Source organism: Leucopleurus acutus (genome assembly GCF_964270905.1).
Source record: "Leucopleurus acutus genome assembly, chromosome: 3".
NCBI classification, from domain to species: domain Eukaryota; kingdom Metazoa; phylum Chordata; class Mammalia; order Artiodactyla; family Delphinidae; genus Leucopleurus; species Leucopleurus acutus.
This window is the reverse complement of record NC_139145.1, coordinates 107,125,780-107,269,958: the sequence shown is the minus strand read 5'-3', so window position 1 is coordinate 107,269,958 and position 144,179 is coordinate 107,125,780.

Sequence of the window (144,179 nt, the reverse complement as noted above, 5' to 3'; positions counted from 1 at the left end):
TTCCAAAGAAGTAAGGGAGGAGCCAGGATATATAAGTTTTTACTAAAAAAACAAAACAAAACAAAAACTCATATAGTGTAAAATCAAAAGACTACTGCTAATCACAAAAAAGAAAACAGACATTTCAAGGTAATGATTTTAGTGTTTTTCTGTGTATAGGAAGTTGCAAGAGTCTGGGCTCATTGAAAGTATTCCTTTGATATGCATCTTAGGTATATAGGGCCAGTATCCCATTTTTCTCATCCTGAATTCTCCTCGGATGCACAGCTGGGGAGCTTCAGTGGCTGACGGCTTGATGGCAGGCAACATTCTTTTGTCTGCAGATGTAAGTTAGAACCAGGCAAAGAAAGAGACACATAGGGTAAGATCTAGGAGGGTTCCATGTCCTCAGGAAGCATCAATTTCCCAGCACGTTGATGTATGACAATACACAGAGTATTACCAACTATGAAAACTCGCCTGAGCTTCCGCGTCCTAACTTTTCATTCGGTTTCATTACATAGGCAAAATTGATTGACTCACTGGCCATATGGTTGAAGTCAATCTGCCGCTCTTTTTCCCTCCCCAGTGGTTGGGTTGATAACACATGTTCAAAACCCCAACCATCTAATCACACTCTTTGTCTTTCTGACATGGCCACCCTACTGAATCATCCATTACTAACACTAATCACATTAGTGTAAACTATGGAGGGGCCCACCATGAGTCACCTCATTAACATAAACTATCAGGTGTTATTTTAGGGGCCACTATGAATAATAAAGACACCCCAGTGACTCAGGAAATTTCAAGCATTTAGAGGCTGCCTCCTAGGAACCAGGGAGAAAGGCCAGCCATATTCTTTATTATACATGTCTATGATTATTTTAACATAGATAATATTTCCATGGTTTAAATCTTAGCTCAAATGCTCTGGAAAGGGAAAGAACTCCAGCACAATAGTTGAATGGATCTCTGGGATCCCGGCATAGAAGCTTATATTAACTATAGAGCCACATATCTGACATCTTTCAATAATGTAGGAAAACTGCTAGATTATCCCCCCGAATCACTCTGTACACATTATTTTTTTTGTTATAATAGAACCAAAAAAAAGTCTTTTTAGTTTTCTGCAAAATAAATATACAAATGGGAAATGCTACTTTGCTTTAAAATTTAGATGGATGAAAAACAGACATGAATTTAGGTAACTTAATGAAGAACCATCTAGAAAAATCCAGAAACAGCAACAGCATCTTAGATAATGAAGACTTGAAAACAGGAAATTTTCTGCTGCATGATGAAAGCATCTCTTACTGAAAATCCTCTCATACTATGGAGAGAGAAATGTGAGTCAACAGGGATAATAGCAAATATTTTAACCTTTTAATCTTTTCTTTTTTCTTATCTGAAAGCAACACTATAAGTAGTAGTTTTTTGTTGTCTCCAAAATTAAAACATAGCTTAAGCCTAAATGCTAAATTTTCAAATCTGCAGGTTAATGTGAACTCAGAAAATGTGTGCTCATTTTGTTTTAAAGTCACACTGTCACCTAGTGGTTTCTAATAAGCAAAATTTGAGCAAAGAATACTGATGGCTTATTTGGGCAATTCTCTGACGTATACAAAATAAATACAAGACTATTTTGTCTTTATAACATCTGAAAGATGCTTTATATCTTTGGATACCATTATAAATGACTCAAATTATTTTTATTGGAGCACGTGGTTTCTTCTCACAGACATATGCAGGGTATGAAAAAGAGCAAATAATGGAGAATACATTACAGTGAAATATTTGGTGAATTTACCTGGTTTCCCTAAATTTTTAACATAGTGGTTGTATAAACCAGCTTGAATTATAGTGCCAAAGTTTCTTATCTGCTCTAACAAAATACTTGATTAATCTGTAGGTAAAAAAAACTTGGAGTTCTCCTTCCTCACTCCTTCTCTGCTTTCAGTCAACTTTTCCTTACTCCTTTCATCAGAAGGAACAAAGACACCTAAGTGCCTGACACATAGTGGATTCTTCATACATAATTAAGATAAAAGTGGTCCTTGGCTAAATGTCATAGACTAGGCTCAGAGACAGAGAATAAAAATTAATATTTTTCTGCTAATGAATCAAGAATCTTGTCTCACTCTTGATAGTTCTTGCCAAACTCACAAGAAAAGCCTATTTCTTTTGAGTTTCATCTGGAGGAAGAAATATTACATTCCATCTTTAATATCAATTAAAAGACTTTCTTTTCTTTTTGTATTTAATGTAGTGAAGACCTTTAGTGAAGGTCTTTGGTATGTAATGTTTGGCATTTTAAAGTAGCTTGTAGAATATCTGGGCTTTCTGGGAGAATCAGAACACACCTTATTATGGTGAATTCTAAATCAACCTAAAAACTACATCAGCAGTGTGTACACCTATGACCTGCTGTAATATTCATGGGAATTAGTTTATCTGCATGGTGATTGCCTAATGATTTGGTGTATTTATATACATCTGTCTGATAATTAGAAGAGATTATCTTCATGTAACTAAAAACTGAGAAAAATGTTAATAGCTGACAGAGAACACACAACAGGGCCCACAAACTCTATTTTCCAGTAATGTTTATGTTCTTATATTTAATAAAATCCTTGAAAAACTTCACAGTGCTGGGAACTGTGATAAATACAGCATGGGATTGGTTAGGAGCCCTTGATTTCAGAGTTCCATGGTGTCTGCTGTAAACACTCAAAGCATATTAGAAGTCTAGCCAATTCTGACTTGATCTAGATGTAGGAGAGGAGATGTTTGTTATAGGATTCAGAAATTTTCTCTGGTGAAAATAGTTGTTCACTCTGAATGTAGGTTAACCACATCATGTCATTTGAGTATTAAAAAAAAAGTAGTAGTATTTATGGAAAAACTTTATTTTGGGATGGAAAATTAAAGGAATCACTTTTACCCAGTATATGTTTAATATTATGTACATATACAGTATTCATAGACCCACAAAAGTAACAGAAATGCTTACTGGTTTACTTAAGATAAAGCTCTCCTATGGATCTCAGATGTAAAAGTATAAAAATACCAGTTTCATACAGAAGTATAACAATCATTCAGGTAATCTAAGTTTTGGAAGAAAGTATTAATATCTTCTCACAGTTATTAAAAATTTTAAAAATCCCACATATCAGCCAGAAGAAGTGTTGACTTTTTTCAGTTTTAATCAAATATCCAGTGAGTTATGGTAGTTAGAGCAGATTGTACACTTCAAAAAATTTTAGACACGTGAAACATAATTACTTTAGAGGGATCAAATCAGGCAAATGGTAAGATGCTCTCCACGTACCTGCCACCCCACCTGATCTGAATAGAAGTATTCAGAGCATGCTTACATTAAGGTCATTGCAAGTTAGATGATGGTGGTGCGGTCATACCCCTGTTTAGTACTGTGAACCACGGGCAGCAAAGAAGATGTAAGAATTAACCAACATGAAGTTTGCTAATTGGTTGCAGAGACATTCTCCCCATAAGATCCATAAAAACAGAGACTTATAACAATGAGTATTTGTTACTGAATGAGTGCCAAGAGACTAAATGTGGTAAATGTAGGATTGCTATGGATTTTTACAGTGTACCTACCTATTTGTAGAAGAGCAGTAAAATACTATCTTTTTGTTATTTATATAATAAGTATATATGTACATATGTGTACACACACACTCTATGTGCTGGGTGCTATTCTAAATGTTTTCCAAATATTAATGCACTTAAGGCAAATATGTGTACTTAAATAATGCCACAAATAATTACTACCAAAATGTTGTTGGCCAGAAGAATTTTAGTGCCCTGCCTTGAATATTACAGAGTCCAGGTTGGCTTTTCATGACCCTGATTATGACTAATATTATTAAAGTCTTAGTATAAGTCAAAATAACATGCTCTTCGTCAAGTACTTAATCTAACAGTTGGGATCCAGTCAAAAACCACTCATTATTTTAACAAAGATTTTCATATAAATAATTTTGAACTAAGTATTGAAGACTGAAAGACAAGAAAACACTAGCATATTGTAAAAGTAAACTATAGAGGAAAAAAAAAAAACTATAAAACAAGCAGCTATCCCACCCCATCCCTTCTTAGGGCTCAGGGAACAAAGAGAAGTGGGAATTATTAAAACCTGCAGAACTCAGACCTCTGAGTGCTGCCGCCTGGTGCTGATGGCTCTAAGGGGGCAGCATGAGGCTGGCTTTTTAAAGTGGTAGAAAACAGAAACTGAATTGCTGCTGGGGTGAAGTATGGCTGGGGTGACACTTGGGGAACCAGGAAGGAAAGGGCAAACACATGGAAAACTGCCTGAAGCAGTCCTTCCTCTCGCCTCCAGCCTCCCAGGCTCCTTCTAATGCCCCTCACGCAAAGAGAAGAGCGTTTCCTGAATTCCAGCCCTAGTATTCCAAAACTAAGAACAGTGGATTGAGACTGAGAGATAATACCTTCATAAGCGACTCAGGGTCTTTTAACATAAGAGAGGATTCACTTCTCCCTAACCTCTCTCGTATTAAGATGTGAATGCATGTGCTCTGATTCATTTCTCTGAGAAGAGGCAAAGGACCTCCTTAATATCATCACCTTAATTCCTGGAAACATTCATTAAGCCATAGTTGACATCTTACTTGGTGCTCTTTGTATCGCTTGCACAGCACATAATGTTCTTAACATGTTAATATTAGTTGAATGAATGAATTTGTAAAAGTATATTCCCAGCATAACTCTGACTCCTAAATTCTCTTTAAACAATGAATTTTTCATCCCTTTTGATCACCGAGCTAGGTTATAAATATTTATACCATAAAAACTATAGCAGCACAGCAATACAAATTCTGAATGTCAGAAGTTCTTGTCCTTCATTAAGACAGTTAACATAGATTTTGCTTATCATTCTCTCAAATTCCAGAGAGACACAAGGAAAGAAATTAAAACTCTCCTCCTTTGATTTCTTCTTGGATTGAATCTACCTTATTGAAACCCCAGTGATGCTTCAAGCTACTCTTTGGCTTTTCTGTTTTGCACAAAAGATGTAAGCGTACTATTCAGCCTTCGTATGAAAGGAATGAGAGATTATCTTTGCTTATTTTTGGCTTCACTCTCCTCAATTCATCCTCATCTCCCTTGGGTGCTGTAACATTGCCCAGGTACAAGGAGCTCAACCATGTGCTGTAAAGGAGTTATTTTAGAGATAGTTCTATAAAGTATCTGTGGAAAGAAAGATCTAACATCTACAAAATTTCATTCAGCTTGCCTAGTTACATGCTTAGCTTTCTATCTGGTTTGTAACATTCATTGTGTCATCACTGAATATTCTTTTCCAAAAGCAGTTGACACACACTTGAGTATGAAATACAAAGAGAGAGCTGACTCATTGAAACAGTGGCCTTTAAAAACATTTTTTCACAAAATATTTGAAAGGGAGATGAAAAAATCTGTTATTTTCATGGCAATTTTTCAAGTTCTCCAAGTCTTTCTCATATTTAAGGATATTATTTTGTAGTCACTTCAGGAATTGAAATCTTTTTGCAAGAAATTTTGTTAAATATTAGAAAAGCAGTCCAGCTCTAAAGAACATGTATAAACACATTTTAATGCATTGTGTAGTCAATCTAATATTTAAACCCAGCCATCCATTTCATTTTACAAACCATATGTTTTATTATTTTTCCTGACATTAATTGCATTATTAGGGGATTATGGAGAAGTGTATTTGTCATTTGTTTATAACCTTTTTGAGGGTTCACCAGAAGTATGCTTGTACAATTAAAGACCAATTCCTGCTCACCAGGCTGTTTACAATATAAGAAGAAATGGAAGGTCAGAGTCTTGGTAGTATAATCCCATGGGTGGTTCCTTAATTTTCAATAGAAACTAGTTTAACTTTATATTACCCTTAGGATTTAAACAAAACAAAATATTAGCTTTAAAATCTAGAGCTGATTCTAAATCAATGCTGCCCTGTGCCCTTGAGGATGTTTAGTAGGACTCCTGGCCTTTATCCATTAGATCCCTCTTGCACCTCACAAGTTGTGACACCAAAAATGTACCCTGAGGGGCAACACCTCCCCAGTTAAGAACATACTGCCCTTAGCTCTTGACTATTTCTCTTCCATTCTATTTTTCTCTTTTCTTGTCCCTGCTTTTGTGGCCAGTTATGGCATATAGGGATCAGATGAGTTTCTTTCTCATTAGGTTGCTTACTCTGGAAGATTGACCTAGAGTTAATCACAAGGCAGACCTAGTTTAGAGACAGTGAGATAGCTCTTGCAGGAAATAATGGTTGCCTGGTTATTTGAATCATGCTAGCCTATAGTATGACAGTGATATTAAGGATGCACCATATTCCAAACATCCGGTACTTAAAGCTGTTTGTTCTGAGAGTGGTGGCGGGAGAAATCATTCAGTAAGATTGAGTGTTGTGAATTTTCACTAGAGTCTTTTATTTTTTATAAAATTAGCACCTTGTTAATGATTAAATGTGTCCTTCATCCATTTACTGTATAATAATTATTTACTATTTAACAATATAATTTAATAATTTAATAACATAATTTGTATTTAATTATAATGTGACATGAAATCAGACACTTAAGATCAGTTTCATTAATTTTGAGTCAATACCATTATTTTTATTTATTTCTTTTCACTTTTTATTTTTATTTTATTTTTTTAACATCTTTATTGGCGTATAATTGCTTTACAATGGTCTGTTAGTTTCTGCTTTATAACAAAGTGAATCAGTTATACATATACGTATGTTCCCATATCTCTTCCCACTAGCATCTCCCTCCCTCCCACCCTCCCTATCCCAACCCTCTAGGTGGTCACAAAGCACCAAGTTGATCTCCCTGTGCTTTGCGGCTGCTTCCCACTAGCTAGCTGTTTTATGTTTCGTAGTGTATATATGTCCATGCCACTCTCTCGCTTTGTCACAGCTTACCATTCCCCCTCCCCATATCCTCAAGTCCATTCACTAGTAGGTCTGTGTCTTTATTCCCATCTTGCCCCTAGGTTCTTCATAACCTTTTGTTTTTCTTAGATTCCATATATATGTGTTAGCATATTGTATTTGTTTTTGTCTATCTGACCTACTTCACTCTGTATGACAGACTCTAGGTCCATCCACCTCACTACAAATAACTCAATTTCCTTTCTTTTTATGGCTGAGTAATATTCCATTGAATATATGTGCCACATCTTCTTTATCCATTCATCTGTTGATGGACATTTAGGTTGCTTCCATGTCCTGGCTATTGTAAATAGAGCTGCAATGAACATTGCGGTACATGACACTTTTTGAATTATGGTTTTCTCAGGGTATATGCCCAGTAGAGGGATTGCTGGGTCATATGGTAGTTCTATTTGTAGTTTTTTAAGGAAACTCCATACTGTTATCCATAGTGGCTGTATCAATTTACATTCGCACCAACAGTGCAGAGGGTTCCTTTTGCTCCACACCCTCTCCAGCATTTATCCTTTGTAGATTTTTTGATGATGGCCATTCTGACCGGTTTGAGATGATATCTAATTGTAGTTTTGATTTGCATTTCTCTAATGATTAATGATGTTGAGCATTCTTTCATGTGTCTGTTGGCAATCTGTATATCTTCTTTGGAGAAATGTCTATTTAGGTCTTCTGCCCATTTTTGGATTGGGTTGTTTGTATTTTTGATTTTAGCTGCATGAGCTGCTTGTAAATTTTGGAGATTAATCGGTTGTCAGTTGTTTCACTTGCAAATATTTTCTCCCATTCTGAGGGTTGTCTTTTGGTCTTGTTTATGGTCTCCTTTGCTATGCAAAAGCTTTTAAGTTTCATCTGGTCCCATTTGTTTATTTTTGTTTTTATTTCCATTTCTCTAGGAGGTGGATCAAAAAGGATCTTTCTGTGATTTATGTCATAGACTCTTCTGCCTATGTTTTCCTCTAAGAGTTTGATAGTGTCTGGCCTTACATTTAGCTCTTTAATCAATTTTGAGTTTATTTTTGTGTATAGTGTTAGGGAGTGTTCGAATTTCATACTTTTACATGTACCTGTCCAGTTTTCCCCGCACCACTTATTGAAGAGGCTGCCTTTCCTCCTCTGTATATTCTTGCCTCCTTTATCAAAGATAAGGTGACCATATGTGCGTGGCGTTATCTCTGGGCTTTCTATCCTGTTCCATTGATTTATATTTCTGTTTTTGTGTGGGACTATACTGTCTTGATTACTGTAGCTTTGCAGTATAGTCTGAAGTCAGGGAGCCTGATTCCTCAAACTCCATTTTTCTTTCTCAACATTGCTTTGGCTATTCGGGGTCTTTTGCGTTTCCATACAAATTGTGAAATTTTTTGTTTTAGGTCTGTGAAAAATGCCAGTAGTAGTTTGATAAGGATTGCATTGAATCTGTAGATTGCTTTTGAGTAGTACACCCATTTTCACAATGTTGATTCTTCCAACCCAACAACATGGTATATCTCTCCATCTATTTTTATCACCTTTAATTTCTTTCATCAGTGTCTTACAATTTTCTGCATACAGGTTTTTGGTCTCCTTAGGTAGGTTTATTCCTAGATATTTTATGCTTTTTGTTGCAATGGTAAATGGGAGTGTTTTCTTGATTTCACTTTCAGATTTTTCATCATTACTGTATAGGAATGCAAGAGATTTCTGTGCATTAATTTTGTATCCTGCTACTTTCCCAAATTCATTGATTAGCTCTAGTAGTTTTCTGGTAGCATATTTAGGACTCTCTATGTGTAGTATCATGTCATCTGCAAACACTGACAGGTTTACTTCTTCTTTTCTGATTTGGATTCATTTTATTTATTTTTCTCCTCTGTTTGCTGTGGCTAAAACTTCCAAAACTATGTTGAATAAGAGTGGTGAGAGTGGGCAACCTTGTCTTGTTCCTGATTTTAGCGGAAATAGTTTCAGTTTTTCATCATTGAGGATGATGTTGGCTGTGGGTTTGTCATATATTGCCTTTATTATGTTGAGGAAAGTTCCCTCTATGCCTACTTTCTGCAGGGTTTTTATCATAAATGGGTGTTGAATTTTGTTGAAAGATTTCTCTGCATTGATTGAGATGATCATATGGTTTTTCTCCTTCAGTTTTTTAATACAGTGTATCACATTGATTGATTTGGGTATATCAAAGAATCCTTGCATTCCTGGGATAAACCCCACTTGATCGTGGTATATGATCCTTTTAATGTGCTGTTGGATTCTGTTTGCTAGTATTTTGTTGAGGATATTTGCATCTATGTTTGTCAGTGATATTGGCCTGTAGTTTTCTTGTTTTGTGGCATCTTTGTCTGGTTTTGGTATCAGGGTGATGGTGGCCTTCTAGAATGAGTTAGGGAGTGTTCCTCCCTCTGCTATGTTTGGAAGAGTTTGAGAAGGATAGGTGTTAGCTCTTCTCTAAACGTTTGATAGAGTTCGCCTGTGAAACCATCTGGTCCTGGGCACTTGTTTGCTGGAAGATTTTTAATCACAGTTTCAATTTCAATGCTTGTGATTGATATGTTCATATTTTCTATTTCTTCCTGGTTCAGTCTCGGAAGGTTGTGCATTTCTAAGAATTTGTCCATTTCTTCCAGGTTATCCATTTTATTGGCATAGAATTTCTTGTAGTAATCTCTTATGATCCTTTGTATTTCTGCAGTGTCAGTTGTTACTTCTCCTTTTTCATTTCTAATTCTATTGATTTCAGTCTTCTCCCTTTTTTTCTTGATGAGTATGGCTAATGGTTTATCAATTTTGTTTATCTTCTCAAAGAACCAGCTTTTAGTTATATTGATCTTTGGTATCATTTCCTTCATTTCTTTCTCATTTATCTCTGATCTGATCTTTATGATTTCCTTCCTTCTGCTAGCTTTGGGGTTTTTTTGTTCTTCTTTCTCTAATTGCTTTAGGTGTAAGGTCAGATTGTTTATTTGAGATGTTTCTTGTTTCTTAAGGAAGGATTGTATTGCTATAAATTTCCGTCTTAGAACTGCTTTTGCTGCATCCCATAGTATCTGGGTCATCATGTTTTCATTGTCATTTGTTTCTAGGTATTTTTAAATTTCCTCTTTGATTTCTTCAGTGATCTCTTGGTTATTAAGTAGTGTATTGTTTAGCCTCCATATGCTTGTATTTTTTACAGATTTTTTCCTATAATTGATATCTAGTCTCATAGCGTTGTGGTTGGAAATGATACTTGATATGATTTCAATTTTCTTAAATTTACCAAGGCTTGATTTGTAACCCAAGATGTGATCTATCCTTGAGAATGTTCCATGAGCACTGGAGAAGAATGTGTATTCTGTTGTTTTTGGATGGAATATCCTATAAATATCAATTAAGTCCATCTTGTTTAATGTATCATTTAAAGCTTGGGTTTCTTTGTTTATTTTCATTTTGGATGATCTGTCCATTGGTGAAAGTGGGATGTTAAAGTCCCCTACTATGATTGTGTTACTCTTGATTTCCCCTTTTATGGCTGTTAGTATTTCCCTATGTATTGAGGTGCTCCCATGTTGGGTGCATAAATATTTACAATTGTTATATCTTCTTCTTGAATTGGTCCCTTGATCATTATGCAGTGTCCTTCTTTGTCTCTTGTAATAGTCTTTATTTTAACATCTGTTTTCTCTGATACGAGAATTGCTACTCCAGCTTTCTTTTGGTTTCCATTTGCATGGAATATCTTTTTCCATCCTCTCACTTTCAGTGTGTATGTGTCCCTAGGTCTGAAGTTGGTCTATTGTAAACAGCATATATATGGGTCTTGTTTTTTAACCTATTCAGCCAGTCTATATCTTTTGGTTGGAGCATTTAATCCATTTACATTTAAGGTAATTATCAATATGTATGTTCCTATTACCATTTTCTTAATTGTTTTGGGTTTGTTATTGTAGGTCTTTTCCTTCTGTTGTGTTTCCTTCCTAGAGACGTTCCTTTAGCATTTGTTGTAAAGCTGGTTTGGTGGTGCTGAATTCTGTAAGCTTTTGCTTGTCTGTAAAGGTTTTAATTTCTCCATCAAATCTGAATGAGATCCTTGCTGGGTAGAGTAATCTTGGTTGTAGGTTTTTCTCATCCATCACTTTAAATATATCCGTCCACTCCCCTTAGCTTACAGAGTTTCTGCTGAAAGATCAGCTGTTAACCTTACGGGGATTCCCTTGTGCTTTATTTGTTGTTTTTCCCTTGCTGCTTTTTATATTTTTTCTTTGTATGTAATTTTTGATAGTTTGATTAATATGTGTCTTGGCGTGTTTCTCCTTGGATTTATCCTGTATGGGACTCTGTTTACTTCCTGGACTTGATTAACTATTTCATTTCTCATATTAGAGAAGTTTTCAACTATAATATTTTCAAATATTTTCTCAGTCCGTTTCTTTTTCTCTTCTTCTTCTGGGACCCCTATAATTCGAATGTTGGTGCATTTAATGTTGTCCCAGAGTTGTCTGAGACTGTCCTCAGTTCTTTTCATTCTTTTTTCTTTCTTCTGCTCTGCTGTAGTTATTTCCAATATTTTATCTTCCAGGTCATTTATCCATCTTTCTGCCTCAGTTATTCTGCTATTGATCCCTTCTAGAGAATTTTTAATTTCATTTATTGTGTTGTTCATCATTGTTTGTTTGCTCTTTAGTTCTTCTAGGTCCTTGTTAAAAGTTTCTTGTATTTTCTCCATTCTATTTCCAAGATTTTGGATCATCATTACTATCATTATTCTGAATTCTTTTTCAGGTAGACTGCCTATTTCCTCTTCATTTGTTAGGTCTGGTGGGTTTTTACCTTGTTCCTTCATCTGCTGTGTGTTTTTCTGTCTTCTCATTTTGCTTAACTTACTGTGTTTGGGGTCCTTTTTGCAGGCTGCAGGTTTGTAGTTTCCGTTGTTTTCGGTGTCTGTCCCCAGTGGTAAGGTTGGTTCAGTGGGTTATGCAGGCTTCCTGGTGGAGTGGACTAGTGCCTGTGTTTTGGTAGATGAGGCTGGATCATGTTTTACTGGTGGGCAGGTCCAGGTCTGGTGGTGTGTTTTGGGATGTCTGTTGCCTTATTATGATTTTAGGCAGCCTCTCTGCTAATGGGTGGTGTGCTCGTGTCTTGCTAGTTGTTTGGCATAGGGTGTCCAGCACTGTAGCTTGCTGGTCGTTGAGTGAAGCTGGGTCTTGGTATTGAGGTGGAGATCTCTGGTAGATTTTCGCTGTTTCATATTACATGGAGCTGGTGGTCTCTTGTGGACCAGTGTCCTGAAGTTGGCTCTCCCACCTCAGAGGCAGAACCCTGACCCTTGGCTGGAGCACCAAGAGCCTGTCGTCCACACGGCTCACAATAAAAGGGAGAAAAAATAGGAAGAAGGTAAAATAAAATAAAGTAAAATAAAATAAAGTTATTAAAATAAACATAATTATTAAGAAAAAAATTTTAAAAAGTAAAAAAAATAAACAAAAAAATGGACAGACAGAATCCTAGGACAAATGGTAAAAACAAAGCTATACAGACAAAATCACACACAGAATCATACACATAGATACTCACAAAAAGAGAAAAAGGGAAAAAATATATATATCTTTGCTCCCAAAGTACACTTCCTCAATTTGAGATGATTCGTTGTCTATTCAGGTATTCCACAGATGCAGGGTACATCAAGTTGATTGTGCAGATTTAATCCGTTGCTCCTGAGGCTGCTGGGAGAAATTTCCCTTTCTCTTCTTTGTTCACACGGCTCCCGGGGTTCAGCTTTGGATATGGACCCGCCTCTTTGTGTATGTTGCCTGAAGGCATCTGTTCTTCGCTCAGACAGGACGGTGTTAAAGCAGCAGCTGATTCGGGGCCTCTGGCTCACTCAGGCTGGGGGGGGAGGGAGGGGTACGGATGTGGGGCGAGCCTGCGGCGGCAGAGGCTGGCATGACGTTGCACCAGCCTGAGGCGCGCCATATGTTCTCCTGGCAAAGTTGTCCCCGGATCACGGGACCCTGGCAGTGGTGGGAGGTGTGGAGAGCGACCTGTGCTCGCACACAGGCTTCTTGGTGGCAGCAGCAGCAGCCTTAGCCTCCCATGCCCGTCTCTGGGGTCTGCGCTGATAGCAGTGGCTCGCGCCCATCTCTGGAGCTCCTTTAAGCAGCGCTCTTAATTCCCTCTCCTCTTGCACCAGGAAACAAAGAGGCAAGAAAAAGTCTCTTGCCTCTTCGGTAGGTCCAGACTTTTTCCTGGACTCCCTCCCGGCTAGCTGTAGCACACTAGCCCCCTTCAGGCTGTGTTCAGGCCGCCAACCGCAGTCCTCTCCCTGTGATCCAACCGAAACCCGAGCCTCAGCTCCCAGCCCCACCTGCCCCGGCGGGTGAGCAGACAAGCCTGTCGGGCCTGGTGAGTGCCGGTCGGCACCGATCCTCTGTGAGGGAGTCTCTCCGCTTTGCCCTCTGCACCCCTGTGGCTGCACTCTCCTCCGTGGCTCCGAAGCTTCCCCACTCCGCCACCTGCAGTCTCCACCCGCGAAGGGGCTTCCTAGTGTGTGGAAACCTTTCCTCGTTCACAGCTCCCTCCCACTGGTGCAGGTCCTGTCCCTATTCTTTTGTCTCTGTTTTTTGTTTTTCCTTTTGCCCTACCCAGGTACATGGGGAGTTTCTTGCCTTTTGAGAGGTCTGAGGTCTTCTGCCAGCGTTCAGTAGGTGTTCTATAGGAGCTGTTCCACATGTAGATGTATTTCTGATGTATTTGTGGAGAGGAAGGTGAGCTCCACGTCTTATTTTTCTGCCATCTTGAAGCTCCTCCTTAACTTTTTATTTTATATTGAACTATAGTTGATTAGTAATGTGGTGTTAGTTTCAGGTGTACAGCAAAGTGATTCAGTTATGCATGTACATGTATCCTTTTTCAAATGCTTTTCCCATTTAGGTTGTTACATAATACTGAGCAGAGTCAATACTGTTAAATATTAGATAGTATACATAGACACCTCCTTTATATATTTGGTATGTGGATTTATATCTTTAGTCATGTGGATGTAAATTCTTAGAAACTCATTACAAATGTCATCACTGCATAAGATATCAAAACAAGGATATATGCTTTGAATGGAAAAAATAAGTAATTTCAGAAGTGACAGTGAGGTGAGGGGAACCCTGATGTACTTTCAGAACTGTACTCAGGACAACTGCCCTCCTTTGAGCTAAAGTCTTAGGAAGGAATATTAGAAGTATCACTGACACATGAAACTGGTCATTTATTAATAGCATTTCTAATACTCTAGATCATCTAAATGGTGACTAAGAAATGAGAAAAAAATCAGGTAAAAAGAGATAAGTTCTTATTATGGCCAACAACAAAAAATTTAATCTAGAAGAAATGAGGAAATATTAGTACTACAAAATAATTCATACCTTTTTCTTTTTGAATTTTATTTATTTATTTATATACCAGGTTTTTATTAGTCATCCATTTTATACACATCAGTGCATACATGTCAATCCCAATCTCACAATTCATCACACCACCACCACCACCCACCCACTGCTTTCCCCCCTTGGTGTCCATATCATTGTTCTCTACATCTGTGTCTCAATTTCTCCCTGCAAACTGCTGCATCTGTACCATGATTCTATGTTCCACATATATATGTTAATAGATGATATTTGTTTTCCTCTTTCTGATTTACTTCACTCTGTATGACAGTCTCTAGATCCATCCACATCTCTACAAATGACCCAGTTTTGTTCCTTTTTATGGCTGAGTAATATTCCATTGTATATATGTGCCACATCTTCTTTATCCATTTCTCTGTCACTGGGCATTTAGGTTCCTTCCATGGCCTGGCTATTGTAAATAGTGCTGCAGTGAACATTGGGGTGCATGTGTCTTTTTAAATTATGGTTTTCTCTGGGTATATGCCCAGTAGTGGGATTGCTGGGTCATATGGAAATTCTATTTTTAGTTTCTTAAGGAACCTGCATACTGCTCTACATAGTGGCTGTATCAATTTACATTCCCACCAACAATGCAGTAGGGTTCCCTTTTCTCCACACCCTCACCAGCATTTGTTGTTTGTAGATTTTCTGATGATGCCCATTCTAACTGGTGTGAAGTAATACCTCATTGTAGTTTTGATTTGTATTTCTCTAATAATTAGTGATGTTGAGCAGCTTTTCACGTGCCTCTTGGCCATCTGTATGTCTTCTTTGGAGAAATGTCTATTTAGGTCTTCTGCCCATCTTTGGATTGGGTTGTTTGTTTTTTTTAATATTGAGCTGATTGAGCTGTTTATATATTTTGGAGATTAATGCTTTGTCCACTGATTCATTTGCAAATATATTCTCCCATTTTGAGGGCTGTCTTTTTGTCTTGTTTATGGTTCCTTTGTTGTGCAAAAGCTTTTAAGTTTCATTAGGTCCCATTTGTTTATTTTTATTTCTATTACTCTAGGAGGTGGCTCAAAAAAGATCTTGCTGTGATTTATGTCAAAGAGTGCTCTTCCTATATTTTCCTCTAAGAGTTTTATAGTGCCCAGTCTTACATTTAGGTCTCTAATCCATTTTGAGTTTATTTTTGTGTATGGTGTTAGGGAGAGTTCTAATTTCATTTTTTACTTGTAGCTGTCCAGTTTTCCCAGCAGTATTTATTGAAAAGACTGTCTTTTTTCTATTTTATTTCCTCACCTCCCCTGTCATAGATTAGTTGACCATAGGTGTGTGGGTTTATCTCTGGGCTTTCTATCTTGTTCCATTGATATATATTTCTGTTTTGGGGCCAGTACCATATTGTCTTGAGTACTGTAGCTTTGTAGTATAGTCTGAAGTCAGGGAGCCTGATTCCTCCAGCTCCATTTTATTCCCTCAAGACTGCTTTGGCTATTTGGGGTCATTGGTGTCTCCATATAAATTTTAAGAATTTTTTGTTCTAGTTCCGTAAAAAATGCCATTGGTAATTTGATAGGAATTGCATTGGATCTGTAGATTCCTTTGGGTAGTATAGTCATTTTCACAATATTGATTCTTCCAATCTAAGAACACAGTATACCTCTCTATCTATTGGTATCATCTTTAATTTCTTTCATCAGTGTCTTATAGTTTTCTGCATACAGGTCTTTTGTCTCCCTCGGTGGGCTTATTCCTAGGTATTTTATTCTTTTTGTTGCAGTGGTAAATAGGAGTGTTTCCTTAATTTCTCTTTCAGATTTTTCATTATTAGTGTATAGAAATGCAAGAGATTTCTGTGCATTAATTTTTTATCCTGCAACTTTACCAAATTCATTGATTAGCTCTAGTAGTTTTCTGGTGGCATCTTTAGGATACTCTATGTATAGTATCATGTCATCTGCAAACAGTGACAGTTTTACTTCTTCTTTTCCAATTTGTATTCCTTTTCTTTTTCTTTATTTTTCTTTTCTTTCTTTTTCTTCTCTAATTGCCATGGCTAGGACTTCCAAAACTCTGTTGAATAATAGTGGTGGGAGTGGACATCCTGGTCTTGTTCCTTATCTTAGAGGAAGTGCTTTCAGTTTTTCACCATTGAGAATGATGTTTGCTGTGGGTTTGTTGGATATGGCCTTTATTATGTTGAGGTAGGTTCCCTCTATGCTCACTTTCTGGAGAGTTTTTGTCATAAATCGGTGTTGAATTTTGTCAAAAGCTTTTTCTGCATCTATTGAGATGATCATATGGTTTTTATTTTTCAATTTGTTAATATAGTGTAGCACATTGATTGATTTGCATATATTAAAGAATCCTTGCATCCCTCGCTAAATCCCACTTGATCATTTTGTATGATCCTTTTAATGTGTTGTTGGATTCTGTTTGCTAGTATTTTGTTGAGGATTTTTGCATCTATTTTCATCAGGGATATTGGTCTGTAATTTTCTTTTTTTGTAGTATCTTTGTCTTGTTTTGGTATCACAGTGATGATGGTGGCCTCATAGAATGAGTTTGGGAGTGTGCCTTCCTCTGCAATTTTTTGGAAGAGTTTGAGAAGGATAGGTGTTAGCTCTTCTCTAAATGTTTGATAGAATTCACCTGTGAAGACATCAGGTCCTGTAGTTTTGTTTCTTGGAAAATTTTTAATCACAGTTTCAATTTCATTACTTGTGATTGGTCTGTTCATATTTTCTATTTCTTCCTGGTTCAGTCTTGGAAGGTTATACCTTTCTAAGAATTTGTGCATTTCTTCCAGATTGTCCATTTTATTGGCATAGTGTTGCTTTTAGTAGTCTCTTAGGATGCTTTGTATTTCTGCGGTGTCTGTTGAAAACTTCTCCTTTCTCATTTATAATTTTATTGATTTGAGTCCTCTCCCTCTTTTTTTTTTGATGAATCTGGCTAATGGTATATCAATTTTGTTTATCTTCTCAAAAAAACAGCTTTTAGTTTTATTGATCTTTGTTATTCTTTTCTTTGTTTCTATTTCATTTATTTCTTCTCTGATCTTTATGACTTCTTTCCTTCTGCTAACTTTGGCTTTTGTTTGTTCTTCTTTCTCTAGCTCCTTTAGGTGTAAGGTTAAATTGCTTATTGGAGATTTTGCTTGTTTCTTTAGGTATGCTTGTATTGCTATAAACTTCGCTCTTAGCACTGCATTTGCTGCATCCCATAGGTTTTGGATCATCATATTGTCATTTGTCTCCAGATATTTTTTGATTTCCTCTTTGATTTCTTCAGTAATCTCTTGGTTATTTAGTAACGTATTGTTTAGCCTCCATTTGTTTGTGTTTCTTATGTTTTTTTCCCCTGTATTTGAATTCTTTTTTTTTCTTTTTTCTTAGTCACATCACTCTGTTATTTGTCAAATCAGTCATACAATCAGCTGGGTCATTCCATCATTGGATGACTTGAATAATATATATATATTTTTTATACAGCCGAGTCTTATTACTCGTCCATTTTATACGCATCAGTGTATACATGTCAATCCCAATCTCTCAATTCATCACACCACCACCACCACCACCCTGCCGCTTTCCCTGCTTGATGTCCATATGTTTGTTCTCTACATCTGTGTCTCAATTGCTACCCTGCAGACCAGTTCATCTGTACCATTTTTCTGGGTTCCACATGTATGCGTTAATATATCATATTTGTTTTTCTCTTTCTGACGTACTTCACTCTGTATGACAGTCTCTAGATCCATCCACGTCTCAACAAATGACCCAATTTGGTTCCTTTTTATGGCTGAGTAATATTCCATTGTATATATGTACCACATCTTCTTTATCCATTCTCCTTAATTGATTTCTAATCTCATACCGTTGTGGTCAGAAAAAATGTTTGATATGATGTCAATTTTCTTAAATTTACTGAGGCTTGATTTGTGACCCAAGGTGTGATCTATCCTGGAGAATGTCCTGTACACACTTGAGAAGAAAGTGTAATCTGCTGTTTTTGGATAGAATGTCCTATAAATATCAGTTAAATCTATCTGGTCTATTGTGTCATTTAACGCTTGTGTTTCCTTATTAATTTTCTGTTTGGATGATCTGTCCATTGGTGTAAGTGAGATGTTAAAGTCCCCCACTATTATTGTGTTACTGTCGATATCCTCTTTTAGTGCTGTTACCAGTTACCTTATATATTGAGGTGCTCCTATGTTGGGTGCATATATATTTATAATTGATATAACTTCTTCTTGGATTGATCCCTTGATCATTATGTTGTGTCCTTCCTCGTCTCTTGTAACATTCTTTAGTTTAAGGTCTATTTTATCTGATATGAATATTGCTACTCCAGCTTTCTTTTGATTTCCATCTACATGGAATATCTTTTTCCATCCCCTCACTTTCAGTCTGTATGTGTCCCTAGGTCTGAAGTGGGTCTCTTGTAGACAGCATATATATGAGTCTTGTTTTTGTATCCATTCATCAAGCCTGTGTCTTTTGGTTGGAGCATTTAATCCGTTCACTATTAAGGTAATTATCAATATGTATGTTTCTATGGCCATTATCTTAATTGTTTTGGGTTTGTTCTTGTAGGTCCTTTTCTTCTCTTGTGTTTCCCACTTAGAGAAGTCCCTTTATCATTTGTTGTAGAGCTGTTTTCATGGTGCTGAATTCTCTTAGCTGTTGCTTGTCTGTAATACTTTTGATTTCTCCATTGAATCTGAATGAGATCCTTGCTGAATAGAGTAATCTTGGTTGTAGGTTCTTCCCTTTCAACACCGTAAGTATATCGTGCCACACCCTTCTGGCTTGTAGACTTTCTGCTGAGAAATCAGCTGTTAACCTTATGGGAGTTCCCCTGTATGTTATTTGTTGCTTTTCCCTTGCTGCTTTCAATAATTTTTCTTTGTTTTTACTTTTTGACAATTTGATACTGTGTGTCTCGGCATGTATCTCCTTGGGTTTATCCTGTATCAGACTCTCTGCGCTTCCTGGACTTGGGTGGCTATTTGCTTTCCCATGTTAGGGAAGTTTTCGACTATAATCTCTTCAGATATTTTCTCGGGTCCTTTCTCTCTCTCTTCTCCTTCTGGGACCCCTATAATGAGAATGTTGTTGTGTTTAATGTTGTCCCAGAGGTCTCTTAGGCTGTCTTCATTTCTTTTCATTCTTTTTTGTTTATTCTGTTTCGCAGCAGTGAATTCCACCATTCTGTCTTCCAGGTCACTTATCTGTTCTTCTGCCTCAGTTATTCTGCTACTGATTCCTTCTAGTATATTTTTCATTTCAGTTATTGTATTGTTCATCTCTGTTTGTTTGTTCTTTGATTCTTCTAGGTCTTTGTTAAACATTTCTTGCATCTTCTCGATGTTTGCCTCCATTCTTTTTCCAAGGTTCTGGATCATCTTCACTATCATTATTCTGAATTCCTTTTCTAGAAGGTTGCCTATCTCTACTGCATTTAATTGTTTTCTGGTGTTTTATCTTTTTCCTTCATCTGACACATAGCTCTCTCTGCCTTTTCATCTTGTCTATCTTTCTGTGAATGTGGTTTTTGTTCCACAGGCTGCAGGATTGTAGTTCTTGCTTCTGCTGTCTGCCCTCTAGTGGATGAGGCTATCTAAGAAGCTTGTGCAAGTTTTCTGATGGATGGGACTGGTGGTGGGTATAGCTGGCTGTTGCTCTGGTGGGCAGAGCTCAGTAAAACTTTAATCTGCTTGTCTGTTGATGGGTAGGGCTGGGTTCCCTCCCTGTTGGTTGTTTGGCCTGAGGTGACCCAACACTGGAGCCTACCTGGGCTCTTTGGTGGGGCTAATTGAGGACTCTGGGAGGGCTCATGCCAAGGAGTACTTCCCAGAACTTCTGCTGCCAGTGTCCTTGTCCTCACAGTGAGACAGAGCCACCCCCCAACTCTGCACGAGACCCTCCAACACTAGCAGCTAGGTCTGGTTCAATCTCTATGGGGTCACTGCTCCTTCCCCTGGGTCCTGATGCACACACTATTTTGTGTGTGCCATCCAAGAATGGAGTCTCTGTTTCCCCCAGTCCTGTCGAAGTCCTGCAATCAAATCCCAGTAGCCTTCAAAATCTGATTCTCTAGGATTTTCTCCTCCCATTGCCAGACCCCCAGGTTCGGAAGTCTGACATGGGCCTCAGAACCTTCACTCCAGTGAGTGGACTTCTGTGATATAAGTGTTCTCCAGTTTGTGAGTCACCCACCCAGCAGTTATGGGATTTGATTTTATTGTGATTGCGCCCCTCCTACCATCTAACTGTGGCTTCTCCTTTTCTTTGGATGTGGGGTATCTTTTTTGGTGAGTTCCAGTGTCTTCCTGTCAATGATTGTTCAGCAGTTACTTGTGATTCCAGTGTTCTCCCAAGAAGGAGTGAGAGCCCATCCTTCTCCTCTGCCATCTTAAACCAATCTCTCATTAGTACCAGTATATTAGAAAAATACACAGTCTTTCATAAGCAGAAGCTCATTCAACCGCATATCAGTAGGTAACAGGTGATAAACACAACTGTGACTCAACCTTGAAAATGGAAACTTTAGATCTTTGATTTCTTCAAAGTACAAGACAAAACAGATCTGAATTATAAAAGCAGCTTATTTGTTACAATTAATAAAGACTCAGGGTTTCTAATGGAAAAGAAATAAAAACAAATTTATGAGAGTGCTAACCCAAATTAATGTGTGTAAATTATTTTTTTCCTGCTTTTTAACCAAATCTTTTTCCAGCAAGGGCCAGAACTTTCAAAGAGTAACTTGACTTATAAATCAGGAGAAAATGGCAGGCAGGATGTAGCTAGAATCACGGCATAATATAGCACATTCTCAGAGTATTTAAAGATATACAGTGACAGGAACTATAGGTTTACTATTCTAGATTTAATGCCATCATTTTTGGTAGAAACTCTCAGCTTTTAACTATTTTATAAGCTGATAATCCTGTATAACACGCCTCCTTTCTCAATTACCTGTGTGTACATTTAGAAAGTAGTTTATCTTTGAAGGAACTGAAATTCTAACATTTCTCCTTTTTCCCTCTAATAGTAAAGCTTTCCCTGTCTGTTTTTATTTGGGGGTAAAGAGTGGTTTCTTTTATCCTGGTTTTCTACATCAATCGATTATAGGACTAGATTACAAATTCTATGTCAGGGAAAAGGTGAATGAACTTTATGATTTCTTCTTTGTCTCCCCCATAATGGTATTCAAAAGAGAAATAGTCATTATACATTTACTGAGTAAAGGGCCCTTTAATTTAAATAACTGGTATCAGGAAAAAATGTTTAAACCATAATTTTAGATGGGAACTAAAATTCTCTCCCCCTCTAAACAACTAATTTCCCCACAAGACTGATAAAATAAGAAGATACAATAAATTTCCCAAATCAAAAAACAGGCACATCTTTTGATTTCCTGGAAAGAGTAGAATCAAGCAACTAATTGAAAGATATCTGCCAGAAGTTAACCATTTATCTGAAGCACATTCAACTCTCTCTGGGCCACCCGGATTTTATTTTGTGGAGAGTTTTAAGCTAAAAATTGGAAAAGGAAGTCCAAAATTACTTTTGTTAGGGAGGTCTCATCACTGCTGAGCAGTTCTTTCTGCTGTAGCTCTTACCAAATAGTTTATACATGGAGCACTCAAAAAAGATTTATTTTTCATCTGGAGCTTAGGGAAATATACAGTAGAGCAACAAATGACAAATGCAATAATTGCTTGGGGTATTATCATTTCTAGTGTGACAGATCAAATCTGGAAGTGTAAAATAAACTAAGCAAGCATTCACTCTGCTAAATAGCATGAACTATGTAATTGCTTACTCTTTTCAGAGTTCAGTGGAAAGTCAACTGTTAGAACAAAGTGATTTCAACTTTGTCACTGAGCAATAAATGTGCTCGATGAAGCTTGACTAGCTTTCTGTTATGGTTTTCTATGCCACCCAGCATAAAACGAAGATCAACTTCAGGGCACAAATGGTTTTTTGGCCCTGCATTGGCACCATTGTAGAGAGAGCACTTTTCACATAAACCAAAATTCTTCTCTTTTCTTTTGAGCGATGACCTTAAGGTCAAAAGTGTGGGATTTTGACATTTATCTACCACATTCAAGTATAGAATATTGAAAACAACACTGGCCTCTGCATGCCGCACATGATATTTATGTCGTTTGTCTCACAGGAGGTCTGTGTAGATCACATCATGTGAAGGAAACTGATAAATCACAAGTCATGATTATGAATGTTAATAACCATATTTTTATAAATATGCTTGGAGGAAGAGCCATAGAAAGAGGAACTAATATTCATTTGAATTTCTACCAGGCATTAAAAATATCTTTGAATATCACTGAAATAACCATTGAATAGCACTTTCCTACTTCCTTGAATTTCTGAAGGAGTGGCAATCTTATTTGAAAGTCAGGGAGCATTGAAAGATTCAAGGGACATTACCACCATATCTGTGGTGGATATGGTAGGGCCTCAATGGGACTGTGCATGCCCAGTGGAAAGTGATAACTGAAGAAAGCAGACTCCACAGCACCAAGAGCATAGGTACTGTCAGGTGTTCTAGTGTAGTAAACAAGTACTGACAGCCTAAATCAACTCCTAGCTCTGCCCCTTCCTACCTGCCTGATTTTAGGCAACATACCCATTTTGTGATGCTTCCTCAACTGAAAAAAAAATAGTATCTTTCTCATAGAGCAGTTATAAGGCTAAATGATTAAATGGCAATAGCAAGCATTTTAGGAAAGAAAGAAAATTAAGTATTTTTATGATAATAGAGTTACATAAAAATATAATTGTTGAGTAATGTTGTGACTAATTTTAAAATAAAATAAGACAGAAATAATGGGGATACATGATGCCTGGAATTATAAAAGTAAAATTCACCCTTAAGAATCTACATAAAATTATTTTTATATAGAGTTGGTACCTCAGTAATTGGCTATTTTCTTGGAAGTTTCCAGCCTTTTATCATGCTGATTTCTCTGTTTTGAAGTATATGAATAAATCATTCTTTGAATTTTCACATCGCCTTTCTTTTAAAGTGCCCCAAAGAGTTTTTTTGCTTTTTAAATTTTATTGGAGTACAGTCGATTTACAATGTTGTGTTAGTCTCAGGTGTACAGCAAAGTGATTCAGTTATATATGTACATATATTCCTTCTTTTTCAGATTCTTTTCTGATGTTGGTTATCAGAGAATATTGAGTAGAGTTCCCTGTGCTACACAGTAAGTTCTTTTTGGTTATCTATCTTATATAATGTATAGTGTATAGTGTATAGTGTATATATATATATACACTTATATATATATGTATGTATGTATGTATACATATATATATGTACATATATATGTATATATATAGTGTATAGTGTATAGTGTATATATGTTAATCCCAAGCCCCTGATTTATCCCTTTCCCCCACATTTCCCCTTTGGTAACCATAAGTTTGTTTTCAGTATCTGTAAGTCTGTTTTGTAAATAAGTTCATTTGTATCACTTTTTAAATTAGATTCCACATATGAATGATAACATATGATATTTTTCTTTCTCTGTCTGACTTACTTCACTTAGTATGATAATCTACAGGTCCATCCACGTTGCTGCAAATGACATTATTTTGTTCATTTTTACAGCTGAGTAATATTCCATTGTATATATGTACCACATCTTCTTTATCCATTCCTCTGTGATGGACATTTAGGTTATTTCCATGTCTTGGCTATTGTAAATAGTGCTGCAATGAGCACTGGGGTGCATGTACCTTTTCTATTTATGGTTTTCTCCAGATACATGCCCAGGAGTGAGATTGCTGGATCATACAGTAGTTCTATTTTTAGTTGTTTAAGGACTCATTATGTATAACCATACACACCTTCCCCCAAAGGTTAAGTATTTCTTCTAAACATCTTTGTTATCTATATCAATGCCATTTGGAGATTTCTACTTCTGTGTGGAATCATACACCAAACAGTACATAGAAGTATGAGGTAGCAATTTCTAGTTACTGCTTTCCACTATCAAATAAGGCTGGCAGTGACAATTACAATAGTTAAAGAATCTGTTAGCTGAGAGGGTTGCTTAGGATCTCACTAGAAACCCGTGACTGGTGGTTAGTTCTTCCAGGAAGCTTATTTGTGACATCACACTGAAATGGAACATTACATTTATGAAATTACATTTTCTGATTATCAGAGGATTACCATACAACAAATATGTGACCCATTTTTTAAAAAAATCAAAATAAAAACATACTTCACAAAAGAACAACTGAAAAATGCATAAATCTTTAATCTGATATTCAAAGGATAATTTGACATTTTTCATTGGCACAGAGTCACAAATGTATTTAGCTATTGTCAAGGAACTTAGCAAGGAGTGCAAGGTCTTTGGTTCTTACAAGAAGACTTGAAATTGAAGGGGGGTGTTCTTTGGTTCTCTTAATCGGAGTCACGGCTTTGCTTTCACAGTGTATGTAATGCACATTCCTTGGGAACTGAGATAGAAGCTGAAGTGTGAGAGGGCAGGGGCTCTGTGGTGAGTAATCTCTGAGTAGGAGATACCTAACTGGGATCTCCGTATCTTTTCCACCTGCTCTCCATGAGAACTGCCAGTTTCTTGGTTTGGGTACTCATTACCCTAATTTGGACTTAGTTTCAATAGTCTTCTCAGCCATTTTCCTGCCTCCATTGACACCCACTCTCAGTCCATCTTCCAGTTGTCCTAATTATTGTTCTAAAATGCCTGTCTGCAAAAGATTTTTAATGTCTATGCTTTAGAAAGAGCTCTTACTGATTGATTAAAAACAACTCTAGAGGATAATAGGCAAAGAATATTAATAAGCAATTGATGGATAGGCAACTGACAGTTAAGCAGTTCAAATGCCCAGTGCATGAGTAAAATGATGCCTAATCCTAGGAGGAGTCAGGAAAAAGCAAACCGAAGTAATGATAAAATACTATTCTCACTTAGCAGGTTGACAAATACTGGGAAAGAATGATACTACTTATGGGCTGCAAGTATATGAGGAAAATGTACTTTCACACATTTCTGGTATAAAAATGAATTACTACAGACATTTCTAGAAAGAAATGTGGCAATATCTATTAAAATTAAAAATAGACTTATACTTCAAATCATCAATCTCTTTTGAAAACTTAGTCTACGAAATAACACCAGTCAATAAGGGCATACTTACAAGGAAGTTTACTGCCCCATAGTTGGCAGTATCAAAAACTGAAGACACACTGAATGCCCATCAATAGGGAAATGGTTGAATAAATTGTAGTACATTCATACTATAGTATAGTATTCAGTCATTAAAAAGGCTGAGTAAGGTCTATAGCAGTTGAGGGATTTTTACAACATATTATTAGGTGGGAAAATCTAAATGAAGAAAGTAGTATATGACATGAGCTCATTTTTCTCAAATAATTGCAAAAATCTTATATGTATTTGATTATCAACATGTACTAACATGTTAACATTAGTGGGATGTTGAGAGGGAATGATAGAGAAAGGGAAAGGAGTAAATAAGTTAAAACAGGAAGAAAGAGAATAAAAAATGTTTACATAATAAACATAGAATATCTTATATGATTCAGTTTATGTAAAATGTATGTGTGTTTGTTACACATCTGTCAATGTGGGTACATGTAAAGAGATTCATGGAAAGATGGCCAAAAAATGTTAATGGTGGTATGTCAAGGTGATAAAAAATTTAAAACTTTTCCCTTATACTTTCTTATATCTTTTTTCCTTATATTTTTTCTGTTTTAATTTTTATAATGAATGTGTACTGTTTATTTAATGCAAAAAAGTATAAACTTTTATTTGTGAAAAAAGTCACACTTCTTATTAATTCTCTGCTTAACCCTAAATAGTTCTCCCTGACCTACAGGATGAAGCCCGTATAAATGTAGCATAAGGCCTTTTGTGATCTGACTCCTGACTATCTTTTCAATTTTATTTCCAATAGCTTCCCTTCTCAGCCATTCTGAATTACAGGCAATCTTCTGAATACCCCATGGTGTTTCAGTCACTCTATCTTTGAACTCACTCTCCCCTTCTCTAAAATGTGTTTTATACTTACATTACTTGCCTGTAAATGCCATCCTATTTATGCTGCAAATTTCAATTTAGGTATCCACCTATCTAAGATGTCTTCACCAGCATCCCCCAGAATAAATTCCCCACTAATGATTCCACAAACATTAACTGAGCATCTGTGTGCCTAGCATTATGTTACTGTTTAACAATGATAATTAATACCAATCCTTATTTTCAAAAAAATGTCCAGTCTAGGAAAGATAGTCTAGCAAGGCAACAATGAAAGCTTAGGTAAGTATAATGATGGAAATATGACATGGGTTGAGGGAGAGGAGCACAGGGGGATCTAAATCAGTGAGGGAAGTCAAAGAGAGCTTTGCAGCACGAGCAAAATTTGAGTTAGGTCTTGAAGAATTTTGATAAGTGGAAGTTAGCTCTTCCAAAAGTAAGTTTGCTCATTCTTAGCAGAGGAAACCCCCTGTAAGAAAGCACATGTATAGCAGCCATGTCTAGAGAACTACAGTGGTATGTCTTAGATAATATCCATCAACAGACTGGCCTGGCCTGTTTTTGTTTTTCTCGCACCAGATATGAACACCTTGACAACAGGGGCTGTGTCTTTTTCATCACTGAGCTCTCTCGCAGCAGCTGGCACAATGTTTAACATAGAATGGGTGCTCTGTAACTGTGGGTTGCCCTGGACTCAACTGAATCCTGTCCCTTTAGTTCTCCTTCTAAAGATCCTTGTTTAACCTAATCATGTATAACACGGGAAATTTTCTAACTACTTTTATTCATTTTAATTCAAACAAAGGTCTTGAACCCTTTGTGGAATTTTGTTGATTGGAAGTAAAGCCTATTCCTTTCAGTACTTCATTTATATTCCATTTAGCCTGCAATTTTAATTTTATTATCTTCTTAACATCTTTTATCTTTTATTCAAAAGAGAACAGCAAAAGTGCCTACATACATCAGTGGATCCCAGAAACAACTGAAGTGTTTTTCTGAAACAAGGGAGATTAGAAGCTTTGATCCCTTTCTTCCACTTAGGGAAGCAGAAACTCCTCTCAGTTCCCCAAGAGAGGATTCCTATTATTAGGCATTTTTTTACCTTTTATCTTTTTCAAATTAATTTTATGATTAGCAAAGAAATACATGTGTATTGCTTAAAAATGACTCAAATGGTACCCAAAGACTTGGGTTGTTCCTTGCCCTACTCCACATATCACCCCACCCCTTCCTTGATCTCTAGGGATAACCACAATTTTGTTTCTTTTCTGGTATATACATTCAACTTTCTAAATAATATGCTTATATCTCTAGTTCTTTTATTCATTTTAGACATCTATCTATTGGCTTTCATTATGCTATCTATAGTACTTTAAAATATTTCACCATAGAATGAGACATGTGTGTGTGTGTTGGCTTAATTATACGCTGTGTATGGTCATTTACTCTAATCATACCTTAGACACAGTCAGCTTGAATTCTAATCAGGAAACCTACCCTCCAGTGGCCTCACTACAGATGCTTCTGTCTTGGTTTTTTTCCCCTACCCCACAGGATCTGATAATTAGCATAATGAATGTTTAAAAAAATGGTTTTCATAAGTGAATTAGTGGCTTGTAAATGGAAATTTGAATGAGCTCTCATCGCAAAATTAGCAGTATTCAAGATATGTAGACTGGCTGAAATATTTTATAGACGTTCTCACCCATACATGGATATAATCTAAAAGAAGCCTAGAGTTCATAGCCTTAGGGTTGTTACTAGACATAATTCCTAGTGGATCCTCTGAATGAACTGGTTTGAGAGGATTCTGGTTGTTGATCATATGGTTAACTGCATCTTGCCTTGAAAATATTTTCTTATTTATCTCTGATAAAGTCTTCACTCTGGGTATGATCAGAACACATAAAAGGATGAGAATAGAAACTTCCTAAATAGTATAACTGTTTATGTACCTGCTTGCTGATGAATATTTACATAATAGGTGAAAAGGTGTATGACAGAATTTGTTCTGAGACTGGCTTTTTTCATTAAAGGTTAGTATGAGGATGTTCAATACTAGCTAAACTTCACCCACTTCAATCTTCTTTGGAAACTTCTGTCAACTAAAAATGTGGAGCTCAATTGACCTGAGTCAGTTACAACAACTACTTATATAGTAAATTATTCAGCCCCCCTACACATTTTCTCCCTTACCCAATCTTTCCTATAAAGTATAACACAATTTTGGTTAAATTAATTTTAGTGTTTTCATTAATATAATTACAAAAATATTATTTCTGAGGCAATTAATGTATTATGATTATGTTTCATTCATTGGACAGTGTTTCATTTTTCTTGCATCAATGCCCCATTTTTTCATTTGTTTTATTTTCTCCCTTTATTTCTCATGTCTTAGTCTCCTTTAGATCTCCTTTGATAAAATTATCCTCACTGTTAAACCTATCACCTACTCTGTCAGTTGCAATTTTTTCCTCTAGACACTACCTTTCTACTCCAGTCTTCACAGGTTGCTTGTTATAGACCTGCTACTTTCCTGAGACTTCCTTTTACTACAAACTCTTTACCTTTCTCCCCTGTATGAGCCCTATTTCCTGGACCATTTTCTTCTCACCTTTTGGGTTATGTTCTCAGTATACTAAAGAATATCCCCTGGTATGTTCCTGAGAAAGAGTGTATGTGAGGCAAAATTTTTGAGTCCTTAAATATCTGAAATAGAGTAATGGCTGGGTCATATAGTAGGTGTTTAACTTTTTAAGCAACCAGTAAACTATTTTTCAAAGTAGTATTATTTTATATTCCTGTAAGCAGTATATGAGTTCCAGTTCCTCCATCCTCACCAACCCTTGGTATGGTCAGTCTTCTTCATTTCAGCAATTTCTCACAGGTTGTAGTGATATCTCCCTGAAGTTTTAATTTGCATTTCTCTGGTGATCAGTGATTCTGGGCATCATTTCAAGTGTTTTTTCTCTTTTTTTTAATATTTATTTATTTATTTGGCTGCATCAGGTCTTAGTCGTGGCATGCGGGATCTTTGTTGTGGCGCACTGGCTTCTCTCTAGTTGTGGCACGTGGGCTCAGTAGTTGTGGTGCACAAGGACTCTCTAGTTGTGGCATGCAGGCTCTAGAGTGCAAGGGCTTAGTTGCCCCATAGCATGTGGGATCTTAGTTCTCCGACCAGTGATCGAACCCGTTTCCCCTGAGTTGGAAGGTGGATTCTTAACCACTGGACCATCAGAGAAGTCCCTCAAGTGTTTACTTGTCATTCGTTTATCTTCTTTGGGAAAGTATCTGTTCAAATCTTTTGCCATGTTTTCTTTAAATTGTTTTCTTATTAATGAATTTTTAGACTTCTTTATAGAATATGGATACAAGTCCTTTAACATATATGTGATTTGTAAATATTCTCTCTTAGTTTGTGGCTTGTCCTTTCTCTTAATAGTGTATTTAAAAGAAGAGACATTCTTAATATTGATGTATTCCAATTATCATTTTTTTTCCCTTTTCTAGACCATGCTTTTGGAGATTTCCCTGACCTGTGTTTGTTTTCTTTTAGAAGTCTTATATTTTTAGATTTTACATATAAATCTCTGTTCCATACAAATTAATTTTTTATGGCACAAAATCCAAGTTCATTTTCTTTGCATCTGAATATCCAGATTTTCCAGCATGTCAACAACATTGCAAAGACTATGTTTTCTTCACTGAGTTGGATTTGCACCTTTGTTGAAAATCATTTGACCATATTTGTGTGGATATATTTCTGAACTCTTCTATTCCATTGATATGTTGGTCTATCTTCATGCCAAAGCATAATATCTTAACTGTAGCTTTATAATAAGTCTTGAATAAAGTAGGTTAAGTCCTCCAACTTTGTTATTCTTTTTCAAGACTGCTTTGGCTATCCTAGGTCTTTTGCACTGACATATGAATTTTAGATTCAGCTTGTAAATTTCTCCAAAAAATGTCTTCTGAGATTTTGACAGGGATTAAATTAAACCCATAAATCAAATTGGGGAGAATTGCAATATTGGGTTCTTCTGACCCATAAACGTGGTATTTCTCTCCATTTATTTAAGTTTTCTTTAAATTTCTCAGCAGAGTTTTGTACTTTTTAGTTACAGGAAGTATATTTTATCATATATATTTTATCAGATTTATCTCTTAAGTGTATAATAATTTTGATACTATTATGAATAGTATTCTAATTTAAATTTCTGAATGCTCATAGCTAGACATATTATAGATATAATATTATCATTAATAATTATTTTATTAAAATATTTATTTTAATCTGCCCATATTCCCAAGGGAATTTAAGGTAGCATTCTTCTTATACTGGCTTGACTCTAGACTGAATCTGATCAAACTGATTCACTTTCCTCTAAGGTATATCTTCATTCATTGAATCAGTACTCAAACTCTGGGCTTCAGAAGGATTCTCCTGGAATCCAGTTGTCCAGCTTACATTAAAAATGTCATTTTATTGAAAAAGTCATTAAATTCAGCTACTTCAGAGTTAGCTTTAGCAAGTTGTTCATTCTGACTGGTTCATCAAGTTGCAATGTTACTCAAAACCTAACATTCTGCAAAATGTCATATCAACATTATCTTATAGTACAGACAACTGATTGGTAACACCTGTCTTTATAATTTGCCAAAGCAAAATCATCTACTCACACTCTATGGAGCTAACCCTTGACGACTTTATTGTGCCTAGCCATTTGAACAATTTGAAAGGGCTGTTTAGAAAAAAATTGGCCTTACTTTCTTGCCCACCTGTCTCTCACTTGCAGTGGAGGGTTGGCATGTCTTCAAGGTTAGAATGCAAATCAGTCTTTTCAGCTTTTAGAACAGATTGCCGACTTTGATTTTTTTTTAATGTGTAAAACATATCAATGTCTCTCAGATTATTGCTATAGAAAATATTCATTCTTTATGAAGCTCAATTTTTGAATTGACTATTACCTGGCTACTGTCAAAATACCACTGATACAAATACAATTTGATAAAAATAGTTTGATATTTTAGATAATCATATCCTTTCATCAATTTATCTTATCAGTAATTTATTGTAGCTCCCTATATGAATATCTTCACTGAGGTGTTAAAGTTGTGTCAATTTCTACTAAGATTTATCTCAAGAAATAGACATATAAAGACTTTTATACACCTACAAAATTGGGCTTGAAGATAATATTTCTTATAACACTCTGTAAGGATTTGAGTGGCAAATTTTGCTTGGAATTTAATTCCAGGTATTTACTGTTTTCCCCACAGACAATATTATATACTTCTTTTTGTTGTTGTTACTGTTTTTTTTAAGAGTAATTATATATTGTACTCCCATTTTTCCATGGCTAAAAAGCAGCTCAGAACCAATTTTCATACTTAAAATATCCCCTTCCATTATTCTGTCATAACTATCATCTACTTTTTTCCAATTGGTAGCATACATCACCTTTACCAATCTTTATTTTAATTGTCCTATTGTATATTAAAATTTTTTTCCAGCTTTATTGTGATATAATTGACATATAACATCATACAAGTTTAAGGTGTACATCATGTTGATTTGATACATTTATGCATTGCAAAATGATTACTGTTATAGTGTTAACTAACACCTCTATCCTCTATCCACCTCTGTCGTATAATTGTCACTTCTTCTTTCTTGTGAGAATAGTTATGAACTACTCTCTTAGCAACTTTCAGATATATAACAGTATTATTAGCTATAATCACTATGCTGTACATTAGAGCCCCTGAACTTGTTAATCTTATAACTAGAAGTTTGAAACATCTCCCCACTCCCCTCACCCCTGAGTCCCTGGTAACCATCACTCTATTCTCTGTTTCTCTGAGTTCAAATTTTTTTTAGATTCCATATATAAGTGATACCATATAGTATTTTTCTTTTTCTCTGACTTGTGGCCTGAAGTTCCATCCATGTTGTTGCAAATGGGAGGATTTCCTTTCTCAAGGCTGAATAATATTCCACTCTATATGTATATGTACACAACATCTTCTTTATCCATTAAAAATCTGTTGATGGACACTTAGGTTGTTTTCATACCTTGGCTATTATGATGTAATGCTGCAGTAAACATGGGGGTGCAGATACCTCTTTGAGATCCTGTTTTTATTTCCTTCGCATATACACCCAAAAGTGTATATGCAAAATATACACTTTTGTATATAAACATTCCCCAAAAGTGGGATTGCTGGATCATATGGTAGTTCTAGTTTTAATTTTTTGAGGAAACTGCATAGTGGCTGCACCAATTTACATTACCACCGACAACGCACAAGAATTCCCTTTTCTCCATAACCTTGCCAACACTTGTTATTTCTTGTCTTTTTGATGATACAAGGCTCAGCTCTTTCTAAATAATCTTGAATTCTCTTGAATCTTCACACCCATAATCTTATATCCTTAATGTGAAGACAGCTTAAATATTATGTGATGAGTTTTTAGTACTATTTTTTGCAAATTTTTACAAGATGTCCTTTTTCTCAACTCATTTTGGTACATGATATTATTTTTATGTCTCATTTTAAACTTAAATTTTAACATCCCATTATACTTAGTTCTCTAGCAAAGACAAAATGGCTCTGAAAAAATGAAGTTTAAAATATTTATTTGGTTCATTTTAGGGGGATATCCTTATGTGGATGGAAAATGTGGGGTATCTGGCAATCCTGGTATATGGCTTAGGTCATGGAGATGTTTGAATGGAGGGACAGAGAAAATTATAGAAGAAAAAATTACTGCAGAGTACAGGAAATTGGACTAGATGAGCTCTAATATAAACTTGTAACTTCAAGGTGCTTATATTTTTAAAAATTAGGAAACTGAGGATCAAATTACCAATTAGATTGACTTAGAATTTTTGTTGAGACCCTCATTCATTTCAACAATTTTAATATATTAAAATTATAATTATATAATTTATAAGTCAGAGACTTATTTCAGCATACAGTTTATTAGCTATGCTCTATAAATCATTTTCATGGACAAATTTAGCAAATAATTCAATGCCCCTTGTCCCTCATAATGGACATTCTAATTGTTGCTTCTACTGTTTTTTGTTTTTTTAACCCATGTTACAGTTAACGTAGACCAACCTGCTAGTTTCCAAACACCAGTGACATCTAAAAGCTTTTAAGGTCTAGATTCCTTGTGGACTCAATTTCAGTCATCTGCAATTAATAAGATATGTTTTCATAAATATATGATGAAAATAAGTATGTATATTTTATTGCAAGTATCCTTAAATTCTTTTAAGAAATAGAGTATAAACAGGAAACCTTAAAAAAAATTCCCATTGAGATACATTTATATTGCATTAGTATATCTACAGTATTTTTATTTGTAAATCAAGATCATTTCTTCAAATCCTGCATTATGGAAGTAACCCAAGTGATTTGAAACTGGTAGGGAAAAGAGGAGAGGAGCATGAACTGATTTTCAATTTGCATTTCCAAAGAAAGAAAAGGTTTCAGTTGTATAACCATACACTGTGCAACTGAACATTTGCACTAAGGCCAGGCATGATGCTTTCTAATTCCCTCATAGCTTCTAGAAACCTAGCATGATTCCATGAACATAAAAGGTGATAAATGACTTTTCCTTTAACAAATTTACTGTGCTCCTACCGTATGCCAGGCACTGTTCTAGGCTCTGAAGTTACACAAGTAAACGAGAGATGAAGATCCCAGCTCTCACAGAGCTTAAATTCTAGTGGGGGAAACAGATGGTTGAATGAATGATTACAAGAATCAATTAAGGAAAAAAGAAAGAGATTTTAAATGAATCTAATAAATAAAAAATACTTTACATATTTTGTTACAAGATAAAGTGCTGTTTAAAAGAAAGAAAAGACTAGGGAAAGTAGAATAGGAGAACTGGGCAGGGGAATGGGGTAGAGGGCAGGAATATTGAAAATTTAAGATAGGATGGCCTGATAGGCCTCATTAGGAGGCCTATTACCTCCTATAAACAGAGATATTTATAATCGCTGTTTAAAGACATTTGTCTGATAATTTCATCATCTGTTATTTCTGGGTGTGTTAATATTGACTGATTTTTTTTCTCCTCAGGTCATAGTATTCTGTTTCTTTGTAAACCTTGTAATTTTTAATTAGATGGCAGATGTGAATTTTACATATTTGAATGCTGAATTTTGTTGCAGTCCTTTAAAGAGTGTGGGATTTTGATCTGGAACATATTTAAGTGACTTTCTGGAATGTATTTAAGTGACTTGGAATCATTTCAATACTTTTAAGGGTTTTTTTAAGCTCTGAGTAAATGTTCAGGGCAGCCTTTATTCTAGGGATACATTAGCCCCACTACTAAGATGAGACTGTTGAAGACTACTCAACATCCCTTGTATTTTGACATCTTTTCCCTCTAGGATTTGAGAACACAAACTATCCTCTCTCCTGTGTGACTTTGAGAATGTTTGACCTATGGTCTCTGGTGGTTCTTTCCTCTGCGTGCAGGAGATCCACCTTGCTTAAGTGTATATTCATACTCAGTGCAAGACTGGAGAAAACCCTCTGTCCCAGTCTCCGGACCTTCCTCTCTGTGCAGCTCTCTCCTCTCCAGAACTCAGTCACAAACACTCCCCTCTGCTCTCATCTCTGTCCGTTCAGTGCAATAAGATCTCCAGTCTGTTTGGGTTTCTTTCCTTTCCTACCTATTTTCTGAAAACTGCCATCAGGCAGGGAGTGAGTTGGGCAGTCATAAGGGCTCAGCTTTCTCTTCTTTCAGAAATCACATTCCAGTGCTGTCTAGAGTCCAATGTTTAAGAACAATTACTTCATTTTTTCCCTGAATTTCTAATTGTTTACAGCAGAGGGGCAATTCCTTTAGAAGTTAATTCTTCATAAGGGGAAGCAGAGGTCCTTTAGGATTTTTAAGGTAGTACTTTGAAGTTATCACTCACAGATTTTTAAAAATATTTCTGAAGCTACTGAAGATTGAAACCACCATTCTTTTTCTCAGCATTTTGTGAGCTGTTCTTTATTTCTATATGAATTCTCACTAAGAACAGCACACAAAGCATCATGGAATACTAGAATGGGAAGGGATCTTATTTTTATTTGGACTGAAAATTGTCTGGATGAAAAATGAATATAAATGCAATTATGTGATTTTTTTAATGTGTGGTGTATTTCTTCATTTACATTCAAACAACCTCAAAATAAGCTCAAAGGGAAAGCATTATGTCCTAAGCAAAAGAAAGAAAAAGATGTAACTTTGCTGTAACTGTACAAAAGTACCATATAAAAGAAATAATATTTTGAATAGCTGACTTTTGTCTTGATAAATTCAAGGACACTCAAACCCTGCCCAAGCAGGATCAATCTTCCTTTACATGTAGTTACGGTAATCAGGCATTAGTAGCTGACTGTATATGGCTTAACTTGGTTTTATGTCCATATTTCAGAAACCTATATTTTTTTCATATGGATAGAAATCTTAGATATCAGGACATATGATTGTTTCCTTAAAACTTACACTGAAGAATTCTTTTCAGGTTTTTTTCAGATTTTAGTGATTTTGTTTATTCTCTATACCTTCTGTATGGAGAATACAATACTATGAGGTGGAACACCAATTTTACCAAAACGCTACTCCTTTAGAGCTGAGAGAAATTGGTTCTTCAGCTTATTTTTCCAGGCAACGCCTTTGAATGGCATCGCTCTATGCAAGTAGTGATCTTAAACCTCATTTTATGTAGGCTGTGTTTCATGACAAATTAATATTAGTGTATTACTCTAACCAACGAGGAATAAACTATCATTGGTATGTTGCCTTTGTTATGGTTATTTATCAGGATAATTCAGTTCCCATTGCACATTCAATATTTCCTTTTTATAATGATTCTGAAAGTCATGGTCATTATGAGCTTTTTTTAATATTAATTTCTAATTTATGTTAGGAAATAAATACCAAGCCTAAAGGATCCACATACAAATAAAGAAATGCATTGTGTTCAAAACTGCATTGTGTTCAAAAAGGTTTACTAAGCCATACACAAAACTAGAGAAATTTAAAATAATTTTAAATACTATTTTACTGGTTTCCTGGGTCTCTGTAACAAAATACCACAAACTTAGTAGTTTGAAATAAATAAATTGTCTCCATTCTGAAGGCTAGAAGTCTAAAATCAAGGTGTCAGCAGGATCATGCTCCCTCTGAAACCTGTAGGGGAATCCTTACTTCCCTCTTCCTAGCTCCTGGAGGTTTGCCTATATCTCTGACATTCCTTGGCTTGTAGATGCATCAGTCTGATCCCTGGTCTTCAGATGGCATTCTCCCTGTGTCTTCACATCGTCTTCCCTCTGTCATATCTGTCTCTGTGTCCACAATTCCTTTTGCCCCTTTTTATAAGGACACCAATTATATTGGATTAGTGCCTATACTAATAACCTCATTTTAATTTGGTTACTTACTTGTGAAGACCCTGTTTCCAAATAAGGTCACATTCTGAGGTATGTGGGGTTAGGACGCCAACATACCTTTTGGGGGGGACACAATTCAACCCATAACAACTATGAAATTATTTAAATACACATGCACACACACATAACACCTTTATTGAATTTGTTAAAACAAGAAGAAAAACAATGAATATGATTGATAAAAGTAGGAGTAGTAGTAACATGTTTCCTATTATCTCACTAAGCATGTGGTATCTCCCTTAGTTCTATGAGGAAGTCACTGTATATCCTCCACTTTACTTCACTCGAGGAAACTGAGGCATAGGGAAGCTGAATAATTGGCTCAAAGTCACAAAGCTATTAAATGATAAAACTGGCAGTCAAATTAATGTCTGTCTGAATCAATAGCCAAAATTCTTTGACCATGGCATTCTTAAACTTCTTCTATACCATGAACCCCTTCGGCATTCTGAAGTACCTATGGAACACTTTTCAGAAAAATGATTTTAAAGCATAAAAGAAAATGCATAAAATACAAAAAAAGAATCTGAAATACAGTTAAAATATTTTAAAAACAAAATGTTAACATATTAGGCTGAACCATATAAAACTGTCAGTTTTGGGGGGTAAAAAAATGTGCAAATATTGACAATTTCATATAGTTCACCCTAATAGTAATATATGTGCTCTTTTATTAATAAGATCAGGTGATGCATTTAATAACTACCATAATTTCAAAATAATAAACATAACAGTACTTCAATATATTTGCCATAACTGTAAAGTGATATGAATATATTTGTGATTTCTGTTGTTGTTGAGACCACAGATATTGCTAATGCTGCTAGTTTCTTTCCTATTTTAATAATTGAAGGCAATGATAAATTTTAGTTAGAGATTAGTGAAATAAAAGCTATATATTTTTCCCATCAAAGTTCACAGACCTTTTGGGGGTCTGAGAGAGGGTTCATGGATCCCCATCCAAGAACTCCTATGCTAAATCCTGGTGCCACTTATAGGATCCTTAAGTAATTTTCTCACTGGATAAAAATTCTTGAAAATTAATTTAATTGGTCTTAAATTTATGTTTAATTTTTAATACAAAATTTAAAATTTCTATATCTTTAGGTAGCCCCTATCAGCCATTTGGCCTAGTTAGTTTGCCTATGCCCTATATTGAGAGTGCTATTTGGAGACAAGCTCATGTTTAACTGAGTATACACATGTAACTTTTACTTATAAGATTTAACATAAGTTAAAAAACTACATAAGATAATTTTTAAATCCCCAGAATCTTTTATAGGATGTATTTTAGTTTGCAAGTATCTCCAAGCTCTTTACTCAATAATACATGTACACATGTAACACTCATTGTCCATAGTAATATTCCTTAATTTGCTAATAAGATGGTGGAAGGGTGATTACAGAGAGGGGCAGAGGTAAAGGAGTTATTAACAGCATAAATGTCATGTGACAAGCAGACATCAAATACGTGGTTGCTCATTGGAAGGAAAAGATTTTTGTTAGGGGTCCTTCAGCTCACTTCTCAATGGCATTCCATAGTGTCTCTTTGACCTCCTTTGAGGTCCTGACCCTCAGAGAAACCACCTTGCACAGTTACTACCAAGTTTGACCAAAGAGAAATGAGTATCTCTTTAAGACACAATTCCATTTCCTCTTATTAAATGCATTAGGATAAAGAACAAAATTAACCTAATAACGTTGACACATTTGCAAGAACAGCCAACTGTAAAAGAAAGTAATAAAACAAGCAGTTAGTAAAGTTTCTTTTTATAACACTCTTGTTAAACTAGTTTAAGCGTCCTGCCTCCAGGAACAGCTTAGAGAGGGTGCATTTCATTGACTATTCCTAAATGGGTTATTATTTTAAATGGACTCTCCTTAAGAGTCACATGTGTGGCATTTGGTTCATCCATTACATTTGCAATTACAAACCAGTACTTTTTATGGAAGGCAAATTATTTTATATGTTCCACAGCTGTACTTGGGACAGAAGACTCAGCCCATGACGTTCCTTTTGAAAACATTTAGGGAAGCACTATCCAGTGCCCAAGGGTGATTAATCTTTTTAAATCACTTCTGGTAAGTGACAGAAAGAGTCTCTTCTATTTCTATGAGAAATTAAACTTTGTGTTCTACATGAGCTTGCAGAACTGAGATTCTTTTTGCTCCTGGTCTTAGCCCATATATCTATTTTAATGACCACTGCAGAGCAGTTGAGCAATCAACCTATGAACTGTATAATACAGGTAACTTACACAGCATTGACAGGTTGGACTCTAAGCTGGGTTCACATTACACATCTGATGCTCAGGTTTGAACTACTAAATTGTCAATTGACAAATCTCAAATTTAGTTGTGTTTTAAAGCATAATGCTTAAGACTGACTTGATCCTAATTGGTGCTCTGTCACTTATCAGCTGTATGGCCTTGAATAAGTTATGTAATTTCCCTAAATTTTAGTTTCCTCATGGGTATAATAACTCTTTCCTTATAGGATTAATAAGAGAAATGAATGAGATGCTCTATGTAAAATGCTTAGCACTTAAACCCAGCCCATAGTAAACACTTAATAAGTAACTACTACTAAGCCTATCCATCCCCCACCTCAAAGAGTGTTGGAGTAAGGCTGTCCATGGTGCTGGCCAGGGTCTCAAGACCAGAGCTAGAATGAAAGAATTTCTGCAAGATGCCAAGAATAGACATAGCTAGAGTTTGGATTCCATGATAAGATCCTTAGAGAGTATAAGCCAGAGAAATAAAATCAAAAGAAGTGGCAAGTCCAAAGGAGAAATGCAAGACTAAAAACTAGAGACAGTTATGAGTTTAAATGTTCATGTTATAAAACTAGTGGGTTTATAGCGTATCTGGAGAGAGTTTAGCAGAGAAGGGCGCTTGGTGACAGATAAGAAGATGCCATAATTTTCTTCCATTGGCCATCGGAAACTGGTACATGAGTCAGTCTGGCTGGATCAAAGGTACAGGGATTATAGTGGACAAAGTGGCAGAGGGTACCTAATCATTAATTTATTCACCTTTAAATGCCTATGGACTGACAAGTATTTAATCTCATTCTAGAGATAAATAGGTCCAAAGACATGGTTTTTGCCTTCAGGGATCGAAGGAGAGGGCAGACGGACATCTTGTCTATAAGAAAGAACAATACCCAGTTTTCTTGCTTAGGTAACAGAATAAATGGTGATAAGTATGTCATACAGATAACCAACACATGCAAAGGTGCAGGTTTGAGGGGAAAGAAATGAATTCTGTCTGGATATGTGGAATATGAGCTGCCTGTTCATTATTCAGAACTTGTAAACAGATGGCTAAATACACAACCAGAGCTTAGACAAGAGACTTGAGTTGGTTGTCCACCAGCATAGGTAGGAGTGTTAGAGCCACAGGTGGTGCATTAGTCTACTCAGGCTGTGAAAACAAAATCACAGACTAAATGGATTAAGCAATAGAAATTTATTTCCTCATAGTTTCGAAGGCTGGGAAGTTCAAAATCAAGGTGCTGGCAAATTCAGTTTCTGTGAATGGCTCTCTTCCTCCATTACAGACAGCCACCTTCTTATATCCTCACATGGCCTTTCCTTGGTGTGTGCACATGGAGAAAGAGTGAGGTCTCTGGTGTCTCTTCCTACCGGGACACTAAGCCTATCATATCAGATCAGGTCCCACCATTTTGACCTCATTTAACCTTAATCAGAGTCCCCATCTCCAAATAGAGCCACACTAAGGGTTAGGGCTTCAACACATGAATTTCGAGATGGGGGGACATAAACATTTAGTCCATAACAAATAGGATAAGATTGCCAAGGGCGGTATACAGAATGAGAATTAAAACTGTCTAAGGACAAAAGTATAGAAACTTTGCATTAAAGGGTGGGTGGTAGAAGGGAAACTAGTAGAGGAATGGTGAGCGAGCCAGCAGAGAGAAAAGAAAAACCTCAAAAGGATAATGGTATACAACTGGTATAAAAAAGTGAGAAGAGAGAATTTAAAGTTGTGAATAATCAACAATACCAGTATGGCAGAAAGATCAAGAAAGAATAAAGAAATAAGAAATACTAGTGTGTCCTATGGTTCATTTGATACTGAGTTTAAAACATTTAGGAGAAATGAAAACTGTTTACAAAGCACATTTAAATTTTTTTAAATGAAAGTACCTTTGTTGAGTCCCATTCCTAAAAGGAAACGGGAATGGATATGTTATTCTAACAATGTAGAGAAACCATTTTATTGAATAGAAGAATATCAATGAGAAATTTGGCATTGTTTTGGTTACTGAAATATTATCTGGGAATATTTGCAAAGGTTAACAGAGAAACATCTTTCTAATTTTTCATCTTTTAGACTTGTAATGCATTTCTGAGGACAGATACATTTATGATCTCATTTCATTCTCGGAATATCCTACAATGGCTAGGCCATGTTTACAATTTTTTTAAAAAATGGACTCATGTTGATGAAGTGATTTTCCCAACATTATACAGTGTTTCAAGAAAAAGCAAAGGCAAAGTTTAGCTCATTTAATTCTACACAACTTGTACTGAATGTCTCTTGTGTGCCCAATACTGGGTACTGGAAAGTTGGACGAATAAAATGAAGCTGCGCTGCACTCCACCCACCAGTACCCCCTGCTCTTTCTTTAGCCTCCATCTCTCTTGGATGTTTGGTCTCTTCTCTGCTTAGTTGGAACTGTGCTGGGAAAGCTGTGACACCCACAGTAACACCAACAATAACCATTTCCTTGAAGGGCCTGTGTGTGTCGGGGAAGGTTATAACTCCCAGTGGCAGATTCCTTGTACCTGTTCCTATGACCAGGGAACAATTTTAAGACTCTTCTTCATATTACTCCTGAGGGTCCCTGACCCATGACCCAGTCCCCCTAGTTTATTTGAGCTGCTTTTGAAATTAGATCACTCATGATATACTGAACATAGTTGGGACCTAGTAGCCATGGCTCATGATTCATGGTTTGTTCACCACCTCCTGTGCAAGGCTGAGGGAGGAACTAGGTGGTCTTTGGGTATCATCTACAGCAGTAGTTCTCAAACTGGTTTCCTGGATGAGCAGCATCAGATATTGAATTAATTCTCTGAGAATGGGACCCAGCAATATGTGTTTTAACAAGCCCTCAAGAGACACTGATGCATGCTAAAATTTAAGAATCACTGGTGCACAGCCACAGAATTCTTTTCCTATACTGTTTAGACAGAAATAGTGTTATGAATGTTCCCAGCAAAAACAGAATCCATCCCTCAATGTAATGGTAAATTCAAGCATGTTTTTATTCACATTGTTACCACTCTATCTTTATTTACTATCACCTTTTATCCACAGTAACCTTTAAAATCTCTAATTTAATGTCAAAGCAAACTCTCAGGGCTGGTTAGTGTCATGTGTGTAAATACATACTCTATATTAATGACCTTGAAAGTTGAACTATGTGACATTTTGTTCCTTATAATTTGCCCTCAACTTGTTGCTGTTTCCAGAAGTATTAGGTGTATTTATTGTCTCTTCACAGTTAGAGTTTGAAAGAAAAGTGCCCAAAGTGTTTATATTTATGCTGTAAGTAACACAGTAGTGAAGTTTTTTGAGTTCAAAATGGTACCTTTGTTTATAGTTTAAGGAGAAATGTGTTATTAAAGACCTCTTACTATATTTCATTTATTTCTGAGAACAGAAATTATTGGTAATGTATAGAAAGTCTCAATTAGTGATTTTTGGTTGGCTCTAAATAGTTATTTGCCAAACATTTTCTTTTTTCAAAATATAGCAAGTATATCACAGAAAACATTGTTGACTACTAAAATATTTAAAATAGAGAGAAAAAAATGGTAGGACTTTAAACTTACATCTTCAGCAGATATTAAAAATGGTGTCTCTGTGGCCCAACCCTGCTTGTCACAAACTGTAGCTTTGCAAAGAAATACTGTTTTCTCCCACTCACCATTCTTTACCCCTATATAAGTATATATGTGTATTCACAGGTTGAGTTCTAATTTTGGAGTTTCTTCGTGTTTATAAAGACAAATGTGATGGTTTTCTTTGATTAGATTGACAAAGGCATTTGTAACCTGTGTTTCTTCGTGTAGTCACTTTGCTTGCAAAAGTTGTTAATTCCCTTTTGGGATTAGCTCACTTCATTGACTACTATCCATACTACGTTGCATTTCTAGGGCTCCATCAAGGTATTTTAAAATTCTTTGGTGGAAAGCTTAGATTACATAAAAACTTGGATGATACATGCTAAGGACATTTTGGAGTAGTCTGTCAATAGAGGGACTTAGTGGAACTTTAAGGAGTCTGTACAAGGAGATAGAACTTACTCTTATGGAATCCACCTGAGAATAATTCTCTTTGTAGACCACATCCTATTCTCTCAAAAATCCCTTTTGAAGAGGAGAAATCTGAATTAAATTAATTTCAGCCTGATGAACAGTATTCAGTATTACAGGGGAAAGGTTGGGGAGACGGAGCTGCCACAGAATGAACATTAAAAACTGTGTTTCAAGAGGAACAAGAGGAATAAGAACAATCACAGACTCATGGGAGTTTTAGGAGAAAAAATTCTTTATAGATCATCCTGCCTAACGCGTTTCTCAGATGAGAAATTTGAGTGAAAGGGAAGTAAAGTGACTGCTCAAGATCACTTGCCGGTGACAGAGGTTGAGCCAGTAGTTACTGCGCATCCATATTCTCAGTTGTTTCCACTAACCCATCGAGATGATACAGAGGTAAAAATGATGCATGAAGTGGAGGCAGAAAGTAAGAGATGATCAGGGAAATGAAGAAGGTTTAGGAGATTCAATTAGGAAAAAAAAAAAACAATGGAATTTAGAGGGAGATTTACAGTGGCATGTTAAAAATAATTTACAGTTGGGGTAAAAAAGAGCTTAAAAGTTTCTGGAGATGGGAGTAAATAAAAATCAGAGTTGAACAACAGCACAAATACGTATGGTTGCATTTATTTAAAGACACCCGCCTTCCCTTTCCAGAGTGCTTGAAGCTTGTGAAAGCAATGGCAGTGAGCTATAGGGCAGAGGAACTACAGTAGAGGGAGAACATGCAGGACATCCTGGCTGTGGGATAGAGGAGACTGGGTGGTTGCCAAGAAACCATTCCCTTATCTAGCAGCCAGCCTTAGTGATGAGCGGAAAGTGATTGAAGAAAAGAGGTGGAGGACAAGGTGTTTAAAGGAGAAACAGCACAGACATTTTAGGTATATCCTTCTTTGATCCTTCTGCAGCCTTCCTGTGTTGAGCATTGCCCAGCTCTAGCCCACTGGTCAAGCTCATTCTCTGATGGGCCATTACATACAACACCACTTCCGAACATGCCGGAACAAAGTGTTAGAGCATCTGGTGCACATATTCATAATACTGATTGGAATAAAATTATCTAACTTGATATATTCACATATACAAATCATAATTGAAAAGATCCAAGTAAACAATTCTGTAAGCAAAGAAATGAAAACAAACTAACTAACCATTAAATAAATAAATCCTATAGTTTCCAAAGATGTTTGGAATGCTAAATGTCAGCCCAGCCGGTTTTTCTTTGCTAAAACCGGGGATGGGCACACTGAATTTTTAATAAAGCCCTCACAAAGCATTCTAATTGGCAGACTGTGTCTCTTCACAAATACTTATCTTTGGTTTTCTCCTAGGAAGCATGTTGGGCAAAATATTTGTGGTCTTAGTAAATTATTTTCACAGCAGCCTAACTCACAGATATATTATGACTTGCTGGACAGAGCAAACTGATAGAAAGTTAAGGATTAAGTACTATTTTTTTTCAATTACTATCATTGTCGTAAAGAGCTTATGAATGATTTAAGTATACTGGCACTCTGCTAGACATCACCCAAAAAGTATTCTTTTATGGGGCCATCATGTTCAGACCAAAATAATTTGGATGGTTTTGAGTTCTTAAAATCCTCTTGAAATTCTTTTCTGTAGACCAAAACAATAAGTAGCAGGTTCATTTTTTCAGATGAATGGGTAACAGATTTTGAAGTGAGAGCTCTGTCTGGTCAGTGGAACTTCTGTCCTACTCTTATCTTCAGGGTAAGCAAAGGGCTTGGATGAATGCAGAGCACTGGTATGCCACACCAACACCTCCTTCCACTAAACTGAGGTCAGGGCATTTTTATTATCTCTCCAAGCTTATATTTTGATAAACATAGATGTTAATGTTAATGCCTGTATGTTAGGTGATATTCTTAAGGTAAAAATCATGACAATTTAATTTTATTATAATCTTTTATTTGTACACATTTTTTTTTTTGAAGCATAGCTGACATACAATAGTATGTTAGTTTCAGGTGTACTAGATAGTGATTTGACATTTGCATACATTGCAAAATGATCACCAACATAAGTCTAGTAACAATCTGTCTTCATACAAAGTTATTACAATATTACTGACCATATTCCTTATGCGGTATATTACATTCCTGTGGCTTGTTTATTTTATAACTGGAGGTTTGTACCTCTTAATCCCCTCCACCTGTTTCACCACACCCACACCCCTGCCCTCTAGCAACTACCCATTTGTTCTCTGTATCTATGAATCTGTGTTTGTTTTGTTTTTTAGATTCCACATATAAGTGAGATCAATGAGTATTTGTCTTTCCCTGCCTGACTTACTTCACTTAGCATAATACCTTTAGATCCATCCATATTGTCCCAAATGGCATGATTTCATTTTTTATGGCTGAGTAATATTCCATTGTGTGTATGTGTGTGTGTGTGTATTTAGATAGATACATAGATTAGATACATAGATATAGAATATAGATATAGATATATAGATATCACATCTTTATACATTCATCTATCGATACACATTTAGGTTGCTTTGTATCTTGCCTATTGTAAAAAAATGCTGCAGTGACACAGGGGTGCATATATCTCTTTGAATTAGTGTTTTTGTTTTCTTCAGGTAAATACCCAGAAGTGCAATTGCTGGATCATATGGCATTTCTATTTTTAATTTTTTGAGGAACCTCCAGTACTGTTTTCCATAGTGGCTGCACCAATTTACAGTCTCACCAACAGTACACAAGGGTTCCCTTTTCCTCACATCCTCTCCAACATTTATTTGTTGTCTTTTTGATAATAGACATTCTGACAGGTATGAGGTGGTATCTCATTTTGGTTTTAATATGCATTTTGCTGATAATTAGTGATTCTGAGCATGTTTTCATGTGACTCTTGGCCATCTGAGCTGTTTTCTTTGGAAAAATTTCTATTCAGTTCTTCTGCCCATTTTTTAATTGGGTTGTTTGTTTTCTTGATGTTGAGTTGTATGAGTTCTTTGTATGTTTTGGATATTGACTCCTCATCAGATACATTGTTTGCAAATATCTTCTCCCATTTAGTAGACTGCCTTTTTATTTTGTTGATAGTTTCTTTTGCTTTGCAAAAGCTTTTAATTTAATGTAGTCTCATTTGTTTATAATTGCTGTTTCAGAAAGATATCAAAAAAATATTGCTAAGACTGATGTCAAAGAGCGTATTGCCTATGTTTTCTTCTAGGATTTTTATGGTTTCAGGTCTTACATTTAAGTCTTTAATCCATTTTGAGTTTATTTTTGTATATGATATGAGAAAGTAGTCCAGTTTGATTCTTTTGCATGTAGTTGTCCAGCTTTCCCAACACCATTTATTGAAGAGGCTATCTATTTCCCATTGTATATTCTTGCCTTCTTTGTCATGTTAATTGATCATGTAAGCATGGGTTTATTTCTGGGCCCTTTATTTTGTTCCAGTTGATCTATGTGTCTGTTTTTGTGCCAGCGCATGCTGGTTTCATTACTATAGCTTTTTATCAGGGAGTGTGATACTTTCAGCTTTTTTCTTTCTCAAGGTTGTTTTGGCTATGCAGGGTCTTTTGTGGTTCCATGCAAATTTTAGAAATATTTATTCTAGTTCTGTGAAAAATGCCACTGGAATTTTGATAGGGATTGTACTGAATCTGTAGAATGCCTTGGGTAGTATGGTCATTTTAATGATATTTATTCTTCCAATCCATGAACATGTTTTGTATTTCTGTTTGTTTGTGTACTCTTCAATTTCTTTCATCCTGTCTTACAGTTTTCAGAGTATAAGTCTTTCACCTCTTTGGTTAGATTTATTCCTAGGTATTTTATTCTTTTGATGTAATTTTAAATGGGATTGTTTCTTAATTTCTCTCTCTGATAGTTCATTATAAGTGTGTAGAAACACAACAGATTTGTGTATGTTTATTTTGTATCCTGCAACTTTACTGAATTCATTTATTCTAATAGTTTTTTGATAGCATCTTTAGGATTTTCTATATATAGTATTATGTCATCTATGAACAGTGACAGTTTTACTTCTTCTTTTCCAATTTGGATTCCTTTTATTTCCTTTTCTTGTCTGATTGCTGTCCCTAGGACTTCCAGTACTGTATTGAATAAAAGTGGTGAGAGCTGGTATCCTTGCCTTGTTCTTGATCTTAGAGGGAAAGTTTTCAGCTTTTTACCATGGAGTATGATGTTGGCTGTGGGTTTGTCATATATGGCCTTTATTATATTGAAGTGAACTCCCTCTATATCTTCTTTGTTGAGAGATTTTATCATAAATTGATGTTGAATTTTGTCAACAGCTTTTTTTGTGTCTACTGAGATTGGTCATATGATTTTTATTCTTCAGTTTGTTTATATGGTGTAACACATTTTTTGCAGATATTAAACCCTCCTTGTGTTCCTGGGATAAATCCCACTTGGTCATGGTGTATGATCCTTTAAATGTCTTGTTGAACTCAGTTTGCTTATATTCTGTTGAGGATTTTTGCATCTATGTTCAGTGAATATCAGCGATATTGGCCTGTAATTTTCCTTTTTGTGATCCTTTGTCTGATTCTGGTATCAGGGTGATGCTGGCCTCATAGGGTGAGCTCAGAAGTGTTCCTTCTTCAATTTTTTGGAATAGTTTGAGAAAGATACGTGTTAACTCTTCTTTAAATGTCTGGTAAAATTCAGTTGTGAAGCTGCATGGTCCTGGACTTATGTTTTGGGGGAACTTTTTTATTACTGATTCAATTTCATTGCTGGTAATTAGTCTGTTCATATTTTCTATTTCTTCCTGGTTCAGTTTTAGGAGATTGTACATTTCAAGGAATTTATCCATTTCGTCTAGGTTGTCCATTTTATTGGCATATAGTTCTTCATAGTAATCTTTTATGATCCTTTGTGTTTCTGTGGTGTTGGTTGTAACTTCTTTTGTGTTTCTGATTTTATTGATTTGGACTCTCTCTTTTTTCTTGATGAGTCTGGCTAATGGTTTATCAATTTTATTTATCTTTTCAAAGAACTAGCTCTTAATTTTATTGATATTTTCTATTTTGTAGTCTGTATTTCATTTATTTTCTGCTCTGATCTTTATTATTTCTTTTCTTCTACTAACTTTGGGTTTTGTTTATTCTTTTTCTAGTTCCTTTAGGTTTAAGATTAGATTGTTTATTTGAGATTTTTCTTGTTTTTTTAAGTAGCCTTATATCACTGTAAACTTCCCACTTAGAACTGCTTTTCCTGCATCCCATAGATTTTGGATCATTGTGTTTCCATTTTCATTTGTGTTCAGGCATTTCTTGATTTCCTCTTTGGTTTCTTTGGTGGCCACTGGTTGTTTAGTACCATGTTGTTTAGACTCCACATGTTTGTGTGTTTTGCAGTTTTTTCCTTGTAGTTGATTTCTAGTCTTATAGAGTTTTATTCAGAAAAGATGCTTGATATGATTTCAATCTTCTTAACTTTGTTGAGACTTGTTTTGTGGCTGAGCATGTGATCTACCCTGGAGAATGTTCCTTGTGCACTTGTGTATTCTGCTGTTTTTGGATGAAATGTTCTGTATATGAATATTAATTTCATCTAAATCATGATTTAATTTTAGAATCTAGAATATTATTTCTTCCCTGATTAAATGTGTTGTCACTGTTGTTTGGATTAGTCCACAGCATCTATGCTGCAGTGAGCAGCCAGAACTGCCCAGATTACAGGAATGATTTCTTAAACCTCGGCTAGGCTCATACTAGTTTCTAGCCCACAAATACACTTCATTGTGTTTTACAAACTTTTGGAAGTTTCCACTTTGAAATTTTGTATGTTAACTACAGAAGAGGCTAAGATTGGAAGACCGGAAATTATAGCCAGTGCTTTTCCTTCAAATATATTACGCTTAAGTGAAAAAAAAATAAAAAACAGGAGGAACCAAATTTTCACTAGCATTTATTTATTCCTTTGTCAGCCGTACTCTCTTCCTCCTCCAATTCCTTCTCCTCTTCTTGTAAAAATTAAACAAAGCACAATTTTGTATACTCATATTGCCCAGGTTAAAATAGTCGGAATGGCATTTTTATTAAAAACTTACAAGTTTTACTCTTAAACGTGGGATAGATGAGGACATCTCTTGGCTCTTTTGAATCCAAACTAATGTTAGACACCTAAACTCTAGTCTAAAGTATTACCCATGTAGCAAACTAATAGTATTTCACGTTGCTCCATTTTTATTTTCTTCTCTTCAACACACATAGTAATAAAAGCCAAGAGAGGAAATGTAGAAGGAAAGCAAAAAGTATATTTAGCAGGAAAGTGTCATAACTCCATAGAAGTGATGAACAGAAATCGTAAAAATTTGTGATGGTGAAAATTGGCTGTTAAACTTTAAGCCCTTGGGCTAAAGCTAATCAGAAGCCAAAATGCATACAACTGATCCCAAGATTGTCCATGATACAGACAGATAGACAAGGCTGTTCTGATGCTGGAATTTTCTCATCTGTTTTAAGTCAGTTTTATTGATGACTTTAATATTACTAATTATTTTCTAAATTTTTATTTAGAACTTTTTAAAGATTTTCTCATTTTACTGGATATAATTTTTCAAACTTTCTCCATGAAAACTTCTCCAGCAGAAAACTATATCCAGACTTTAACCTTTATGTAAGACATATGCTTCTCCTTCTGGTTCTCCTCCTTTCTTTTCCAAATGTGTAAATCATAGAATTAGAAGTAACTTCAAGTGGTTCATGTCTAGACTGTAGGTGGAAGTGGCTTGCTGAGATAGAACAGGAAGCCAGAACCAGGAAGGGTAAGACTAAAAATAAATATCAGACACCATGTAAGGAGCATGTATGGAAGGACAGAGTTTTACAGGCAGGTGTGGAATCAGGATAACATCAAAGATGAAGCAAGACACTCAGTGAGAAACTAGACCATCAGTCAGGGTTTTCTTGCTTCTATTATTCTGTGACCATTGCTGAATTCAGGTGTCTCCCATAAGTGACTGTATGCCACTTGAGATCAGGGACTTTAACTACTTAAATTTGTACTCCTAGGATATGCTTTATGTTGCTGGACAAAATAGGAACTCTGTAATATTGAGTGAATGAATGATTAAATGTTGTAGATGCCAAGTGCAGGTATGGCCTGTCAAACTATAAAGATAAGCCAATATACTAAACAAGTACACATTCTATTTATTATAAAAGGTGTTCTAAATGGTAGATTCCACAATTTCTAAATCTTAACAATGAGGAGTATCTACTTCTTTCACTTCACAGCCTATCATGGTTCAGAAATGCCACAATGAAAATGGAGATTACCTTTTCCCAATGGTTTTCATCCATGGTGGAATAAAGTGGATTCTTCATAGCTACATGAATCACAATGAAGTAGTCATGAAAACTTCCATAGAATTCTAAGCTTCTTGAAAGCAGGAACTGTATTTTATAATAAACTTTGCACAGTAAACACTTGTTGATGCTGCTACTGATGAGTCTTCAAAAGCTTTTTGATTTATTTGAAGAAAAGCTGCTAATCTTTGCAGAATTTCTTCAGCAGGAAGCGTGGCTAAAAGCCTACTTTTAAGCTTGGGGTTCCTGGAAAGGACACCAGAAAGCTCCAGGCAAATTATTTCAGTGTTTCCTGTCTTAGCCTTAGCATTTGTTATAGTTATAAAACAGTGTTTCACTGAATTGCTTTGTTATTCTCACAGTAGCATAGATCCAAACCTGGGACAAACCGGAAGATAGGGCTGAAAGGAAGGGTTTCACGTTCCTTCGCCCTGAAGTTAAAACACCAAAGTGATGTCAGTGGATTGTTTTCAAGTGTTTATGAAAACAAACATGACTTCATTTGAGGCGAAGATGAGAATAAAGGGGAACTTAATCTGGATACTGATATAATTGGCATTTAATAAGTCAAATATTTACACTATTAAAAAAGATACCTGGTTTAAATACTGATCCAAATACATATTAAATAATACTTAGAGAACAAATTTCACCATGTTTTCAAATAGATAGGAATTTTTTAAAAAGGAAGTTTAGTAATTTTTGTGTTAGTAAAAGGCATCCTTCCTTTTAATTTAAATTACTTTTCCCCAAAAGTTTTAAATTCAAATAATATTGAAGAGTAATTACATAGACAAATTTTAATATAGACTCTTAGATGATATCAATAGTTTATTTTTAATTTTATTAGGTATGATAATAGAACTTCAGTTCTATAAGAACTTTTCTGTATTTTTTTATACATGTATATTAAGGTATGTAGTGATAAAATGACATGATGTAGAGATTTGTTTTTTAAAACTTCAGAAAAAATTGGAGGGAGACTAGATAAAGCAAGTGAGGGAAAATCATAAAAACTATTGAATCTGATGGTTTTATGAGAATTTGTTTTTTTCTCTCTCTCTACATTTGTATACTTAATATTTTTAATAATCTTTTTTTTACTTAGGAAATGAAAGTCATATGTCACCCATAAAAATATAATGGTTCACACAAAGTCTGGTATGTGACACAAAGATGTTTCATCTATGTGTATAGACTGAATAAATGAATGAAAAGTAATTGATTCAAATTACAATAAACATTTCATAATACTGGTTCAGTAAATTCAACTATTGTTTTAAAATATTTTCCAATACTAGCTTAAAAATATGCATAATTTATCTTTTTTCTTTATCATTTATTTTTTTTTACAACATAATAATTCTTTTTCACAACTCAATTACTTTCTAACTGACTGAGATATTAAAACTTCTAACTAATCTTGGGCTAATATTTTGCATAAGTATGAAATTTCATGAAATATATGGGAATCAGGAAGAGTTCTAATCAGAAGATAGGTGTAGGCCTTCACAGTGTGGTTTCACTCTGAAATGTTGTGAATTCCTAAAACATGAAATACGTACAAATGAGACATAAATGCAAAACATTTCAAAAATCAAATATGATATTTCACTGACACTTGCCTTTGTCTTCCTGTACTAACAGGTATAATTTTCAACTCATGATATGAATATTTTCTGGCAATTTTTTTTCTGTTAGAAGCAAGATAAAATATACAAATAAATAGTAAAATGAATATTCTGACTAGCTAAATTTGATATGTCGTGATCAAGTATTCTAGAACCATTGTCCAATTTCCAGCATGATTTTTCTCCCATGGTCATGTTCCTATAGACTTTAGCAACTCCTCTTCCTGTAGATATCAGGGAAGGAAATTTTCCTTTCTGGAGGTGACCTCTGTCCTGCTCAGTGGATTAGATGATTGTACGGTTAGAGTCCATTGGCTTTGATCCTGGGATGCAAATATTCTCCTCTGCTTTGCACAGTCCCTCTCTGTCTTAGAGACTGTTCTTTTGTTAGCAGCAAACACTCTCACTGCAGGCTTGTCACAATGATTTAGGAAAGGCATATTTTACCAAAATAAGAAGCCCAGTGGTGTAGCTGGAACTGATCAAAAGCCATCAGCAAGCTGACAGATTGCTTTTTATGCAAGATTGGGCTTTGAGTCAAATGGAGGAAGAAAACTCCACATACACATTATGAAAGCCAATGCTTAGTCACAAAACTGTGATCCTGAATAGAAAGGGAAAATGTTTCTCCAAGTAGCAAGGCATATAATTATGAATGAATGAATGACCCAGATCCTTACAGATTTTCCCATAGAATATTCTGTTTGTTATTTGCCTTGGTCACTCATTCACTCACTTACTCTCTCATTCTCTGATGGGCTTTGAGCTATATACTGGGAATAAAACAGAAAGCAAGAGAAATACTGCTTCTGCCTATGAAGAATTTTCATTATAGTGGTGGATTACGACAAGTAATAAGGCATCAAGTAAAAGAAAGATACAGAGAGCTATAGTTCACTGTCAGAGTTCACTGTCCTCCAATTTATTTACTCACTGGGCTCCATTTAGAACTAGAACAAAATGGAAGACAATATGATATTTCCAGGTGATCAGAAGGCAACTTCTATCTTTGCATTCCTATGGTAGAAGAGTTGATTAGTAGAAAAAGCATCAAGAAGATTCAGCCTTGTGATTAGGAACAAAAGAGATGACCTAATCATTCCCAGGAAAATGGTCCAGCGCCGGTATAGAAGCATGAAGAAAGTTATAAAGAGACAAAAAAGGTGGTCGGATTGGCCCTTTATCATCACTAAAAGTGAATACAGTTAACATACCTATCTGAGTAAGAATTGGATAGTGACTGATGTTCTTTCCGGAGCCCTGATTCCTAAACTACTCCTGGGCACCTTCTCATCCCCATCCCCATCCCAGGAATGCTCTCCTCTACTTTCTTATTCTACTTTAACTTCTGCCAACTTGTCCTTCTGGGAATCAGAGTGTCAAAATACAAGACATTGTTACCATTTATCAATTATTATTTCTCCTGTGTTTCTCCCATCTGTCTTATTTTATTCTACACTGGAGATTGTCATCTCTAAAACAAAGAAGGAATCTCTTGAAGTTAATTGTATCTTTGTGCTCCTCCTGTAATTCATCCTCTGCGTTTATTGTAAAAATTCCTGTCTTATCTTTCTGTAACAGCAAAAAGATATTGTCAGTTGATCAGAAGATCTGACCAATGCATAATAGTTTACAGGCAAAGAGTAGATATTTGGGGGTGGGAATGAGGGCAGGAGAACAAGAAATGGAGTGAAACAGGGAACTTAGGTAACATAGATCCTAGAAATTTTCAAGTTGTTTTTTGCCAAATTTAAATCTGTCATCTCTGAGAAAGTTAGAAACCTTTACAATGATATAATAAATCATGCAATATCTATAATATTTTATATAGTATAAGAAAGTTGCTTACTTTGGGTGAGGAAAATGAGGAAGAAGGTATAAAAACACATTATTGGAGGTCTATAGTTATTCTGATTCTGTTACTTTTCTGTGTGGTCTTGAGATAATCAGTTAACATCTTTGGTCTATAATGATGTCATTTATAAAATGAGGGTAATAACAATTCTGGGGGCTACTGGGAAAATAATAATATATGTGAAAATACTTCACAAAAATGTGATAAAAATTAGGAGGACTTAAGTAAAAAGGAGTATATTGAAGAGTTGGATAAGAGAATCTGATGTGCTTACTATGTTTGTTATTCAAGATTTATCCATTTTTCAGGTAGTTTAATCTTTTTTGCCAAAATAAAGTATAATGAACTAGCGGTGAGAATCAAGGTGGTATCACTTTAGGGATGGGGGTAGAGATATTTGACAGCCTGGAACCAGTCCTTTGGACACACCATCTCTAGCTTCCATAGGTGTTGGAAAGTGAATGTTTGCCAGTCACATTATCAGGCAGGGTCCTGTGAAAACCTCCTGTGATTCTTTCCCTTAACGCTGATCCCACAACTCTCCCACAGTGAGGTTAACATTTTGGAGCCCTACGTGCTGCTCTACAAGCAAAGGAAAACTTTCTGGGGAATAAGATGCCACTTTAAAATATTTTAAAAAGTTTATTTCCTGAATGAGGGAAGAAAACCAAAGTAGTTTATTTTTGTCATTGTTGTTAATAGAAATTTTAGATGTATAGTGTTATAGTTCATTTGTATATAACACAAAGTGATCTCCACCACAATTCTAGTTAACATCCATCACTATACAATTGACCCCTCTCACCCATTTTGCCCAACCACCTTTCCCTCTGGTCACTACTAATCTGATCTTTGTATTTATGAGTTTGTTTTTATTTTATTTTCTCATTTGTTTACTTTTTTAGCATCCAGGGGAGTGAAATCATATGATATTTGTCTTTGTCCATCTCACATATCTCACTTAGCATAATACCTTCAAGGTCCATCCATGTTGTCAAAATTGGCAGGATTTCATTATTTTTATGTCTAATATTCTGTTGTGTATATATACTACATCTTTTTTATCCATTCATCCATCGATGGGCGATTAGGTTGTTTCCATATATCGGCTATTATAAATCATGCTGGAATGTATGATTGCATGGGGTGCATATATCTTTTCAAATTAGTGTTTTCATGTTCTTTGGATAAATACCAGAAGTAGAATAGCTGGGTCACACAGTGGTTCTATTCTTAGTTTTTTGAAGAACCTTCATACTGCTTTCCATAGAGGCTTCATCAATACCCACCAACAATGTTCCCTTTTCTCTACATCATCACTAACATTTGTTATTTGTTGTCTTTTCAATAATAACCATTCTAACAGGTGTGAAGTGATATCTCATTGTGGTTTTGATTTGCATTTCCCTAATACAACGTGATGTTGAACATTTTTTCATGTGTCAATTAGGATATGTATGTCTTCTTTGGGGAAAATGTCTATTCAGAGCCTCTGCCCATTTTTTTAATCAGTTTGTTTGTTTTTGTTGTTTTTTTAAACTTGTATGAGTTCTTTATATATTTTGGATATTAACCCTTTATAGGATACGTGATTTGCAAATATCTTCTCCCATTCAGTAAACTGCCTTTTGTTTTTTACTTTTTACCATTTTTACTGGAGTATAATTGCTTTACACTGGTGTGTTAGTTTCTGCTGTATAAAAAAGTGAATCAGTTATACATATACATATATCCCCATATCTCTTCCCTCTTGCATCTCCCTCCCTCCCACCCTCCCTATCCCACCCTTCTAGCTGGTCACAAAGCACCGAGCTGATCTCCCTGTGCTATGTGACTGCTTCCCACTAGCTATCAATTTTACATTTGGTAGTGTATATATGTCCATATATACACTACCACTCTCTTACTTTGTTCCATCTTACTGTTCCCCTCCCCATGACCTCAAGTCCATTCTCTAGTAGGTCTGCGTCTTTATTCCCATCTTGCTCCTAGGTTCTTCATGACCATTTTATTTTTTTCATTCCATATATACGTGTTAGCATATGGTATTGGTTTTCTCTTTCTGATTTACTTCACTCTGTATGACAGACTCTAGGTTCATCCACCTCACTACAAATAACTCAATTTCGTTTCTTTTTATGGCTGAGTAATATTCCATTGTATATATGTGCCACATCTTCTTTATCCATTCATCTGTTGATGGATACTTGGGTTGCTTCCATGTCCTGGCTATTGTAAATGGAGCAGCAATGAACATTGTGGTACATGACTCTTTTTGAATTATGGTTTTCTCAGGGTATATGCCCAGTAGTGGGATTGCTGGTTCATATGGTAGTTCTATTTTTACATTGTAAAGCAACCTCCATACTGCTCTCCATAGCGGCTGTATCAATTTACATTCCCACCAACAGTATATGAGGGTTCTCTTTTTTCCACACCCTCTCCAGCATTTATTGTTTGTAGATGTTTTGTTGATGGCCATTCTGACTGGTGTGAGATGATGTCTCATTGTAGTTTTGATTTGCATTTCTCTAGTGATTAATGATGTTGAGCATTCTTTCATGTGTTTGTTGCAAATCTGTATATCTTCATTGGGCAAATGTCTATTTAGGTCTTCTGCCCATTTTTGGATTGGGTTGTTTGTTTTTTTGATATTGAGCTGCATCAGCTATTTGTAAATTTTGGAGATTAATCCTTTGTGTTTCTTCATTTGCAAATATTTTCTCCCATTCTGAGGATTGTTTTTCTGTCTTGTTTATGGTTTCCTTTGCTGTGCAAAGGCTTGTAAGTGTAATTAGGTCCCATTTGTTTATTTTTATTTCCATTTCTCTAGGACCTGGGTCAAATTGGATCTTGTTGTGATTTATGTCATAGAGTGTTCTCCATATGTTTTCCCCTAAGAGTTTTATAGTGTCTGGTCTTACATTTAGGTCTTTAATCCATTTTGAGTTTAGTTTTGTATATAGTGTTCAGGAGTGTTCTAATTTTATTCTTTTATATGTAGCTGTCCAGTTTTCCCAGCACCACTTATTGAAGAGGCTGTCTTTTCTCCACTGTATATTCTTCCCTCCTTTATCAAAGATAAGGTGACAGTATGTCCATGGATTATCCCTGGGCTTTCTATCCTGTTCCATGGATCTATATTTCTGTTTTTGTGCCAGTACCATACTGTCTTGATTATTGAAGCTTTGTAGTATAGTCTGAAGTCCAGGAACCTGACTCTTCCAGCTCCATTTTTCTTTCTCAAGATTGCTTTGGCTATTCTGGGTCTTTTGTGTTTCCATACAAATTGTGAATTTTTTTGTTCTAGTTCCGTGGAAAAATCCAGTTGTAGTTTGATAGGAATTGCATTAAATCTGTACATTGCTTTGGGTAGTATAGTCGTTTTCACAATGTTGATTATTCCAATCCAAGAACATGATATATCTCTCCATGTAGTTGTATCATCTTTAATTTCCTTCATCAGTGTCTTATAATTTTCTGTATACAGGTCTTTTGTCTAATAAGGTAGGTTTATACCTAGATATTTTATTCTTTTTGTTGCAGTGGTAAATGGGAGTGTTTTCTTAATTTCACTTTCAGATTTTTCATCATTACTGTATAGGAATGCCAGAGATTTCTGTGCATTAATTTTGTATCCTGCTACTTTACCAAATTCATTGATGAGCTCTAGTAGTTTTCTGGTAGCATCTTTAGGATTCTCTGTGTATAGTTTCATGTCATGTGCAAACAGTGACAGCTTTACTTCTTCTTTTCTGATTTGGATTCCTTTTATTTCCTTTTCTTCTCTGATTGCTGTGGCTAAAACTTGCAAAACTGTGTTGAATAATAGTGGTGAGAGTGGGCAACCTTGACTTGATCTTAGTGCAAATTGTTTCAGTTTTTCACCATTGAGGACAATGTTGGCTGTGGGTTTGTCATATATGGCCTTTATTATGTTGAGATAAGTTCTCTCTATGCCTACTTTCTGCAGGGTTTTTATTATAAATCGATGTTAAATTTTGTCAAAAGCTTTCTCTGTAGCCATTGAGAAGATCATAAGGTTTTTCTCTTTCAATTTGTTAATATGGTATATCACATTGATTAATTTGCATATATAGAAGAATCCTTGCACTCCTGGGATAAACCCCAGTTGATCATGGTGTATGATCCTTTAATGTGCTGTTGGATTCTGTTTACTAGTATTTTGTTGAGGATTTTGCATCTATGTTCATCAGTGATATTGGTCTGTAGTTTTTTTTGTGTGTGTGACATCTTTGTCTGGTTTTGGTATCAGGGTGATGGTGGCCTCGTAGAATGAGTTTGGGAGTGTTCCTCCCTCTGCTATATTTTGGAAGAGTTTGAGAAGGATAGGTGTTAGCTCTTCTCTAAATGTTTGATAGAATTCGCCTGTGAAGCCATCTGGTCCTGGGCTTTAGTTTGTTAGAAGATTTTTAATCACAGTTTCAATTTCATTACTTGTGATTGGTCTGTTCATATTTTGTGTTTCTTCCTGGTTCAGTCTCAGAAGGTTGTGCATTTCTAAGAATTTGCCCCTTACTTCCAGGTTATCCATTTTAGTGGCATACAGTTGCTTGTAATAATCTCTCATGATCCTTTGTATTTCTGCAGTGTCAGTTGTTACTTCTCCCTTTTTATTTCTAATTCTGTTGATTTGAGTCTTCTCCCTTTTTTTCTTGATGAGTATGGCTAATGGTTTATCAATTTTTTTTTATCTTCTCAAAGAACCAGCTTTTAGTTTTATTGATCTTTGCTATCATTTCCTTCATTTCTTTTTCCTTTATTTCTGATCTGATCTTTAGCATTTCTTTCCTTCTGCTAACATTGGGGGTTTTTTGTTCTTCTTTCTCTAATTGCTTTAGGTGTAAGGATAGGTTGTTTATTTGAGGTGTTTCTTGTTTCTTAAGGTAGGATAGTATTGCTATAAACTTCCCTCTTAGAACTGCTTTTGCTGCATCCCATAGTATTTGGGTCATCATGTTTTCATTGTCATTTGTTTCTAGGTATTTTTTTATTTCCTCTTTGATTTCTTCAGTGATCTCCTGGTTATTAAGTAGTGCATTGTTTAGCCTCCATATGTTTGTATTTTGTACAGATTTTTTTCCCTGTAATTGATGTCTAGTCTCCTAGTGTTGTGGTCAGAAAAGATACTTGATACGATTTCAGTTCTCTTAAATTTACCAAGGCTTGTTTTGTGACCTAAGGTATGATCTATCCTGGAGAATGTTCCATGAGCACTTGAGAAGAAAGTGTATTCTGTTGTTTTTGGATGGTATGTCCTGTAAGTATCAATTAAGTCCATCTTTTTTAATGTATCATTTAAAGCTTGTGTTTCCTTACTTATTTTCATTTTGGATGATCTGTCCATTGGTGAAAGTGGGATGTTAAAGTCCCCTCCTATGATTGTGTTACAGTTGATTTCCCCTTTTATGTCTGTTAGTATTTGCCTTATGTATTAATGTGCTCCTATGTTGGGTGAATAAATATTTACAATTGTTACATCTTCTTCGTGGATTGATCCCTTGATCATTATGTTGTGTCTTTCTTTGTCTCTTGTAATAGTCTTTGTTTTAAAGTCTATTTTGTTTGATATGAGAATTGCCACTCCAGCTTTCTTTTGATTTCCATTTACATGGAATATCATTTTCCATTCCCTCACTTTCAGTTTGTATGTGTCCCTAGGTCTGAAGTGGGTCTCTTGTAGACAGCATATATATGGGTCTTATTTTTGTATCGATTCAGCCAGTCTATGTTTTTTGTTTGGAGCATTTAATCCATTTACATTTAAGGTAATTATTGATATATATGCTCCTATTACCATTGTCTTAATTGTTTTGGGTTTGTTATTGTAGGTCTTTTCCTTCTGTTGTGTTTCCTGCCTAGAGAAGTTCCTTTAGCATTTGTTGTGAACTTGTTCGGTTGTGCTGAATTCTCTTAGCTTTTGCTTGTCTGTAAAGGTTTTAATTTCTCCATCAAATCTGAATGAGATCCTTGCTGGGTAGAGTAATCTTGGTTGTTGGTTTTTCCCTTTCATCACTTTAAATATGTCCTGCCACTCCCTTCTGGCTTGCAGAGTTTCTGCTGAAAGATCAGCTGTTAACCTTATGGGGATTCCCTTGTGTGTTATTTGTTGTTTTTCCCTTTCTGCTTTTAATATTTGTTCTTTGTATCTATTTTTTTGTTGTTTTTGTTGTTGTTTTGTTTTTTGTTTTTTGCGGTACACGGGTCTCTCACTGTTGTGGCCTTTTCCGTCCAGATGTGTAGGCTCAGTGGCCATGGCTCATGGGCCTAGCTGCTCTGCGGCATATGGGATCTTCCCGGACTGGGGCAAAAACCCATGTCCCCTGCGTCGGCAGGCAGACTCTCAACCACTGAGCCACCAGGAAAGCACTGTATTTAATTTTTGATAGTTTGATTAATATGTGTCTTTGTGTGTTTGTCCTTAGATTTACCCTATATGGGACTCTGTGTGCTTCCTGGATTTGATTAACTATTTCCTTTCCCATATTAGGCAAGTTTTCAACTATAATTTCTTCAAATATTTTCTCAGTCCCTTTCTTTTTCTATTCCTCTTCTGGGACCCATATAATTTGAATGTTGGTGTGTTTAATATTGTTCCAGAGGTCTCTGAGACTGTCCTGAATTCTTTTCATATTTTTTTTCTTTCTTCTGCTCTGCAGTAGTTATTTCTGCTATTTTAGCTTCCAGGTCACTTATCCATTCTTCTGCCTCAGTTATTCTGCTATTGATCCCTTCTAGAGAATTTTTAATTTCATTTATTGTGCTGTTCATGATTGTTTGTTTGCTCTTTAGTTCTTCTAGGTCTTTGTTAAACGTTTCTTGTATTTTCTCCATTCTATTTCCAAGATTTTGGATCATCTTTACTCTCATTATTCTGAATTCTTTTTCATGTAGAATACCTGTTTCCTCTTCATCTGTTAGGTCTGGTGGGTTTTCACCTTGCTCCTTCATCTGCTGTGTGTTTCTTTGTCTTCTCATTTTGCTTAACTTACTGTGTTTGGGGTCTCCTTTTTGCAGGCTGCAGGTTCATAGTTTCTGTTGTTTTTGCTGTCTGCCCCCAGTGGCTATGGTTGGTTCAGTTGGTTGTGCAGGCTTCCTGGTGGAGGAGACTAGTTCCTGTGTTCTGGTGGATGAGGCTGGATCTTTTCTTTCTGGTGGGCAGGTTCACATCTGGTAGTGTGTTTTGGGGTGTCTGTGACCTTATTATGATTTTAGGCAGCCTCTCTGCTAATGGGTGGAGTTGTGTTCCTGTCCTGCTAGTTGTTTGGCATGGGGTGTCCAGCACTGTAGTTTGCTGATTGTTGAGTGGTGCTGGGTCTTAGCATTGAGATGTATATGTCTGGGAGATTTTTGCCGTTTGCTATTACATGGAGCCGGGAGGTCTCTGGTGGACCAATGTCCTGAACTTGGCTCTCCCACCTCAGAGGCACAGCCCTGACGCCTGGCTGGAGCACCAAGAGCCTGTCATCACATGGCTCAGAATAAAAGGGAGAAAAAAAGAAAGAAAGAAAGAAAAAGATAAAAATAAATTAAAAAGTTATTAAAATAAAAAATAATTTTTTAAAAAAAATTAGGTAATTAAAAAAAAGAAGAGAAAAACCAAACCAAAAAACAAATCCACCAATCATAAGAAGTACTGAAACTATACTAAAAAAAACAAAAAAATGGACAGACAGAACCCTAGGACAAATGGTAAAAGGAAAGCTATAGAGACAAAATCACACATGGAAGCATACGCATACCCACTCACAAAAAGAGAAAAAGGGGAAGAAAAAAAAAATATATATATATATGTATATCGTTGCTCCCAAAGTCCACCTGCTCAATTTGGGATGATTCGTTGTCTATTCAGGTATTCCACAGATGCAGCATACATCAAGTTATTGTGGAGATTAAATCTGCTGCTCCTGAGGCTGCTGGGAGAGATTTCCCTTTCTCTTCTTTGTTCGCACAGCTCCCGGGGTTCAACTTTGTATTTGGCCCCACCTCTGCACTTATGTCACCTGAGGGCAACTATTCTTCCCTCAGACAGGACGGGGTTAAAGGAGCAGCTGATTCAGGGGCTCTGGCTCACTCAGCCCAGGGAGAGGGAGGGGCATGGACTGCGGGGCGGGCCTGCGGTGGCAGAGGCTGGCGTGACGTTGCACCAGCCTGAGACACACCGTGCATTCACCCGGGGAAGTTGTCCCTGGATCCCGGGACCCTGGCAGTGGCGGGCTGCACAGGCTTCCGGGAGGGGAGGTGTGGATAGTGACCTGTGCTTGCACACAGTCTTCTTGGTGGCTGCGCAGCAGCCTTAGTGTCTCATGCCCGTCTCTGGGGTCCGCGCTGTTAGCCGCGCCTCTCGCCCATCTCTGGAGCTCCTTTAAACAGCACTCTGAATCCCCTCTCCTCGTGCACCAGGAAACAAAGAGGCAAGAAAAAGTCTCTTGCCTCTTCGGCAGTTCCAGACCTTATCCTGGACTCCCTCCCGGCTAGCTGTGACGCACTAGCCCCCTTCAGGCTGTGTTCATGCCGCCAACCCCAGTCCTTTCCCTTGGGTCTGACCTCCGAAGCCCGAGCCTCAGCTCGCAGCCCCCGCCCACGCCGGCGGGTGAGCAGACAAGCCTCTCGGGCCTGGTGAGTGCTGGTTGACACCGATCCTCTGTGCGGGAATCTCTCCACTTTGCCCTCTGCACCCCTGTAGCTGTGAGCTCCTCCGCGGCTCCGAAGCTTCCCCGCTCTGCCACCTGCAGTCTCCACCCGCGAAGGGGCTTCCTAGTGTGTGGAAACCTTTCCTCCTTCACAGCTCCCTCCCACTTGTGCAGGTCCCACCCCTATTCTTTGTCTGTGTTTTTTCTTTTGCCCTACCCAGGTACGTGGGGAGTTTCTTGCCTTTTGGGAGGTCTGAGGTCTGCCAGCGTTCAGTAGGTGTTCTGTAGGAGTTGTTCCACGTGTAGATGTATTTCTGATGTATTTGTGGGGAGGAAGGTGATCTCCATATCTCACTCTTCCACCATCTTGAAGCTCCTCTCCTGCCTTTTCATTTCGATCATGGTTTCCTTGGCTGTGCAGCAGCTTTTCCATTTGATGCAATCCTATGTTTATTTTTGTTTTTGGTTCCCTTACCTTTGGAGTCAGATCCACAAAAACATTGCTAAAACCAATATCAGTATGGTTACTACCTATGTTTTCTTCTAGGAATTTTATGGTTTCAGGTCTTACAATCAAGTATTAAATCAATTTTTAATTAATTTTTGGGTATTGTGTAAGATAGTGGTCTAGTTTCATTCTTCTTTTTTTTTTTTTGCGGTACGCAGGCCTCTCACTGTTGTGGCCTCTCCCGTTGCGGAGCACAGGCTCCGGACGCGCAGGCCCAGCGGCCATGGCTCACGGGCCCAGCCGCTCCACGGCATGCGGAATCTTCCCGGACTGGGGCACGAACCCGTGTCCCCTGCATCGGCAGGCGGACTCTCAACCACCGCGCCACCAGGGAAGCCCTAGTTTCATTATTTTGCATGTGCCTGTTCAGTTCTCCAAACATCATTTATTGAAGCGACTCTTTTCTCTACTGTGTGTTCTTTGGTCCTTTATTGTAAATTAATTGTCCATGTAAGTGTGTGTTAATTTCTGGGCTTACAGTTCTGTTCCGTTGATCTGCATATCTTTTTTTTTGTTCCAGTACATGATACCTCCAGCCTTGCTCTTCTTTCCCAAGTTTGCCTCAGCTATTCAGGATCTTTCGTGGTTCCATACAAATTTTAGAATTATTTGTTTTAGTTCTGTGAAATATGCCATTGGTATTTTGATGGGGATTTCACTGAATGTGTAGATTGCTTTGGTTGGTACATTTTAACAATATTGATTCTTCCAATCTATGAATATGGTATCTTTCTATTTGTCTTCTTCGATTTCTTCGTCAGTGTCTTATAGTTTTCAGTGTCTTTCACCTCAGTTAAATTTATTCCTAGGTATTTTATTCTTTTTGTTGCACTTGTAAGTGGCATTGTTTTCCCAGTTTCCCTCTATGATAGTTTGTTCTTAGTGCATAGAAATGTCACAGGTTTCTGTATATTGATTCTGTATCCTGCAACTTTACTGAATTCACTTATTCTAACAGTTTTTTGACAGTCTTAAAGGTTATCTCTATATTGCATCATGTTGAACTCAGTTTTTATTCATTTAGAGATGATGGTGAGAGAATCCATCTACATTTTCATGCCCTACCCACATTTAAATAGAAATAAGCTTTGTCAATTTCATTTTGTTTGAGAGCCCTGAAGGCCAAGAGCAACACATTCCCACAGAATCCTGTCTTGTTAGAGATACATGGGCTGACGTAAAAGAGGACCAGAGATTTCAGATTCTATTTGAATTGGCCAGGTACTGAAAGTCCAGCCATTGCAATAAGGTTCATGTTTTCAGCAAATTTTAGAGCTGATTCCTCAAACTACAAAGCAACATCTGCTACTCCAGCCCCAACTATGCCAATTACTGTTAAAGAGATTTCTGCATGGGTCAGATGCAGTTCTTACGATTAAACTCATCTGGGCATTTCTTGCATGGAGCCCATTTTCTGGAGCTCCATTTTCATGGAGCTGGCTCTCAGCCACCTCTGAAGGGTGAATGGAGCTTAATGAAACACTGTGCTATAATGATGCCATTTGTCAGACTGCCAAACTGTATAAAAGAGTACGATTAAGTCAGTTTCCTATAAATTTAAGCTTTTTTTCCCCACCACGATCAATCTTAGAGGTAGTCATCTATCAGTAATTTTATACTTCAGTTTTTTCATCTTCTCTCCAGTTTAGAACTAATATCAATTGTTCCTCAAAAGAGGAATCATAAAGAAGTTGCCAGAAGATTAAGCAAAGATAACTCACAGTGTGCTGAGAAGTTTAGGGCTGCATCTTGTAAATAATGAGAAAATATTTTGAAAAACAGGAAATGATATTATAGTCATTCTTAAAACAGACAGACTACACAGTAACATTTGCACAATGAAGTACATAAGAGAACTATGGGTGACTTGATTTTGTTTTGATTTGGGAGGACTTTTAGTGTCATGTCATTTGGGTCTTATTTGGGGCTTCGTGCTGTTCTGGTTTTCATCGTTCATTTAACAAAAATTCATTATGTACCTACTATGTGCCAGGCATTATAGAAATAAAAATGAAAATCACTATTCTCAAGGAGTTTACAATTCTATTTACACCAAAAAATTATAAAACAAAAAAAAATAATGAAATACAGAGAAGTATGCAGGGTACTGCGGTAACAGTGAGAATATCATTGATAAAAGTCATTTGCTAAAAGTGTCCTTTTATATTGGTACAGTTAAAAAAACAACAACAACAACCTATAACAGCTTTCCAAACTGCCTCAGTTGTGTACAAATCATCCCCCATGCTGTGACAATCAGGCGTAACCTACTGTAAATATGAAAGGAATAAGACTGGAAATTCTCCCCAGATTTGATCTGTGATTCGTGAGGAAGTTGGGTACTTGAAAACTGCTTGGGCTCATAGAAGAACCTGTCTAAAACAGGCTCATAGAAAAGCCCACCTGAAGTATTTTCAGAATTGACCAGATAACATTTCTAAGGAGAGTGGAGGCATTTCATTGACCAATAGGTTGACACACACAAGTGGGAAAAAAAGGGGCTTCAGTTTGGGAGTAGAGGAAGAGAATGCTAAGTGCAAGATGTGTAGTGTTGTGTCATTGGTTGGGTGTGGTGGGGAGAGGGCTTGGCAACACTGACATCCAGTTGTCCTCTAAGCACTGCTGCTTCTGGAGAACCACATTGTGCACTAGGTTCCCAGACTCGAGGGAAAATCTACAAAACTGAAGGAGTTAGCTGTGTGCTATAGCGATTCGGTTCAATTTTCTGCCTGAGTCAGATTCTCCCTTTGTCAATCCTAAAGGGTTGGTATTTGGGACTAAGCCAGCAGTGGAGAATCAGGCATACTGCGTTATATAGAGAGTAGTTACTGGCTTATTTTCCAAACAACTGTGGAATACAACATTTGTAAACCAGCCTGCAAATAGGAAACTCCATGTACAACAGGATATTTTTGCTATTTGGTTTTAATCGTCTCGGCCTAAATGTTTCAGGAAGTATCTCTAGCTAAAATCGTACCTATTTTACATATGGCCACCTTATTCCTTTTGGAGATATATGTCAGTGTGTGACATAGGAACAAATGCAGAGTTGGGACCCCTTCTCAGGTCAAAAAATGTTTGTGTTTGTATCCCTATTCCAAAATAAAATTAAAAATTAACTAGGATACATCAGGTCAGGGGAAAAAAAGTAGATTAAGTGTACATCATAACAAGCCAACTTCCCAACCGAAAACCCAAATGTCTGGAAGGGCTTCAAAGTGCCCCCTGCAGCCTTTGACCAAAGCCTGGCAGCTCTGAAGAGGAGCTCAATAATGGGGACAGAGACTGCCAGATGCACAGTATGCCAATGCCAGCCAAAGTGAGCTGGCAGAAAGAAGAGCCAGCAAGCCGACAGCGCCAAGATAAAGAGGCCAGAGTGGCAGGAGGCACGGATGGTTTCCAAGGGAGCAGTATTGTTTTTAATTACTTGCTCTAGTGTTATCCTCAGCCTTGCTCTTTGTGATTGTATGTGGGTTGTTTCTATCTTACATCCATCATTCCCTGTGATGAGGTTAGAAAGCCAGATAATGTGAAGTGATTTGTTTCTAAACAGAGTGGGGACAGACAGTAACACGAGCGTGAGACATCCATATCAGGCTGGGCTGGAAAGCCCAACATCTCCAAATGATCCATCCCAACGGAGGCAAGGTTTTTTTGCTGCACTGAATTCTAGCAACTGGTAATGAAGTGTGTCTAAGAAGCAATAGCCACCCCTTCCATTTATTTCAGTTAATTTCTTTATTGTTCATGCTCTACCTTCTGTTTCCAAATCCTCTTGCACTATTTCCTGGGAAAGGGCAATCTCCATATCCAACTGAACAGAATAGCAAATCACAGTAGCAGTGATGGTAGTAGTAATAGCTACCATTTATTAACTAGTTGCTACATTCCAGGTTCTGCACCAAGCATTTAATCATTATAACCACCATGCAAAGTAGATATCATCATTCCTGTTTCATAGGTTAGCATCTATAAGAGATTAGAGCTTAAAAGTGATACAGACAAATCAACAGGCAAGAATATTCCAGAGATAAGTACTTTAATGGCAGGGTACAGCAAGCTATGGAGAGTACCCTTTAGGGTCATCTGGCTTAAATTTGGGGGGAATATGGGGGAGTGGTAGGGGTAAGTTATTGGGAAAAGTTACATTTACATTGAATAATGAAAGAATGAAGAATATGCAAGAATAATAAACAATAATAAGTAAGAATTAACCAGGCAATGAGAGTGAGAAGGGTATCTAGGAAAAAGGGACCATTTGTACAAAAGGCTTGAAACAAGAGAGATCACACCAGCTCAAAGTAGCCAGAACATAGAGTATGAAGGGAGCATAAGTGAGAGATGAAGCCAGAGATGTACAACAGTGAGCCAGAAGAGAAGTCTGCCTGATCCATGCAAAGAAGTTTAAATTTATTCTTAGGAAAATGAAAAAGTTTGAATGATTTAAAACAGAGGAGAGAAAATCAGATTTGAAATTCAGAGAGCAAATTGCAGAGAGGAGAAAGGGAAGACAGTGCCCAGATAAGGGGCAATTCCATTATCTAGGCACATACTGGCAATGCTCCAAATAAGGAAAAATCTTTATTAAGGAAGAAGAGTCCATGGGTTTGGTGATTGAATGTAGATGGGGGAAGGCAGCAGTTAAGAATGCTGCCTCCAGTGTGGTCTTGAAAAATTGTGTGGAGACAGGTGCTATTCACTAAAATAGGAACCACAGGAGGAGGAAGAGGAGTGTGTGTGTGTGTGTATGTGTGTGTGTGGTGGCAGTGGTGGGGGGGGAGGTAGTGAAGGGTGGTTAGGCAATGAATCCTGGTTTTGTACACATTAACATGGAGATGCCTGTAGATTATTTAGGAAAATTTCTGGTAGGTTTTAGGATGTCTGGGTCTGGGGCTAAGGTGAGAGGCATTAGCTAGGGATGTAGATTGGAAGTTATTGACATGGACTTGATTGATTGGTTGATTGATTTAGAGTAGCAATGGTCATTTGGGAAAGAAAGAAAACAGTCACATTTATAATAACATCAAAAAATTAAAATATATAGGAATAAATTTAATGAAGGCTGTGACAGGTCTGTATACTGAATATTATAACATATTGATGAAAGAAATTGAAGATACAAATAAAAGGAAAGATATTCCATGTTCATATATTGGAAGAATTAATATTGTTAAAATGTCCATAGTACCCAAAGTATGTTACAGATTTAATTCAATCCCTAACAAAATTCAAATGGCATTTTTTAAAGAAACAGAAAAACAATCCTAAAGCTCACATGAAACCACAAAAGACTCCAAACAGCCAAAATAATCTTGAGCAAGAAAAACATAGCTGAAGGCCTCACACCATCTGGTCTCAAAATATACTACAAAGCTCTAGTAATCAAAGCAGTATCTTAGTGACATAAAAGCAGATATATAGACTAATGGAACAGAATAGAGAGCCAGAAATAAGTTCACACATTTATGGTCAGTTGATCTTCAAAAAACTGTCAAGAACACACAATGGGGAAAGGACCACCTCTTTAATAAGTGGTGTTGGGAAAACTGGATATCCACATGCAAGAGACTGAAACTGGATGCTCATCTCACACTGTATACAAAAATAAACTCACAATGGATTAAAGACTTACATGTAAGACTTGACACTGTACAACTGTTAGAAAACATATGGGAAAAGCTTCTTGACATTGGTCTGAGCAATGATTTTTTGGATATGACCTCCAAAAGCATAAGCAGCAAAAATAAAAATAGAGAAATGAGATCGTATCAGACTAAAAAGCCTCTGAACATCAAAGGAAGCAATAAACAGAGTAAAGAGACAATCTACAGAATGGAAAAACATATTTCCAAACCATATATCTGATAAGAGATTAGTATTTAAAATACATAAGGAACTCAACTCCATAGCAAAATAACAACCTGATTTAAAAATGGACAGAGGACCTAAACAGACTTTTCTCAAAAGAAAACATACAAATGACCAACAGATGTATGAGAAGGTGCTTAACATCATTCATCATCAGGGCCGTGCAAATCAAAACCACCATGAGATATTACCTTACACCTGTTAGAATGGTTATTGTCAAAAAGACAAGAGATAACAAGTGTTGGCAAGGATATGGAGAAAAGGGAACCTGTGTGCCCAGTTGGTGGGGGTGTAAATTGATGTATAGCCATTATAGAAAACAGAATGGAGATTCCTCAAAAAAATTAAAGATACACCTACCACATGATCCAGCAATCCCACTTTTGGATATGTATCCAAAGGAAATAAAATTCGTATCTCAAAGAAATATCTACACTCTCACATTCACTGCAATATTATTTACAACTGCCAACATATAGAATTAATATGTGTCTATTTATAGATGAGCTGATAAAATGTGAGATAGGTAGACAGATAGGTAGGGGGAGGGAGAGAGAAAGAGGGATAGGACTATTACTCATCCTTTAAAAAGAAGGAAATCCTATCATTTGTGACAACATGGATGAACCAGAAGGACATCTGTTAGGTAAATAAGGCAAACACAGAAAGACAAATACTACGTGATCTCACTTATATGTGGAATCCAAAACAGTCAGACTTATAGAAGCAGAGAGTTGAATGGTGGTTGCCCAGGCTGGAGGGTGGAGGATGTGTTGGTCAAAAGGTACAAAGTTTCAGTTATGCTGGATGAATACTTTTAGAGATCTAATGTGCAACATGGTAACCGTAGTTGAGAATACTGTATTGTATATTTGAAATTTGCTAAAAGTAGATCTTAAATGTTCTCGATACACACACACACACACACACACACACACACACAGGCACACACACACAAATGGTAACCTGTGAGGTGATGGATATGCTAATAAACTTGATTGTGGGAACATTTTATAGTGTATATCAAAGCATCACGTTGTACACCTTAAATATATACTATTTTATTTGTCCATTATACCTCAATAAAGCTGGAAAAAATAGAGTAGCAAAGGTCTTTATTACTAAGGGAATGAAGGAAGTGCCTCTTACCCTCCGCATGAAAGCTACTGGCCACACAGGTGTCCCTAGGCACTCCCAGCTGGAACACAGGAGTTTATGTAAGCCTTGTGTGTAAGGGCCATCAAATCTGGAACTACAAATTCTAAAAATACTTTCTTTATCTTTGCAAACTTCCAGACAGAGGAAGAGACACTAGACCGTTTGTCTCCCTGGCTCTTGGAGAAGGTGTGAGGCCCCTTACTTGATTTTCTACTTGCTCATCACATCCAATTCCCAGACCTGTGTAGAAACCCATGCTGTTCTCCTTTTGTCTCTCTTGAGGCAACACTTGAGGGACACTTGAGGGACACTGACCACCTTTGCAACAAGCCCCACTCCTAGACTTAATCATCTAAGCCAGGAGAGTAAATGAGCTTGTCAGTGGAGGGTATGAGACTGAGAAAAAAGCAGTCCTAGAGAAAAGAAAGACTGTTGCTCCCTTAGCTATAGTTTCAGTTACCATGTCTTCTTCCTCCTTAGCAGATCACTCGCCTGGTTCTAGATTACCTAGAAATACTCTGGGTTATGCAGTCTCCCGTCAGTAAACTTCTCTCCTGTCTTACAGTCATGGTCAGTTTGTTCTATTTGTAAATTAAAACCTTGCTCGATTTGAACCTACAACTCTTATCTGAGGAAATAGAACAAAGGAAACTATTATGTAGATGTTTGGTCATTCAAAGCCTTAAGGAGCCTGAACAGAGTTGGAGTATTATTATTAATAAAATTCTTCAACAAATTCCATATTCTAATAGCATCTTGGTGCGTCTTTTGCATTGTTTCTCCATTGCCACGACCCCAGACTTGGATCTTGCCCCTCAGAGTCTCATGTCTGCATAGCCTCCTAACTAGTCTCTATGCTTCTGCTATCCTTCACTTACCTTGTTGACCATTTCTGGATAATTTTCCAAAATGCCTCTTTTTGCAGCCTTCCTTTTCTGCTAAAATTTCTGCCATAGGACTTGGCTTCCTATAGGAATCAATCCAAGTTCCTTAGATTGTCATTTAAGCCTCCCCAATATCTGGAAACACATTATTTCTCCATTCAACCACGAGTATCTCCTCGACACTCAACCCTCCCCACAAGCAAGTTGCATCATTTCTGTCTTTTCATTTTCTCCAACTAAATATTCTCTCTGAACAGAGGTCCAAATATTGCAATTCCTTCAAACCTAAATTAAGTCCTTCTCCTATATTAAATAAGTAAACTTTCTTAATTAAATACTACTTTTTTTTCCTTTTCTTGATATCTATAATACATATATTCAGTAAATTGTAAATGCAAAAACTTGAAGAAATCCCAAAATCATTTGGCCCAGCTGTCTCATCAAACAGATATATAAACCGAGACTTCCTGAATGAAAATGACTTTACCAATCTACTCTGTGCAATTTTACTCTTTATCTGACACTCCAATGATTGCTAGGCTTGCCTTGCCCTGTGCATTAGAGTGAAAACTCCTCAACCCTGCCTGCCAGTTCTTTGGTACCCTCCTTGATACCCAGTATGCTATTGAACTGAATTCAAACTGAATCTAGTTGCATTTTAAAAATTCACTTGGGCTCATTATTTCAAAAACCTAATTCTATATACTATTTGAGGATTTAAAAATCCAATTTCTAATTTTTTCTTTCCAAATTTGGACTTTCATGTATCTTATTTTTACCAAACAGGCACAACTGGTCAAAATAGATTGAGAATATACCCATGATATAAGACAGGTTTCCCATGGTTGCTAAAAACTCTGTTGAACTATTCCCAGCTCAGAAAGGGGAAAAAGGCACAGGTTACCACTCAGTTCATTGCTTCTGAACATGAATCAGATGCCTGTGAATCCTTAGAGTTTGATGTTCAGCCACTGTGAAGCTTCCCAGCATGGCAGTACCATACTTCCCCTCCTGAGATAGTTTACATGTAATAGAAGCAGCTGTCAAGAATTCCTTATTGCCTAGAGGGTTAAGAAGGGAATGCAATCCTCTGGGCATCACTGACAAAAGTGAAATTTAAAAATAAATAAGCAAAAGAATGTAAAATGTTTTATAGAAGCTCTCCTACATATAATAGAATATCCATTTACCATTTTATTTTTCAAGTCTTAATGACTCATTAAAACCATAATTCTACTTTTTTGTCAATTTCAGGACAAAACCATTTGAAACAGCATTCCATCTATATTACCTATAGTTATTGATGTGATAATAAAAATAATCATCTCCAAGTCCCAGATGTATTAGAGAGGAATTTATTACTGATTTATTCATATCACTTCTTAATTTTTTTAATCAAAATTTATTTATATATGAGATACTTTAAACCAAGTTATTTCTCTCTTTTGGTATATACAGTCATAGCTAACCACAACAGTAAATATCAGTTTCTAGACCAACAGCTCACACATGCTCAATATAAATGTTACAAATAAGTACATAAAGTTTTAGAGCGTTTAATAAAAGCTTAATAGTTTGCTGACATGCTTGTTTCCAATTTCTTCGTGTAGTTCATCCAGAGTTATCTGAACACATGTGGAAATGATGCCCTTTAAATACTGCCAGCTTTTTACATCCACTGCACATAATTTGTCTGAGCTATTCAGGAAGAAAAAAATCCCATAAATCAAGATGACATGAAAGGGAAAAAAATCAGCTTTATGCAACACGAAAACAATTTGTCCTTCCCACCAAAAGATCCTAAACAAACATTTGAAGAGAGAGTTCTAGAGAATGAAAATATTGTTCAAAATTTCCCTCTTTGAAATAATGCTGCTTAAAACAATTTCAACATCAATAATATTTGGCTGTTGTGATGATTGTGCAAAGATATAGTTCTTTATACTATGGTTGAGATTTATAGACCTTAAAACCTTTAAGTTATTGAGCAATCAGTTGGAATAAACTGGCAGGCTGCAGTAAAAAGAGGCTAAACCTCTGCTTATCTGGTCTTCTCTCCACAATGGTTTGGACCCATATGAGCAACCTCACTGCTCAAATAGGTTTAAAACCACCTGAGCAGATCAAACCAGGGAAATTAACCCCTTTTCAAACATCCAATTCAGCTTAGAATTGGAGGCACTAAGGTTCAGCAACTTAAAAGTCCTGATCAAGCAGAGAAAATATGATCACACCTCTATAACAATGTGCTTCCAGAGTGAAACTTGTAGCCTAACCTAAGAGGAAAATAGGGTGGTAGATGCTGTCTCATAGGATAGGGTAAAAAGCCAGAAGGACATGTTTATTTCAGCTGATCTTGTTGTGTTAATATTTTACTTAGGATTTTAAAATTACTCAAAAACATACAAGGAAACTTAAATGGGTAGGTGAAAGAGTCATTTTAAAACTGTAATAATTGTCACCAGAACATGTGCCAGATAGTTTTTGGGGAGGAAGGGGGTAGTTATGCCTCTCATATATATTACTTCATTAAAGATAATGTTATTTTGATTAAATGGGGAAAATAAATGAAAAAGGGGCACGGGCAAATTAGCTATACACACATAGCTCTATCCATTTATTAGGGCAGTGATAACAAAGTATCACAGACTGCGTGGCTTAAACAACAGAAAATTACTTTCTCACAGCTCTGGAGGCTAGAAATCCAAGATCAAGGTGTCCTCAGGTCTGGTTTCTTCTGAGGCCGCCCTCCTTGGCTGGCAGATGGCCAACTTGTCTCTGTCTTCACAGGGTCTTTCTTCTGTCTGTGTGTTATCTGTGACCAAATCTCCTCTCCTTATAAACACACCGGTCATGTTGGATTAGGGCCCACCCAATCCAGTAACTGCATTTTACCTTAGTTACTGCTTTAAAGGCCCTAACTCTAGTCACATTCTCCGTTATTGGGAGTTAGGACTTCAACATATAAATGCGGGGTGAGGGAGGGGAACACAGTTCAGCCCATAACAATAGCTATGTATAAAAAATTGAAGTAGAGGTTTGAGGTAGCTCATATGATAATTTGAGTCAAATTTATTTTTGCTTACTGCTTCACAATAACTGAGGCACGTATTTGGGTTAAGAGCTTATATTTTCCTGTAGTATCAACACAATTGCATACTTTGTTTCTCTTTCACCTAGTACATTCTTACCAGCCCTGTCTGTGGCTATTACATTCATTTTTGTACTCTACAAGACCACAAGCTTTTTGATACTAAAACTATGTAAATGCCCTTAGGTAATCAGAATCTTGATTTTTAAATCTGTGGAATGCAACCCCTGAGTAAGACATAAAACCATTTAGTGGGTGGTAAGCATTGCTTCAGTAAAAGAGACTAAAATTATGACAGTGTATAAAATAATAAAATAATTGAATGTAGAAGTGTTGTCAGGGAATATAGTAGAGTAAGAATTTCTGAAAATTATCTGCTCCATAAAAGCAATTTAAAAAATGGCAAAATTGTCACAATCAACTTTTTCAGAACTCTGGAAATTAAACAAGGGCTTTCAACAAACCAAGGGACTGGCTGAATCTCTGTGAAAACAGTTAAGTTTGTGGCATTTTACCTTGCCCTATGCCTAGCCCTCTGCCCCACTTGTGCAGTAGACTCTCAAACAAACAGCCACAATCATAGTGAATCCAGCACACTGGTCACTATGGGGGGCCCAAGGAGGATGGAGCTCTTCCAAACCACTTCCCAGAATATTGTCATTATTTGACTTTTCTGATGATTCCCTGGAAGAATCCACTCACAAGGATGGCTTTTTGTTACCTGTTTGGAGCTTGCCTAGTGAAAATAGGCAGTTGTTAAAAATTATCAGAGGCAATCGTTGGACATTAAAGATGCCTGATGCAGTAGATTACAATTAGGGCAAACAATAGGCTAACAAAAAGACTAAAACGAAAAGTAAAGAAGTGATGTTCTTTGGAAGCTTTGGAAAGTTGTGATACATTTCTAGGAATCTAGAAGGCCACGTGTGAGCAGAGGACTGTGAATTTGTCCAGGGCTAGGCACATGTTCAGGAAAGACCTGAGGAAGGTCCTAAGCTCTCACCTCTGCTGACCTGGGGTCTCTGCAGAAGCAGGAAGTTGCATGTCCCAACACACACAGGCCTCCTGCAAAACCCACTGAATCGTATAGTTTAGAATGGTGAATTTCAGCATATGTGAATTTTAAATTTCTCAATTTAAAAAATACATTAGTTGTTTATCTGAAATTTAAAAAAAAATAAGAGTAGGCAGTATTAACGAAATGTTGATTGAAAGTTGCCAGATTTTCCATTCACATGAAATTCAAAAATAGGCAAAACTATTCTATGTTGATAAAGCTCCAGATAGCTGTCACCTCTTTGGGGGTTTAATAGTAAGTCAAACAATAACCTTACATTTTTCACTGGTATCTCTATTATAGTATATATACATCTGATGTTGACCTGAGATGTATTATTTAACAAAATAATAAACATGTATTATTTTTCTTTCCTGCTTATAAAATCCTGCATCCTAGTAATTAATGTATTCTTTTTTTCACATTAAGCTTGGCATAGTAGCTTGTACTTAGATGTTGCATAAAAGAAGAAATAAATTAAGAAATGAATTAATATAGTGACCTTTGAAATATATTTCTTAGAAATTCAAAACGGATATATAATAAAATGAATAAAAACCTAATATTTAGGTACAAATAAAAACTCATCAAGCAATACGGAAGTAAAGAAAGGAGTGTGTTTGTGTATGTGTGTAAATGCATGTATGTATTTATATATTCAAGTATTACAGAATCTATTGAGCACATATTTGAAAACTTAAAGCTGTCATTCATTAGCAGGTCATTGTGATTATTGATTCAGAGCTCAAAAGTCCCCTTTTCTAGACCTCAAATATGGGCTGCCAAACCAAGCTCCTGGTTCACTAATGTCTGGCAGAGCTGGAGAAAATCAGTAAGAAAACAAAGGTTTCACCCCAGAACCAGAGCAAAGGATTTTGACTGTTCAGTGGAATGAGGCAAGCCTTTATCATCTCTTGGCTTAGAGGTCCTCAGGAAATTTTGGAGATAGAGCTGAACCATGTACCTGAATCACACTTTTTTTTTTTTTACTTACGTATTCTCAAAACACAGTAAAAACAAAATGACTCTCTAATTGAACCCTTTAAGTGATGTTTTTGTTGGAGATTATAAGCCACAGAATCCAAATAGGAATAAAATATGTATTTGTTCAGGGCTGTGCCTTTCATAGACAGCTCATGGGTTGGCAGTTTAAACTCTCTGTCAGCTCTCTTGTTGGTTACTGCTTCTCTTTGCTGATTGACTGTAATTGATTGACCAGTGGGTGGTGAACAGCAGGTGAGTGAGACCACACAGCCTTAAAAGCAATGAGGAAGCTCTAGACATTTTTCCAGGCCTTGAGTTGTCTGGTGTTTAATTTTTTTTCAAAGGCTCACATGTTAACTGCTCAATCTTAACAGTAAGAAGAGCAATTCCTTTGGAAAAGCAGAATTCTTACCAAATATATGCCTAGTTAAAATCCCATGAATTACTAAATCCTCATTTTATTATAATCTTCTCCATGCTTTAATGTAAGCGTTTTAAGGTGTGTGCACGTACTACTTGGTTGTTCTTTTTCACTAATTTTTAGTAAATAATAATAGAATAGCTTTCCCTAACTTCAACATCTCATTTTGACAATCATAAAATTTATAATTTAGAAAAGGTGAGATCTGACTTTCATAAATGATTCTTTTCAGTGTGCATGGCACCCAATCATTAGCATATATATGCATGAAAATAAGATGGCAAATAAGAGCAATTTTCATTGAATTTAATGCTTGCTCACTGAGAGTAAGGCTTAGACAGTCAAATCTTCTTTTAATGGTGCTAAGAAAGATTCAACCACCTAGATTTTAGACCAGTGACCCAAGAATAGAAAGTTGAAATTCATCACTAATTGTTGTGTCTGGGATTTGATTTTTCCCTCCTTACAATGACTAGATTAACCTGTTGCTATTTTGTGGACTCTGGTAGAAGACCCAAGACTCCTGCTTTGGAGACAAAGGAGTTTATTACTCACAGCACAGCAAGCCACATGAGGGTCAGCATGATGTGTTGGTTCCCTTTGTTCCAATTCCTGTGTGGATGACACAGAGAGCCAGATGGATGCCGCACACACAGTGGGTTTATTTGCAGTCAAATGAGAGAAAGAAGCATCATGCCCAGAAATGGTCAAGAGGAATCCTGGATTTTCAAAAGAGGTCTATATAACCCCAACTCTTTTCCTCTTGGTCAATGCCTAGAAGTCAGCCAAAAAATGAACCCTTTTCTGAGGATAGTGGCAATTCACTGGCCCAACTGCCTTATAAAGTATGTAGACCAGGAGATGGTGAGAGAGAGAGGAGTCAGAAATAGTCTTGAGTTGATTTTTAAGAAGGACTTTACAGTCGCCAATACCAGATGCTTGAAGAGGGTAGGGAATGTGGAATGTCCATCAAATACCTTAATAATTGGCCCATTTGGGACTAGCTTTTGTGAGAGAAGGCATGCTATTTTTGAACTCTAGATGGATTGGAAAGCTGAAAACATGGTGCAGTTTAACTGCAAGGCCCACAGTGATGTGGTCAGAGTTGGTGGATCAGATGGGAAACCTGAAAAAGTTTTAACTGGTAAGATACTAATGGTATCGCTGAGAGGGGGTCAAAGATCAATGTATTTAATTTTTCAGGAATAAACAGAGTCAATGCCCGAAGCAGTGTGGCTTCCTTCTTGCAAGACAAATTGGTCAATGTTGGCAGGAATCACAAGTCTAACAAACAGTGGTAATTTCTGTATCTGAAACACAGAATCCTTTACTGTGTACCCAGCCTATGATGGTGTCTGTGTTTTCATGTCTGGTATGATGATGGGTCCAGGTAGTGATGGCAGTGACCTGGGTGGCATTGGGCTTATTAGGGCTTGATTCCATTTGATCTCATCAGAAAATGGGCCACTACCATGGCCCTATGGAGTAATGTGCCAGTCTGAGGTCTTCTGAGAGGCACACCAGATGGCTAGGCTACTGACAACAGACCAGGGGTCAATAAAACTGTAGCAAGGGGAGGACTGACCAAGGCTATAGGACTGCTTTGAGTTTTCCCACCAAGATGATTGACCCTATCTGCTTTTGGTGTTACTTAGCTATCCATAAGGCTGAACAGTAACAACAACCCAATGGGCACCATGAGGTGTCAACTTGGCTGAATTATCAGTGCACCAGGCCCAGTTATTTAGGGGAGCCTCTGTGAATCTAGGGCCCCATTTTTCCTGCTGCTTTACTTCAGGCTGTGGAGTGAGGGCTATTTTTACCCAAAGGAGAAAATTACTTTTTCATGTAACACCGAGATGACACTAAGGCCAGATGAGCTGTGCTAATGAATATGCCATTTCCACTTGACTAATGAGGCATATCAGGTCCTGCCCACCTTGTTAGTCATCAGGTTCAAGCTGACTCGTCCAGAAATAGGGATGTCGAGCTGGAAAGTCACAAGGTCTCAATGAGTAAGACATTGAGTTTCAACAAGCGCTTAGTAGCGGCAGGCCAGCAGCTCCATTTCAGAAGGGCTGTACTTGGTGGCTTATGAGGCAGATGGCACTGTTTCACTGGAAAATGACCTTGCTGAATTCTCCTGCCTCCTTTGTCTTTAAAATTGTGATTTCTCTTTTTCCTCCTGGGATTTTTGATTGTTTCTGCTGGAGCACCCTGGAGGAGAAAGTAGTGAAGCCGTCCCTGAGCAGGAGAATTTCCTCTGGCATTTATGAGACAGGGAAGTGCAGGTATCCAACATGGCGTGCCATTATACATCCAGATGTGGGAGCCACAGGAACCAGTACCTTGAGTTAGCCCAGCGCTGTACCCACAATGTCACTTTAACTGCCCTTGGCGACTGTAAGCCCCATCGCAACCCATCAGTTGAATTTGAGCACAGTTTTCCCCTAAGGGAACATAGACCAACAAGGTAACAAGTGTGTAGGTGAAGGGCGACAGCAGGAGCTGCCAGGAGACCGCACTATCTCTCAGCAAGGTGTGTTCATGATGTGCCGGGTGGCAGAGGAGGCTGTTCCACAGGAGATAGTGAGGTGGCAGAGAGACTTTTTCTCCCTTGGTGTCCCTCACTCCAGAGAGGGAGTCCAAGTGCAGCACTGCTTCCTTCCCAGCATGCCTCTCAGCATCTGAGCCTAGGAGCCCTTTTTGTCCCTGACCACACCGCTGTGGCTCCAAACCTCACAGCTCTCAACATCTTAGGTCCCCCCACACCTGCACTCTGTCCTCATTGCCAGCTAAGTTGGGCTGCAGCAGATACACAAATGTAGCTGGCTCTACACTGTTAGGATCGGATTTGCATTTACCTTAAGTTTTAAGCATCATCTCATTTGCAGATCAATGAAACAAACTTCAAGTTTTGGTTCAACCAAAGGTCTTTGTCAAAGAGCAAAGTCACCACTGCTGACACCATTTATTCCAGCTCTGAAGATTCCTCAGCTTCACAACTACAGCCACTTTGCCTTTCAGCCAGAGCTGTGGAGCTTATTGCCCCATTGTCATGGTCACATCCTTTCCTCCTCTTGCCTGGAGGAGAGTGAGCAATCAGTAGGGCATCTGTTGGGCAGCTTGTTTCAACCTTACCTCTCACCACCTGCCTCACTAACAGATACAACGAGGGACCCTAACTCTGCACCCCAGCCCAATCCTTGCCTTTGACTTGGGCAAGAGCACTTATGATGGCATCCCAGGGGGTCCTTCGTTTCCCTGAACCCATCCTTTGGGGTTTTGTCCCACCCCTGCCAGAAAGCCTTATGTCTTTCAGTATCCTATCCTTGTCATGAAAACTATTGAATCTAGGATTTGACTTTACCCTCCTTACAAGCTAATAATTTAGCTTGTTACTGTTTCAAGGATACTGGTACTAGACTCAAGACTCTTGGGTCGGAGACAAAAGACTTAATATTACAGCACAGCAAGCAGCAAGAGCATCAGCATGTTTGCTTTGGTTCCCCTTGATCCGAAGTTCTAATGGGGGAGGCAGAGGGCCCAGATGAATGCCGCCGAAACAGGCTGGGTTTGCATTGCAGCTGAGGAACATTTGGAGGAACCTTGATTTTAGAGCAAGCAGTAAGAAGCCTGATTTTTGTCCTGAAGGGAAACTTTACTCCTTTCCTCCCTCAAGGTTATTCATTACAAACACACTGCTATGAAAGGCCTGGGTAAAGAATGGTCAGAACCTTGCATTCTGGATACACTCAGTAAGAACCAGTAGGGACACTCAGAGCCAATGGCAATTGCCTCTCTCAGGATTAACATGTTGTGCTACTGATTCCACACTGGATACTCTGCTAAGCACTTTTTCTACCTTATCTCAGTTAATCGACATGGCAACTTTGTGAGTCAGGTACCATTAATATCACCCCCATTTAATGGATGAGAAAATTGACATTCATGGAGTCTAATAGGCCAAAACTGTAAGGGGAGAAACTAACATTCAAACCCAGTTCTCACACCAAGGCTCATTCTTTTATCCACTGTGTTACAATGTCTCTCATGTGTTAAGACTGAGGATATTGTGATGTTTTCAGAGACTTTTAGTAGATATAAACTTATCCGAGTTGGACACTTACATAAAGACATTTTAATAACTAACAAGTTTAAATACCAACACTGCAAGGGCAGAACACATTTCTGATGAAATTATGGTAGGTAATGTTGGTAGTGGTTGCCTTCTCTGTGTGCATGCTGTTAAAATATCCATATTATATCTGGAAAGGTAGCCATTTGCCTTGGTTTCCACCAGACTGTCCTAGTTTATACCTGTTGTTCCAATGTATTTATTAATAGTGCTCCCAGGGAATAAGAAAATAATTATTCTTCATGGTTTTTATTGTGAGGGTAGTTTTCTTCATAAATTATTGAAAAGATAAGGGAAAGAAGCTAATTGTAAACTGTATATATCAAAGGAGCATTTTCAAACTTTATATATCAGAGCAGTCTTCTCAAACATTAGTTTGAAAATTTTATCTATTTATTAAACCCAGTATCAGCCTGATTGACATTTCCTAATGTAAATCATTGCTCTTCTGACCACTCCTACCTTGTTTTCCTATTTTCTAATAACTCAGATACTCCCTGTCTACATCCAACAGATGTACTCTGGCTGGTACATCCAGACAATAAATATGTTAGGAAAGAATGAAAGGCCAGTTTCTGACCTTGAAAGTTAGTTATGCATTCCAAAATAGCATTTAGTATTTAACTGACCACTTGCTCTGTGTATGCCATTAAAAATACTGAATATAAGAAATAAACTTCAGATCAACTCCTATTGACATATACATTACCTAACAACATGCCTACATGTATCTGAAATATTGTAGTGAAACATTCAGAATAATAAGAATGAATTATATTTGAACTTGAATGTAGTTCAAATATATACATCTATATGAATGTACACGTGAAATGAAAATACAAAGAGGTGAATGAAAAAATTAAATTTTTGATAATCTCATTATTGGTAAAATCACATCAGTTTGTAAAAATGACAAGAATGATAATAAGGACAGCGATAAAAACAGCAGGCACTACTACCAGGAGTTTATCACCTAATCAGGGAGAGAAGACACTCATAAGGAAGGTTATATAAGGTTATATAATCAATCGAGTGTGTGGTTTCCCACAAATGTGCAGATTCCCACTCTGCCTTTGGTTTAATGTTCTCTTTTGTATAGAGAAAACCATATGGAAAGGACCCAGGATGAGAAAGGAGCTGGGAAGTAAAAGTTCCATTCAGTCTGGGTATCTATAACAGAGGGATGTAACCTCTGGGGTTGTTAATGTGCACACAAGCCTATGGGAGGAAGGATGTGATTTGATAGGTGTTAAAACCCATTTACACTTTCAGCAGATTGGTCCACCTGCTACACAGCAGTATCCTGAGGGAATAGATTGAACAGTGGTGATGGCAGAAGGAGTAAAGACCAAAACATGGAAGTTGTTTTGATAGGATTTCAGATCTATGAGTTAGACACCTCAGGAGGGAGCCTTTAATATTGAAGAGGTTCCAGAGTGAGGATCTGAAGTTCCTCGGGAAGACTGAGAGGGAAGAGTATGAGGGAAGAAAAATAGAGATGAGGACTCAGGAAAATAGATGAAGAATACATTTTGCTTAGTTTTCATGCTCAGAGTGTCATGAGTTAATCCTGGAAAGAGCATCTGTCTCTCATTCATTTTCGTACTGACATAACATGCCTTAGATTTACCTATATCTTTCAGGGATAATCATTCAGAGTGCCAAACCCTGTGAATCTCATTAGGCTTTCTCTGAGGAGTTACCCTCTTGAGGGATGAAATGTGTGCTATTTCAGCACCATACTTAGTACTATAATTAAAGTATCAAAATGTACAAGTAGGTAAGCACACGGATCAATAACAGTAGGTCAGAAGTTCCAAAGTATTTGGGTTTATGCTATTTACCTCTTAGGCAAGTCACCTGACCTCTTTACCTGAGTTTTCCCATAGTTAAAACAGGGCAAATCATTCTCTCATACTGTGTTTCACCGGAGTATACTTTGGATACATTATAAAGAACCATGTAGGAGTTCAATATTATAACACTGAACATATGGAATCTTCCTACATAAACTTCAAACTATTCCATTATTTTCATTTAAAATGCGAAAATTTCACATTGAAAGGGTAATTCAATTACCCTTGCTTTGTGCCACCTCCTCACAATGTTATCATTTTACATATTCTGAAATTAACAGACATACTTCCTGCTGAAGCACAGATAACAGATAAAACAGGGTTATGGACCCTAAAAAGAACAAAGCCCTATACACAAAAGACTTTTTCTCCCAAAGGTAAGAAAATTCGGCTTGAAGGATTGGCAAACACCCAGTACATCACTCAGCATACCTGTATATTATCTTGGTCCATTCTGGCAAGCCAACTAAATGGTGAGACCTGCCCTTTGGACATTAATTCTGTTTCCTTTCATATTCCACATTGAAGTCTCTCTTTATAAGGTACTTCCAGAACTTCAATTTCCAATTGACATGCAATATTAAAAGCAGTGGATTCACAGGTTTGAATTGCTGTTCTTCCTCATTCTCATGCTTCTTTTCAGAAAACACAAAGAATGACCAACTAATTCAAACAACCAAATAATTTACAGATGGAGGTTCTGTAGTGCTTTTGTGGAAGACTTTTGCTTTCCTTGTTGTTAAGTTACTTCTGTTAGGATCATCAAGAGAAGGTAAACTTCTCAAAGAAAATGACAGATAATTAATCTCCCAGGACAAGGAGAATGGAGAACAATTGAAAGAGTGTCTCTTCTCATTATTAGTCATACAGACTTTAATTTTGAAATCCAACGCTATTAGAGCTGAACACATAAGACCCTTTAAGAGAAAAACAAAATAATACACTTTGTGGTATAATTTTGTTCCTGTTCATAATCATTGTGGAGACTTTAAATGCCTTTTATAGATTTCATGGTACCTAACATAAAGCAGAGTGTATGATATGTATTTAATACTTATGAAAATTTAGATTCAGACTTAAGTTCATCCTGAATTTTTTTTCTTAAAAACTACAGCTTTTTGTAATTCTAATATGGCTCAAAAATTTTTTGAAGGCCCCACAAGATCAAATTAGTTTTAAACGAGACTCTTCTTCCCACAGAGAGAAAATTTACACAATCATCCAATGGCTGGACTCTGACATATTCATTTGGGTGATCCATTTGTCTGTCCCCAAACTTTATTTCACTTGATATTCATGTGAATAACCCCAAATACACCATATACTCCTCTGCTTGCCCTCTGTGCTAAGTTTTCAGGATTTACTTCCAAATGTTATCACTACTTACAGACCCTGTGACTTGATTCACACACCCAGCTTCTCATCTTAGGGCTAGGTGGAGTCAGATGACACTCCCTGTCTAGGACCACATATATTATGTTCATATTTGGATAGAAAAAGAAAAAAAGCTAAAATAAATTTAGGTGGATGGCAAAAAAATCATAGAAAAATAAAAATAAAGTGATCCGGAGAGCAACCTTCATATATGGTTCGTAATAGAAATCTTTAGAAGCCACATTCCACTAATTCTTATTTCTTTTGCCAATAAACCAAAAATAGATGCCCTCCAATAATAATGCTGTTCAGTCAGAATAAAGACAAGAATGTAGTTGTTAGGAGGTCTGACTTTTGAACCCAAAGTCTGGGTTCTAATCCTGCTTCATCCTTGTATGTCCTTGGAAGGTTTCTTAACCTACAAATGCTTCAGATTACTCATTTGTAGAATGTGTGTGTGTGGCGGGGAGGTGGGGTGGCATGGGGTGGGGTTACCTACCTTATAGGGCTGTTGTAAGAATTAAGTCAGTTTCACTTAAAACACTTAGCTCAGTGTCTAGTACTCAGTTATGTTAACTGTTAGCAATTATCACGTGCATCTTTAGTTCTTTGTGGTTCAGCCTGAATAGTTTCATCAGATCAACAGAAAGGATCAGATAAGTTAACACAACAAATTCCATTTCTTCATGAAAAAAAATCAAGAAATTTTTTAATTGACTCAGAATTTTAAAACACAGCTCATACTCTCTGCTTTTAAACTTAGTTAACTTTGTTGGTAATCAAGATATTTACATGTTTAGTCCCTTTCGTACTTTTCGAATTACAAGCTTACCAATATTAGTCACTTTGATATAGAATGCTGTGAAAATTACTGCATCAGTCTATTCCACACTTTAAACCAATTGACCCAAAGTTAAATTAATTAATTTAAAAAATATTTGCTACAGATATTGTCATAAAAACAGTGGGGCCCACTACTTAAATTGTGACCAAAATATGATTTAAGATATAAATGGGAATTGGTCCTGGGAGAAATTACATTTTAAAATGGTGGCAGAAGTGTGTTGCAGCAAGATAGGAGGAATGTGGAACAATGATGGTGGCTTCTTAGAGAACCTGTGACCTGAACATCAGAAGTTTGAGACTTTAGAGGGATGAAATAATAACACGTGACCTCTATTCTCAAGAAATTTGCAATTCTGTAGTCATATGTGGGCTTTTACTAGTATCAGGCATGATGCTGATTACTTTCATATATGTCATCTGTCATAGATACTGCCAATTGGTTCACTCAACTCCATTGCAATCCCCTTTGAGCATGCCTTCCTGTACAACAAAGACTGGAAAACTAAAATCTATATTTCTGAATTCCCTTACAGTTAGGAATTTGTAGGTGTATAGTTGGAAGGGATTTGGGGGCGTCATTGTTCATCCTGACCATCTAGAATACAAAATTAATTCCCTTGACTTCCCGAAGCTCCTTTATTCTAGCTAATACTCTGTATAAATCTCTTTCTGGTTAAACTAGTGTATTAGGGTTCTGCAGAGAAACAGATCCAAAAGGATACACACACACACACACACACACACACACACACACACACACACACATATATGTATGTATTTATATCTATCAAGAGATAGAAAACAAAAGAAATTTATTTTAAGGAATTGGCTCATGCAGTTGGGGAGGCTCAATGAGGCCAAGAGCTACAGAGTTGGCCAGCACAATGGAGACCCAGGAAAGAGCTGTGGTTCTAGTCCAAAGGCCTTCTGCTGGCAGAATTCTCCTTTCTTCTAAGGAGGTTAGTCTTTTTCTATTACACCCTTCAACTTTCTGAATGAGGTTCACCCACAATATGGAGAGTAATTTGCTTTACTTTGAAGTCTACTGATTTAAATGTTAATCTCACCTAAAAAGTACCTTCACAGAAACATCTAGAATAATATTTGACCAAATATCTAGGTACCATGGCCTGGGCAAGTTGACACATATAGTTAACCTTCACAAGTTAGAGTGGATTTTGTTTCCACAGAAAAAAGAAAACTATAATACATCATTTTATATAATCCTCACAATAAACTTGTAGGTTAAGGATTGCAATCCTTATTTTACAGATGAGGAAACCAGCTTAGGATAATGTTTTGCACTGCACTACGAAGTTAGAAGTAGCTGAAGATGATTTGAAGGCAGAACTTGAGATTCCAAATCCAGTGCTCTTTCAGTTACACCAGCACTGCCAATACATTCGTTTGGGAAGATGAAACTAACCACATGGAAAAATTAAGAGCTAATGCAAGAGCAAGTACTAACCATAAATGCAAAAAGAATGCATATGTCTATTATATGTCTTTAGCTTGGGTCTAGAGCAGAGTTTTATGGTAAAAGTGGAATTTAGGATGAATGTTTCCTTGTGTATACACCAAGGCAAGAAAAAACAATTCCAGACAAAGGAAATCAAACAAGCAAATACAGGGTGTGGATATAGGCACAAATATGTGAAGACTGGTTAGGTATCTGGGCTGACTGGAGAAGTAGCGAGGGAAGAAATTTGATGCCTAGATGGGAACAGATTCTGGGAACATTAAAATCAATAACATAAGTAAACCATTACAGGTTGTTGGGCTGAGAAGCATCTTGATGAATGTGGTGGGCAGCTGTTACTCTTATTCTAGTGGCTCCCAGTCTTCATTTCTAGTCCTGGCACACCAACCCCATATTTCTACCTGATCCCAAAACATGTTTTATTAACCACCTCAAATCTCTCATTCCCAGTGTCAACCATTTTTCTCCCAGACAGGCTCTTTCTTAACAGTGGTATTGCTATTTCTTCCAGTCTCCTGAACTACCTCTTTAATGTTTCCCTCTTTTTATCCCCTAGATCTAGCATTCAACAAGGCATTATTTCTTCATTTCAATTTTCACTTGAGAACCTGGTAAGATTTAGTGCACTTCCATGTGCCCAGACTACAATAATAGCTTCCTAACTGATATCTCTGTTTCTAGCATCAAAGAGGGTTGTAGAAAAAATACGCTTATGTTCTCAACACAGCTTGTGACTGGCTCTCCAAATTCTAATGGTTATTTATAGCTAAGGTAGTAAAAGGGCCACCTCTGCTCTAAAGATCTGGCATAATTCTTGGAAAGAAGTGAGTGTATTAGATATATTTCCCAACCCCTGCCCCCAGGCAGAATTAATTATTCCCATAGGACTCTAAACTTGCCTAAAAATAGGATATACCACATTGTTTTATAGTCAATTATTTATATGCCTGTCCACACCTAAAGTGTAAGTTTTAATCCAGCACCATACCACTTTTTCACCATTAAGCACAACCTTCTAACCTATCATATCAAATTTAGACTTCAATATCTATCATTATAATTATTCTGTTACAAACAATTATTTCTTTCACATCTCTTCCTCCATTTTTCTTGGCAAAGCCCCAGCTCTGGTTAAACTTACCTACCTTCCGCTTCCATACATATACCCAAACAACTGAAATTTGCTGAAGAATAATCTAATATCAGCTTGACTAACAGATCTCACTATAAATATAATCCAGTCACTCAACACAACATAGCAGTATTTCTGTATTTTTTTCTTATTTTGTTTACCACCCTCCAAACTGTCTCATGCCTTGAACTCTCTCCTAAAACTGCCCACAATCATTCCCCTCCCACACATTCAGATGATAAACTTACATTGTACTTAATTTTTTTTTAAAGAAAACAGTAGTTTCTCCTCTTCTCTCCACAGATCTACTGATAAAATTCCAGTTGCACAGATACTTCCTTCCTATAATTATGAATAAACTGTCCCTGCTGGAATCCACTAGACACTCTCTTCTTTGCAAGATCTTTGTTCCTGTACTTATTCTTTCTCTGCATCAGCAATTTTCTCTTTTATCCTCTCTCTCAACTCCCTCCCTCCTTCTCACTCTATATCTATCATTTCTTACTTTAAAAAAATACTTTCATTGACACTCCTGAAATTAACACCCCATTTTTATGCTATTCATATCGAAAGTTCTGCCTTCTTTTTTCACCTTGCAATCTCCAGCTTACTCCAATTAGGCTTCTCCTTACACCATTCCACAGAGATTGCTCTTGAAAAGGTAAACAATGACCTCCTTAATGCCAAACCCAATGGACATGTCTGTGTTCTTATTTTACTTGACTTCTCAAGAACATTTAATACAACTGATTGCTTCCTGAAATACATTTTCCTCCTAGCCTTACTGAGGGATTATTTTCCTACTCACAGGTCACTCTATCTCAGTCTCTTGCTTCTTCCTCCTCCTTAAATCACTCAAATTTTGGAGTGATTTGGGACTCACTGCTGGGTAATGTTTCCTTATCTACACACTCTAAATAGGTTATTTTATCCAGTACCATGGTTTTAAAATATCATCTAGTTAACAACTTGTTCCATATCTATATCTCTAAATCTAGCCTAGTCTTCAAACTCATTTATTTAACTGCCTTTTTTATATCTGTATTTGGATGTCTTTAATACACTTCTAAAAGTTGACATTATTGTGATAGAACTCCTTATTCCTACCCCATTCACCCTCACAAACATGCTTCTCTTCCCAGTTTCCCCCATCTTAGTACTGACTTACCATCTAAATAGCTGTGCACGCCAAAAACCCTGAGAAACAATTCTTGATTCATCTTTATTTCTAAACTCCCATTTAATGCATGAGCAAGATTTATAGACCTTCCTAAAACCATATTTCAAGTCTGTTCCCTCCCTGCATCCTCTCTTGGCCCTCCATACCCCATTTCTACACAACACTCAGTAGAAACTTTTCAAACTGTAAACCAGCTTACACTATTCAATGTTTTACCCTTCATCTTCCCTCAAACAGAACAAAATGCAAAACTTCTCCCTGGCTTACCTATACCATTCGTACCATAACACTCTTCCCATTCATACCATAACACTCTTCCCCTCAACCATCATGCTTCCTTCACACTTGGCTTCCTTCTGCTCAAACACAACCAATGTATTTCTACTTTGAAATTATTTTACTGCTGCACCCTCTGATCTGAATGCTTCCTCCCAATCTTCACATGACCAGTTCTTAATGGCTATTCAAGTCTTGTTTCAAAAGTCACCTCCTCAGAGACCCTTTCTCTGCTCATCAGTGTAAAGTAACCAATAAATTACTTCCTATGAATATCCTTTTATGATTGTTTGCATAGTTCTTTTTTTTTGAAGTATAATTGCTTTACAATGGTGTGTTGGTTTCTGCTTCATAACAAAGTGAATCAGTTATACATATACATATGTTCCCATATCTCTTCCCTCTTGCGTCTCTCTCCCTCCGACACTCCCTATCACACCTCTCCAGGCGGTCACAAAGCACGAGCTGGTCTCCCTGTGCTATGCGGCTGCTTCCCACTAGCTATCTACCTTATGTTTGGTAGTGTATATATGTCCATGCCTCTCTCCCGCTTTGTCACAGCTTACCCTTCCCCTTCCCCATATCCTCAAGTCCATTCTCTAGTACGTCTGTGTCTTTATTCCTGTCTTACCCCTAGATTCTTCATGACGTTTTTTTTTTCTTATATTCCATATATATGTGTTAGCATACGGTATTTGTCTTTCTCTTTCTGACTTACTTCACTCTGTATGACAGACTCTAGGTCCATCCACCTCATGACAAATAGCTCAATTTCGTTTCTATTTATGGGTGAGTAATATTCCATTGTATATATGTGCCACATCTTCTTTATCCATTCATCCAATGATGGACACTTAGGTTGTTTCCATCTCCGGGCTATTGTAAATAGAGCTGCAATGAACATTTTGGTACATGACTCTTTTTGAATTATGGTTTTCTCAGGGTACATGCCCAGTAGCGGGATTGCTGGGTCATATGCTAGTTCTATTTGTAGTTTGTTAAGGAACCTCCATACTGCTCTCCATAGTGGCTGTACCAATTCACATTCCCACCAGCAGTGCAAGAGTGTTCCCTTTTCTCCACACCCTCTCCAGCATTTATTGTTTCTAGATTTTATGATGATGGCCATTCTGACTGGTGTGAGATGATATCTCATTGTAGTTTTGATTTGCATTTCTCTAATGATTAATGATGTTGAGCATTCTTTCATGTGTTTGTTGGCAGTCTGTATATCTTCTTTGGAGAAATGTCTATTTAGGTCTTCTGCCCATTTTTGGATTGGGTTGTTTGTTTTTTGGTTATTGAGCTGCATGTGCTACTTATAAATTTTGGAGATTAATCCTTTGTCAGTTGCTACATTTGCAAATATTTTCTCTCATTCTGAGGGTTGTCTTTTGGTCTTTTTTATGATGTCCTTTGCTGTGCAAAAGTTTTGACATTTCATTAGTTCCCATTTGTTTATTTTTGTTTTTATTTCCATTTCTCTAGGAAGTGGGTCAAAAAAGATCTTGCTGTGATTTATGTCATAGAGTGTTCTGCTTATGCTTTCCTCTAAGAGTTTGATAGTTTCTGGCCTTATATTTAGGTCTTTAATCCATTTTGAGCTTATTTTTGTGTATGGTGTTAGGGAGTGATCTAATCTCATGTTTTTACATGTACCTGTCCAGTTTTCCCAGCACCACTTATTGAAGAGGCTGTCCTTTCTCCACTGTACATTCCTGCCTCCTTTATCAAAGATAATGTGACCATATGTGTGTGGGATTATCTCTGGGCTTTCTATCCTGTTCCATTGATCTATACTTCTGTTTTGTGCCAGTACCAAACTGTCTTGATTACTGTAGCTTTGTAGTATAGTCTGAAGTCAGGGAGCCTGATTCCTCCAGCTCCATTTTTCGTTCTCAAGATTGCTTTGGCTATTCGGGGTCTTTTGTGTTTCCATACAAATTGTGAAATTTTTTGTTCTAGTTCTGTGAAAAATGCCAGTGGTAGTTTGATAGGGATTGCATTGAATCTGTAGATTGCTTTGGGTAGTAGAGTCATTTTCACAATGTTGATTCTTCCAATCCAAGAACATGGTATATCTCTCCATCTATTTTTATCATCTTTAATTTCTTTCATCAGTGTCTTATAATTTTCTGCATATAGGTCTTTTGTCTCCTTAGGTAGGTTTATTCCTAGATATTTTATTCTTTTTGTTGCAATGGTAAATGGGAGTGTTTTCTTGATTTCACTTTCAGATTTTTCATCATTAGTTTATAGGAATGCCAGAGATTTCTGTGCATTAATTTTGTATTCTGCTACTTTACCGAATTCATTGATGAGCTCTAGTAGTTTTCTGGTAGCATCTTTAGGATTCTCTATGTATAGTATCATGTCATCTGCAAATAGTGACAGCTTTATTTCTTCTTTTCTGATTTGGATTCCTTTTATTTCCTTTTCTTCTCTGATTCCTGTGGCTAAAACTTCCAAAACAATGTTGAATAAGAGTGGTGAGAGTGGGCAACCTTGTCTTGTTCCTGATCTTAGTGGAAATGCTTTCAGTTTTTCACCATTGAGGATGATGTTGGCTGTGGTTTTGTCATATATGGCCTTCATTATGTTGAGTAAAGTTCCCTCTATGCCTACATTCTGCAGGGTTTTTATCATAAATGGGTACTGAATTTTGTCGAAAGCTTTCTCTGCATCTATTGAGATGATCATATGGTTTTTCTCCTTCAGTTTGTAATATGGTGTATCATGTTGATTGATTTGCGTATATTGAAGAATCCTTGCATTCCTGGAATAAACCCCACTTGATCATGGTGTATGATCCTTTCAATGTGCTGTTGGATTCTGTTTGCTAGCATTATGTTGAGGATTTTTGCATCTATGTTCATCAGAGATATTGGCCTGTAGTCTTCTTTCTTTGTTACATATTTGTCTGGCTTTGGTATCAAGGTCATGGTGGCCTCGTAGAATGAGTTTGTCAGTGTTCCTCCCTCTGCTATATTTTGGAAGAGTTTGAGAAGGATAGGTGTTAGCTCTTCTCTAAATGTTTGATAGAATTCACCTGTAAAGCCATCTGGTCCTGGGCTTTTGTTTGCTGGAAGATTTTTAATCACAGTTTCAATTTCAGTGCTTGTGATTGGTCTGTTCATATTTTCTATTTCTTCCTGATTCAGTCTTCGCAGGTTGTGCATTTCTAAGAATTTGTCCATTTCTTCCAGGTTGTCCATTTTATTGGCATAGAGTTGCTTGTAATAATCTCTCATGATCCTTTGTATTTCTGCAGTGTCAGTTGTTACTTCTCCTTTTTCATTTCTAATTCTATTTATTTGAGTCATCTCCCTTTTTTTCTTGATGAGTCTGTCTAATGGTTTATCAATTTTGTTTATATTATCAAAGAACCAGCTTTTACTTTTATTGGTCTTTGCTTTCGTTTCCTTCATTTCTTTTTCATTTATTTCTGATATGATTTTTATGATTTCTTTCCTTCTGCTAACTTTGGGGAATTTTTTTCTTCATTCTCCTGATTGCTTTAGGTGCAAGGTTAGGTTGTTTATTCGAGATGTTTCCTGTTTCTTAAGGTAAGATTGTATTGCTATAAACTTCCCTCTTAGAACTGCTTTTGCTGCATCTCATAGGTTTTGGGTCATCGTGTCTCCATTGTCATTTGTTTCTAGGTATTTTTGGATTTCCTCTTTGATTTCTTCAGTGATCACTTCATTATTAAGTACTGTATTGTTTAGCCTCCATGTGCTTGTATTTGTTACAGATCTTTTCCTGTAATTGATATCTAGTCTCATAGCATTGTGGTCCGAAAGATACTTGATACGATTTCAATTTTCTTAAATTTACCAAGGCTTGACTTGTGACCCAAGATATGATCTATCCTGGAGAATGTTCCCTGAGCACTTGAGAAAAATGTGTATTCTGTTGTTTTTGGATGGAATGTCCTATAAATATCAATTAAGCCCATCTTGTTTAAAGTATCATTTAAAGCTTGTTTCCTTATTTATTTTCATTTTGGATGATCTGTCCATTGGTGAAAGTGGGGTGTTAAAGTCCCCTACTATGAATGTGTTACTGTTGATTTCCCCTTTTATGGCTGTTAGTATTTGCCTTATGTATTGAGGTGCTCCTGTGTTGGGTGCATAAATATTTACAATTGTTATATCTTCTTCTTGGATCGATCCCTTGATCATTATGTAGGTCCTTCTTTGTGTCTTGTAATAGCCTTTATTTTAAAGTCTATTTTGTCTGATATGAGAATTGCTACTCCAGCTTTCTTTTGGTTTCCATTTGCATGGAATATCTTTTTCCATCCCCTTACTTTCAGTCTGTATGTGTCTCTAGGTCTGAAGTGGGTCTCTTGTAGACAGCATATATATGGGTCTTGTTTTTGTATCCATTCAGCCATTCTGTGTCTTTTGGTGGGAGCATTTACATTTGAGGTAATTATCGATATGTATGTTCCTATTCCCATTTTCTTAATTGTTTTGAGTTCGTTATTGTAGGTCTCTTCCTTCTCTTGTGTTTCTTGCCTAGAGAAGTTCCTTTAGTATTTGTTGTAAAGCTGGTTTGGTGGTGCTGAACTCTCTCAGCTTTTCCTTGTCTGTAAAGGTTTTAATTTCTCCATCAAATCTGAATGAGATCCTTGCTGGGTAGAGTAATCTTGGTTGTAGGTTTTTCTCCTTCATCACTTTAAATATGTCCTGCCAGTCCCTTTTGGCTTGCAGAGTTTCTGCTGAAAGATCAGCTGTTAACCTTATGGAGATTCCCTTGTGTGTTTTTTGTTGTTTTTCCCTTGCTGCTTTTAATATGTTTTCTTTGTATTTAATTTTTGACAGTTTGATTAATATGTGTCTTGGCATATTTCTCCTTGGATTTATCCTATATGGGATTCTCTGTGCTTCCTGGACTTGATTAACTATGTCCTTTCCCATATTTGGGAAGTTTTCAACTATACTCTCTTCAAATATTTTCTCAGTCCCTTTCTTTTTCTCTTCTTCTTCTGGAACACCTATAATTCGAATGTTGGTGTGATTAATGTTGTCCCAGATGTCTCTGAGACTGTCCTCAGTTCTTTTCATTCTTTTTTCTTTATTCTGCTCTGCAGTAGTTATTTCCACTATTTTATCTTCCAGGTCACTTATCCGTTCTTCTGCCTCAGTTATTCTGCTATTGATCCCATCTAGAGTATTTTTAATTTCATTTATTTTGTTGTTCATGATTGCTTGTTTCATCTTTAATTCTTCTAGATCCTTGTTAAATGTTTCTTGCATTTCATCTATTCTATTTCCAAGATTTTGGATCATCTTTACTATCATTATTCTGAATTCTTTTTCAGGTAGACTGCCTATTTCCTCTTCATTTGTTAGGTCTGGTGGGTTTTTATCTTGCTCCTTCAACTGCTGTGTGTTTTTCTGTCTTCTCATTTTGCTTATCTTACTGTGTTTGTGGTCTCCTTTTTGCAGGCTTCAGGTTCGTAGTTCCCGTTGTTTTTGGTGTCTGTCCCCAGTGGCTAAGGTTGGTTCAGTGGGTTTTGTAGGCTTCCTTGTGGAGGGGACTAGTGCCTGTGTTCTGGTGGATGAGGCTGGATCTTGTCTTTCTGGTGGGCAGGTCCACGACTGGTGGTGTGTTTTGGGGTGTCTGTGGACTTATTATGATTTTAGGGAGCCTCTCTGCTAATGGGTGGTGTTGTGTTCCTGTCTTGCTAGTTGTTTGGCCTAGGGTGTCCAGCACTGTAGCTTGCTGGTCATTGAGTGAAGCTGGCTGCTGGTGTTGATATGGAGATCTCTGAGAGATTTTTGCCATTTGATAGTATGTGGAGCTGGGAAGTCTCTTGTGGACCAGTGTCCTGAAGTTGGCTCTCCCACCTCAGAGGCACAGCACTGACTCCTGGCTGCAGCACCAAAAGCCTTTCATCCACTGGCTCAGAATAAAAGGGATATAAAGTAGAAAGAAAGAATTGGTAGAAGTAGAAAGAAAGAAAGAAAGTAGGGGGAGAGGAAGGAAGGAAGGAAGGAGGGAAGGAAGGAAAGAAAGAAACAAGATAAAGTAAAATAAAATAAAGTAATATAAATTAAAATAAAGTTATTAAAATAAAAAATAATTATTAAGAACATAAAATTAAACAAACAAACAAAAAAACGGATGGATAGAACCCTAGGACAAATGGTGGAAGCAGAGTTATACAGACAAAATCTCACACAGAAGCATACACATACACACTCACAAAAACAGGAAAAGGGGAAAAAATCATAAATCTTGCTCTCAAGGTCCACCTCCTCAATTTGGGATGATTCGTTGTCTAAAGGAGGGAAGGAAGGAAAGAAAGAAAGAAAGAAGATAAAGTAAAATAAAATAAGATAAAATAATGTTATTAAAATAAAAAAAATTATTAAGAAAATAAATTAAAAAAAAAAAAAACATGGACGGATAGAACCCTAGGACAAATGGTGGAAGCAAAGCTATACAGACAAAATCTCACACAGAAGCATACACATACACACTCACAAAAAGAGGAAAAGGGGAAAAAATCATAAATCTTGCTCTCAAAGTCTACCTCCTCACTTTGGGATGATTCTTTGTCTATTCATGTATTCCACAGATGCAGGGTACATCAAGTTGATTGTGGAGCTTTAATCTGCTGCTTCTGAGGCTGCTGGGATAAATTTCCCTTTCTCTTCTTTGTTCTCACAACTCCCGGGGTTCAGCTTTGGATTTGGCCTCGCCTCTGCATGTAGGTCGCCAGAGGGCGTTTGTTCTTCGCTCAGACAGGACGGGGTTAAAGGAGCAGCTGCTTCAGGGACTCTGGCTCACGCTGGCCAGGGGGAGGGAGGGGCACGGAGTGCGGGGTGAGCCTGCAGCGGCAGAGGCCAGCGTGATGTTGCACCAGCCTGAGGCGCGCCGTGTGTTCTCCCGGGGAAGTTGTCCCTGGATCACAGGACCCTGGCAGTGGTGGGCTGCACAGACTCCCCGGAAGGGGGGTGTGGATGGTGACCTGTGATCGCACACAGGCTTCCTGGTGGCAGAAACAACAGCTCTAGCGTCTTATGCCTGTCTCTGGGGTCCGCGATTTTAGCCGCGGCTCACGCCCGTCTCTGGAGCTCCTTTAAGCAGCGCTCTTAATCCCCTCTCCTCGCGCACCAGGAAACAAAGAGGGAAGGAAAAGTCTCTTGCCTCTTCGGCAGTTCCAGACTTTTCCCCAGACTCCCTCCCGGCTAGCCGTGGTGCACTAACCCCCTGAAGGCTGTGTTCACGCCACCAACCCCAGTCCTCTCCCTGCGCTCCGACCAAAGCCTGACCCTCAACTCCCAGCCCCGCCCAGCCCGGCGGGTGAGCAGGCAAGCTTCTCGGACTGGTGAGTGCCGGTCGGCACCGAAACTCTGTGCCGGAATCTCTCTGCTTTGGCCTCTGCACCCCCGTTGCTGCGCTCTCCTCCGCGGTTCCGAAGCTTTTCCCCTCCGCCCCCTGCAGTCTCCACCCGCGAAGGGGCTTCCTAGTGTGTGGAAACCTTTCCTCCTTCACAGCTCCCTCCCCAAGGTGAAGGTCCCGTCCCTATCCTTTTGTCTCTGTTTATTCTTTTTTCTTTTGCCCTACCCAGGTACGTGGGGAGTTTCTTGCCTTTTGGGAGGTCTGAGGTCTTCTGCCAGCGTTCAGTAGGTGTTCTGTAGGAGTTGTTCCACGTGTAGATGTGTTTCTGTTGTATCTGTGGGGAGGAAGGCGATCTCTGCGTCTTACTCTTCCGCCATCTTCCCAGAAGCCTCCTGCATAGTTCTTAACATCTGATTTTTCTTATTTAATAATTCATATATCCATTCATTCATTCTTTCATTTTTGTATTGTCCCCGTACTAGAATGTAACCTTAATGGGAGTTTATTTCATATCTGGCCTGTTCCCTGCTATATCCCTATTGCCCAGTAAAGTGATAGGCATATTATAAGAATTCAGTAATTGAGGTAAATGAATGAATAATGAGATCTATGGTAGTCACTGGTGCTCATGACAGAATTAAACTTCTTGGATCTTTGTAGTTGGATGTGGCCATATAACTAGTTTTTGCCAAACAGTTGTGAGCAGTAGTAGTACGTGTCCCTTCTGGGTCAGAACATTTAGTGTCAGTGCAAAAGCCTATGTGAATATTTCGGTAATCTATCAGCCTGTCTGGGAGTGAGGACTATGATGACATAGGAACAGAGCTTCCAACCATCTCACAGTAGGCAGATACCGTGAGCAAGAAGTAATCTTTTGTTGCTCTAAGTTATTGAGATCTTGAGCTTTACGTTACATTGAATAATTTAGGTTGTCCTGATAAATAAAAGAGCTACCTTTCTATCTTCATCAATAAGCTCAGTGTAAGCATGCCATATACAACAGGGGCGTAGGGGCACTGACCCTCCTCACAGTTGAAAATTTGCCTATAACTTTATATTCTGCCCTCCTTATCTATGGTTCCACATCCCCAGATTCAACCAACTATGGATTGTGTAGTACTGTGTACTATTTAGGGAAAACAAGCTGTGTATAAGTGAAACTGCACAGTTCAAACCCATGTTGTGTGTGGTTTGTATGTGTATATATATATATATATATATATATATATGTATATATATATATATTTTTTTTTCTTCAGCCTGTTTCTTTATCTGTACATTTGGAGAAATAACCCTTACTTTTCAGGGTATTTGCCAGGAGCAATGTAAACCAAAGCTAACATTTATTAAGCACTTAACATGTGCCACACAGAGTGCTAGGTAAGCTCTTGGTAGGTATCTTGTTTGTTTCTCACAACAGCCTTTTGAGGTCTGTTCTATTACTCTGTCCATTTTACAGGTTAAGAAACTGAGGTACAGAGAGATTAGTTAACTTGCCTAAGATCACACAGCTAGTAAGTGGTGGAGTTGGGAGTTGGGATCTAAACTTAAGCAATTTGTCTCAAAAGCCTGTGATTTAACAAAAGATAAAAATCTATAAAGCAGTTACCACATTGCCTGGCACACATTCATTTTTCAGTTGGTAACTATAATTTAACAGTGCATTGAATTTATAAAAAAACTACACAAATGCAAAGTGGGTTTTTTTGTTACCTTAAAGGCTTTGTCTTTTTCTCATCACTTAGCAAAAATTGTCTAAAAAGCTGTGTTTGTAGGAGAAGGGAGTGAGGTTTATTATTTACCTGGTTACTTCGATCAAGGTAGATGACCACATTTGACAATTTTGGCTCCAGCTGATTTATTTTAGGAGACCTAGTACAAACTTTAAATATGGGTCTTTTTAGGAAATCAATCAGTTACATGCAGTATATAAGTACGTACTAACTTCCCAGAAGTATATTGAGCATTGCAGGATCAAGTTGGAATTAAAACTTGAGAACAAGTAAAATTACTAAAGGACACTATAGGTCTGCATTTTTTAATGTCATTTGATATAGATAGACAGTAAATCTCATGAAAGTTTAGAGAAGAGAGATCACTGGATTCCCCTATTAGAAGTTTGATATGGATGTTTCTAACTTTACACAGTTGTATCACAATTAAATTAATGTGGAAATCAATAAACCTTTAAAGGAATTCTACTTGATCACTAAAAAGATTCTAAATAAAATCCTTCATGTTGTAAATTAAAATCCAGTTTTTAGACAAACATAATAGAGACTTGAAAAACATCTATTGTCAGAATAGGGTATAGCTTTATATACATCAGTTTTTATTTGCATGAGGAGTAACTATAACTTTTAATATGAATATTTCATTCAACATAAATTCTAAATGTTAAAACATACATATTATTGATCACAGATTTCCTAGTATGATCAGATAAATGTCTGGAAAAGATGAAATAAATTTAGGAAATTCTTTCATGGAAAAGGAACTCTGTGATGACATAATGTTGAGTATTTAGCAACGTGAATATATTGAAATTGAATCGGACAAAGATCACTCCTGCTGTTGAGCCATATGAGAGACCCTTAAGGAAGGAATTGCTGCTGGTGGTGTTTATCTTAACTACAGAAACCTGACTGTGCTATGTATATTAACATTGACTTTTGAAAACATAGTTGCTAAATTTCAAACAAAAGTAGGACACTTGCTTGCTAGAATTTTATCACTTTTTTTTTAATTATGGAAGGCTGTCATATGTATAAATTCTTGAGAAGCTAGATGAAAATTTGAGTGAACTTGAAATCAGTCTTCCATTTTTTTAAGAGTGAACTGCATTGGAACAGGCAACACAAAATTAGGCTTAAGACATGAGGTTACAGATGAAGGTGAAGATGAGCAAAAATCATAAAGTGCACAAAGGAGGAAAGGGAAATGAAAGAAAGAAGAAAAATAGCTGGAATAAATGTCACGTTTGATATTAATCATTCTTATATGTCTTAATTTGATTACTCAGGAATGTTCAAATCACTGTACCACCTTCTCAAACTTGAAAAAAATGTGCATGCTTTTTGCTAGGGTTTCGGGGGTTAATTTTCAGCATCTCAGAGAACAGGTCTTCCTCTCCCACCTTTTCTTCCCGTAATACTTTGTATGACTCATTCGCCAGTTCAAGAGTGCTGTGAAAATACTGTTTATGCATATGGAAAGCTGGTGTAAAACTTTAAAAATAGAAAGCTATTTCAAGAGTCAAAACATCTGTAAAGTGTAAACTTTCCTTTGGAATTTCTTAAAATGGTGGCAGAGAAAGGATTTAACTAAAAATGTTAAGTACAGATTGAAGACTAAAGTAGTTAATGTAATAAGTGTAATATTGTAATTATTGATATAATATTGAATAAGGTCTATCGGTCAAGACAGGGGACCCTGACTACAGAAACAAAGGTACTAGATATCCCATAAATATATGGAGATGATGGGGCCCTGGGTAGATGCCTCTTTCAATCCAGGCTCTAGCCATCATTACATAAGAAATAAATTTTTTAAAAATGTTTGAACAAGGAACTACCTGTGTCCCTACTCTACCGCTCAGCTTATGAACCCAGTAAGTTTCATTGATTATCCCTGCCATACATGGAAAACTCCATTGTTTATCAACCTAAACAAGCTAAGAACCAGGAGAGAGATTTGTTGCTTATTTCTGTTGGGTAAACAGAGATAGAAAGAAAAAGAAACAATAGAACACTTTTCAGAAAACAAAGCTTTGTTCTTCATTTGTCCCTACCTAGATATAATTGACTTTTAGGGAGAAAGTTAATAGATCTTAATTACAATTTTTTTTTTTTCGATACACGGGCTTCTCACTGTTGTGGCCTCTCCCATTGCGGAGCACAGGCTCCGGACGCACAGACCCAGCAGCCATGGCTCACGGGCCCAGCCGCTCCGCGGCATGTGGGATCTTCCCGGACCGGGGCACAAACCCATGTCCCTTGTATCGGCAGGCAGACTCTCAACCACTGCGCCACCAGGGAAGCCCAAAACCAAAACTTTTAAAAGAAGAAATGCTATAGGCTGCCTTAGGCTACTTAAGACCTTGTAGTGCATTTCTCTGGAGAGCCAATGATCTATTTCTGATAATTGAGGAAAATCAATGTACTGGTTACATAATCATATGAGTAAGACTGATTTCTTATGATGACACAGCACTTAAGTAACTTGTATGAGGTCCCTCAAATAAAGTTCTATGTGAGACTTAGCCCCCAAACTCTGGTCCTCAGTAGCATCCCTGTCTGAATGAACTATCTCTCCACAAGCAGGCAGCTTTCCATCAATTATGAGTGCTCTGAAAGAAGAAAATACAAGGTCTAGGCCAAACCTTTCATTTCCCATGGGAAATTTCCTCAGTGAAAGTAGAACTGGTTGATGATTAAGTTTATGTCTAAATATCACTTGTGCCTGGAAACACTGTAGAAAATTCCATTACAGCAAGCCCAGATATCGATGTGGCCACCACAGAAAGCTGCCAGTTAAAACCATGTAATGTCTCCCACTTAACAGCTTTTCTCCCCAGAGGGGAAAAAAGTACTTTATATATGCTCCACCCTGGGTTACTGATAGAAAGGATTAGTGTCACACAGGTTTCATAGTTTCTGTTGATTTTTTGAATGGAAATCACAGATGTTGTTAATGAACCTCCATGTGGGTATACACACAAGGTAACCCCACAGCATCTCCTTTGGGGTGAAATGTAAGCTTTTCTGGTCTGAAGTTAGCTTACATGTGCCTGTCAATGGCAACAGGGTGCCGCAGTTTGGGAAAGTTTTATCTAACTATTAAGAAAAATATTCAGTTCCAACCTTGGTTAACTCCCTCAAAATGAAGGATAAAGAGTTTTAATTCAGACTTTTTTATGTCTATGGAATAAAATATATAGAACATAATAACATCCAGAGAGAAAAAAAATAAGCATGTTTGTTATTGATCTATCTCTATCTCTAAGAGATAGTATCAGCAGAAAAATATCTTGTTAGCACCATTTGCTTTAAAATTCTGATGATATAATTACCTATGGTTTGTAAAAATAATAAATAAACCTAAATAACTGTTAGTAAATATAAATTACTTCTTTGATTCAAATACTTTAAAGTACTCAAAGTACCAAGGTTGATTATTTTTTAGAACAAAGATAGACTAAAAGCTTTTGTCTGATTAATCTGAAAAAAAAAAAAAGGCAAAGATGAACATCCAGGTCCAGGAAGCATAAAGACCTAAACAGGACCAACCCAAAGAGAACCACATCAAGACACATTGTAATTGAAATGACAAAAATTAAGGAAAAAGAGAATATTAAAAACAGTAAGGGAAAAGCAACAAGTTACAAAAAAGGGAACTCCCATAAGGTGATCAGCTGAATTTTCTGCAGACCCTCTGCAGGCCAGAAGGGAGTGGCACCATATATTTAAAGTGATGAAAGGGAAAACACTTCAACAAAGAATATTCTACCTGGCAAGGTATTCATTCAGATTTGATAAAGAGATCAAAAGATGTACAGACAAGCAAAAGCTAAAAAGCTAAAAGCTTCAGCACCATGAAGCCAGCTTTATAAGAAATGTTAAAGGAATTTCTCTAAGCAAAAAAGAAAACACCATAAAAATTACAATAGTAAAAATGTCATTGGTAAAGACAAAGGTAGAAAATCAACCATTGTATAAAGCTAGTAGGAAAGTTAAAAAACAAAAGTAGTAAAATCATCTATATCCACAATAAGTAGTTAAGGGTTAAACAAGACAAAAATACATAAAATATGATGTCAAAAACCGTTAACAGGGTAGGGGAGTAAAAATGCAGGATTGTTAAAATATATGTGAACTTAAGAGATCAGCAACTTAAAATAACCATATAGATGTAGATATAGATATAGATTGCTATATATGTTTCACGATAACCACAAACCAAAAATCTAGAATACACAAAAAATACCTGGAGACAAATAAAAATGCAAACACAATGATCCAAAATCTGTGAGATGCTGCAAAAGCAGTTCTAAGAGGGAAGTTTTTAGCAATATAAGTCTACCTCAGGATACAAAAAAGGAAAATCTAAAGCAACCTAACTTATACTATAAAAAGAAAGAACTATAAAAAGAAGAGCAAGCAAAACCTAAAGTTAGTAGAAGGAAAGAAATCATAAAGATCAGCACAGAAATAAATGAAATAGAGGCAAAAAAAAGAGAAAACTTTAATGAAACTAAGAGCTGATTCTTTGAAAAGATAAGAATTGATAAACCTTTAGCCAGATTGATCAAGAAGAAAAGAGGGCTCATATCAATGAAATCAGAAATAAAAAAGGAGAGGTTACAACTGACATCACAGAAATACAAAGGATCATAAAAGATTACAATAAACAATTATATGCCAATAAAGTGGACAACCAAGAAAAAAATGGACAAATTCCTAGAAATGTACAATCTCTCAAGACTGAACTAAGAAGAAGTTGAAAATAGGAACAGACCAATTACCAGTAATGAGATTAAATCAGTAATTTAAAAGCCTCCCAACAAACAAAAGTCCAGGACCAGATGGCTTCATAGGTAAATTCTGCCAAACATTTAGAGATGAGTTAACACCTATTCTTCTTACACTATTCCAAAAAAATTGCAGATGAAGGATCACTTCATCACTGATGAACGTGCAAAAATCCTCAACAAAATACTAGCAAACAGAATTCAATAATACCTTAAAAGGATCATACACCATGATCAAGTGAGATTTATCCTAGGAGTGCAAGGATGCTTCAATATCTGCAAATCAATCAGTGTGGTACACCACATTAACAAACTGAAGAATAACATCGCAATAGATGCAGAAAAAACTTTTGACAAAATTCAACATTCATTTATGATAAAAACACTTAATAAAGTGAGCATAAAGAAAACATACCTCAACATGATTAGGGCCATTCATGACAAGCTCACAGTTAACACTACACTCAATGGTGAAACACTGAAAGCATTTCCTCTAAGATCAGGAACAAGATAAGAGTGCCCACTCTTGCAATCAGACAATAAAAAGAAATAAAAGGAATTCATATTGGAAAGGAAGAAGTAAAACTGTCACTGTTTGCAGATGACATGATACTATACACAGAATATCCTAAAGTCACTACCAAAAAACTACTAGAGGGCTTCCCTGGTGGCGCAGTGGTTGACAGTCCGCCTGCCGATGCAGGGGACGCGGGTTCGTGCCCCGGTCCGGGAGGATCCCACATGCCACGGAGCGGCTGGGCCCGTGAGCCATGGCCGCTGACCCTGTGCGTCCAGAGCCTGTGCTCCACAACGGGAGAGGCCACAGCAGTGAGAGACCCGCGTACCGCAAACAAACAAACAAACAAACAAAAAAACTACTAGAGCTCATCAATAAATTCGATAAAGTTGCAGGATACAAAATTAATATGCATAAATCTGTTGCCTTTCTATGCATTAACAGTGAACTATCAGAAAGAGAAATTAAGGAAACAATATTATTTACAGTCTTACCAAAAAGAATAGAATACCTAGGAAGAAATCTAACTAAGGAGGTAAAAGACCTGTTCTCAGAAAACTGTAAGGCACTCATGAAAGAAATTGAAGACAACATAAACAGATGGAAAGATATACTGTGATCGTGGACTGGAAGAATTAATATTACTAAAATGACCACAGTACCCAAGGCAATCTACAGATTCAATGCAAGCCCTATAAAAATGCCAATGGCATTTGTCACAGAAGTAGAACAAATCATTCTAAAATATGTATGGAACTAGAAAAGATCCTGAATATCCAAAACAATCTTGAGAAAAAAGAATAAAGCTGGAGGTATCATGCGTCCTGATTTCAAACCATGCTAGAAAGCTCAGTAACCAAAACAATATGGTACTGGCACAAAAAGAGACACACAGATCAATGAAACAGTATAGAGAGCTCAGAAATGAACTTATACTTATATTGGAAGTTAATCTGCAGCAAAGAAGGCAAGAACGTACAATGGGGAAAAGACAGCCTCTTCAAAAACAGTGTTAGGAAACTGGATAGCTATATGTAAAAGAACCAAACTAGACTACTCTCTCACACTGTACACAAAGATAAATTTAAAATGGATTAAAGACTTAAATGTAAGGCCTGATATCATAAAATTTCTAGAATAAAACACAGACATTACGCTCTTTGACATTGGTCTTAGTAATATTTTTTTGGATATGTCGCATCAGGCAAGGGAAACAAAAGCAAAGATAAACAAATGGCACTACATCAAGCCAAAAAAATTTTGCACAGCAAGGGAACCTATCAAAAAAATGAAATGACCACCTACTGAATGGGGGAGATATTTTCAAATGATACACCTAATGAGGGATTAATATCCAAAATATACAAAGAACTCAGAAACTCAACAGCAAAAAAAAAATAACTCAATTAAAAAATGGGCAGAAGATCCAAATAGACCATGCAATCTAAACATTATCAGTCATTATCTTTATATCACCTTTTGTTTCTTATTTACTATTACATCTCCACAATATTGCCAGTCACATGGTGGGATGGGTACTCAGTAAACATAAATTGAATGAATGATGGCGTTTGGTTTGTGTGCATGTACAAGAGCTCAGATGATATTTTCTTAAGCAAAGAAATTATTTTTTTTAAGTTTAAAAATTTTATTTGTTTATGAGACCTAAATGTAAGGCCAGAAACTATCAAACTCTTAGAGGAAAACATAGGCAGAACACTCTATGACATAAATCACAGCAAGGTCCTTTTTGACCCACCTCCTAGAGAAATGGAAATAAAAACAAGAGTAAACAAATGGGACCTAATGAAACTTAAAAGCTTTTGCGCAGCAAAGGAAACCATAAAGAAGACCAAAAGACAACCCTCAGAATGGGAGAAAATATTTGCAAATGAAGCAACTGACAAAGGATTGATCTCCAAAATTTATAAGCAGCTCATGCAGCTTAATAACAAAAAAACAAACAACCCAATCCAAAAATGGGCAGAAGACCTAAATAGACATTTCTCCAAAGAAGATATACAGCGTGCCAACAAACACATGAAAGAATGCTCAACATCACTAATCATGAGAGAAATGCAAATCAAAACTACAATGAGATATCATCTCACACCAGTCAGAATGGCCATCATCAAAAAATCTAGAAACAATAAATGCTGGAGAGGGTGTGGAGAAAAGGGAACCCTCTTACACTGTTGGTGGGAATGTAAATTGATACAGCCACTGTGGAGAACAGTATGGAGGTTCCTTAAAAAGCTACAAATAGAACTACCATATGACCCAGCAATCCCACTACTGGGCATATACCCTGAGAAAACCATAATTCAAAAAGAGTCATGTACCAAAATGTTCATTGCAGCTCTATTTACAATAGCCCAGAGATGGAAACAACCTAAGTGTCCATCATCGGATGAATGGATAAAGAAGATGTGGCACATATATACAATGGAATATTACTCAGCCATAAAAAGAGACGGAATTGAGCTATTTGTAATGAGGTGGATAGACCTAGAGTCTGTCATACAGAGTGAAGTAAGTCAGAAAGAGAGAGACAAATACCGTATGCTAACACATATATATGGAATTTAAAAAAAAAAATGTCATGAAAAACCTAGGGGTGAAACAGGAATAAAGACACAGACTTACTAGAGAATGGACTTGAGGCTATGGGGAGGGGTAAGGGTAAACGGTGACAAAGCGATAAAGAGACATGGACATATATACACTACCAAACGTAAGGTAGATAGCTAGTGGGAAGCAGCCGCATAGCACAGGGAGATCAGCTCGGTGCTTTGTGACCGCCTGGAGGGGTGGGATAGGGAGGGTGGGAGGGAGGGAGACGCAAGTGGGAAGAGATATGGGAATATATGTATATATATAACTGATTCATTTTGTTGTGAAGCTGAAACTAACATACCATTGTAAAGCAATTATACTCCAATAAAGATGTTAAAAAAAAAAAAAAACAAACAAACAAAAAAAAATTTTATTTGTTTATGAAAAAATAGTTGATTTACAATATTATGTTAGTTTCAGGTGTACAGCAAAGTGATTTGGTTATACATATACATATATTCTTTTTTTCTATTCTTTTCCATTATAGGTTATTATAAGATATTGAATATAGTTCCCAGTGCTATACAGTAAATCCTTGTTGTTTATCTACTTTATATATATCAGCGTACATCTGTTAATCTAATACTCCCAATTTACCCCTCCCCACACCCTTCTCCTTTGGTAACCACAAGTTTTTTTTCTAAGTCTGTGAGTCTGTTTCTGTTTTCTAAATAAGTTCATTCGTATTGCTTTTTAGATTTCACATATAAGTGGTATCATATAATATTCATTTTTCTCTGTCTGACTTCACTTAGTATGATAATTTCTAGGTCCATCTATGCTGCTGCAAATTTCTCTCTTTTTGAAGTTTCCTTTAACAGGATCAAAGTTAATTACTTAATGTATTCTATTTCTCTGTGGGCATGAAGATAGGAGAAAGAAAAGGCAAATAATTCTACAAATGCTTCTCTGCAGTTTTTTTCCATTCATCATTTTCATTTTAGATCTTTTATTTCAGCTCTTTTTTTTTTTCAGATAAAGACAAGCTGTCAAGTATATAGTGTTTGATAACACAGTCTCTCATTTGGATTGCTTTAAGGCCAATTAAAAGGAAATAACAACTGTCAGATTTCATTTCCCAAAGTAACAGGTCATAGTTCTATGTTGTTTTATGGTGTATACAGTTGAATAAATATACATATTTTAGTTTTAAAACTAATGTTTGGAAAACATGTTTTCTAAAGACCATTATGCTTACTATGAATTATGCCAATATTTTAACTAAAAGTTACTATAGAAATTGAATAGGAACTTGCTTTTAAATGTTAGGGTTTCTGCTAATATGCAAACAGGTTTTCCACAACAAGGTTAACTTTAGATCACATTGTTTGAAAAGCAGACAACACGATTTCAGCTCTTTTATGATTCAGTTCGGCATTACCAGCAAGAAACCCAGCCCACCACTGAGCATTTGGTATCCACCGCCTCAGCACTCACAGTCCAATGAGAATCTCTGCTGAAATGTTCTACATTTACTTTCTTTTGCCTCTCACCACTCTTGCTCTTCTTTACCTTAGGATATTATTTTGGAAGATTCAATACGATGTATTCTCTAAACTTCTTGAGAGACTCAAATGCAAATATATATATATATAGACACGGTACTTTATTTTAAATCTGATAAAAAATCTGACACTTCTGTCTTACATTTATTTCTTTATCATGATTAATAATGGTATTTTACTTTTCAAAGTTAAAAAAAGAACTTTACCAAATTTACAAAGATAGCAAGGAAAATGTTTATTCATTCCAAAATGTGTTGATAGATATATTAAGGGATTATAAGGCGCTGAGTGCTGTGGGGAGTACAGATGTGAATTTTATATGGTTTCCTTATGTTGTTTTCCATATTGTTTATTACTTATTATATAAAGAAATGATATGTAAATAATTATAATATAAAATAAAGTAATCTGATTTCTTCTGCATCTTTCCAGATGCAGTTGAATGTGAATGAAGACAAGCACAGAATCAAATAGAGAGATTTCTCTTTCAAGTCTCAGTTGGGCACAGAGTAGTGCCCCATGAAATAATCTGCTTCTGTGATAAGCTTACTTTCCCACTTTCAGAGACAATTCTTTTATAAATCCTCTTTCCTCCAGTCTTCAGGTCTACTTTCTGCACTTCTCACACTGGAACTAGCACTTCATTGACAAGACAGAAGTTATTAGATTCTAGATCTCTCACATTCCCTCTACCAAATGTATGCTTTACTGGCATGTGCTTCTTTTCTTCATAGTAGAATTGAAGACTTCTTTCCTCCTAGCTAATGCCAGTACCTCCTTATCCTCTGGGTCTAATTCTTAGAGTCTTTTTGAATACTGTGCTGGCTTGATTCCTCCTTCCCCCTTGCATCATTGATCTTCCCCTTGACTGGATCATTCCTATTAATGGATGTGTTCTTCCATATTAAAAAAGAGAAATCTCCCTCAACACCACATTGTCCACTAACTTCTGCCAATTTTTCAGTTTTCCTCTACAGTTAAACTGAATTTTTTCTTCATTTTCTGACTTTCAATTCATAATTCTACCTGTTGGAATCTTGCTTCCACTCCCAACATTCCCTGTCCAATGCCCTAGTCAGAGTTCCAGATGATTTCCATATGGCCAAAATTACTGAATACTTTTCCATGTTTTCTTAGCCTCTCAGCAGCATTAGACAGTAGTTAACAGTCACTCCTTCTTCTGCAAAACCAAACTCTTCTTTCTTCTTACCTTACTGGTCCTTTCAGAGTCCTCTTCTTTCCTCTCCTCTCTATATATCTCCCTGTGTGTTTGCCTCTATTCTCATAGCTTTTAAAATTATTTACATACCATCAATTCCCATATTTATAATTCCAGCCTTGACTCTCCCCTCTGAGATGCCAACTCTTACCCAGTTGCCTTCCCATTCCATCAATTTGGATCTCTAATAGACATTTCAAGCTTAATAGGGCCTTAAATGATTTCTTGATTTTTACCATAAAATGTTTTCTTTCCTAGCCTTCTTCATTTGGCCCAAGCCAAAAATATATATATAATTATGTTTGATTCCTCCTATTTATTCATGTCCATCTACAATTCACAAATAAAACCAGTTTATTCTACTTCCAAACTATATGTACAATATGCCTACTTCTCTCCTTTTCCATTGATTTTACTCTGGTCCAAGTTATCATTGTCTCTTCCTTAGACCATTGCAACCAGCCTCACACCTGCTCTACTTCTGCTGTAAAGCCCTTCTGCAGAACAGGGAGAATAATGTTCTTCTGATCTTACTTGTATAGTTCCTCTCCCCCAACACAGAATGGTGGTGGAAAGGAAAGAATCATTAGAAGGGGATTTCAAAGATACTTAAAATTTTGGTGCTGGAAAGTTGGAAAAAAAAATTATTTTTTCCAGAACAACAGAACAGCATTAACAAAGACATGGAAATGAATAAGCATAAGAAGGTACTTACAGATGAGTGAGTAGTTCTATTTGGTTATATCAGAGAGCACATTAGAATAAGTAGTAGGTAATAAGGTCAGGGTTGGAGCCAGATAGAGATCCTCTGATTTGCTAGGTATTTGGAATTTGTTAAGATTTTTTTTTTTTTGCGGTACGCGGGCCTCTCACTGTTGTGGCCTCTCCCGTTGCGGAGCACAGGCTCCAGACGCGCAGGCTCAGCGGCCGTGGCTCACGGGCCCAGCCGCTCCGCGGCATGTGGGATCTTCCCGGACCGGGGCACAAACCCGTGTCCCCTGCATCGGCAGGCAGACTCTCAACCACTGTGCCACCAGGGAAGCCGTAGGTATTTGGAATTTGATTGGTAATTTCATTTTATGCTCATTATTGAAAAATAAATGAAGCCAATTTTCTGTTTGTGATTGACAAGCAAATATAATAATGTAAAATGCATGGAGAGTATGTATTTAAAATGATAAGCCAGTCAAATGAACTTGTCATGCCTCAAGTATGTGTCTTTATCTCATAAATCATTGTACTGGCTTTTGCTTTTGAAATTAGTAGATGGCAAAAATGAGAGTAGATATCTGTTTCACCCATTTTTTAAAGAGGAAGAAAATCATATTTCTGACTGGCACAATTAAAAATCCACTGCCAGCCTGCTTCCCATGCATTTTTTTGTTTGTGAGATTCTTCTCCTTTGGATTAGAAATTTTGTGGTGGAGGCTATATCCTGCTTTTTATACACTTTTAATAAATAAATATACAAATAACCTTTCAAATAATCTTTCAATGATGCAAAACTCAACATCTTGCTTTAGGGCTCAGATGCCTGCTCAATTTTCAAAAGTGATTATGTACTATGTTGCACTCTTGCCCAGTCCACAATGTCTAGAAGGACAGAGGGAAGTCTAGAAGTGAGAGAAGTGCAAATGTCTCTCAAATTGGACTCAGAAGTTTACTCTCAGCATTGTTCCTAGGGCTTATGCCCAACGTATATCACTATTGACCACCATCACCCCTATTATTCAGATTTCAAAGATTTTGGAAAAGGGAAAGTCATTTCACCTTAAAATAAATATTGGGACTAATTAATTAAGGCAGACATTCTGAACTGAACACCAGGGCATCTGTGATTGTTGTGTAATAATGTGTGATGTAAATATATTGTAAATGAGTAACTGAGTTAGGCATCAAGTCAATTCACAACCTTTCGGTCATTAGTGCTTTGCGCAGTAAAGCAATTAACATTTTGGAGGTCTGGGGCCAAGAGGTGTCCTTTGGGAGACAGGCAATCAATCGGCCTGTGAGTCTGCTCAATAACTCAATGATTCCAATTAAACATTTCAAGAAAGTCAATTTAACTTCAAATAACTGTATTGGCAAGACTAGGTGTATGCAAGCTGCTAAAGTCAATATATGCCATGGGGCTGTTTTCACAATTGGAAGAATATATATATATAAAAAGAAAAACACTGTTCTCTATAACCTCAGGTTCTATGGAAACATGTACCCTCTCCTGCACAAGATACATTCTTTAAAGTCTAATAAGTTCCAAGTTCTTTTCCAAGATGTAATTTCACTTATCTCCTCTATCCAAGCTTCATATATACATTCTGAAGATAGATAAGATTGATAGGTAGATAGATAGATAGATAGGTACATACATAGATAGAGATCACAGCTATTTTAACTATATGTAGATGGAATTTCAATTTTCTGATTCCATGTTCCTATAGAGATGGGGGGAAAACAAATGAATAGCAGGTATATCAACTAAAATATCTTTTAAAAAGAATAAAAAGTAATGAATATCTGGGATTCCCTTGTGTTCAAAGCCCCCTCCCAGCCACCACCACCATTTTTAACCAGTTCTTACATACCAAGTATTAATTCTTAAATTTTTAATAATTTTTATAGTTAGAACATAATGTTTCTTTGTAAAAATATATTAAGGATTACTTCTGAGAGTATAACCTCTCAGCAAAGATTAGGAAGAGCCCTTGCTAATGACACTTAAGAATGGCCCCTGCAAATGTCTTCCTGAAGAAATTCCAGAAAATATTTTTATTCATTTATTCATACTTCTCTCCTCCTGCTTTCACAAATACTATGAAGAAGATTAAGTATTAAAGATAGTATAAAAATGTTAATTTAAAAAATAAACCTTGTTAAAAGGCACAGAGAAACAGATGTGTCCAGCCACTTGGGAAGAGTTCAATAATAAAAGATGGTTATTGTTCTCTTAACTAAATTTCCACATGATTATCTTTCCTATAATCAGAGAAAGTTAGCATTAAAAGTCTCTGAAAAGCTTTCCACTCTGTATTTTCATGGGGAGAGGGGAGATCAAGAAAACTAGTTTATCTGGAATTATACAACTGAGATAAATCATAATTATTTTAAAGTGTTTTTGCAACTTTATAAGATCAAAAAGGATACCAGTGCAGTGGAGTAAAAAGAGCCTGGGTTCAAACTCTAAGTTTTATTCCTTGGCTGATTGTCTCTGTGCTGGTCAGCTTAGCTTATCTAATCTTTTGAGTCCAAGTTTCTTCATATGTACAATGCAGATATTAGTGTTCACATTTGTCGTGTTGTCATGAACATAACATTCACTTTTTTCATCCACTTATTTTTATTCAACCGTTATATGCAAGCACTGTATTAAATTTTGGAGTTTGAACATGACTGAGACATAATTATATGGACATCAGGAGCTCATAGTCCAATTGAGGGAGTCAGATTTAAAAATCTGATGGTCATCTGCCATCCATTCTATAATAATTAACCCCCCGATTTTCAGCTGGGTATTTTGGCTCCCAGAATACAAACTAGAATTCTCAGCCTCCCTTGCAGCCAGGTATGAACACAGGAGTAAACTCTGACCAATAGACTATAAGCAGAAAAATATCTAAGCAAATTTCTAGTTATCTATAGTTAAAAGGCACACCCATCCCTTTCCCCATTTTTTAATCAAATCTCTTAGACCATAGTCTTGGTATGGAGCCATCTTAGACCCTGTGGATAAGGGACAGCTTAGGGATTGTTGGGTTGCAATATAGGGCAGAAACACTAACCTTAGGAAACCTGAACCTTTTATAATGGATCATAAGCAAACATGCATTTTGCTCTAGAGGGAGACATTGCCTCTGTGTTCCCCAAAGCCATATGTTTTCATTAGAAACATCTTTGAAAAGATAGACAAGAATAAAACAGTTAGTGTTTCATTTGCATGTTTTACAGAAATACAAGAGATCCATGGAAAACTGTCTCCTGTTATTGACCAGGTGCTGAGACTAATTTTGGCTCTTCTTAATAGAATTACAAAATCTTACATAGTGATATATGTATCTTTCCTTAAGTACTTTGGTCTAGATAGCATTCTTAAAACACTTATTGTTTATATTGGACAGTTCAGTACCTCATTAATTAAATTTGGCCAATGTTTATTGAAACCTTATTTGGAGCAAGACCTCATTCTCAGTACTTTTGTGGATACAAAGATGAATAAGATACGGCTCATGCGCTGTAACTACTCATAATCTAGGTGAAGGACATCTAAGACCTAATATAAAGACAGACTATATAATGAAGGTAGAGAAAATTATGGGATAATAGAAGAGAGAATTATTGATCTCAACTTTAAAAAGGTAGAATTTGAGATGGAAAAGGAATGGATAGATCTTAAAGGAGAGGGTGAATGAGTTGGTGTGGGGCAGTAGGGAATGAAATATGGGTTTAAAGTTGATCACTCTGGCAACAAAATAAAAAATAGTTTAGAGAGAAGACTAGAGACAATGAGGTGTCTCTAACTATTGTCCCAGGGAAAGCCTTAATGGCAATTTGAATCGAGGTGGTATCAGTGTCAGTAGAAGAAAGGGAATTGACTGAAGAAGTAGGAGAAAGAATTGTGCCTCATTGTGTTGTTGACAATGAGAGAAAGAAGACAATTGAAAATAATCTAGATCAGATCAGTAAAATTACCAGATCATCTGGTTTGGTAGCTACTTCTGTGTGAGTACATGACCTAACTTGAGGATTCCATGTCTTCCTTCTTCCCTGGGCCCAGGGTTTTGTTTAAAGGTAGGTCTGTGATGCAAGTCAGTCTACTATACTCAAATCTAGAACTTTAACTCGAAGTGTTAGAAACAGAATTTCTCTTTGTTCTGGGCATGGAGATGTTAAGATATAACACTGGAGCCCTGAGTGGTACCACAAAGAGATGACAGGGAAGAAATTCATCTGAAAAAAAGAAAGCAGGATTAAGAGGTGAAGAGAGATGGTAACATAATTTGAAACCTTCAAACAACCCATGCTATGAATGAGAAACACTGCTGAATTTTTCAGTCTTGAGATCTAATTCCCCTTGTTTGAGTTGTGTTTCTTCCATTTGCAACTGAAAACACTTTAACTGAATCAAGACTGCTTCCCTTGAAATGCACTAATTTTAGTCTATCCAACAGAGATGCTCTAGAAAGCACTGATTCCACAAGTACAAGGTTGGACTGTACGATGTCTAAATCCCTTCCAATTCCCAATGTCTATGGTAAACTGAACTTTAAAGAAGCATGCGGGAGATGGCGATGCCTTGGCATTAGCACTGCATCTGTGGAGCATAGCCTTGGAAAAGACTTTGTGTTCCCTATACTATTTTTAAATACAGCAAAATCATTCCATAGAATGTATATAAGTACTTCTCTGCACTCTTTTAGTTATATAACAGAATGAAAGAATAATGTTTAAGAAAAAAAGGCAACACTCATGTTGAAATATCATCAGCATAATGCAATAATAAATGTAGTCATCCCCTTTTATATACACATCAATCGTGGCAGAACCAGAAATGAATATACAGCCTTGTTCGGAAGTGTCTCACAGAATCATTCTACAACGCTGAGCCATAAAGCTCTTAGCTTAATGAGTTGGTAACAGTTTGCAGATTTGCTTACAATACGTTGCTTTCCAGACTGTGTTAACAGACTCTAACACTTCTTGCCAATACACTCATCCTAAACAATTACATTAAGATCCATAAGGCCGTGTTTACAGTTCTGAGAAACCAATGTATTGTTAATGGGCCATAAACTGTCCTCTGACTCAATGGTTTGGCTTTTTGAAATTTGTGTAATAGTCAATGGAAAATTTCCAACATCTACTTGGCATAGAAGTGGAATTAGCTTCAGGGCTATAAAACTGAATGCTGGGAAGCATCCCTTCCACACATTTCTGGTCTGATATGCTTTTTTATATAGAATAAAACAGTTTACACAAAAACTTGAAGAAAGATTATTGCCATAGTTTAGAATAGTTTTATATGTTATAAGAAAAAAAGTAAATAATCATGATGAACCCTAAAAAGGTCTTATGTGTACGATATCCTCAATCTTCTCTCAAGTAGTTTTTCAAATCTCTTGTGAAGTAGCTGCCTCAGTGAATCACACATAGTTTGTGAACAGACATTGACTGCAGCTTCATGCTTGTCACGCCTGTTCTTATCTGTTTTCTGGTTGCCAGAAACCCAGTTGTTTCAAACTACTGTTTTTATTTTCCTGTAAAACTCTGTGACTGCCTCTCATACCTGTTTTCCATCTTCTTATGTTCCTTGTCTCTTTCTATTCTGTTTCTCTACATTTCTGCTTCCCTCCTCGCTCCAGGCACCCTTCTTGTTGTAGGCTAATGACTCTCAGTTCCTTTTTTTTTTTTTTTTTTTTTTCAGTCCGCGGGCCTCTCACTGTTGTGGCCTCTCCCGTTGCAGAGCACAGGCTCTGGACGCGCAGGCTCAGCGGCCATGGCTCACGGGCCTAGCTGCTCTGCGGCATGTGGGATCTTCCCAGACCGGGGTACGAACCCGTGTCCCCTGCATTGGCAGGCGGACTCTCAACCACTGCGCCACCAGGGAAGCCCTCTCAGTTCCTTCTTTCAAGATGGTTTCACTTTCTCTTGCTGATAATTTCCATTTGTCTGGATGCATTTTATGAATTAACAAAATCATGCTTTACAGGACTTGCTCCCTGTTGTGTTTTATTCTTTCAATGCCAGGTTTCTTCCCATCCTTGTAATCTTTCAATGATTCAATCATTGACATTTATATATATTAATCTGCCACTTTTGAACAAAGCATTATTCTGGGTACTGTGAAAATACCAAGATATCTGGATTCTGACATCAAGGAGTTTGTCATCTTTAAGAGAAGCTATATCACAAGACTATCCTTGACATAAATAGACACTTTTCCCTTCTTGGGTCTCTTAACTGATAGATGGCAAATACAGAGGAAAAGCTTTTGTCTCTCTCAATTTAGGAACCCATCAGAAGTATAAAAGAAGGGAGGGAAAATAGGCTTTGACTTTTTTTTATGTAGTGTGTTCCTATTGTAAAAATCATGATGGAGGTGATGTGACATTGAAGGCTGTTAGACTGACAAAGCAACCCCAATAACAGCCTTTCCAGTCCTAGTCTCTGGCATGCTGCTTGTCCTGAGATTAGTATTGAAGGCAATAATAATGATAGCTAATATCTAATCTCTGCTTACTATATTTTAGGCATGATTCTAAGCATGCTACAAGTATTATCCCATTTGGACAAAACTTTTAAAGGCAAAACCAATTATTATTCCCCATTTAATGGATGATGACAACTAGACACAAAAGTTTAACTTTTTCAAAGTGATGCTGTCTAAAAGCAGTGGGTTCAGACTTCAAATCCAGCCCATCTAGTTCTTGAACCCACACTCTCACCCAAAAAGTCAAATGACAGGACACAGAATTGCCTACATCCTCCATCCTCTCCTTTATCTTGCATCACCTATCCTATCCTGCCACAATGTCACCTTCTCAATAGGCCTATACTGATTAACCCACTTAAAATTGCTGCACTTCTGATCACCTAAATTTTTTATTCCTTTCTCTGATCTTTTAGAACCCAGAATGAGTCATCTACACTCTGGGCATCCCAAGCCACAACTGTCTCTTTAGAAGCTTCCTCTGGACTGATCCTGAGTGAATTACAGTCAATGTCTTCAGAACCACTCCATGTCTCCATGACACCTGGTTTGTATATTCTTGTGATACTTTTAGAATATAAACATACATTGTCTGAGTCTGTAGGAACCATGTGAACTGACTACTGGTACTTTTTAGATTGTACTGTTGAATCAGAGTTTAATCTTCGTGTGCAAATGACAAAATACAGGTTTTGTAGAAGGATGGATGACCTATGATAAAAGTTCAAGTGTCCTATTTTCATGCTCAGGTTTACAACCAAGCTCTATTCTGGGTAGATCTTTATGACTTTCTAATGAAACCATTTTACTTGAGTCCTGATGTGGAAATGCCATTTACCTAAAAGCAAGAAAACCTGGATAGGAAGATACTAGTATTTATACTATTTATAGAATTATTACAGTAGAAAGAATACTGCACTGGAAGTCAAATGCCTGGGTTCTATAAATAACTTTAGTGCCAAAGAATCATGTGACCATGAACAAGTCATTTTTCTTATGTGAGCTTCAGATTTCTCTTCTATAAATTGAGGTAACTCAACTAGATAATATCTAAGCTCTTTACCAATTCTCAAATTTTTTGATTCTCTGAAATGCTCAAAGAAAATAAATTCAGTGGTTCTGATCTGTTCTGTATGGGGTTTGAATATTCATGAAGACTTGGGTGAGTTATAAAAGAGTATGACTACGTGTTCTTCTTTGCCTGGGACAGTCCCAATTTGCAATATTCTTCCATAATTATTAGCAGCACCTCCTTTCTTAGCTTCTTTTTAAAAATTTTTGATTACCTTTCGCCTTGTGCTAATTTATATCTTTAAGGTTTGAAAGTGAATTTTTACTCTCATTCTTATTGAGACGTAATTGACATACAGGACTATACAACGTATACAGCATACTGACTTGACATGCATATATTTTGAAATGATTACCACAATAAGTTCAGTTAACATCTGTCAACTCATATAGTTACAAAAATATTTTTTCCTTGTGATGAGAACTTTTAGGATCTATTCTCTTAGCAACTTTTAAATATATCATATAGCAGTGTTAACTATAGTCATTTAATTGTACTCACATCCCCAGTACTTATTCATGTTATAACAAGAAGCTTATATTTTTTGACCACCTTCATCCAATTCCTCCACCCTCACCCCACACCTGTGGTAACCACAAATATGATCTCTATTTCTATAAATTTGTTTTTTTTAATTCCACATATAAGTGAAATCATACGGTATTTGCCTTTCTCTGTCTGACTTCTTTCACTTAGCATAATGCCCTAAAGGTCCATCCATGTTATCACAAATGGCAGGGTTTCCTTTTTTATGGCTGAATAGTATCCCTTTGTGTGTATGTATATGTGTGTGTGTGTGTGTGTGTGTGTGTGTGTGTGTGTGTGTGTGTTTGTGTGCATACACTTAGATTGTTTCCATGTCTGGGCTGTTGTAAATAATGATGCAATGAACATAGTGGTGCAGATAACTCTTCAACATAGTGATCTCATTTCCTTTGGATATATGCTCAGAAGTAGAATTGCTGGATCATATGGTAGTTCTATTTTATATTTTTTGAGGAACCTCCATTAGGCTATACCAATTTACTTTCCCTCCAATAGTACACAAGGGTTTCTTTTTCTCTATATCCCTGTCAGGATTTTCTATCTGTCTTTTTGATGATAGCTGTTCTATTAGGCATGAGGCGATATCTCATTGTCAAATTGATTTGCATTTCCCTAATGACTAGTGATGTTGAGCACATTTTCATGTACCTCTTCTCTTGGTCATTTGAATATCTTCTTTGGAAAAATGTCTGTTCAGGTTCTTTGCCCATTTTTTATCAAGTTATTTGGTTTTTTGCTATTGAATTATATGAATTATTTATATATTTTGAGTATAACTTCTTATATAATATATGATTTGCAATTATTTTCTCCCATTATGTAGGTTGCCTTTTCATTTTGTTGACTGTTTCTTCAAATGCATATTCAATTTTTAATATATTAACATTAAGAGTATGAGTCATTTTTTCTTTTCTATGTTTTCTCTTAATATTATACTTGTATTCTTATATCTTGATAGAGGTTTTGTTTTTTTTATCTCCCTGCTCCTAATGGGATCATACATGTTCCCATTAATTTTTTCACTTAATAATACATCATGGACATCCTATCAAATCCATGAACATAGTCCTAATTTATTTGTGGGTATGCTATTATTTTTCTAAAATTGACCCCCAGATATCAGATCAATGGGTCAAAGTAGATGTAGATTTTTAATTTTAATGTATATGTTGTTATTTTACTTTCCCAGAAGCCATAAAAACTCATGTTCTCATAAGCATTGTATGAGAGTTACACTCCTTTTTGAAACTGGTTTTCTTTACTAATGATGGTAATCAGTATCAGACATAAACAATTGAAAAAGCAGCTGGAGGCATCCTCAGATTCAGGTGAGCCTGATGCTTTTCTTCTAATGAAAGTGGTCATGGTAAAACCTGCCTATAAATCCCTCTACTTGACATTTATGAGCTCATGAAGGGACTAAGATGTTCCTTGTCTTCATGAGCTCTCTCTACCATGAACCTTAGGAGTATAAGCTCTGTATTCCTGTGCTCACTCGTATCAGTCTAGGAATATGATTTTAACTCAATAACCAGAAGGATTGGGCAGAAAAGACAGAGAATCAAGGAACACATGAATAAAACCTATAAAAGCAAGGATGTATGTGATGTAGTCCTAAAATAGTATCCAACTTACACAAATCCTCTCCCTCCCAAGCAATAAATAAAAAGCAGTCCCATTTTTTATTCATGGCTCTGAGTATATTAAAGAGTATATTAAAGAGAGTATAATTCCTGATCAATCCTGACAACATTTTGTACCTCTTTTCTCTCCCTTGTCTACTTTTCTGCTCTGGAGAACCCCACATTCTTCAGATTTCATCATTCACCAAAATGTTTCACCAAGTTTCCCGCTTATCTTCAGTCTTCCTCAATTCTCCCTCCCTCTGCCTCTTTTTCTTTCTCTCAGTTTTTTATTTTGTAAATTATGTTAACTTCTTTGCTAAGTCTTCCCCTTTCTCCCTACATGTAATCATTGCTTATTATTTAATGTTTCATATTTTACAGTCTCTAGTCTATACAGTTTATTAACTCACTTGATTCTCAAAACAATCCTATAGGATGAATTCTGTCATAATCCCTAGTTTAAAGGCATAAAGAGGTTAAGTAAATTGCCCAAGTTCCCACAACTGTTAAGTGACAGATCCAGACTCTAACCCAGGGTGTCTAGCACCAGAGCCCATGTAATTAACCAATCTGTTCTACTGCTTCTATAGCCCAGTCCTTTTCTATGAAAGTTCATCTTGAAATTCAGGATTCTTTTTGATGATTCAGATAAGGGAGGATGTTAATAAATGTTATCCTGTCACAGTCACATAAATAATTTAAATGACTATGGGTGAGACTTATTTGGTTTCCAGTGGTGGCCAGATATAGATATTTTATATTTCTTTTAGTTTGATTGACTATGTTCCTAGTCTTAGTATTCAAAATTCATTAAATTTGATCTCCACATTGAAAGAAACTAAAATTTCAAAGGGCAAATTCTGTGGTCCCTAATACTCAAAGTAATTGCAAATTAGAAGGGAACAAAAGATTAACAACTTTAAAATAATTAAAGGACAATAGATACATTCTATAAGTTCCTCCTAACTCTCAAATTACTTCTCAGAAGAATTCACAAGTTTTCTTCTCTTGCAGTTGTATTATATCCTACAATTTGGTGATCTTATCAATTCTTATATATTTAACATAACTTCAGTGTAAATTACTGTGAAATGCACATTATCCTTTCACTTATTTTTAAGTCATAAATAAAAAATTTTACTTGCCACTTAGGCGTCTCCCTTAGTCGTCTGTGAGCATGTCTAGAAAACATACCTCAAAAGGGCAATACATACATATTTTTTAAGAATATAACTCAAAGGAAAGAGATAAGAAATTTAATTATTGATCACTAGTTTTGTGTGTTTGTTCATTTTTTCTCAAGTAAACCAAATTAGTGCTTGAGTTTTTCATTGATATAATGGTTATTTAACTTGAAAGCTGCTATATAAAATAAAAAATGGGTGAGTATAGATGTTAAGCATTATTATACCATAAATGAAATGGAAAAGATACATTAAGAAAACTTTGGACGACCAACAACCTCAAAAATATCAATACTATCACTGTGTTATGAAACCAGGGTAAGAATTTTCTGAAGCATCATACCTAAGTCTGTTGGATGTGGTATAAAACTAAAGAAGAAGAGAATTGTTAGCAGGGTTGTATCAAGAAAAGAATGAGAATAGGACAGTAGGAATAAATATATGAGAATGGAGAACAGACAAGTAGTATAAAATAACTTACTGTTTGCACCAGCCATCCAAGAGCCACATGTAGGAATTGACAGTTATTGTGTTCCAGTGGTAATTTGAAGGGAAAGGATGCCTTTGGAAACAATGCAAACAAAACGTTATATATCCTAAAAATGAATTCTGAAAATGAATGATCAAGCATAGTCATAGATGGATTTAGGTTCATGATATAATGTACCAATTTTGCTTATCCACTGTCCAAACACCTCATTTATGGAAGAGAATAGGCAGGGGGTTCTCTAGGCCCAGAGAATAGGCAGGGGGTTCTCTAGGCCCAGAGAATAGGCAGGGTGTTCTCTAGGCCCAGAAGAGAATAGGCAGGGGGTTCTCTAGGCCCAGAAGAGAGAAAATAAAAGAAAATTATCACTATTTATATGCTGTGTACCCTGAAAGAGTGATATGATAAGTTTGGGAGAGGCAAGGAATTCATATCTATTTTGTCAAGTGTAATGTCAATCCCCAGGCTACAGCTTTATAAGTTTCTAGGAACAGCTTTTACCCACTTTAATAAATCTTTCAATTTGAGAAACAGGAGAGATAATTGGGAACAATATATAATTTCATTTATTTAAAAAATCCTAATTTTTGTAATTATACATAATTATTAAAATTATTAAAATATTACCTACTATATAGGTTTCTTATTAGGATTAATTGGCATATAAAAAACATTAACAAATGTTAACTTTTAAAAATATTATTATTAAATAATTGCTATTCCTTAGTTTCCCCCTTCAGTATATTTCCCACCTCCTCATACATTATGTAGCATATATTAGATTTTTGTTTTTATTTTATTTTTGTTCTTGTTACTGGTCATTCCATCTTCTTTTAGTAAGAATTCCCAGAATTTTCTCTAAGTGGGCTAATTCACCTTTTGCACCATGTCCAGGGTGGAAGAATGACTGTCAATAAATTCAATGCCTCTGGGTACTGTGATTGTTTGAGGATTAAAAGCAAAGGTAATCAGAACAGTGAGAATTTATCTTAGACTTTCACTGGAGTGACTGGGAAAGGGGATTCGTTGAATTTGAATCTGGGAGGCTGTAGGGCTGAAGCTTCTGCAATCACCATACTACCATCCAGAGATCATATATTTGTGATGGAAGTCAATACAGATGAAGCAAAGCCAAAAATAGAGAACTGAGGTGATGTGGGTATCTGACGTCCCTGAATCAAGCTGCATTATTAGACTGTTCATGCTCAGTAACTAATAACTTCCTTTTGTTTAAGCCAACTTTGAATATGTGTTCTCGTACTTCTGAGGATCTCGCTCTTGCTCTCTTCCTGTCTCTGTTTGTCTCATAGTCCAGATGGGGAAACTATACCAGACCCTCCCCTTGTCTTATCCCTTATAACCTGAGTCCCTTGGTGAGAGGATTTCCAAGATATGTAAAACCAAAAAATATAAAAGTATCTTTTCTGACATTTTTCCAACTGAAAAATTCTAGAAATTCTGATATTTCCACATAAATATTCAATATATTAAGAGATCCATACATCAGAACTAAGTAAATGGAACAGTGGAACAGAATACATTGGCTTTTTGAAGTTATCCATTGTCTTATCTTCAGCAGGAAGGAAAAAAATCTTTGCTTCAGAAGAAATTGGCAAACAAATATGATTTACATGAATAAATAAGTCATTCAGTTATATTAGGAAGTTCATTCTTTATGTTGAAAAAGAGCAAAAATCAGCAATAGTAAGTTCCAGGATACTTTGGCATTAACTTCTTTTTTGTTGTGTTTTTTAAAAATTTTTATTTATTTTTTTATACAGCAGGTTCTTATTAGTTATTCATTTTATACATATTAGTGTATATATGTCAATCCCAATCTCCCAATTCATCAGGCATTAACTTCTGATGTACCTAGGGGCATGGACACCACCCCCATCCCCACACAGTGGAAAATCCTCATACTGATATCTCTGACTCAAAAATGAAGGAATTGATAAATGACTCATCCGAGGGCAGGAAGCCAAAACTAGTTTGGATAGAATCAGGACTCAAACCCTAGTTCTTTTGATTCCACATATTGTGATCTCTAATTGAACACAAACTTTTCCCCATACTTTGTTAATTTAAATATCTGTAAAATCAAAATACTATATTTATTGAAAAAATCCATGAATAAGTAGACCTATACAGTTCAAACCCATGTTGTTCAAGGGTCAGCTATATTTGATATATTATTGGATACTTGTATATAGCTATAGAAATTGAAACTATTATTAGGAAGCAGTCAAATTCATGTGACATTACTGCTGCATTTTTAGCTTATTTCTCTTGGAATCCTAACACCAAATGGTGGGAGTGGGTCATAGCTAGGGTTGGTTGGGAAAACAGAACTAATAGGCTTGTATTGAGGCAAATGGAGAATGAGGTAAGTTAAGGACAGAGAAAGAAGAGTCTGAGGGGTGACAGCTGACTTTAGAAGTGCTTAAAATATCAAGGGCAAGATTCAAGGCAGGAGAGACAAGAAATCTGGAGACTGTGGTTTCTGGTCCAGTGGCACAGACTGTTTCCTGCGGCATCCCTTCAGTACTCTGGATAGCTCCCAAAATACTTACGTACTTGAACTACATCCAGGACTTTTTTATCCCTAAGGCTTTTTACCCTACAACCCAAGCAGCTGACTGGCTCTTTCTCTTCAAGCAAAATTTTTCTCATCATTCATGATGTTACTGGTTTTGCTAAACTCATTTTCTATGATCTGGAGATAAACCTCCAATTTTCCATCTTGGTATCAAATCAAAAGAGTCATGAATTTGTGTCTTAATCCTCTTTTTCTGTAGCATCTAGAAGAATTATTCTATAGCTATTATTTCACATACCTGAAAAGATAAGGTTGTACAAGAATATTCATTGGAAGATTGTTGAAATACCAAAATTCCAGAAATGACTTGGCTATTCATCTGTAGGGGAACAAATAAATTGTATACCTATATAAAAATATATAGTAATGAAATACAACACATATACATAGACACACATTGATGTAGGATAATTTCCAAGATATACTATTTGGATCATTTTTAAAGATTGAAGACGTAAAAGATAAGTATGTTGCAGATAGTGTGAACACTCTATTTCTACCTATGGAAAAAATAGATTAAATATGCATCAATGTACCAAAAATATTACTAAGGAATATACAAAAAACTGGTAATAGCCTCTAGGAAGAAAGTCTATAGAACTGTTTGACTTTTTTACCACATGCATGTATTACTTTTTTCAATAAAAATGCAGTTGTAAGTATATTTTAAAAGTAAATTTAAAGGAATAAATAGTTATAGCCCTAGCCATCATGCTCCTTTGTGTAGATCTGAGCTACCTCTGTTAATAGATCTAGCAAGTTCCCATAAGCCAAGCCATTGAACAGAGTTCCCTGAGGTATACTACTACTCTTTTTTTTTTTTTTTAGTTTCTTTCTCTAAAACCTAAAAACTAAAGTTGAGTCACAGGCAACAAAGCAAATATTCAGTTATGGAGAAGTCCAAATCTATGTTCAAAATCCTATTTGTGATTCTTCACCATGAATTAAGGGACACTCTCTAGCATTTCCCATGAACTTTCAGGGAAGCAATCATGTGGAAACAAAAGTCACAGACATTTGCTTGAGAACAGAGCACTCTGTGCTTATCATGGTTAAGAACTTCCTTCCACAAAAATCAGCTGCCAATAATTTCTCAGTATTTCATCCCATTGCAGAGCACATAATGATTGCAGAATGAATCAGTGTCTCAGAAACTGAAAAAACTTCCGAAAAAGAATATCTCATGTGTGGCCTGGAGAGAAGGGGTGAGGAGGGGGACTTAGATTATGTACTTATAACAAAGGAACATCACATCATCTTCATCTTTAAGTATCACTTATAATAAAGAGGGAAAATTCATACCTAAGAGGCCTTTTAACTACAATAATATACATATAAGAAGAGTTCTTGAGATTTAAGTTTGAACATAAGTTGTGAATGGCAAAAACTCTTATTTACAGAAAATTTAAATTTAAAAGGCAGGGATTTACTGGTCTACTGTGAAAAGTAGGCAGTGATCTCTATTTCTTGTCACACATGTGGGAAAAAATGATTTGCTCAATAGAGAAATGAAAAGATGGATTTCCTGTTACTGAACTTAGGTAACAGATATTCTAATGGAAGAATCTAGTCAAGAAGTGCAAGACAAAGCAGAGGGGGAAGATGGCGGAAGAGTAAGACACGGAGATCACCTTCCTCCCCACAGATACATCAGAAAGACATCTACACATGGAACAACTACAGAGCACCTACTGAACGCTGACAGAAGACCTCAGATCTCCCAAAAGGCAAGAAACTCCCCACGTACCTGGGTAGGGCAAAAGAAAAAAGAATAAACAGAGACGAAAGAATAGGGACAGGACCTGCACCAGTAGGAGGGAGCCATGAAGGAGGAAAGGTTTCCACACACTAGAAGCCCCTTCGCGGGCAGAGACTGCGGGTGGCTGAGGGGGGCAGCTTCGGAGCTGCGGAGGAGAGCACAGCAACAGGGGTGCGGAGGGCAAAGAGGAGAGATTCCCGCACAGAGGATCGGTGCTGACCGGCACTCACCAGCCCGAGAGGCTTGCCTGCTCACCGGCTGGGGCGGGCGGGGGCTGGGAGCTGAGGCTCGGGCTTCGGTGGGATCCCAGGGAGAGGACTGGGGTTGGCAGCGTGAACACAACTTGCAGGGAGTTAGTGCACCACGGCTAGCCGGGAGGGAGTCTGGGGAAAAGTCTGGACCTGCCGAATAGGCAAGAGACTTTTTCTTCCCTCTTTGCTTCCTGGTGCACGAGGAGAGGGGATTAAGAGCGCTGCTTAAAGGAGCTCCAGTTTCGGGCGCAAGCCACGGCTAACAGCGCAGACCCCAGAGACGGGCATGAGACGCTAAGATGGCTGCTGCCACCACCAAAGCCTGTGTGCGAGCACAGGTAACTATCCACACCCCCTTTCCGGGGAGACTGTGCAGCCCGCCACTGCCAGGGTCCCGGGATCCAGGGACAACTTCCCCGGGAGAACGCATGGTGCGCCTGAGGCTGATGCAACGTCACGCTGGCCTCTGCCACTGCAGGTTCGCCTTGCACACCATACCTCTCCCTCCCCCTGGCCTGAGTAAGCCAGAGCCCCCGCATTAGCTGCTCCTTTAACTCCGTCCTGTCTGAACAAAGAACAGACGCCCTCCGGCGACCTACACACAGAGGCGAGGCCAAATCCAAAGCTGAACCCCGAGAGCTGTGTGAACAAAGAAGAGAAAGGGAAATCTCTCCAAGCAGCCTCAGGAGCAGCGGATTAAATCTCCACAATCAACTTGATGTACGCTGCCTCTGTGGAATACCTGAATAGACAACGAATCATCCCAAATTGAGGAGGCGGACTTTGAGAGCAAGGTTTATTATTTTTTCCCCTTTTCCTCTTTTTATGAGTGTGTGTGTGTTTGCTTCTGTGTGAGATTTTGTCTGTATAGCTTTGCTTTCACCATTTGTCCTAGGGTTCTACTGTCCGGTTTTTTTTTTTTTAATTTTTTAAAAAGATTATTTTCTTAATAATTGTTTTTTATTTTAATAACTTTATTTTATCTTACTTTATTTTATTTTCTTTTATCCTCTTTCTTTCTTTCTTTCTACTTTTTCTCCCTTTTATTCTGAGCCGTATGGATGAAAGGCTCTTGGTGCTCCAGCAAGGAGTCTGTGCTATGCCTCTGAGGTGGGAGAGCCAACTTCAGGACACTGGTCCACAAGAGACCTCCCAGCTCCACATAATATCAAATGGTGAAAATCTCCCAGAGATCTCCATCTCAAAACCAGCACCCAGCTTCACTCAATGACCAGCAAGCTACAGTGCTGGACACCCTAGGCCAAACAACTAGCAAGACAGAAACACAACCCCACCCATTAGCAGAGAGGCTGCCTAAAATCATAATAAGTCCACAGACACCCCAAAACACACCACCAGACATGGACCTGCCCACCAGAAGGACAAGGTCTAGCCTCATCCACCAGAACACAGGCACTAGTCCCCTCCATCAGGAAGCCTACACAACCCACTGGACCAACATTAGCCACTGGGGACAGACACCAAAAACAATGGGAACTACAAACCTGCAGCCTGCAAAAAGGAGACCCCAAACACAGTAAGATAAGCAAAATGAGAAGACAGAAAAACACACAGCAGATGAAAGAACAAGATAAAAACCCACCAGACCTAACAAATGAAGAGGAAATAGGCAGTCTACCTGAAAAAGAATTCAGAATAATGATACTAAAGATGATCCAAAATCTTGGAAATAGAATGGAGAAGATACAAGAAATGATTAACAAGGGCCTAGAAGAACTAAAGATGAAACAAGCAACAATGAACAACACAATAATTGAAATTAAAAATACTCTAGATGGGATAAATAGCAGAATAACTGGGGCAGAAGAACGGATAAGTGACCTGGAAGATAAATTAGTGGAAATAACTACTGCAGAGCAGAATAAAGAAAAAAGAATGGAAAGAACTGAGGACAGTCTCAGAGACCTCTGGGACAACATTAAACGCACCAACATTCGAATTATAGGGGTTCCAGAAGAAGAAAGGAAAAGAAAGGGACTGAGAAAATATTTGAAGAGACTATAGTTGAAAACTTCCCTAATATGGGAAAGGAAATAGTTAATCAAGTCCAGGAAGCACAGAGAGACCCATACAGGATAAATCCAAGGAGAAACCTGCCAAGACACATATTAATCAAACTGTCAAAAATTAAATACAAAGAAAACATATTAAAAGCAACAAGGGAAAAATAGCACACAAGGGAATCCCCATAAGGTTAACAACTGATCTTTCAGCAGAAATTCTGCAAGCCAGAAGGGACTGGCAGGACATATTGAAAGTGATGAAGAAGAAAAACCTACAGCCAAGACTACTCTACCCAGCAAGGATCTCATTCAGATTTGATGGAGAAATTAAAACCTTTACAGACAAGCAAAAGCTGAGAGAGTTCAGCACCACCAAACCAGCTTTACAACAAATGCTGAAAGATCTTCTCTAGGCAAGAAACACAAGAGAAGGAAAAGACCTACAATAACAGACCCAAAACAATTAAGAAAATGGGAATAGGAACATACATATTGATAATTACCTTAAATGTAAATGGATTAAATGCTCCCACGAAAAGACACAGACTGGCTGAATGGATACAAAAGCAAGACCCATATATATGCTGTCTACAAGAGACCCACTTCAGACCTAGAGACACATACAGACTGAAACTGAGGAGATGGAAAAAGATATTCCATGCAAATGGAAATCAAAAGAAACCTGGAGTAGCAACTCATATCAGATAAAATAGAATTTAGAATAAAGAATGTTACAAGAGACAAGGAAGGACACTACATAATGATCAAGGGATCGATCCAAGAAGAAGATATAACAATTGTAAATATTTATACACCCAACATAGGAGCACCTCAATACATAAGGCAAATACTAACAGCCATAAAAGTGGAAATCGACAATAACACAATCATAATACGGGACTTTAACACCCCACTTTCACCAATGGACAGATCATCCAAAATGAAAATAAATACGGAAACACAAGCTTTAAATGATACTTTAAACAAGATGCACTTAATTGATATTTATAGGACATTCCATCCAAAAACAACAAAATACACAGTTTTCTCAAGTGCTCAGGGAACATTCTCCAGGATAGATCATATCTTGGGTCACAAATCAAGCCTTGGTAAATTTAAGAAAATTGAAATGGTATCAAGTATCTTTTCAGACCACAATGCTATGAGACTAGATATCAATTACAGGAAAAGATCTGTAAAAAGTAAAAACACATGGAGGCTAAACAATACACTACTTAATAACGAAGTGATCACTGAAGAAATCAAAGAGGAAATCCAAAAATACCTAAAAACAAATGACAATGGAGACACGATGACCCAAAACCTATGAGATGCAGCAAAAGCAGTTCTAAGAGGGCAGTTTATATAAATGCAATCCTACCTTGAGAAACAGGAAACATCTCGAATAAACAACCTAACCTTGCACCTAAAGCAATTAGAGAAAGAAGAACAAAAAAACCCCGAAGTTAGCAGAAGGAAAGAAATCATAAATATCAGATCAGAAATAAATGAAAAAGAAATGAAGGAAACGATAGCAAAGACCAATAAAACTAAAAGCTGGTTCTTTGATAATATAAACAAAATTGATAAACCATTAGCAAGACTCATCAAGAAAAAAAGGGAGAAGACTCAAATCAATAGGATTAGAAATGAAAAAGGAGAAGTAACAACTGACACTGCAGAAATACAAAGGATCATGAGAGTTTATGACAAGCAACTCTATGCCAATAAAATGGACAACCTAGAAGAAATGGACAAATTCTTAGAAATGCACAACCTTCCCAGACTGAATCAGGAAAAAATAGAAAACATGAACAGACCAATCACAAGCACTGAAATTGAAACTGTGATTAAAAATGTTCCAACAAACAAAAGCCCAGGACCAGATGGCTTCACAGGCGAATTCTATCAAACATTTAGAGAAGAGCTAACACCTATCCTTCTCAAACTCTTCCAAAATATAACAGAGGGAGGAACACTCCCAAACTCATTCTACAAGGCCACCATCACCCTTAAACCAAAACCAGACAAAGATGTCACAAAGAAAGAAAACTACAGGCCACTATCACTGACGAACATAGTTGCAAAAATCCTCAACAAAATACTAGCAAACAGAATCCAACAGCACATTAAAAGGATCATACACCATGATCAAGTGGGGTTTATTCCAGGAATGCAAGGATTTTTCAATATATGCAAATCAATCAATGTGACACACCATATTAAAAAAATGAAAGAGAAAAACCATATAGTCACCTCAGTAGATGCAGAGAAAGCTTTTAACAAATTTGAATACCCATTTATGATAAAAAACCCTGCAGAAAGTAGGCATAGAAGGAACTTTCCTCAACATAATAAAGGCCATATATGACAAACCCACAGCCAACATCGTCCGCGATGGTGAAAAACTGAAAGCATTTCCACTAAGATCAGGAACAAGACAAGATTGCCAACTCTCAATACTATTATTCAACATATTTTTGGAAGTTTTAGCCACAGCAATTAGAGAAGGAAAGGAAATAAAAGGAATCCAAATCGGAAAAGAAGAAGTAAAGCTGTCACTGTTTGCAGATGACATGATACTATACATAGAGAATCCTAAAGATGCTACCAGAAAACTACTAGAGCTCATCAATGAATTTGGTAAAGTAGCAGGATACAAAATTAATGCACAGAAATCTCTGGCATTCCTATACACTAATGATGAAAAATCTGAAAGTGAAATCAAGAAAACACTCACATTTACCACTGCAGCAAAAAGAATAAAATATCTAGGAATAAACTGACCTAAGGAGATAAAAGACCTGTATGCAGAAAATTATAAGACACTGATGAAAGAAATTAAAGATGATACAAATAGATGGAGAGATATGCCATGTTCTTGGATTGGAAGAGTCAACATTGTGAAAATGACTCTACTACCCAAAGCAATCTACAGATTCAATGCAATCCCTATCAAACTACCACTGGCATTTTTCACAGAACTAGAACAAAAAATTTCACAATTTGTATGGAAACACAAAAGACCCCGAATAGCCAAAGCAATCTTGAGAACAAAAAACGGAGCTGGAGGAATCAGGCTCCCTGACTTCAGACTATACTACAAAGCTACAGTAATCAAGACAGTTTGGTACTGGCACAAAACCAGAAAGATAAATCAATGGAACAGGATAGAAAGCCCAGAGATAAACCCATGCACATGTCACCTTATCTTTGATAAAGGGAGGCAGGAATGTACACTAGAGAAAGGACAGCCTCTTCAATAAGTGGTGCTGGGAAAACTGGACAGGTACATGTAAATGTATGAGATTAGATCACTCCCTAACACCACACAAAAATAAGCTCAAAATGCATTAAAGACCTAAATATAAGGCCAGAAACTATCAAACTCTTAGAGGAAAACATAGGCAGAACGCTCTATGACATAAATCACAGCAAGATCCTTTTTGACCCACCTCCTAGAGAAATGGAAATAAAAACAAAAATAAACAAATGAGACCTAATGAAACTGCAAAGCTTTTGCACAGCAAAGGAAACCATAAACAAGACCAAAAGACAACCCTCAGAATGGGAGAAAATATTTGCAAATGAAGCAACTGACAAAGGATTAATCTCCAAAATTTACAAGCAGCTCATGCAGCTCAATAACAAAAAAACAAACAAACCAATCCAAAAATGGGCAGAAGACCTAAATAGACATTTCTCCAAAGAAGATATACAGACTGCCAACAAACGCATGAAAGAATGCTCAACATCATTAATCGTTAGAGAAATGCAAATCCAAACTACATTGAGATATCATCTCACACCAGTCAGAATGGCCATCATAAAAAAATCTAGAAACAATAAATGCTGGAGAGTGTGTTGAGAAAAGGGAACACTCTTGTACTGCTGTGGGAATGTGAATTGGTACAGCCACTATGGAGAACAATATGGAGGTTCCTTAAAAAACTACAAATAGAACTTCCATATGACCCAGCAATCCCACTACTGGGCATATACCCTGAGAAAATCATAATTCATAAAGAGTCATGTACCAAAATGTTTACTGCATCTCTATTTACAATAGCCAGGAGATAGAAACAACCTAAGTGTCCATCATCGGATGAATTGGTAAAGAAGATGTGGCACATATACAATGGAATATTACTCAGCCATAAAAAGAAACGAAATTGAGCTATTTGTAATGAGGTGGATGGACCTAGAGTCTGTCATACAGAGTGAAGTAAGTCAGAAAGAGAAACACATATGACGTATGCTAACACATATATATGGAATCTAAGAAAAAAAAAAAAAGGTCATGGAGAACCTAGGGGTAAGACAGGAATAAAGACACAGACCTACTAGAGAATGGACTTGAGGATATGGGGAAGGGGAAGGGTAAGCTGTGACAAAGCGGGAGAGTGTCATGGACATATATACACTACCAAACGTAAAATAGATAACTAGTAGGAAGCAGCCGCATAGCACAGGGAGATCAGCTCAGTGCTTTGTGACCACCTAGAGTGGTGGGATAGGGAGGGTGGGAGGGAGGGAGACACAAGAGGGAAGAGCTATGGGAACATATGTGTATGTATAACTGATTCACTTTGTTATAAAGCAGAAACTAAGACACCATTGTAAAACAATTATACTCCAATAAAGATGTAAAAAAAAAAAAAAAAAAAAAGAAGTGCAAGACAGACTCAGATAAGGGTTACATTAAAATATTCAATCCTGCCAGGGAAAGACAAATGACAGTATGCTGGTAGTATTTATCTCTGGTAGGAGCATGTTTTATCTACACTTTGGTATATCATATGTATACTTTATATTTTCCATATCCCTACCATAATTATGCATTACTTTAGGGAAAAAATGTCTATTATTAAAGACTGTGACAGTCCAAAATGATGATTCAGGTGGCTCATGAATATAATATGCACTACAAATTACAGTAAATGTACCTGGCATTATTTTGTCCCTTTGGTTTTAAACAAGAGCAGACATTTAAATTAAATTTTGTAATAGGTATCACTCCTTAGCTTTCAGGGTACAGGACAGCCGCACTTTTCTATAAAGCTTTGCCCCTCAATGATCACTTACTCTCTCCTCTGAGTTCCCAATTCTTGTTAGCTTTACCGACAATTTGGTATTTTACAAACCTATGAAATAAATGATAGAAAAGTCAGGTGATTCTGACACACCAACGGCTGCTATTCTTCCACCTGGGAAGGTTGAGAAAAGGATTTTCATTTAATCCTGGGGCAAAGTAGCACTTATTATACGTGTGTGTGTGTGGTGTGTGTGGGGGGGTCATTCCAACTATATGGTATCCTTGAGGATAATAAAAAAATCTTATAGGTCTATATAGCCTCTAAATGCCAGCCCAATATTTTGGTCATTGTAAAATATTAAGTAAATATTCACTGATTTATAACATAACCTTAACTGATGAAGTGGAGGTTGTATAATTAAACATATCATCATGTTAAATGACCTAAAAATATAAGGTTAATATGACATCAACAACAACTTCATTGGATACATTACTGAGTAAAATAGATGTCTCACCTAGCTTGTCCCCCTGAAGATATTGATAGAGACCTGTATATGCTGGAGGACACACTAGGGCTTATTCCTCAGCCCTGAAATGCCAGATATTTAAATTCAACACTGTGACAAGTACAACCACTTTGCCCCAGGATTAAATGAAAATCCTTTTCTCAACCTTCCCAGGTGGAAGAATAGCAGCAGTTGGTGTGTCAGAATCACCTGACTTTTCTATCATTTATTTCATAGTTTTGTTAGTCACCTCTGTTGGCTTGTAGTGGTTCTTTGAGGAAATAATGGTGATATGATCTATTTCCACTTTTGCTTCCTCCCTTCTAGGTTCAAAGGGAAAAGTATCCAAATGTTATCAAAGACCAGATCCACTATCTGAGCTTTCAATCCCAACCTATTTAGAAACCAGTCCTTTTAAGTACATCTTATCTTTAATCATTCTGTCATTGCCTCCTTCTCTTTGAACTTCAAATGTGAATAGATCTTCCCTTTTGTGAAAAATAATTTGACCTTGCTAATCAGAGCTCTAGATTTGTGCATTAATTCAAACCTTTCTTTGCCTCAATTTCTTTACCCTCTGTCCTCCATTTTGATACTATTTACTTGTTATCTCCCTTTTATCTGCAAAGTCATTGAACACTGGTTGCAGTTTATATAAAGGTACCCCAGAGAGGTTCTGTGCACAGCCAGGAAAAATGCATGTGGTGGTCTTGCTGACCTCATTCCACTTGCCTTCCTTCCCTTTTTACTTCCTCGTCCCCAACCCTAACCACGTTTCAAATTATACTGCATGTTGCTCCCAGGTTAATTTTCCTAAAATATAATTCAAATATTTCTTGAATGGAATGAGGTCTAAATGCTTGACCCTGATTTTGAGGGCTCACCAACTGTCTTCCCCACTGCATTCCTACTTTTGCACAGAGAGTTTTCACTCCAGTCACATCCATCTCCTAAGCAGACTTTTCCCATTGTCATCATTTCATCATACAGCATGTGCCATCTCCCTGCTTAGAACATTCTACCCATATCTCCATCTATGTAACTCCTACATATCTTTCAAAGTCCAGTTTGAACTTTACATCTATATAACACTTTAGTGACACCCTGAACTTGCAAGTGTTTCTCCATCTTCTCTCTGACTCCTATACTATTTATTACTATTTGACATGTATCTACTTACTTTTCATTATACTTATTTGTGAATGTGTATATACTGTCTTTACATTTGTTTTAAACTTCTAGGTGTCAGAGACCAGGTATTATAACTTTTTGTATCTTCCAAATTGTGCAGCACAACCTTTTACATATAGTGATAAACTTGGTAAAGGTTGATATGATAACATGGTTTTCAATAATTGGTAGGTTTTTATAACTAGGCCTACCATAATTATGTTATCGAGTCCAAACTCAAACTGCTTGCCACAAAAAAGGCTGATAAATAGAGAGATGAGTTGTTGGAGCAAGGTATAGCGACTTTATTCACAAAGTCAGCAGACGGGGAAGGTGGTGGACTAGTGTCTCAAAGAACTATCTTGCCTGCGTTTTGGATGCTAGTTTCTTTTACAGAACAAAGAGGTAAAGTAAAAAAGGTGATAAATTGTTGCAAATATTTCCTGGTCTGGCCAGAGTCCAAAGGGGATGTGTTGATTTCTTCTTTCCTGCAGCCATTCACTAGTGGGCCTAGTCAGGACTTCTCCCATGAACAAAACAAAGGTACTTTAGCTTAACACTCAGGCATGGAAGGTAGGGTTCCAGCAGATGGGCCATTATGCATACTTTAAGCTGTAAGCAACATCCCTTTAATGATTAACGTGTAGCAAAATCAATAGAATACGAAGGTTAAAGTAAAAGAAACAGACCTGATATGGTGTCAGATTTGTTCTTCACTATTATAATTATAAACTTATTTTGGCATTTTATCATAAAGATAGATTAGCTTATCTCACAAGGGAGGTTTTTTGTTTGTTTACTGGTGTGTGTGTGTGTGTGTGTGTGCTTACACACACATGCTCACACTTCAAGTTACATAGTTATGCCAACATTTCCAAAGCTGTTATTCAGAATTTGATAGTATCTGTGTTATTATCACTATTACAACTGATAATAATAATAATAAATAGTTTGGAAATATATATCATCTAAATGCTTCTGCTAAAGGACCACACTGCACATCAAGTTTCTGAAAAGTCCCTCAGTAAAACAGAAGTTTGGGATTTATAAATTGTATTAATTAAAATAAAATCACTAGGTTTGGGAGTATTCATTTCAGAGGTTATTTCCTCAAATGTTAGCATTTTCCAAGGAAATCTCTTAAATTATTTATGAGGGAATATTTATAATTATTTGGTGGGAAGGAAGGGAAATCCATGAATCCATATCTGTCAGCCTGTAAATTTTTCTTTCAGATGAAATTGGTTTAAAGAATACAATTTAATTCAGTTTAAAAAATCATATAAACAGAATATTCTGTAAACTTTAACTGCCCAAGAAATTGATTGTGAATCCCAGAACTGTACTGGACTCGTAAAACTAGGGCTGAAAAATCAAGGGCTTGAAGTTGTTATGTTAATTTGACACTCAAGTATCAGTTACTTCTTTTGACAAAAAGGGCAAGAGAAAACTACAGAATAAAATCTGTTAAGGCAGATAAAGCTACTAGTGGCTCATAAGTTTTAGAATGAGATGTGTGCTCTACCTAACACAGGAACAGAGTGAAAGAGGTTTTGGCTACAACATGGTTTTCCTCAAGTACTTATTATTAAAACGTATGGTTGAAGGAGAATATATGGTTTTGGTTTAACTCATTATAATAATTATTTCAGCAGAATTTAAATTCTTGTACCAAGTAAATGGATTTTTGGAGTACTATAAAATGGTTTAATGGAAAGATTATAAGATTTTTGAGGTAGACATACTTGGGTAGTTCTGCTACCAATCAGATGTGTGACCTTGAGCAAGTTATCTAATCTTTCTGAATCTCTTCTATAAAACTGAAGATAACACACTCTCTGTAAGTACATATAGGGCTAGAAAACAATGTTAACTTTTCTCCTTGACCCTTTCTTTCTTTTTTCTTCTTCCCTGCCTTCTCATTTCCTTGGCCCAAAACATTCTATGATATTGAAATGCTTTATGAGTCAGAAAAGAAAAAATTAACTAATTTTGTATTTATATATATATATATAATTGTTTTTACTATATATTTCTTATTAGAAATTAATTCTTTAAAGTTACAGCTATGTCAACATCAGTTAAAAAGGGATATTTGTCTAACTAGATCACTTTGTTTCTATGCAACACGGACAAATAAAGGTTTACATTAGTATTAAAACATATTTCAAAGAAGAAATTGAAACCAGGTAATAACATAGGCAAAGAGAAAAACACAATGTAATCAGAAAAGGTGGCATGGAAATGACACAATTTTGAGTACCATTAATATACAGTCTTTACAGTGTGTAAAGTGTTTTATTTATTCAAAGAATAAATTTTCTGAATGCCCACTTTGTATCAGACTTTACACCAGGTGCTAGGGATAAAAAGATGAATGAAACCTGGGTCATTTATCTCAATAACCTCACAGATTAATAAAGAATTGACAGGTAAATAAACAATTCCCTTTTATTATTCAAGTGCAATAACAGATTGATTTGCAAGGTACTACAGAATGATCAGGGTAATTAACTTCCTCTGGGGTAGGGGTGGTGGTTTGATGCACAAAAACTTGCTAAATACTGTTCACAACTATCTTTTAAAGTTGGTAGGATGGTAATATATCGTCTTCATTTCAGAAATGAGGAAACAACAGGAGTTCAATGACTTGCACAAAGCTTAAACCTGGCCTCAAAGTCGAGTGTAATAATTCCTCAACCAGTGCTCTTCCCAGGATGATCAGGTAATCAGTCCAATCTATCGGAACCATACTCTTTCCAATTGTTAGTAAAGTTTTAAAATAATTTTCCATTCAACAATGTCATGAGGCTGCAATACTGTGATACTCTTGGACTTGTTAATGAGGGAGATAACAGAATTATCATATATAATGCCAACAAAATATTATAAAGAAGTTCACCATCATGGAATGAATGTTTGTATTATGTCAACTTCATGCAGAAAGTTCTGCCAAAGAAATAAGTTCATGGAATATTTAACTGCTATATTCTTTAGCAATGCAGTCTTGATGAAGGCATGATGGCTAGGTAGAATAAATGGTCTAGAAATCCCCACTCACCAAAAGAACAATTTAAAATACTTATGGTTTCAAATTATTCAGTTGAGTATTATTCTTGACCTTCCTATAGTAAGCTTTTCTTAATACAGAATTCCTATTATTCTCTTTTAACCAACAGCTGCATATGAACACTGGCAATCTAAGTACAGTAATATCCCAGTGGGCTCTCACAAGCATTCCCTTTAAAGTGAAATTTCAATGTTAGCTTTTAGCAAACTAGAGGCACTTTTTTCCCACCTCGGAAATATAGTTTGGTGAAAACAATACATTTAAAACCTAAGATGCCATATAGTTTTTCCAATATTTAATAGAGTTGCTTCATTCCCCATGGATTTTTCTTTCTATTAGTATCATTTCTATTCTCTTTCTATTTGAAGTATTCTTACAAGAAAGCATAAGGAACAAAAATAAAATAAGAGTGTGGTATATTTATGACATTTCATATGATAGGGTATTCTAACTTTTCTGTACTTGAAACAAAATTTTTGTTTTCTTTCTAAATATAAGTTATGATTATTAAGGTTGAATTTATGAGCCATAAAAAGTTTTTAAGCAAAAGATATGGGTGTTTGGGTGGTGTGTCTTACTTTTTGAACTTGCCCTAACATAGATGATGTATGCCTTCCTTCAAGTTAATTTATAATTCAACTTATAATTTGCCTTCATAGTTGAAGATAGACAGCATAGATCAAAATGTGATATTTGCTTCCTTTTGTAAATCTCTTGAAATACAAAATTCTTATTTGGTCAATGTGTAGGTTCAGAGACTCATATAATTACCATACTGAGATATGCAATTGCAAAGATTCCTATTATCAATTAGGATATATGTTCTCATGTCTCTTCTTCTACTATTGACTTTCTCCCTCTTTATATAATAAAAATTCTTCAATAGTTTGTAACACTGTTATGAGCTTATTCATATTCAGGGAGAAATTTTATTGTTATAAATATATATTCCTATTGTATCAAATATTTTAGACTTAAATATAAATAATATTTTACATACATATATACCAACAGACATTTACAGTTAAAGACAATATTGACATGGAAAAGAGAATCATATTTATATATATATACACATACACAGGTAATCCTGATTCCTGATGCCACTTGCCACCTAAAGTGTCTACCTACAAAGTCAGCTTCAGGAAATGGTTACTATCAATATTGGTGTCCTTGTGCCTTAGTGAATATGCACATAAAAGTGTTGACTGACAGGAGTGGCAACCTGCCCCCACCTCCGCCCTTCCACACTGTTGCTTTCACTCTCCTCCCTGGGACTTCAGGTGCTGCTGGCAGCAGCAGCAATACCACCTCTACATGTGGAATAGGAATAAATATCATTAATGGATGAGTTCTCAAATTCTCCCCTCTTCCTCCTTCTAACTTCCTAGAACAGAAAGTTCTTGCTTGTTGAGCTATCTCTGGAAGTCTCTTAGAGGTAAAAGGGAAAATTCAGAGAAAATGCAAGAAACTAAACAGGCTAGGTAGAAACGTAATAAATGAGTAAGATGGGAAGGGAAAAAGGAAACAAAAGCCTATGACTGTCAAGAGAAAGATTTTGTAGTTAGCAATAGAGAAAGAGAGCACTTCAGGATCAACTCTCATCTCTGTGAGAGACTTTGGTAGAAACCAGTGATAGGAAGAGGTATTATAATTAATGCTCTTCTTCTTCTAGAGTTTCCTCTGGAGTAATGTTTATCAAACATGCTGTTGATATTAGAATAGTTCTTCAATGTATGGGACTGACCCATACATTGCAAGATTTTAGCATCTCTGGTCTCACCTACTAAATGCCAGAAATACTCCTCTATCATCATTATAACCCAAAACATGTTCACACATTTGCACATGTCTCCAGAGACACTACTGCTGCTGATTGAGAAATACAGCTCTGGAAATGGAGTGTCCATCTGTCTATCTGTCCACCCAACTATCTATCTATCTATTCCAGTTACATTTGTGTAATATAACTCTCATATGTATTTTAGAACACCTGGATAGCAGGTGTATTATTTTATATGCATGAGAAAGTAGACTTTAAAATGAATATAAAGAGCTGTGTTTCTACTGGCAAATAAATAATCTTAAAGGCAAAACAGGAAAAATCAAGAAAGGAAGCCAGCATTTCTTGGTTGACTGCTACACAGTATAATTTACCTAAAATCACAAGATGGTTCAGTGACAGGACCAGTGCCTAAACCCAGGTTGTTATGACTCCAAAACCCACGATTTGTTGTGTGTTAACTAGAGGACAGTGAGGTAGTTTAAAAAAAAAATTAAAGAATATTTTAGAAAATGTAAATCCAAATAAAATAATGTTTTCCTCCAGATTTAAACAGCATTCAAACCTCATATGAATCATCCCCCTACTGCTAATCTAGTAATATTATGTATCATCCCATCCATCAGTAGATATGGGGACATTCTGAAGTTAAAAACTAAGAAATTAAACATGAACATTCTCAGAAAGCTTTCTGTAAACTAATCTTACTATCAGCAAATGAAATGGTTTAGAGTAAATGACCAGAAAAGAACAGGTCTATGTCCTAAGGAAAATGCTGAATTTCTTGACCTTCTTGGATAAAGGGCCAGAAGCATTAGTAGAAATGTATTATTATTACCAATTCAACCAAAAATATACATGTCATTCAATGTTGTTTTGGAAAAAGATGCTCTTACTGATATTAACTTCTGAGTATTAAGTGAAAATCATCACCTGCTTAGAACAATCTTCAGATGAAAGAGTTCTGAGCATGACTTGACTTCCTTCTTTCACTTAACCATCTGACAAGGAAGAAATCCAAGCCATGGCAGGAACATCCTGGGCATGACTCCTGCCAGGCTGCCAGCATGGCACACTCGTGCTTCCCAGCCTGCTGGACTGGGAGGAGTCAAAATAACAGAGACAACAGACCCTGTGGCTCCCATAAGCTCTTTAACATTACAAAGGAAATTTACATACATTCAGAAAGCCTCAGGATAATTATCACAAAAAAGATATTCATCAGGCTGACATAGATTCCTACCAGAGGTCAGGGCCATCACCAGCACATCATTCCTTCCTGTGGCATCTCTAAAGTCGCAGAGTTTAAGGATAAACTTCACCAGGGGCAATTCCATATACAGTTTTTAGGGCAAGAGGCAATTCTCTGGCCAATATGACCAGCCTCACTTTCTTCGGCTCAGCAATCTAGTAGAAGTCTGCTGAGTCAGATAAGATGCAGAGGATTCAGCTTTATAAGATTACTGTCCTTCCCATTATAAGTATCGCAAATTCAATGGACCACAAAAGATTGAATCTTTCATTTAAGCATTATCATGAAATTCATTTTAATTGCAATGGCTGAAGGAATGCTCTGAAAACAAAGAATCAAGGTGTGTCAAGAAAAGCCCTTCCTTTTTCCCCTATAAATTTCCAAATGACCGATGATAATGATGAAAGTAATAATGCTGGCAAAGTAGTCCTTTTTGTCAGTAAGAAATGACTTTGCTCTGGGTCTCAAAATTCCTTTATACCCTAATTATATATAAGTGAGAATGTGTGTGTGTGTGCGCACATGTGAGTGTGTGTATGTGTGTGAGAGAGAGAGAGAGTGAGAGAGAAAGAGATAAGCTTATTCTAATGTATTTTGGATTAAACTGGGCACTTTTCATATTGCAAAAAAAAATGACACTAGGTGTACATAATTCACTTAATAGCAAAATCAGGAAAAGCATCTGATAGAATGTGAGATTTGCTCCCTTTAGCTAATTATATTGATTATATTAACTAGACAATAAATAAATCCATTTTATTCCATATAATCACAGTTTCTGTGATACCTACTGGGGAAAAACTGGTTCCAGTGGTTCTTTTTCTAGGCATAATTTTATGGAGTCTCAAGAGTTGGTTTTTCTTTGATTAGCAAACTCAATATGTAAACCGCTAAATAGTAAGTATAGGTCAAAGGGCCAAGACACAGGCAGTAGCATCCTTTAGAAGATACTTGAAGAGGTCAGAAGGATTTCAACAAGGAATTTGAAACTTTTGTAGCTTTTTATCATTTATTTTAATCTACATAGAAGCTTCAAGTTGAAATAAAGTAGTTATTAAGAGAGTAGGTTCTATTTTAAATGACTTTAGAAAGGTTCTGGCTTCATTTAGTGGAATTGTGAATAACGAAAAGACACAGTTCTCAAATATGCATCATAGTACAGGTTCACTCCAAATAGTTCACCAAGCCTTCCTCAACTATGAAACCTAACTTTTAGGTCTCTTATTTAGGTATCTCATTTGGCTGATCAAAGGTCTTTTTATTCTTATAAAGGTGTCACTTTGAAACAAAAATCATCTTGTCAAAATATATCCCAAATAACCCACAAAGATAAAATATTTTGTGGCAGTGCCCTGATGAAAAGTATCTCAGTTCATACTGTGTAAATTATTCTTGAATTCCATCATGAAGTTAGAAGTTAATTTCTAGTCACTTGAGAAGCCCAGAGCTAGGTCACTGCTGTAAGCTCCCTCACCTGTCATGTTACAGTAACAAAGAACACACACTCATGTTGTTAATGGTTTTAATAAGCAAAAGAAATGTCAGCAGCAATAGTGCAGTCAGCCTAGGACACCACAGATTAACATGGTCATGTTTGTCATTTAATATTTATTAAGTATCTCATGAATACTTGGCTCTAAAATAAGCTCTGTGGAAATTTTAGAGAACACAGAGAGGATATGATTGTTGCTCTCAGGGAATCTGCTGCTCAAAAAGACCCATCACAAGTATATAGCATTCAGTAAGATAATGTAGTAACCCTTGATCCAGCTGAGATGATAAAGTGATACAAGTAATGAAAAATTGCAGGTGATATAATCATAAAAAGAATGAGAAATAAACTCAATAATGATCGGGTTTAATTCCTCTTATTTACAGATGAAGAAACTGAGGTTCAGAAAGTTAATGGTTAGTCTCTTCATGTTCAGTTGGAGGGTCAGGGTTGAGACCCAGGTTTTCATTATCTAAATGAGGTCCAGTGCGGATGATGAATCTCAGATTAGTTTCCTTGGCTCTGACTCCTCTAAATCCTTGGGTATGCATAGTTCTATGAATCTGTTCCTACACACACACACCCAACATAACATGCAGAAACAGAGACAGAATAACCAAAATAGACACTCCCATACAAGAAAAGGAAGGAATGGTAAGCACAGAACAGTCACTGGTTCATTGTACTTCTGAACTCCGGCTAGACAGGGAATGTCAGATACTTGATTAGGATATAATCTGTATCCCAAGAAATGATTCTCTGAGGCTTTTGGTTACCCCCTATGAGTCATCCTTCCTTTTCTATAAGATATGGCCCTGTTTATAGCTGGGTAGTTTTTCCAGCCTGTTTCCTGCTCATAGAAAATTGGGCCATTTTCTATAGAGGCTTACAATGTCAAAGGGGTCAGTGATGACCTTGGACTATTAAGGAAAAACTGTCAAGACATCTATCTGACACAGTAGGACACTTAGCAGATAAGCAGAAGAGGAGTTAAATTTGACCATTTCCTTTAAAAAGGGAGTATAAATTTACAATGGTATGATTACCGTGGCCATAGCTTTTTGTTGGAATGTCATTCCGAAGTAAATTAATTTGAAAGGCAAAAATAATACTTTTTTTTATGTAATGTCTGAAACATTTATATTAACATATTTCCACACAAATAACCCAAAGAAAGTTTAGTATTTGTTGTTTTTGTTTGTTTGTTTATACTGCATGTTCTTATTAGTCATCAATTTTACACACATCAGTGTATACATGTCAATCCCAATCGCCCAATTCAGCACACCACCATCCCCAACCCCCGCGGTTTTCCCCCCTTAGTGTCCATACATTTGTTCTCTACATCTGTGTCTCAACTTCTGCCCTGCAAACCGGTTCATCTGTACCATTTTTCTAGGTTCCACGTACATGCATTAATATACAATATTTGTTTTTCTCTTTCTGATTTACTTCACTCTGTATGACAGTCTCTAGATCCATCCACGTCTCAACAAATGACTCAATTTTGTTCCTTTTTATGGCTGAGTAATATTCCATTGTATATATGTACCACAACTTCTTTATCCATTAGTCTGTCGATGGGCGTTTAGGTTGCTTCCATGACCTGGCTATTGTAAATAGTGCTGCAATGAACATTGGGGTGCATGTGTCTTTTTGAATTATGGTTTTCTCTGGGTATATGCCCAGTAGTGGGATTGCTGGATCATATGGTAATTCTACTTTTCATTATTTAAGGAACCTCCTACTTTTTAAAACCTAATTTCTTTTTCTCAAGCAAATTGAAGTTATGAAAAATGCTTTGCTTTTTGTGTTTTCAATATAAGAAATAGAGATAAATGTTCAACATATAAATAATAATTTCTTTAACAAATAGAAAAAATGCACTAAAGATTTTTCTTTCTGACTCTCATTTCATTATCAATACTCAATCAACATAGAACTTAATAAAGAAGAGAGCTAAAAAATACACATTTAACAAAAAGTCTTTTCTGGAGGGACTAAACAGCTCTCTAACTTGGAAGGGAAAAGTATTTTGGAAGACAAGATGACAATTTCCAGTAGATGAAATTTAAAAAGTAGATAACACTAATACACTAATAAACACTCTCCTGAAGTTTTGTGGCCTTTTCATTTGCTCCAGATACTGGGGACAAAAGAGGAATTAAAATGTCTTTGACAAGATATATGAATTTTCTATTTTTCCTTCCTTTTATATTCATAACCTAACAACTTTTATAATTAGTCTCTGAATGCCTCACTTACTAATAAATTTTAAACTTATGTGAAAGGATTCATTTGGGTGGTATATAATCTTTATTTTCAAGATGCAATTTATCAACTTAACCTAATTAAACTCACACTTGTCATGCTTCCTATGCTTCTTGGAATTCAAATTAAGAATTTGATATCACATCTTTAAAAGGTA